The following is a 139540-nucleotide window of genomic DNA, read 5'->3' as shown; positions in this document are numbered from 1 at the left end:
ATCTACTTGTAAACTGAATAAATGCTCTACTATATTCCAATGTTGCCAAAGGTAGGAATGCAATGTTTGCGTCATTAATTGTAAATATCTATTAAATACGTATATAGATATTGAAAAATATTTATATGAAGTCATTACTGTGCTAGCTCAGTGGTATAGCACTGGATTACTAAGAAAAAGGATCTAGGTTTAAATCTAGTTGTTGGATGTATATTTAATATTATATCTTTATTATTCAGTATATTCAATTGGTTATTTAGATGATAAAGTGATTGTACTATTTACTTTATTATTATTACTACATTTAAAAAAGTATAGTTTAGTTACCTATTGAATGTCTATGATAATTAAGTTAGAAATATTTCACTATACTTAATCAATTAATATTTGGGCGTGTGGTGTTACTTAATATTAGAATTGATTCAGGTATTGCTACTTATGTATCTATTTTCCAACACATGCTCACAAAGTTAAGACACAGGTTTGTCTTGGTTTTTCTCAAAGTAACAGAAGAAGGGTTGTCTTAAGAAAACATTATTTTATTTTCTAAATAATTATAGACCTTAAACGGTTGCTTTATTGAACAGGAGATTTCATCACACTTACCATAATTTTAAATTTTAACTGTAAATAATTTTATCGATTTACGCCCTAAGCGAGGCTTTCATAGGCCATATATTTTCTTAAGACATAGCTCTTTCTTATGTTTCAAAATTGTTGATTTCATTAATAATCGTTCAAGTAAAGTTAATTTTGTAAAAACTGGTTCCATTTTACTTTATATTTGGGTGGGTTTTGATAAGGGCATTCGGGGCGTGTTGAGGATCAAGTTTTGGGCAACCCGATCCGACCCGGGTCTCCCTGAATTTTATTAAAATTTTAACCAGATGAAAAAATTGTGCGGGAAATTTAATTAGCCAATTAAATTCATTCATACCTGCGAATGGTCGATTTTACATCATATATATTTTCTTTAACAAAATATTCTCTACCAATTCGTCATCTAGCGGTTGAATATGAACTATTTACAAACGAATTTAAATTAAAATGTTCCAGTATTAATGACCTTGAAGGACTTACTAACTCATGCTGACAATGATGTGAAATTTGTGGTTCGTAGAATGTAAAAAAATTTTACAAATACATTTTCTTTCAAAGATGAACCATTCTTTTTAAAAAATGACGTGCAACTAACTTAAGACAAAGCTATCTCTTAAGAATAAATATATTTGTCGATAAGTCCGGAATTATAAATAATTCGTCCGTCGGTAAGCCCAGATTACTGCCGAAGAAGACGTTTTATTTATTTTTTTAATCAAAATGTTAAAAAATCTTCTGCTTCTGAATTCGTTGTATTCCTCTTGCCTGACCGGATTAATATCAAAATAAGGACTAGGTTACTGCCAGTTATTTTTAAACATACACAAAAAGTACGCACAATGTTAATTTTACTGCTTCAACAAACGTTTTTCTTCTTTTCGTGGTCTTCCTACTCGTCTTGTTCCCGTTTCTGTTTCTGTTCCTGTTCTTATTCCTCTTCCTTTTCCTGTTCTTGTTCCTGTTCCTGTTCCTCTCCCTCTCCCTCTCCCTCTTCCTGTACATGTTCCTGTTCCTAAACCTGTTCCTGAACCTGATACTGATCCTCTTCCTGATCCTCTTCCTGTTCCTCTTCCTGCTCCTTTTCCTTCTCCTCTTCCTGTTTCTTTTCTTTTTTCCTGGTGAGCAATAGATGACGGCAGACGGCTTATTTTTACATGAGGCAATTGTGCCAATTTAGGATCTACAAAAATTGTTTATCTTTATTTCCATTCTGTGTAGTTTATGTGAATAATAGTACCTCTATTTTCAATTGCCAATTTTGAACGCGTAACCGCCCCGATTCTGTCCGCGAATGATCGATTCGCTTTGACCGTGATTTCATACGATTCAGCCTCAGCAGCAGCCGTCTCGCTGGCCTCGGAAGCGTCAGTCGACGGATGCCTTCTTTCCTCTTTCTATTATAAAAAAGAATGTTTCAAACTAGTATGTTTATTCTGGTATATATTTGTTACCCGTTTTTTCATTTCTTTTTCCCATCCTTCCTCGTCTTTTTCTTCGTTTTGTACTATTTCATTATCTGATTCCCTTCCTTCTTTTTTCTGTTGTAAATAACAATGTTTATAACTTGTATGTTTATTTTGTATATATTTGTTACCTGTTTTCCCATGCCTTTGCTCCTTCCTTCCTCGTCTTCTTCTTCGTTTTCTAAAGTGTCATTGTCTGTTTGCTTTGTACCCTTGTTATGTTGTAACAAACAATCTTTGAAATTTGAATTCTATTTTGTATATATTTGTTACCTGTTCCCCACGGAGCTTGGAACGGTACTGCGCGGAAGTCAACGTGGAAATGGGAGGGGTCAGAAGTGTTGGAATTTGACACAACATGGCAAACATGGTCTCCACGTACGTACGGGCATGTCCGTACCAAAAAACGTCGCATTTCTAGCCTTCTCATTGGCTCACAGGCTTCAGAGGGACGGGCAATTTATTTTTTATTTTGTTTTTCTTTCTCGGTTTTTAATGGCCGCTTCGCTCTGGCACATACAGTTGCTTTTTAGTATCATTCCTGTTTATTCAAGTGCAACTGTCAGGTGTCAAAATACTAGCAATTTATAATAATTACAATTCAAATTCAAATTCTCACATTTCAATTCTCAAATTACAATTCTCACATTACAATTCTCAAATTGCAATTCTCACCTCAAATTTAATCTCCTCTCATGGAATTTACTCCACAACAAAGTGCTTCAACATCCCGTCTGAAATTATGCAAAGAGTATTTCCCAATGTCCCCTGATATTTTTAATGCAACAGGTAATTGATTGTTATGTCCGCGTGTTATGTTTTTTAATAGTGATTAATAATCTACCCTCTCCCTCTTGATATAAAGACTCGGATCAAGAAGAATCATCATTGGCCGATGGTTCTGCCAACTCATGTTCTTCAAATCAGACAAGTGAAGATATCGAAGACAATGAAGTAACCTATTACAAACAGTGACATGATTTGATTCTATATGTGTGTTTGATTTTTCAGGTTGCATTTCTTCGAAGAAGAATTCAAGTGTTGGAGATTGAAAACAGGTCCCTTTATAGAAAAATTGACGATATGGAAAAGAAGGAAAAGAAGATTGCAGAACACAATAAAGTGAATGTTAAGAGACCAAGAACAAGTCATTTATTGGTAAGATAGTTGTCAAACATTTATTTTCCTATTTTCATTCATGTAAATTTCAAGGTTCCTTTACTACACGCATCGACTGTGGAAATCGAGAAATCGGAGCTGGACGAAGTGTTGGTTGTTGCCAAAGCTTCACGTGAAAATTTAAATGCTACTGTCAATCGGCTTTTAGAAGCTGTCTACTCCAAAACCTTTTTAGGAAGTCATTCGTTATCTGGGGGAGTGCCGAAAACAAAGAAAAAAATGTCTACCCATCCAAATCAGACGGTCAAGCCAGGTCTTCCAACATTTACTGTAATATCTTCTTTTTTAGAACAAAGTTGAGGCCCAGAGAGCTACAATTGTCAAGCAACCTGCACTCCTGCAGCAATCAAACGTGTAGACTGTTTTTAAAAGTATTGATTATTGGAATGTCATGATGCAAATACATTTCAAATTTTAAAACAATTCAAACTTTTATTCAAAATATGTTATAGAATACCAAAATATCACAAAAAAACATTTATGGGACAATTGAAACAAATTAGGATTGCTTCACAACAAAAACTTAAACTTTTTTTACTTAAACAAATTATAGCTTTTTTGCATAAGTTTAAAAACAGTTCTGCATTTTTCTTGCAATCTTGCAATAACAATTTGAACAATTATGGGACAATTAAAACAATTATTGAGTAAAATATAACAAAAAACGAACAAAAATTGAAAAGATATAATGTGTCATGACCGGCATGACTTAATTTTGAGCAACTTGTAAAGCAGACAACCAGATTGCTAGCATGTCATTTTTGAAAGCAATGTTGCCACTCTTGGTCAAAGCGATTTTAGCGAAGGCGGAAGAAAGAGATCTAAAAAAAATGAATTAAAATTTTAAACAGCTTCGATTCAATTGAAATTTATATCCTATGAAAGCTCTTAATCGGATACGTATTTTTCTGTGAATATATAATGGGTAATTCAATTTCATAACTTGTAAATTAAAATTTTAAGTTATGGTAGTAAATTACTCACTAGTACGGAACTGTCTATGTTTTTCAAAAATTTATTTACAGCTTAAATATATCTCAAAAAGCCTAAAACTTTACATAATTCGATAGCTCTTGATGAGATCTATCTTTTCATATAAAATTTATTTAAAAATGTCAATAATATCGAAATCCCCTGAAAACGGATTTTTTTTACTCATACTTTTATAGCGACCCAGTTCTGTAGGCGACTCTGTAGACAAAACGGAAGAACTTTTGTATGAGAAACTTTTACTTTTTACATTTTTATAATAAATATTATATATTTAGATAGATCTCCTTAAGAACTATCAAATTTCGTGATGTTTTACGCATTTTTAGATGTATTATAGCTTCAAATAAATCATTTACAAAAATAGACAGTTCCGTACAAGGGAGTAAATTACTGTCATAAAACAAAACACATCTCTTTCGGCTGACAACTAGTCTATATCGCTTACGACTATAGGTACCTTATGCGAAAATGAATTTTCCATCCATTCGCCCGGATAAGTCTTGTCTCCTTACATACCAACACCTTCACCAGCGCGAGAATTTAAATTATTATAAACCGAAGTCATTAAACTTCGCAGTGAATAATCATCAGCAATTGGTTGATATTTAGTGTATTGTGCACTTCAAGAATATTTGTATTTTACAAATTATTCAAATATATAGAAATAACAAAAAAATGACTCTTTAAGTAATTTATTGGGTTTACAATGACAACATACATTCTTTAGATGCCCGACTGAACTGACTTCTGTTGATTGAACCACGCTGAAAATTAAAACAAGAACACTTTAAATTTAGTACTGGAAAAACATGATAAAAACACCTTACTCGGCGAGTGTCTTCTGATAATCCTTCTAGGCACTCCAAAAATTTTTTTTCTGAACTGCTAGGTAAATTATGCTTAATAAGATACCACAGTCTCAAAACCTCAACGGAATATAAAAAGTTGAGAGCCTTTGGATTCCCTGGCATGAAATTGGATTGGACATATTCGTGAATAGTTGCATCAACTTTGGCGTGACATTCCAGGCATGAGAATATAGATGACTTGCATTCAAAACGCCCTTCTGAAGTGACGACGATTACTACACGAGATCCTGATTCAATGTGTACAGCAGGTGAACCACACAAAGTACATTGATGGGGTTTAAAACAGGGGACTGGAACATCTGAAACAAAATAATAAATAATAATTTAAAAGCAATAAGATGAGAAAATACTGTTGTACCTTTCTCTACGAGTTTCCCAGTGGAATCCACAAATTCCATAGTTTTCAAGGAGTACCAACTATCGCTGGAAACTAACCATCGATTATGAAATGGTTGCTGGGCATGAAAGGAAAAATCACAGTCCCCACAATAATGTTTTTTGCATGTCAAACACCTGATAGCTCTCCCTCCAGAAAGTGACTGCGAGCAGTTATCACACTGAATTACCAATGGATAAGCCTGCTTTGAAAGGAAATTGTCGTAAACAGATTCTCTGACTCCCTCCCACAAAGAATCCATGTTTTCCATTCTTTCTGCCCAAGAAGCACCCTTTGCGTTTTCATTTTCTGGGTAGCAGCTTGAAGGAATATCATTAAAAATAGTTGTTACATCAACAATCATTTTCAACAATTGTTCACCACCTGTGCACAAGAATAAAAACAAATTTAAAAAGAATACGAGGGATAATAAATAAGATCACTTAAAACTGACTTTGTGCAAGCTTTTCTTGACGGGAAACATCAAACCTATCATCAAGTTGAGTAATATCACTTTCCAATGCAGTTGAAAACACATTTGCAGAAGGAGAACTAACACTATTATCAGGATTATCCATGCGAGGTTTCTTTGTAGCTAATGATTTAGCTGTTTTCTTCCTTTTTGTAGATTCACTATTTTCTGGTGAACGCAAAGCACCCAAACAACGAGGTCTTGACGAGGGTTCACCCTCGGCTTTCACGGCTTCCTTTCTTTTTTAGTTGTTTCTCTTCTGCGTGCATTTCTTCTTAACTCGCGAGCAGTAGGCACCTTTTTAAAAATGACGTTTCCATCCATTTTTAATGAAAGCAGGCGGCCATTAAAAACCGAGAAAGAAAAACAAAACAAAAAATAAATTGCCCGTCCCTCTGAAGCCTGTGAGCCAATGAGAAGGCTAGAAATGCGACGTTTTTTGGTACGGACATGCCCGTACGTACGTGGAGACCATGTTGGTTGAGAAAGACGACGAAATCTAAGAGAGTTGTCGCCGTTCCCCACCAGACGACACTAGCGGTATAGCAGACGAATTCACATTTTCATTTCTTGGCCCGTAAATACGTTTGTCAAATAGTTTCCGTTCAATAACAAACATATTTACAATGGAAAGAGCAAGTTCATCATCAAGAGATTCAGAAAATTCATCATCAAGTGATTTAGAAAGTTCATCATCAAATGATGCAGAAAACTCATCAGACAGTGATTCGGAAACCTCGTCAACAGAACAGAAAGGCAAGTGCATTGATTCCAATAGAAAGAGGGGTTTTTCTTCTTTTTCTAAGTCTAAGGCAAATAAAAAGAAACCGAAAACCGTACAAAAACCTACTGCCGGAAAGTGCTTTACAATTTCTGGAACAGAATTTGAATTTGAAACATCTGATGAGGAAACTGACAATTCTTACACAAAATTTGAATTTTCTGATGAGGAGACTGAAACACATTCTAGTGACTCTGATGATTATTAAATAAACGTAAAAAATACAAACTTAATTATAAATCTATGAAAATAAAATTAATAAAAAAATTTATATTTTAAATTAACTTAACTTGAAAAAAAATTAGTTAATCAACTTAAATTTTTCAATAAACATAAGACAAAGCTAAGTCTTAAGAAAATGTAGCTTCAATAGCCTCGCTTCGCTCTTTTTCGCAAACTAAGTTACAAAAAATGAATTTAAATCGATAAAAATGAAACAAAGTAATAAAACCAACAATTTATAATTACTTTTCCTTGAATAAAAAGAAAAATCAATGAAATTACTAAGTTTTTAACATAAGACAAAGCTTTGTTTTAAGATATAGCATTTATGATATATATATGATACTGTCCTGCAACTGAAAACACCTCGAATTAAGCGTGATAAAATCAATTGCTCAATGCAACAACCATATCAGTTCTAAAATCATAAAAAAATTAAAAACATTTGTTTTCTTAAGACAACCCTTCTTCTGTTACTTTCGGAAAAATCCAGACAAACCTGTGTCTTAAGTTTGTGAGCATACGTTGCTATTTTCATGAGTTCCTCAAGTGATATTATTAAGAGTAATTGTGAAATGCTTGAAAAGTTTTATTTCAAATGCAAAAAAAGGAAATCCAGTTCTAAATCTCAAATTCCATTCGATGAATTGTGTTGGACATCTTTTACCATAACAATGATTTGTTCTGTGCTTACTCCAATAAATTTGTATAAATACTTAGTGGGAATTGGATTTATTGATAACAGTGTTTCTTCGTGTTGTCTTCAGTGTTCTGGGCATCTAACATTGGTAATTATTTACAATAAGCTATGTACTAAGATATTAAGTGGCATTATTTACATTTATTAATAGAATCCCTCTACTACTGTCATTGACAGTTGCCAACTGAAATGCAACAATAGAATTGGAGTTAATGGTAGTAATATAAAAACAAAGTTGTGTTCTAAAAATTTTTTACTATTAGAAGATATTCTTGGTTTCATAAATCACATTTAACGATTCATGACATCTTAACACTAACTTATGATTGGTGGAATGAAATTTCTCAGAAGTATGCGGAAAATGATTTGGATTTAGGCATGTTTATGTTTATGTAATTAACTATATTATACGTTAATGTATTATACTTTATTTCATTACTGATTTATATGTTGTCTTATTCTGTACTTTAAATTATATGGTATATCGAATTTGATTATACTATACTATACTCTACTATTCTATACTACAGTGCCGGTCCAGTTATAGAACCGGCCTGTGCGTGGTTATATAACTGAATGGTCCTGTAACCAAGCACCCGATCTTAGTGCCACCTATCATCGGTTCTTTATCCCTCAAACTTTGACGGTCTTAGAATAACTTTACCACCAATTATTATAAATTGGGTCATTGAACCGATGTACAACATTGCGTAAAAAGATAAAAACAATTACATTCATATTTTTTTGCATGTTTTAAAAGGCAAAACCTCATTCATTCCCGCCATAGAAAATCGATATAGTTCATAATACGGCCAACGGTGGCGCTGAAACACGGCAAAGAAAAATCGGTTCGATAACCGAGACGGTTCTATAGCAAGGCGGTTCTATAACTGGACCGGCACTGTATTTTTTTTTGTTTAGCTCATAACACCCATTGATTGGTACACTTTTTGCCGTGAAGTTTCGGAAGATACAGTAATTAACAATTTTGAAAACATTGGTGGCGTTGGTATTACGGTAGAAATAGACGAATCGAAATTTGGCAAAAGTAATCTGTTAGATGCTTTAATCATGTTAGTTATTGTAATATAACGTTTATATAGGAAAGTATAATCGATGCAAAAGGGTAGAGGGAGTATGGGTTTTTGCTGGAGTTGAAAGAATATCTAGAAAATGTTCTTTTGTTGCAGTGAGCGATAGATCCGCAAATACATTATTGGAGGTAATCAAAGAATAAATTCTACCTGGTTCTATCATCATATCTGATTGCTGGAAAGCGTATGAAAAAATAGAGTTAGTTTTTACTTATATTTATTTGATGCAGGTATTCTTGTTATATGGTTGTTTTTAAATTAGGGAACATAATAACTACATTCATCTGAAAGTTAATCATAGCTTGCATTTTAAATATCCCAAAAATGGAGCACATACCAACCAAATAGAGGGTAAATTTATTTATATTTAGTCTAATAAGTAATAAGTTAATGTTTCTTTTAGGTTTGTGGAATTTAGCCAAAAAAAGTCTTCCAAATACAAAGTGAAGCAAAAAAATGTTTGCTGGATATTTAGCAACCTTTATGCTGCGGACCAAATGGAAAGGAAAAGATGGCTTTAAGTTATTTATGCAATATGCAGCTAAATTGTATTCTGATGAATCTACTACAGAAGTAACTGTAACAAAACGCTTAAAGAGTGCTTGTAAGGAAAACGTACTTTACTTTATTTTACTTGTGTTACAAAATAATTACATTGATTTACATTTATCATTCGTGGAAAAAAATTGATTAGGAACTGGTGATTCATGAACTATGCATGTGGAGAAGTTAAGATTTAGGGACTCTACACTTAACGTATAGTTAGATGCCTATTAAATAGTTTTAGTAAGTGTTCGAGTGTTGATTGAAAAGTAATATTTAATACCGTATTGTTGTTGGTGTGGAGCAAATTGGATGATTTGTGGTTGTTTCTTGTGATATTGTTGCGGTTGAAAAGGGAGATTGGTAATCTCTTCGCAGAGATGAGTCATCCGCCCCTTGTACAACGCTGCGATCGTGGTGAAGAAATTATCGGGAGAAGTCCGCTCTAAGAAAAATACGCAGATACGCAGTCAGGAAGGGGAGTAATTCGCGTAACGCTATAAAATGCTGCCCCGAATCTGCGTTAGATGAGTCTCCATCGGGTGAGCTCCCGGAGCTGGGCTCCGTTAGAGGAGTTCCCTGGTTTCCCTAGAGGTCTCCAGACGATTCTCCAACTATTGGTAATGGTTATCCCTTTTTGTTCGAGTTAAATCATTGTTTAGAATTTAAGTTATCACTTGTTGTATTCGTTTGTGCTTGTTTAAATACAACCGGTGTGACAATATAATTGATAATTAGTAGAGTTGATGATTGTTTTTTATATTAATTCCTAAATTGAGTTATTGTACTCGGAACCAGTTATAGAAAGTTTTAATAGAGCAATAGAGTTATTTAGATCAGTTAATATTGATATGTTCTGGCAAGCTAATGAGATCTGCTGCAGTTGACTTTGGTGCTTCTTTTCCTAAAGCTACAGTAATTTTCTAAGCCAGAAATGGAAAAATAGTATGAAGTTAAATTTATGTGTTGTTATTAAGATTAATTACCGTCGTAATATAATTAAGTCCTAATTTTGTCGTTTCTTCTTCAACATATTTATGGTTTACACTGGATTGTGCTAGTGCAAATTTTAATTTTTTATTCTCTTTTTCTAAAATTGCTATAGTTATTTTTAATTTTTTGACCAGTTAGTGTTTTTTGACATCTTTAAGGTATTACTGTGTCACAGATAAATTGTAAACAATCTATGTGGGCAAATTTATTAATTGATCTAGAAATGTTGAAGATATTATTCATGGGATATTTTGATACCCCATGTAATTCCCATAATGTGGATTGCGGTTCTAATGGATCGGTTTAATTTTTATGAAATCTATGCTTTATGACCTTATTTCTTCTATACATTGGGTTTTGAACTGCCATCTATTGGTTGTTTTATTGGATTTTATATAAAGTTTTTCAGCTGTTATGTTTTTTTAGTATTATTTATGTTTTTGCATGATATTACTTATTTGTTATGATGGTTTATATGTAGTTAATAAATTAGAACGATCAAGTCTATATTCTTATGTTTTATTTATTTGGATGCCTCCCTTTATTATTTAAAAATACACCCATGTTTTTCATGCACATTTGTCGGAGCAGCTGTGGGGTTGATCCTTTTAAATTGCGCCAGACGTGAATTAGGTATTCTAAGATAAATAAATATGTTAAAATTTTACTTAATTTTATATTTATGATTGGTACGCTGTTACTTGTGATTTCTTCTACATATTTCGGGTTCATGATTTCCCACTGGAAGGCTCCAGGTTTTCCATCCTTGCCAGATCGTTTGTGCGCTAAGAAATATGTTTATCCCTGAGAGATTTACCATGGTAAAGGTGGAAGGCTATTCCGTGGTTATGGGCCCCAAACTGTTTATTGTTTCCCCAGGGGTTCCAGCCGGGTTTTGATTGGCTGCGAATTGGGTGGAATTATCGTGTGTTAACATGGGAGTTGTTCGTTTTCATTTATTTTTTATCTGATTCGCCGTATTCAACTTCGTTCAATGGGTTGTTTCTAAATATGTAGAATTTTTTGTTAATTTAATATATTTTTTTGTTTGATTGAAATTAAAATTTTGGTCGTGAAAGTCGGGTTCTGATTGGTTGGTGGCAGGTTGGTGGATTTAGGGACCCTACTGGGCCGCGGGTTTTCATTTTTTGGGTAAAATTTTATTAACAGTTGGATTCTCCATGTAAAACTGTATGGAATAGGTTATTTTTTGTGATGAAAGGAGGGTATGTTAATTTTTAATTTGTGTTTGTTTAGAAACGACGAGGGCGGCTGTCGTTTGTCATTTTTTTTTGTCATGGAGAGAAGTGGAAAACGTCAGGTTTTTCGGTTATTCTATTCGATCAGCGTTTCGTAAGTTTTCCCTTTCAGAGTATAATTAATCGCAATACTGAACAATTTTTCGATGCATTTTCAACCTTTTAACCCACTGACGGTTCAGCCCACGCAACTCCACATAAATCTCGAAGGCCGACACCCAGTGGCGTTTTTTAAAAGAAATATATTTCAGTTAAAATTTATTGTACTTACCCATCCAGCACAAACAGTAACCAAACAACTACCAGGTAGTGACCAAGGGTAGTTCGGTAGCTACCAAAGTTTGTTGCCTGGTAGTGGTTTAGTTACTGCCTATTACCCTACCCAGGCACTACTTTTGGGTAGTTACCTAAATATATCATTTTGGTAGCCGCCTACATACACCCTTTTAGTAGCTATCCAGATACGACGTACGAAAATAATTTTTGTAACCATCAACATGTCAGTTTAAGTAAATGGAAAAAAAAATTTTATGGCCGATGGACAAAACAAATTTATTTTTCTTTAAATTCTTGGTTAACTCGTTATTACATAAACATCAGGGCGTTGTAAAACTAACATTAATTCTGTGTAAAAGAAACATTAATTCTGCTTGAGAGGCACTTCTAGAAAGACATTTCTAGTCAATCGATTCCAAAATTCATTGTGGAGTAGACCTGCTTCATCTTCATCGTCACTTGATTCGTTTTCTTTTCATAATCGTCCTCATCTTGCTTGCGTTTTCTTGTCATGTCCGAGTCATTGCTGTTCAAGTCTCCTGCCTTTTGACATTCTCTCGAATGACGTTTATTCGACTGCCAGATCCATTGTTTCGAGTGGCTTTCGATTTGGTTTTTTGTCCGCTTTAGCATAAACTGGATGTGAGCATACCGCAGCTGAATGAACAAAATTTGTAAATAGATATCAAAAATATTATTCAATGACAATCAACCCTACCGACAGCTACTTTTTACATTTCCGAATTTAGTACAGGAGGTTTCCCTTTTTGTCCTACCCAACTGACTTGCGTTCCAAATTTGTTTGTGATGAGGGTTTTCCATACACGCTGCACTCGTTCGCCCAAAGTGTTCCCCCTTAATTTGAAATTTTCTTCTCCTATTACAACATTTAATGTTAATGGCCTTACACATTTTTTTAATTCAATAAGTCTTACTAAAGCTATTGCAGTATCTCTATTGGCCAGCACTTTTTCCAAGTCAATCCACTCCTCGTAGCTATCGACGGGAATATGAACATTTGCTTCCTCTAAAGAAACCGATCGGACGCCGTTAAGAAGTTGCTCCAATATCAAGTCAAGTTTGACATCGATAGAGTCAAATCTTTGTTCATTCTTTTTTGAAATTCCAGTGAGATGTTGTATTATGAATGTTTCTACTTTGCTTAACGATGTAGCTGTAAAGAATATGTCAAAAATTATTTAATAAATAGGAAGTATCTGTAACGTAAAAACTGATTAAAAACATACCTTTCGAACCTTCAGCCAGCTGAGCGTTTTCACTAAAACGCTCTTTTACTTGCGATGTAGCAGCTGGTTTACTCTGGAAATCCATCACTGGCGAATTACTCATTGATGATTTCAATCGTTCACCTGGTTTGGTGTTATTACTATCTCTCAAGACTAGTGCATTTGAACAGACGCTACTCGAAGTTTTGTCTTTGTCTCGTGTTGATTTTGTACCAGTCTCTTTGTAGGCGAGCACTTCTTTGAAATACACTTGTTGCGTTTTATGGGTTACAGCGTTTTTAGGCTTTGCTGAGTTAGACCCACCTTGCGTCAAAGTAGCAACTTTCTTCGAATCATGCGCGATTTTCGAAACAGGTTGTGTGTTTCCACGATCACTTTCTTTCGGCAAAGATTGTAGCGTCCTCTTTGAGTTAGATGATTTCTTTAGCGTCGAAGTATCTGTCTTTGTTAAGCCGTGAGCAATTTTCGAACCGGCTAGTGTGCTGCAACGATCTTTATCTTTTGCCGAAGGCTTTGGAGTTTTGTTTGAAGTTTCCCCCAGCGTATTGTTTTTTTTTGCAGTAGGTAGAAATGAAGTTAATACGGCTTGGCGATTTTTGGATCCCAAAACATTATTCAAGGTCGGCATCTTACTTCCTGATGGCGCATAAATTTTCTTGGTAGCACCGGCTTGTTTCCGTTTATTTTTTTAAATCTTGATTGGATATATCTTCCATCAAAGGCTCGTCCTTTTCATTAGTGTACGATTGATCAGAATGAGTTGTTGTCGACTGCACTTTGTTCGTTTGCTTTTTCAAGGGTACATCCGTTTCTTCACCATTTTCGCTGTTAGACAAATCGTCAAAATCTCGCAACGGAGAAAAGTCGCGGCACTCATCTTTTTTTGGCTTTTGTGATCTCGCTGTTAACTTCAATTTTTTCGCCTGATTAGAAATCTTTCTTTTCTGCTTTTCACCTTGAGCCGAATCAGTTTTATCATCAGAATCTTCTCCATCGGCTGATGATTGGTTTGGACTGTATGGAATTTTCGGCGTCCGTTTTCTTTTGCTTGTTCTTGCGCTATCCGTTTCCGTATTGATGTCATATTTTTCGACCGCCTTTCGCAGTAAGGTTCTGGCCACTGCCCATGAATCTATAATGTAATCAATGAATCTTTCAATCTATTTTCAAAAAGAATATTAACTCTGTTTACCGCATATCTTTCGAGTTAAGTACTCAAACTCCACAAATTTATCATTTGGCTCTTCGTGCTCTCTCACAGCCTTTTCAGTTTTTGCTGGCGTGTGTTTCGTAAGGTACAACAATACATAATTATTTCCTGGTTGGATCCAACGCTCAGACACAATGCACACAGATGGTCCATCTTCAGTTTTCAACTTCACTATTAATGTTTTCCAAACTCGAGGAAAACTATTTCGCGTTGATTTTGTGTAAGCTTTCTTCGAAATGAGAGCTTCTTTGGGACGTACTGATGGCTGTGTGACGTGACGTACACTGTCTTTGGACACAGCTTGTTGAGTCTCTTCTGATTTTGAAGGCTCTTTGTTCATCGAAGCTGATGTTTGGCAGGTTGTTTTTTTCTTTGTTGATGATAAGGTCTCTTCTTCCTCCTCATAATCTGTTGACGCTGTCTCTTTCTGTGTTGAATCTTCAATTACAGTTTTCGTACCTGAATTATTTTTCTCAGAAATATCAGTTCTTTTCTTCGTTGGTGTTTTTGGTCTTTCATCTTCCTCATCTGATGACTTTTCTGACTCATAATCATCAGGGCACGAACTTTCTTCACTTAAATTCTTTTCAGGTTTACGCTTCTTGGTTTGCTCGGTGTTCTTTCCATTCTTGGTGCTGTAATCTATGCTGGAACTTCTTGTTTCATAACCCATGACCTTAAAAGCACAAGATACAAATAATAGAGGTGTAAAAAAATGATTTGAAACATGCTGTTGATGGGAATACCGATGAAAGGTGAGTGTTTGATGAATGAGTTGCAAAATCTGTGAACCAAAACATTGATGCAGGTAAAAAGAAGTGTTACACCTGCTGGTAATAGAGTTAAACTGTAAACAAAAAAAAACATTAACTCTGTTTTACGTTTGTTCGCAATATACCTTTAAAAAATTAGCCGATAGATAACATCACAGACGTACGTAACCACGTGCTTTAGTTCATCCGTTAAGAATATCTGCCATACCAAATAAAAAATCAGTGACACAATAAAGCTGCAAAAAGGCATCCACAACATTTAACATAGGATTATTCGAAAATACAGTACCCACCACAAGTGTTAGAAAATGCGCGGATACCCGTAAGCCTCCGTGTAAATACCTCGCTGATTTGCGAGGTAAATACTGGGGATAGATTTTTTAATTTTTTTTTACAAATACATTTGTTGAAGATGTATTCGTGAAAAAAAAATCAGAACTGTACAAGCCTCCGCTGAGGCTGTACACCACTTTCCAGAAGTATTAGAAAATTTTTTTTTTGTGTGGATCTCTTATGGCGGGATGGATTTTTCCGGTGGCCATATCTTTTGTTCCGATTAAGATACGGAGCCGGGGATTTTTTTACAAATTGCCCATTGGGCACTTTATTCCACGACCGCGATTCGATCGTGATCCATGAACCCCTTCCCTATTTTTTTCGGCCGGGAAAAACGCGCATTCCATTCAAGGACTATTATTGTGTGTACAACGACACAGGGAAAATGTAGTATGACTTTTTCACACTGGGGGGGAAAAATCAGCCGCGCGGATATGTGTTCGCGACAAAGAAAGAGTTGCGCATTCCTTGCGCGCCATGCGCCCCCAGTGTGAAAAAGTCATACTACATTTTCCCTGTGTCGTTGTACACACAATAATGGTCCTTGAATGGAATGCGCGTTTTTCCCGGCCGAAAAAAATAGGGAAGGGGTTCATGGATCACAATCGAATCGCGGTCGTGGAATAAAGTGCCCAATGGGCAATTTGTAAAAAAATCCCCGGCTCCGTATCTTAATCGGAACAAAAGATATGGCCGCCGGAAAAATCCATCCCGCCATAAGAGATCCACACAAAAAAAAAAATTTCTAATACTTCTGGAAAGTGGTGTACAGCCTCAGCGGAGGCTTGTACAGTTCTGATTTTTTTTTCACGAATACATCTTCAACAAATGTATTTGTAAAAAAAAATTAAAAAATCTATCCCCAGTATTTACCTCGCAAATCAGCGAGGTATTTACACGGAGGCTTACGGGTATCCGCGCATTTTCTAACACTTGTGGTGGGTACTGTATGTAAAACATACCTTATTCTAAGATAATACGTAATTAAAAATATCACAGGTTCGCTCAGAACCCAAAAGAAAGATCAAAAGGGGAACCCCGTAACGGCAAGTGATTCACCAAGGCAAGTGACAACGACAGTGCTGCTGCCACTGCGGCTGACTTCAGACGGTGTACGTTAATTTTTATAACAAGTCTTTGTATCGAAATTAATATTTTGAATTGGATGTCTTTTAATAAAAACAAATTGTCTGTTTTTTTTAGTCCATGAAACCTTTCATTTCATAAATAAATGAGACTGCATAGCCCTAGAGAAAAAGACGCCTTTTTTGTAAGTAGAGCAACCGTAGAAAGGTTGGCATTATTGAAACTTTCTGAATCGCGTTGTCATCTTTCATTTTGCCACATTATCAAGACCATTTTCTTCTTTCCGACTGCGATTACAAGGTAAACTTTAATTACGTCCATTCTTTTACAATAAAAACCATGCTATAAGATTGTGCTCTACTTCATTAATTATTTAACAAATGTGAATATTCCAACAGGAAAAAATACGATTAGTTTCGACTCACTGCATACGACAAGAGGGTTTTTCAAACGGGTGCTCTTCATTTAGTCAATGTTGTTTTATTCATCAATTAATTTAACATGATAAAAGGTAAGCTGTTGTCTATTAACATTCATATAAGTGGTATTCATTTTCCCTTTGTACATTTTAGCATGGTATAGGAGTTATATGGTACGCGTACTTCCCAGAGCCGTCGACTGCGAAAATGGGACGAAAATTGGAATCGTCAACATCGGCAACTCTGGCCGGGTGTGTAACTAGAGGGCCTACTTTAACGTAGGCTCTTATGGGACTACCCCTTTTTAATGGTTATATTAAGGTGTTTGAATTTTTTTTTTCATTTAAAAAAATGTGTATCGTGCGTAGAATTAATTTTTATGCAAAGTCCATTTTTTGGAATTTAATTTAAAAATGCTTGTATAATAAAAAAAAAATTAAAATGGTCCAAGAATTTCTGAAAGTCTTTAACTTTCCACTTCTGCTAGACAGTTCCACATTATATATAAAAAGCGGAATTTGTTCTTTGGAGCAGTTACGTTGCGTCTCGTTGGACGTAGATTGTTTACATTTTTGCTGGTCGATTCGCCATTGTTTGTAGCCCTAATTTCAAAGTAAAACGATAAGGAAATTGTCGTCGTTTGATTTTAAAACAATTTATTTCTCATTTTTATTATTTTAGAACGGTAACGAACAGTGGCATTTACACATAGTGGCAGTGAAAGTAAATGGTAAATATCATGGTTAAGATAAACAAGAGCGTTTGACATTTGTTTTGAACAATGCAAAACTTAGAGATTAGAAAAATTGAAGACTTGTAGATTTCCAGGGATGTATCTTATTTAATAAGTTTAGCCTTTTTCCTGAATGACTTAGCTTTGGCACAGTTGTCATCATTCCTCTTCCAGGTTTTTGTTTCGAAGTGATTTCTGATCACAAAGTACTCCATAACAAGATCAGGAATCAACTCAAGTTTATGTTGCTCATTGCAACAAAATCCAATTGTGATTTTCCCTTTAGACAATTTGGACATCACTCTTTGGAACCAATTTCCAATGTTCAAGTTTTTTTGATTCACTTCTGTTTTGTAAACAGTTTCAACAGCGTGAAAAAAACTCAAACATTTTTGGTGTGCAATACTTTAATCCACCTTTTGTTTTGATTTCAGTGAGGCAGTGGTGGTAAAAGTCTGCTGTTAGGAGTTCTTCAGTAGTCTGCAAGGTTGCAAGACATTCGTTGCAACAGAAAAATAGAAAAAAACAGTGTTTTAAATCTAATTTTTTTTGTATTTCGCATAGGTCGACTCATAATGAATACAATTCATAAAGAATAATTTTAATTGAAGAGTAAAGTCATAATGTTGCAGTCATCATAAGTAAAGTATTCTCTTCACACTTGTCACAAAACAATGAATGTCATTTTGTCCAAATTCAACTCGAACAAATGAAAACATGAAACTAGTCGGAACTAATACACTTTGATATTAAAAAGGAAGCATAATTACCTTTTCGTCCAATTTTGATAAGTACTCCTCAAACACTTCTTTTGATGTCACCTTGGCTGATTTCTGAAGGGAAGCTATCTCAGATTTCAGTCCCTAAATGACCAACAGCAAATTATATTTAGATCTCTGCGTTAATAACCTGTTTCACATAACCTATTTACACTAACCTTCAATTTCGTTACTTTGCGTGCAAGTATTCTTTTTGAGTTCTTAATAGCCATGTTTAGTTGCACAGTTTTCCTTAAGCTTTGATTTTTCTCTTTCCAAAGCAATTTTGAGACATAAGCCTTCAACTTATCACAGTAGCAACATCTTTGCTTTACTTTAGATTTTTCTTGCTCTGTAATATTGATAAGATTTTCGAACTTGTAAGACTTCCAAATGTTTCTGCTTTGCATTTCTTTATAGCATGTGTCGGACGCAAAAAGTTTTGAGTAATTCTCGAGTTATTCACAATACAAACACCTTGACACATCTTGGCGTTTTCAAATGTTTGAATTACTTGTTCCAATTCCGCCACTTTTGTGATACTGTTGGGTAAATCTTTTGGTGTAAAACCTTCGCCATACAGGCAGTAGGCAAGAGCATTTTTGTTTAGTGTTATTCCTTTCACTACCTTTATACGTCCATCAACATTATTTGTTTAAAAAAAACAAAATAACTGATCACCCATCTGCTGGTACGTCCACATCTTGGGGAAATTAATCTTTTTCAGTTCCATTCCCCAGTCAGTAGTGCTTTCTTGAAAGGTGGTTTCCGTTCTTTCACTAGCCCAGACAACACGGTTCCGTCTTTAAGACGTCTTTTATCTCTGTCTTTGTGACCGTGCCTACCGCATTTAAAACGTCTTGTTATGGGCCGATAGACGGCCAAATCAGGTTTTTATGACCGCGAAACCAGGGATAAAAGTGGGATTTTGGACGTCTTTTTTGCGCTGATCGCGTAGCCTGCGGATTCAAACACGGCTTTCTTTCTGGGCACATATACATATATTTTGCGCCGCTTATGGTCCCAAACTGGGCTTATTGCGGGCCAATATACCTGTTGTTGTCACTTGAAGGTAAGATTTGCCATTAGTGTTTGCGAAAAATAAAAAAGAAAAACAATCGAAAAATTGAAAAAAAAATCTTGTGTATTTTTAATTCACTGGATTATTGCGTTGATAACGTAAAATTATTGATACCGTGATAACGGAAAATACAGGGAACAGAAACATAAATGGAATTCCTAATATTTGCATGAGAACCGAGGAAAGTGGATTAAGTGACGATCCCTTCCACTGGAATGGATCTTTGTCCTAGTTTCCCGTGGACGAATCGCCATCGTCATCACTCTTATCGTCGCTACCGATTTTTTGTGGAGCTGCTTTTAGCCACCTCCCAATCTTCACTGCAATTTGCTCCTCTGTCAGCCGTACGCCAGGAGTCGCGCGGAGACTTTCTAAAATTATAAAGATTAAAAATCAATAATTTAGCTTTCAATCTTTAACATAGTATATCCTATACCGATAGCGACAGCTGAAACTGCAGTGGTGCAAAAACACCTTTTTTCCCCGTTTTGGCCCTTAAAGCAAAACTGCGATGCGACGCTGTACCTCATGAGTTTTTGGAGCACCTTACCCACAATTCTATGCTCCGTGCCTCCCACACCAGTCAAATACGATTTCTGAAATTCAACATAGATCAAATATTTTTAGGTACTACGCTAGAAAATTAAATAAATCAATGACAATGCTTACCAGTTTCAATCTTTTAGTTTTGTCCTCTCGAATAATAAGATTAATACGATCGAAGGCTGTCAGGGACTTTACTGGCAAGCAAAGGTCGTCTTTAATCCCCAGTAATTCAGGATCAGAGGGGATCGTGTTGTTCATGATCACTGACAGTGTGTTCTGGATGTCCGTTTGTGTAGCTTTTACTTGTTCCAGGCCGCGGAGAATTCTAATGTTGGTTTGAAGAATATCGTCCAGCTTTTTCGCATCACACGGGGACATCACAGACGTTGTCGGATCCCTAGCCGCAACTTGGTTATCAATAAATATGATTAGATTAACAACAGTAAAATTAAAATTCCTTTATAGTTACCTGTTGGCGCAGATTTTTTGGCAAACGCAACTTGAGGAGTAAGGGTCCTCTGCTGAGGTTCAAATGCCGGCGCTGACGGAATACTTACGAGGGTGGCAACTGAAATGTCTTGGTGTTTGTTTCCGGCTCGTCTTGATCTGATGTTTTGTGTTGATTCACGTTGCGTGCTGGAACGGCCATGTTCATCGTCAGATGTCAGAAGTACTGGGAGCCCAGTAAAACTCACATCCGACGAGTGACCGTTCAGCCCGTAATTTGTTGGAGCATCCTCTGGAGCAGGACTCGGGGACGATGGTGAAGGAGGAGAAGAAGAAGGTCCACCATCAGACAAGATAAAGCTAGCACACGTGGATGCAATGGGAACAGGCGTCAAGGCAGCAGCCGTTTTGCGTTTTTTTGCCGCGCTTCTGCCACCCTTTCCCCTTTTTTCTAAGTCAGTGCTGACAACCGGTTCGCCAGCAATAACGTCTTTCAGTTTGTCTTGTGCCCCCTTGTATGTATCTAAAAAATAAAACAATTAATTATCTGTTTGGTTAGTGATACTTTCGAAGAGATTCTAGCCTCACCAAATTTGGCAATGACGGTAACGGTGAAGACTGACCATGTTTCTTTATCCACCACTGCATTCTTTTTGATTAAAGTTACCAACTGGGTTGAACTTCGGACTTCATCCTCACTAGGCCAGTAACAAGTGTTCCTGTTGCCCGACTTCCTTAGCCAGTCCAGAGGGGCTATATCAAATTGGTAGGAATTGCCAGGCAAATGGAACTTGACGATGGCAAAGGACTAAAAAAAACAACCAATGGCTGATAAATATATCTACAAAAAAAAATGACGAAATGCTACTTACGTGCTTTGTGGGTTGATTAGGTATGCCCCGTTTGTTCCCAGTCATATTGTTGCAATATCTCGTAATTTTGGATGGCCAAGGCGAACTACGGCGGAATACTTCACGAGGAAAGAAAAAGAACTAGCTTAACAACTAACTAACTAGCCTACAATAAGCTTTTCACACCAAACACTTAAAAATGAAACTCACAACAAATCAACGTGGTGTTTTCTTTCTTTCTCTTACGTCTACTGCTATAAAATAATTTTTGCCCGTTGCCAGTTTTATGAAAATGTATCCTTGTGCGCAACCAAACTTTTTAGAGATTGAAGATAATATACCTTGTCAACATGAATTTTCTTTTGGCTTTCTCGAAGAAGCAAAGTTAGCGGTGGGGTCACGAACGAGTTTTTTTCTTTTTTTGGCTTTTGCACCACTAACCTGAAAAGCGATAGAAGAGTATAAGCAAATAAACAGTGGCTGATATGTAGCATTAACAAGACATTCTTACCATATAACTGTAATGCATCGCAGCGTTTTGCCCAACCCCATTTCATCAGCTACAATAGTACCATACATATGTGGTGTTTTGAAACCCATTAGGCAGGCATTCGCACAAGAAAACAACACCATCGTTCTGATGTGGACACAAGGGTCTGCTAAGAAACGAATCCACCACAACATCAACGATGACTGTGTTAATAGTGTACCTGTCATTACATCAACATTATTAAAGAATAAAACAAGTATTAATCTTATTGTACCGTAAAGAATGTTAGGATGATGAATAGGCTTGATGACGAATAGCTGATGCATAACTTTCATCAAGTGATGTTGATGGGGCAAAACTTTTTAAAAGATTAACTGTTTGCATTCTTATCTCTGCTATCTGCTGTGGCTTTTTCTTTCCCATTTCTTCCACTATTACTTCTTACACAAGGTGGATCACCTCAAAGAAAGGGTACCTATCATTTAAGAGAAAGACATTAATGAAGAAATAGTATAAATATTCATCTTACTTTACCGTTATTGCTTCACGATGATGCCTAGACTCAACGACGAATAATGAATGTACAATTTTAATCAACTGATGATGGGGACAATGGAAAATAGGACGAAAATTTTCAGAACATGATGAACTATATACATTTTTTTGTCTGCTCTCTGCCGTGACAATTCCTTTAACCCCTCCTCTTCTTCTTCGTAGTCTTGCCACTTGCCAGATTTAAACAATTAGTTTTCCTTGCGCATTAGCGGAAAAACTGCTTTTTCGTTTTTTGCTGAATAAGGAAAACAAACCGCTTTACATTTAATCGCGGAAATCGGCCAGCCATTTTGGCAAGATAAACTAGAATTTTCCATTGAATAAATTCCAAGTTTTGAAGATTGTAACGGTGTGGAAAATACGTCACTTTTTCCTCTATTGTAAAATTTCTGCCCAATAATTGTTACATTGTTATTGCGCTCAATGATATTTGAAATCTTTACAACCGTTTCATCTTGAAGAATAACGTAGCTGTTCACGTCATCGCACTTCAAAATCATTGAATTGTAATGAAGAACTTTGAATTATCTTCCTCCTGTGCTCAAAATTGGTCCTCCTGTGTGTTTCTTTTTTAAGACTGTTTTTTCCGTGCTTGTTTGGCATGAAGAAGTGACATTTGTTTCTTCTTCGAAGATGCGTCGTACAATCTGAATTAAAGGCCGCTCATTTTTCCGAATCATAGCTTTTATTTTCTTCATGTTGTTTTCGAATGGAAATGTGCTGAAATTGTCCAAATGGCCAAATTTTATGACGTCATCCGCCAAATGAATGAGGCAATGTACGCTATATGAAATGAACCATTCGCCGTAAATTATTTTACAGTGTTGAACAAACGCGATCAACAGCTCTTTGGCGTAGTTATTCAACACGGGATCCTGACACAGATGAGGCAAAGATAGAATTTTTATCCCAGTGTGAAGCAACATAAAATTGTCATAAAAATCTTGAAGAGGTTTCCCTTTGAAAATTTCCTTCAATACGGCTGGCCCAGTATACAAAAGAAATTGACGCAGCTCGGTTGCTTTCCAGCGCGGTAATTCATTCAAGGATCGTGGCTTTCTCGCGAAATCACACGGAATAAAATTTGCAATTCCAACTAATAAAGCCGATATTCGGTCTATGTTTTGACGGCCGATTCTAGTACGAAGAGGTCCTCGAATCCAAAGCCACAAAAGCTTACGCACAACACCAAGGCACACACAGTGCATGTAATCAATTGCAAACGAAGTAATCATATCGATGCCTAAGTTTTCTAAAATTGATGACGTACCATTGTGGTGGCCGTCTTGAGTTTTGTTAATAAAATTTTCATGGATTCGAGCAGGAGCTGATGTTTCTAATAATACGACGCGCCCCGCCCACTTGCCGTGTACTTCACATTTCGGGCAACTTTCATAGGCTGTATGACTTTTAATACACTTGATCATGGCATTCGCTGGAGCGTCACAGGTGAATCCGAAGACCGAGATTTTTATTAAATTTCCATTATGGACAAATCCGGAACGCTGAAGTTGAATGACCTCGTTGACAAAGTCTTCCATGTAGTCATTTGCATATTTTGGCTTATGATTTCCATGGTAAATTCCAAGTACGAACGGTGGCCAGTTTACCATAGCACTATCAAAAAACCTGCACTGAATGGGCCAAACTTGGCTGCCGGAAGCCTTTGCAATTGGAAGCCCGTCTGTGTTTACAAGAAAACGGAACTCTTTCAGCATATTTTCCTTCAAATGGAAACCGTATCTGCCTAACATGAACGTAATGCCACGAACAAGGCCAAAGTGAAAATAATGGCCAGGTTCTACCATTTTAAGAGTGGTTTTTTTTCGTGTTTTAAGGAGAGTCCTACAAGTTTTTGGGAGGTTTAGTTCTTCATATGATGGAACAGCAGGCAGCACTTCCGTCAAAAGATTATCGATGGCATTTTGTTTAACGCGAAAATTTACTGCCCAAGATGCGAGTTTTTCCGTGAATTGTTTGGGTGTCGCGTCATCGGCTGCGTACCCATTAATGTCAAACGTAACCCCAGAAAGTAAGTCATATTCACCAGGTGTGGAATCATCATCACTTGAAACTTCGCATTCGTCGCAGGAACTGTAAACCGGCACCGCGTCGCTTTCGTAATCAAATTCTGTTACCTTAAGAGTTTCCCGAAAATCCTTGTTGGATTGCGTATCGTCGGCTAAGGTATAATCAGGTGAATCGCCACCAGATGGATCCACTCCTATATTCACAGCCGAACTGCCGGCGTAAACTTCTTCTCTGTATGTTGACGCACTTTGCCTTGTGGCAGAATTAGACGCTATAGCTAAGACAATATTGTTAAGTTCAGCTTGAACTCTTCTTCTTTTTTGTCTAGGACCAACGACATTTGCACTATTTGAGGCCATTGCAATCCAATTGCAACAACTATAATGAACAATTTTCTAAAACATTCACATGAACAATGTATAGTCAATGGCGCACACGTTGCAACTAACATGGAGCTGCTCCATGAACGGTTTCGACTATAAATACATATATGTCCTGAGCTTATAAATACTGGAGTCGAGTTCAAACCACGCAAAATAAAATAAAAAAAAAAAAAAGGATTGCAGATCGATTTCAGACCATAGCTATTGCGGCTAAAAACGTACGGGCCCGATAAAAGCCGTCTTTTTAGATGCGTTGTGGAACCCAAAAAAGTAACAAAGAAAGCCCAGTTTGGGCCCGATAAAAGCTGTACTTTTCAAACCGTTTCGGACCGCACGTTTTGGATAAAAACCACTAGTTTGGAACTGATTAAAGACGTCTTTTTTGGGGCCTACATCATGGTTTTAAGACGACAGCTTTTATCCCGGAATAAAACCAGGCGTGTTGTCTGGGAGGGCAGTCTAACAACATATCGTTAGTGAAATAACAGTAAGCAATAAAAGTAAATGTCTTACTTACTGGGGAAAATGCAGGGAACAGCATTAGGTTTTAGTCGAAATCTTTTGTATGGTGAAAAAATTGGCTTGCCATCAACATAGTGTGTATATCCCTTCAGAACATCAGTGTCTTCAAAATGTTTAATACATACCTTAGAATGCTTTGTGAAAACGTAATCTTGACGAGGAACTGCTTTTGTCCATTTAACAAGCAACTCTTTATTTGAAGTGGAGAAAAGGATAAGACATTCCTTGATTGCATTTTCTTTGGAGTTACTGCTATATCCAGTCTTGCAATTAGGAATGCAACATTTTGCAGGCATGGTGCATAAAGCATTAAAACGGTAACAAGTTATTTTTTTAAGCTAAACAAAAACTTACAGAATGGTATGACTATGGTATGACGTACAGATTTACAAACTTTGACCACTTCGACAAGCAGGAGATGAGCAGTGCAATCACCATGGCAATCCCTTCCAAAGAACAAATTCCGCTTTTAATATATAATGTGGAACAGTCTAGCAGAAGTGGAAAGTTAAAGACTTTCAGAAATTCTTGGACCATTTTTATTTTTTTTTAATTATACAAGCATTTTTAAATTAAATTCCAAAAAATGGACTTTGCATAAAAATTAATTCTACGCACGATACACATTTTTTTAAATGAAAAAAAAAATTCAAACACCTTGATATAACCATTAAAAAGGGGTAGTCCCATAAGAGCCTACGTTAAAGTAGGCCCTCTAGTTACACACCCGGCCAGAGTTGCCAAAACAGACGATTCCAATTTTTGTCCCACTTTCGCCCTCTCGAGTACGCGTACCATATAACTCCTATACCATGATTTTAGTGTCATCTAAACATTATATGCAGCCACATCATCGGAGACAATATTTGCAACAATAGGATAGAGCTGCAGACTGTTTTTCTACTGATAACGGCTTAACATTTCTAATACTTTACACGTAAGTTCCTAGTTGAGAATATATTAAAATATTAATTGTTTAGTTAATTTCAGAATTGATCCATTACTTATATTTATTGAATAGGCTTATAAAATAAATGCAGTGAGATTGATCAGCATATGGATCCTCCCCCGAAAAGACGAAAGCTGAATGTTTCTAAAAGACAAGAACGCAATCTATTAGCTCCACTTTTTCGATATCTTGCAACCGCCGACGATTCAAATTCTGACAGTGATTATGGGAGTAGCAATAGTGACTCTGGTAATACCGTAACAAGTGGAGAAGAAGGCACACAAATTTTGTCTCAATATCTTGAGGAAAACGATAACGGAAAAGACAATCAACTGCCGCAGTCAAATGAAGGAGAAACGTGTGCAGCTGCATCAAGTGAAGAAGATGCGTCATCAGCATCATCAGATACTGACAGATACTATGAAAGCGACGATTCAAACGAGTCTAATAGCTGCAGTGACAGTGAACTCAATTTGTTTTACGAGGATGAGGGGTGGCTGCAGAGTGAATCTGATGACGAAGAATACGTGGTAATTGATTCCGACTACTGCCGAAGCACTGTTGAACCCAGTAATAGAGATGGATGGTCACAGAGAACTCGAACAGTTTCTCGGAAGTTGGGTCAATCGTTTCAATATTCCACATTCTGCGTAAATGGCCCTTCTTAAAGGATTGAAGTCATTAAAGAAACAAAATGGAACATTTAAAAATCTGCCGCTGGATGCTCGTACCCTACTCAAGACTCCAAGATCAGTTTTGTTAGACAACATTGCAGACGGGAAGTACTGGCATTTCGGCTTGAAACAAGGAATCCATCAGCAACTTGCTAATCTTCCACACAATTCTATTCCCGAATCCAGCTTTATATTGGTGAATGTTGATGGGCTACCATTGACAAAAAGCAGCCGGAGTACCTTCTGGCCAATTCTTGGATTTATATATGGAGAAGAAAAACCTTTCCCAATCGGTGTATACCATGGAACCGGAAAGCCCGATTGTATGAATTCTTTCTTGAGCAAATTTATTGATGAAGCTGTTCAATTAGAAAAGGATTGATTGGATCATCGAGGAGTGAATGTTAAAGTACGATTGTCGGGATTCATATGTGACGCACCAGCTCGGTCTTTCGTTGCCGGCACATGTGGACATACAGGGAAATTCGCTTGTCCCAAATGCAAAGCTATTGGAATCAACTTTGTGAAGCCTGGTTTAAAAAAAGGAAGGATTGTTTTTCCAGACATGGAAGCTGCACTTCGCACGCATCAGACTTTTACCGACAGAGAAACACCAGAGCATCATAAAATGAGATCAGTTCTAGAAGACCTTCAAATTGACATGATCAACGACATTCCTTTGGACTACATGCATTTGGTCTGCATGGGTGTGATGGACAAACTTCTCATTCATTGGGTGAATCGTCAAACTACACAGCATTTAATCACTCCTGAAATGCTAGAAGAAATATCAAACCGTCTAGAATTATTAAGAAATTGGGTTCCAAGTGAATTTTCACGACTTCCTCGCTCTATTTCGGAACTGTATCGTTTGAAAGCAACTGAATTAAGACAGTTCCTGCTTTATACTGGCCCAATTGTACTAAAGGGAATTCTTCCTTCCCCGCTTTATAACCATTTCCTATGTTTCCATGTGGCAATCAAATTTCTTTGTTCACAACCTCTCTGTTTTACGCATAATCATTATTGTAAACGGCTTTTGAAACATTTTGCCAGGGAATCAGAAAACCTGTACGGTGGGCATTTCATAACCTTTAATGTACACTCTCTCATCCACCTACCTGATGATGTCATGTGATTCGGTTCTTTGGATAAATTTAGTAGCTTCCCGTTTGAAAAGTACTTACAGCAATTGAAAAGACGCATTAGACGCAGCAACAACCCACTTGCTCAATTAATCAAACGTCTTAGTGAATCATCCAAAACTCAGAAATATTGCGGATTGAAAACTACCCCAAATGCAGTGATTTTAAAACAAGAGCATAAGAATGGGCCAACTATTTCATTTGAAAACACCAGAGAACAACAATTCAAAGTAGCACAGTGTGATCACTGGAGGCTGTCGTGTTTGCCACCCAACAACTGTATTTACTTAAACAATGAAACTGTCTTCTTGATTCACAATGTTGTGCAATGCGCTGGGTTTGTTTATTTAATTGGCCGACAAATGTCTGTGATATCAAGCTTTTACGAGAATCTTAGAAACGCCGCAAATATTTAAAAAATTGCAGAGGTCCAGTTGTTAGAAAATGTTCTATCAGAAGTACGCATTTCCGATGTAAAATGTAAAGCAATGCTTATCCCAATTTTAAATAACGACGGCAATATTTCGGACGATGATACCACCGTGCCAAATGACGATATTTTTGCAGTATTCCCTCTGTTAATGGAAGACAAATTCGATAGAAATTTATTTCTTTTGCTGATTGGGAAAATATACGAGCTAAATTCAATTCTAGTTTTCATTTTTTAATTCGTGATTTTTAATAAAAGTAACTATTAATACAACAACCCTTTTTCGCAAAAATTATGGGTAGGACTGACTCTTGTCGGTAGCTACATGGTAGTTGCCTGGCTGTACGTGTGCTAGCTGGGTACTTTTTAAATATTCATTGGTAAATATTGAAGACATTAACTCACTCATGAATTTTTACATGGTGTAGGGTGCATTTTTAATTGTGTCTAAGGTCCAGTCTTCTGCTACTATTTCATTTACTTTTTCTTCCAGGTGTTGTTTAACACGTAATGGTATTGTAAAGGGCTGTGTTATGGGATATTTCTTAAAAAAAAGTTTAGTAAGGTTATAAGTTTGAGTATGTTATTGAATTTATTTAAGTATTACTGTTAATTCGTAGTTTTCTAACATTACATCAGATTTATCTTCAGATAGACAAGTTTCGGATGTTGCGTTGCAAAATTGAAAAAAATCCACGGGGGTTTCGATTGCAGGGGGAGATAGGAAAAAAGGGGGTTTTTTATTTATTTACCCTAGTATTACTTTTCCAATTCAGAAAATGTTCTAGAATACTACACTTTAAGACATTCTGCGTCTTCTCCTGTCATTTTCAATAATTAATCATCCCTAGTTTATCCATGAAAATTAATTCAATTAAAAGGCTAGGGATGCTAATTAGTATATTTTGCGTTTCTAGTGTCAAGAAAATATGTAAACATGGGTGCTTCAAATGTTAGCAATCTAATACCTCAAACAATAAATCTATTTAAACTGTCTGACTACGCCAATTGACTTGTGCAGATAGAGAAGGATATCTACTTAGAAAAATTGTTAAAAGTTAACATCGATTGTCCATACCTTTTCCCAGACCAAATGTGGCAGACATCGATCAAATTGTTAGAAACGTTCCTTTCTAAAATAGATCGTCATACGCTTTACATTTACTTGATTGCAAGAAGAAATAAAGACACCCTACTTCAACTAAATGCACAAAAGACTATGAACGAAGCAGAAAACTATGTTAAGTCAGGTTGGGTCTCCTCACTAGCTGCAATTAATATGGAAAGTGGAAATGTGATTGTTCGAGCAGCAGTTCATCATTCTCAAGCCATAAAAAAGAAGCAAGTGTTACCGTGGGTTGCTATTGACAGTAAAACCAACATAATAATTGAAGCAAGCTGCCAGTGTACTGGAGGGTGAGTTATCGTGTTATAACTTAGTAATGCTTGTTTATTTCTATGTCATTCATTTCATTTACTTAGACTTAGTGGAGTGTGCTGCCATGTAGGTGCTGTTTGTTACAGTGTAATTTATGCAAACAGTCTTCCCAGTACTTCAAAGGAAAATGTGTGGTTAGACACTCATCCAAAGCGATCTGTGGTTTGTTACATTCATTAACTTAAATTTCACTATACCAATTATACATTATTTCTTAACTTTTCAGGAACTAATCAAACAATTTAGTAATTTGAATTCTTCTCAGCATGAGCACTCCGTTGAAGAGATTAGAAAAAGCCGCAAAAGGAAGATTGTATTGACTAGTGATATTCCCGGGATGTCTGAAAATGAGATTAAGAAATTCCACGAGGAACTAATTGAACACAAATCTGTGCAACTCATTGTATTGAATAATTTTTCAAACCATTTTACTCCACCTGATCTCCCAAAACCATTGTCGGAGTTATACAATCCAAGCTTCCTAAAGAAAACCATACGAAGAAGTACTACTAGCATGGTATAGGATTTCTGGTAGGTGTATTTCCAGAAACCCTCGTCTGGGAAAAAGGGACGAAAACTGGAATATTCTGAATTGACAACTCTGGCCGGGTGTGTAACTGTGTAGACTACTTTAACATGGGCTCTTATGGGACTACCCGTTTTGAACTGTTACATTAAGGTGTTTGAATTTTTTTTTTCATTTAGAAAAATTTTTATCGTGCGTAGAATTAATTTTTATGCAAAGTTCATTTTTTGGATTTTAATTTAAAAATGCTTGTATAATTAAAAAAAAAATGGTCCAAGAATTTCTGAAAGTCTTTAACTTTCCACTTCTGCTAGACAGTTCCACATTATATATTAAAAGCGGAATTTTTTCTATACGTGAAATTTACACACCGGCCTTTCCACATCTTCCAATAGTAGAACTGTGGAAGTTTCGGTGGAACTGGAAACCCTATGCAATTTCCAACTTGGAAGTGGTGCGAGACTTGACAACACTATGCTTGACAGCTTGGCTGTTTAACTCTTTCTTGTATAAGTTCAGAGTTTTGTGTTTTGTTGTTATTGTGGGTTTAGTTTGTTGTTTTGATGAAGAGTGTAGTGTCATAGTGTTATAAGTAATAGACATGGGTGTCAGTAACAAATTAACCTTTATTGACCGTTTTTCTGTGTTATTAAAAGTGGCAGAGTGATACCATGGTAGCAATTTACGCAATTTACTTCACTGGTTTTGCCTTTTTCTTCTGTGACTTTGCTTTAGCAACATTTTCATCATTTCTTTTCCAAGATTTTGTTTCGAAATGATTGCGGATTACAAAATATTCCAACAGCAGATCAGGGATCAAAAGAAGATGGTGTTGCTCACTGCAATAAAAATTAACTTCCAGTTTCTTATTTCCGATTTTTGACATTGTTCTGTTGAACCACTTTCCAATTTTTAAGTTTCCCTGATTGACTTCTTCTTTGTAAATTACTTCGACTGCGTGAAAGAACTTTAACTTATTTGGTGTACAGTATTTCAGTCCTCCTTTAGATCTGATATCTGTGAGGCAGTGGTGGTAGAAGTCCGCAGGCAGTAGTTCTTTTTTCGTTTGCAGAGTGGGTAAGCATTCTAGACATTTCAATAATCTCCGACGAGTGTAAAGCAATTAACCACAGATTTGATAAACTGTATCCCTCGTAACTGTCTCTGCTACAGTTGTTTATCAATATCAACTTCTTGCGTTTTCGGCATACTTTCAAGTTGCGCAAGGGTCGGGTATATAATTTCGGAAATATCAATGGTAGTTGCTTGGGGATTCAATTCTTCGGAAGGTAAGGTCATTTCATTCATTCTCGGGTTGAGACATAGAGCTTCTAGAATTTCATCTTTCATGCCTTGCCTTAAATTCCTAGCCTCCTTAGTTGTTTCTTTACATTTCTGGCGCAGGCAGTCCTTGTATGAAGTTAATATGGAGAGACGTTCCCCTCGATCAATATTTCCATATTTTACTGCGTCTTTAAATGGAAACACAAGACTTAGTAGTCTGAATAGTTGGAGGAATGTAGAAACTGAGGGATGGTCATTTTCACCACAAGAACTTCTTAGGATTCTGAAAAACCGCTAAAAATATACGAATCAATTAAATTTTGTAACCAATTAATAATAACGTAATAGACGAACCTCTAAACAGTCTTGATTAAACTTGCCAGTCAAAACAAAGTTAAAATCATTTTCCAGTAAATCCCTAGTTAAAATCAATACACTGTGGATTGTGAGTCTCAAGGCTTCCATAGTTGTTTGTGAAATAAATGCAGTTTATTTTCCTCTTTTAGTTTGTTTTCCGTGTAATCAATTTTATCCAATAAATGGAACAAGGCCTACACGAAATAAAGTAATTATTTTTGTTTTACAATGAAAAAGTTATTTAATTTACTTGGCTTTTGTCATCAAAATTGTCGCCGTTGATGATTTCTTGAATACATCTACCGTTTAATACATCAAATGAATCATTCAGTGAAAGGACCATGTCACCAATCGGTTTGGTATCGGAAAATTCAGCCACATTACATTCCTCCCTGTATTATTGAAATCCTGCCCAAACGCTATGGGAAAATAGCTTAAAGTAGTTGTTTTATATTAATTTTATATTAACGTCTTGTCATTTATCATCAATAATTAAATCCTTTTATGTTATTAATTATTTGGGTGGCTAGTTTCACATTCATTTTTTGCCAGTTGTCTGGATGAATGTGGGAAAGAGTCAGTTTTGGGCAAACTTTTGTAGAAAAACCTTCCTCTATTTGTATCAACAGTTTGAACTGGTCGTAAGATATTTCTTCTCCACCGAACTGTAATCATAAAAAAATTTCATTAAATTGTACCTATACAGAAAAAAAGGGAAACTTACTTGAACATGTTTGTGTGACATCATATAATTTCGTATGCATTTAAAAATATGTGGTACATCAAACATGAAATGAATTTTTTCGGTTGGATCACAAGGATGTTCAATCCATGATTTGAGCTTGTCTAATTTTCCACTTATTCCAAACAGACCATGTACACCCTTGTTTGTTTGGTGGCCGTCACAAGTAACATTCGAAACAATAGCATCAACTGTGTGAAGGGCTGTAATTGCTCTAATCACTAATTTCTGAAGCATAGACGAACTTGCGGCACCACTTGTCGCATAAACACCTATAGGTTGTACCCACTTTGCCCTGTATAGGCGAAACATGAGAACAAGGGCATGATCCGCAAGTTTTTCTCTCTTCTCAGCAACAACATCTTCTCCATAATCTTGAAATCCATCAAACTTCATTTTCTGCCTCGCAAATTTTACTGCCTTTTTGACGGTCATTTCATCCCAGACAAGGGATCCCCTTCTTAAAAACCTTGGCTTTCCCTGCAAGTTTTTCCCAATAGAATCTATGGAGAACTGATTCGGGCCGAATTTTCCTGGAATTCCTCTCATCAACCTTCTTAGAGTATCGGGATGTGGAAGAGCAAGCAAACCTTGCCGTAAGTGGTCGTACGCTTTCGGGCTTTTTATTCTTAAGATAAGGCATTCCAATAGCCAATTAGTCTGATAGCGTATTGGTTTTTTTGAAGAACATTAAGATTTGGTTACTATAGTTTCTATTACAAGTCGCTCCTAGAAAGTTCAGGAAAATAGAGAGGTATAGCTTGGTAGAGATTGAATAGTGAAATAACAATTAAGTCCAACCAATTGTATTTTTTTCATAAATATGTCTTTCATAAGTATTGTTGATTTTATAACAAAATAGAAAAATTTCAAAAAGAAACAAAATACTACAGTACAATGGTCAAGATGTTAGGTGGTCAGTTGGTCACTAATATTTTTTACTACAAATCATTCTCTGTTACTACCCCAAATGAATGAAATCGGTGGAAAACATTTAGTTCTTTCAGGACAAAGGTGCAATAATTATTATGAAAATAGATAATGTTATATGAAAGTCAAAATTATTCTTTATGTTATAATTTAAAAGAAAATAGTATTTTGGAACTGTGTACTTAATTAGTATTTCGGAACTGAAGACTTCAAGAAGATAACAAAAGTAGTACCTTGTCGTCAAGTTTGGATAGGTATTCAAAAATCTTTTTGGACGTCACCTTGGCTGATTTCTGTATGACCGTAATTTCATTTCTCAGTCTCTGATAACAAAAAAATATATACGCATTAACAACATTCCATTTTTAATTTTAAGGACAGACTAACCTGCAGTTTTGCTACTTTTCACGAAAGTATTCTTTTTGAGTTTTTAATCACCTTACGACATTTTGCAATAACTCCACCGTCTTGATTTTTCTCTTTCCATGATAATTTTGTAACATAACCCTTTAATTTCCTGCAAAAGAAAGAACTGCGCACTGTTGATTTGCTTGGGTTTTCATGCACCGTAGAATTAAAAATTAGGCTTTCGCATTCGTATGATTTCCAGATGTTACTCCTTTTATCTTCCTTGTAGCAAGTGTCACTTGCAATAAGTTTGCACTTCAGTTTAAAGTTGTCCTTAATGAAAATCCCGGTACAGATCTGCGCCTCATCAAATTTTTTCATGCAATCTTCTAATTCCAGTAGGGAAGAGTGGGGCTAGTTGGCAGGAGGGCAAGTTTGCAATTCTTAATTTAGACGAATTGTGTGAAAGAGGTTTTATTGAAATAATTCATAGTCAAAGATGTTTATCGTGCGCACATTTGTGCAAAGTTTTATAAATTTATCCCAAATAGTTTAGGAAATAGAAAATAACGAAATTTTTTGCGTCAAATCCACAATAGTTGCGTGCTTGGTATTCATCAATTTTGATCTTTTCTTGGTATGCATATAATTTTTAAAAAATATTAGTTTTATAGAAAATTGTGTCCGCTATCGAACTGTAACAATGGATTTGTTTTAATCAATTATAAAGGAGTAATAAAAATTTTTATTTGAATAAACCCCGGGTTGGGGCAAGTTGATACATTGCAACATGGGGCATGTCGGCATAGGCATTATACTTGCATATGTATAGAGTACATGGCCTGTCAAAATGTCAGGGAATTGTAAGTCAAATTTTTGCTAGATATGACTTATGGTGAACAGTGGTATGCATTAGAGGCCAAAATTTGGCAAATTTTAAGTGTTTCACTTTATACGATGTTCACCTGTGAAATGTTTGCCTGAATTATGTATATTTTTTTTAATTTTTTGCATTTAAGGCTATTAATCTTTATGTAAGTTATCACAACTTATTTCTGAGTTTCCCACTCTAAAATAACTATAGGATTTTTGTTTATTGTAATGTTATTCTAGTTTGTTTACAACATCAACATTTCACTGAAATCTGTATTTGAAATACATGGGGCAAACTTACCCCACTACCACTGCCCACTTACCCCGTTAGTGGGGCATGTAGGCAAATTTTTTTTAGCTTTTTGAACGTTGATTTCGATATGAATTCTTCAACGTAGATCAAATAAAAAAATAGCACGAGAAAGCTGATTATCTGAGCTTTCTTTTACAATTTTTTGGGTGTCAAAATATGAAAAATTTAAGAAACCAGAGAAGAAATAAAAAAAGTTGTACCAACTAGCCCCACCCTCCCCTACTGTTGACACAAGTTTTGAAAATACTTTGGTTTACAGCTTTCTCTATTTACACAGAATGTAACTGAATTTCGTTTTAGAGTAATTCCTTTGACAATCTTGAATGTGTCATTAATAACTTTTGTCTAAAACAAAGTAAATAACTCTTCACCAATCTGTTGATAAGTCCAGAATTGAGGTAGAATAATTTTTTCCAATGCAATTCCCCAGTTAATTGTTGAATGAGTGTTGTCCTGTGCCTTTGGAACAGTACACTCATTTTGTTCACAGATTTTGGGATTTGTACAAGTTGAGCCAATAGAAATATCAGTTGAGTAATCTTCAACATCACAGGAGTGGACTTAAGAGTTCAAAGATGTCGATGTATTATCCATTCTTGGCTTTTTTGTGATGGTTTTTGAGACATCACATCGTTGAGTTGGGGGTTTTCTTTTCTTGTCACTTTTAGACAAATAACCTGGACAGTCTGTAATAAAACCCAAACAATTAAAAGAAGTAAAGTAATAATTTGTTGCTTTTCTTACTTGGAAAAACACTTGGAATTGCATCAGATTTTAGTCGTAACTTTTTGTATGGTGTAAAGGTAGGCTTTCCACCAATGTATTGTGTATAACCTCTCAGAATGTCACTTTCAACAAAATGATTAATGCACACTCTTGAACACTTCGTAAAAACGTAGTCTTTACGAGGAATTGCTTTTGACCATTTTAAAAGTAGATCTAAAGTTGAAGTGTAAAATAGAGGAACATTTTCCTTTTGGGACTTTTTTTCGGATTTGTACCCTGTTTTACAATTGGGTACACAACAAATCGTAGGCATGGTGAACGAAAAATAACCCCTCAGTTACTTGCGCTTCATCAAAACAACAAACTAAACCCACAATAACAACAAAACACAAAACTCTGAACTTGGGCGCGTCAAGTGGCGAATCAGACGAATCAGGATTCGTCTGATTGCTCTGATTACACTGATTTTCCACTAGATGGCCTGCTTGCTGTTTCTAGGTACACAGCGTTGCCAATTTTTGTATGGGCAGACGGAAAAATTTAGGAAAACAATGAGGGAACTAATAGCGATTCTTAGTGTGTTTTTAGAAATGATGAACGAAGAAGACGATGAAATCGAAGTGATCGTGAATGAATTGTCGCCTAGTTTAGCGTTGTTTTTGGCAATACAGAACCATCGTCTGGGACCTACAAGTTTTGTTGGGATTACCAATTATATCCAATATACCGTCGAACGGTACACAGACGAATTGTTTAAACAGCATTTTAGGATGTCACGAACGGCATTCCACGTATTACGAATATTAATTGTTGTACATCTTTCGATGCATTTAAGAATTGCTGATATGCACATTCAGGAACTTATACGGCGATTTGAAACATTTCCAGAGGTGACTACAAAAGTAGCTTACGTCCCACCTGATGTGAAATTATACTTAACAATATGGACACTGGGAAACCAAGATTCATTCCGTGCAATTGGGGATAGATTTGGCATGATGAAAGGTAAGAAAAGGCAAATTCAGTTGTGCAAGAAACTGCATGTGATAAATTTGACGTCCTACAGGTGATGCCCATTTTATATTTCTCACCACTTGCCTGATTATTAAAGCTAATTCAACTAATTTTATTACATGGCCGCACCGTAACCAACTGGTGGATGTCAGTGAGCAATTTTCGCTTCCCTACACAATTGGTTAGTTAATTTACTGTTTTGTTTTCATTCATTGGGCCTCCAAGTTTCAAATCTGTTGTGCCTGTCATTCATAGCCGTCGTGGACAGCAGTTTAATCAAAATCTATCAGCCAATGCAGCATTTCGCTGCTTACACATGCCGAAAGAAATTTTGTGCAGTTATTTTGCAAGCAACTAGCACGAAAAGTTTTAAATTCACCAGTGTTAGCACGGGCTGGCCGGGTTCCATGCACGATGCCCGTGTGTTTGAGAATAGCGCATTAGGACGACAGCTACCGCAAATACTTGGGGGTATTATAGTATTATCGCACTACATTATTTTATTACTAAGCGTTACATTCAATTACAGGAACTGGTTATCATATATTGGGAGATCAGGCTTATCCGCTTTCTGATTACCTCATGAAATCATACCCAAGAACGAGGTTAACCGAAGTAAGTATTCATATCTGTTCTTCTACCATTGTTTGGTACCTGCACTACCTTTTAATTTTGTTATGTACTTTGATTAGACGCGTCGCAGGTTCAACCGCACTTTGAATAGTGACCGGGCATGCATAGAACGCGCATTTGCGTTATTAAAAAATAAATGGCGGAGACTAAAATTTTTATACATGCTACGGCTGGACCTCATTCCCAGCGTTATCATAACTGCTTGCTGTCTCCACAACTTCGTCATCGAAATAGATGGAATCGACCAGGGGCTTTTGCAAGGCGCGGAAGTTGATGAAAACGAAGATCACTTCTATGAAGACAACAACAATAGGTTGAATGGCAAAGGAAAACGTGACCGAATAGGGTCTATGCTGGAATTCTGAAGAAAATACATCAATGACTCAATAATCTCTTTTCATGGTTTTTTTTTGCAGCTCGACACGAGGAATCATTGAAAAAAATGCATTTATTTTTCTTAAACGAAAATACAGAAATTTTTCTTACAGTGAGCAACTGAAACATTACAACTGAGATCATGTTCAACTGAGATCACTTCTGAGTTTCTTTTAATGAAAGGATAGGAATAAGAGCGAATTTCTTTTCTTCTGCGTTTTTTAACAGCCCTTCTACGGCCGTTGCCAGGCGGCCATACACGACAAGTTTTTCTTTTTGGGTTGCAACTAGAGCTTTTAGAGCTTCACCTCTATTTCTTTCGGCATCTAAAAGCAGTTGATTCCAGTCCGACTTAGGGCAGGAATCCTCAAAGTTTCTTTTCTGGACGGCCGGCCAGTGTTATACCCTAAAAAAGAACGTATGAATAACGGTTGAATAACCAAAAGAGTTTCATACCCAAACAGTACATACCTTGGCTTCTCGTACTTCGCCATCAACAACCTCTGCTACTTGTTCAAGGGTGACGACAGGGTTATTTTTTAATAACACATCCATTTTTGCCATGAATGGCCATTCAGCTTGGCGTTGGGAGGACTTATTTTGCAACGGGGAAGTCAGCTTGTGGTAGCGCTGCTTAAGGTTGCGCCACTTTGCACTGCAATCTGCGTCAGAACGGTTGAATATGCCCTGCTTTTTCATTTTTTCAGCCATCTGTAAAATAAGAAATGTATTACAAAACGGTGTGATAGTGAAAATAATGGTTGAATACACTATGGACGTCAAAACAATATCTTACCTTTTTCCAAAGGGTTGCTTTTTTCACATTTGGCAGGGAAAACTGAGGTAACATAATCTTCATGATGTCTAGCAGCGTAAAAGTCTCCTCTCGGCTCCATTTCCGTCCGTCAACGATCTCGTCTTCTGACTCCCTTTCTACAGGACCAGAAATCGATGGTTTGGGTGTAGCTTTCTTCGAAGGAAGCAAGACTTTTGTTGGCATTTTTGACACCTCGTCAAGCTCGTTGATTTGGTCAGGATCGGGATCCACATCGTCCCCATAAAATCCTGAGTAATCAGGTGGAGCAGAAGACTGCCGAGCCATGTGTGTAGGTGGAGCCACACGTCTCTTTTTTCGTCCTTGGGTGACATGATGGACCCCGTCCCCTACCTCATTAGCCTCAGTTTCTGCTAGTTGAAAGGAAGAAGAATCAATATACCAAAAACTGACTTAACATGACTGGCCATTTTTTTGTGGGATCTATGCCTTCACGAAGCATGACACGCAGTTTTTCCTGGACGCCTTCAACCAATTCATCAATATATAGTCACATTTTCGTGGTCCTAAATGGCGTAAAACATAGAAAAATTTTAACTTACACGTGTTAAGATTGTCCATCATGGTGGGTGTGAGATACAGCCCGATATCCCCTTCCGAAAAATTAAATATAATAAAATGTTCCGTAACTCCACATTCTATTCTATTTTCCATATTCATTTTAAACGACGTGTTTTTTTTCAAAGGTACAAGCACTACACACCACGCGCTATCTTTCTGCTAGTAGGGACCGCAATAACAATGCACCCCTAGATTTACCTGATTTCTTGAAGCCTCGTAGCGGCAATCAGGTCGAACTACACTTTACATAGGGCCTTATGGAAAATCCTGATTCGTCTGATTTGCCACTTGACGCGTCCCTGATTTCTTGAAGCCTCGTACGGCAATCAGGTCGAACTACACTTTACATAGGGCCTTATGGAAAATCCTGATTCGTCTGATTTTCCACTTGACGCGCCCCTTATACAAGAAAGAGTTAAACAGCCAAGCTGTCAAGCAAAGTGGTGTGTCGGTAAAGTGCAGGGTGCAGGTGCAGGTTGGACGGGGGGTAAAGTGCGGAACCCGGAGTGCAGGGGCACTGCACTTTCCCCAACCGAGCGGCTCCCTTGGTAAAATGCAGGTTTGGAATTCTACACCAAAATGCAGGTTAGGAATTATTTAGTGTCTACACTCTGTTGCGCGATGAATCGCGATGAAATGAAATTCAACACACCGAGAGATTAAAACAATTACTTGATTGTATTTTTGGGTTAACATCTTGGTAGGCACTAGGCAGTTGATTGGAAATTGGAATAAACTGAAAAATTAATTTTTCTGAAAAGTTGAGCAAATCCAATTCACTTTAGTAGACTTAAGGTTCTTCATTAATTTTTCTGACAAGTTGAGCAAATCCAATCCACTTTAGTAGACTTAGAGGCCTTCTTTGGAATTTTTTCACATCCATCATGAAACGAGAGTTTGCATGTCTTACAAACAACGAGCAACTTGTACTTTTTTACGACACAGTCTGGATCGTACCAGGGCATCTGACATTTGCAAAATAAATCAAATGATACGATTTTTTTAGGCCTCCAATTTTTGCATGAAATGGTGGACTTTAACACGGGGAAAGGCTCCATTTTTTTAAACAAGAGGCACTCTCTGAGATGATCGCGCATACGGGCAGTGTCTAATCGCATTTCAGATGGATTCAAATTAAAAGCAAGGACAGTAGAAAATGCGATTGAATATACCCCACAATTTAATCCATCTTTTTGCACTTGACATGGCATAAGAGATATAGTAAGCTTTCCGATTGGTGTCTTGCATAGTTGAGCGATGCAATACACAACGTGAGGATGAGGCTCAGTTGTATCGAGACTATCGTAAAGCAACACGTTATTCGGATTGATTCCGAAACCTTGAGCAGCCATCACCCAATGGTTATTATGTATGTTTATAATCTGAATCCATTTTTTTGAATCAGCTCGATCGAATCGTAAAATGGCTCCCCACTGAAAGCTGATTAGGGCGTCAATATCCGGAAACTGTTGTCTGAGTAATCCCATCGCCCCATTGATGCTTAAATCAGTAAGCCAGTTATTAGGACCAACTTCATTAGGAATGTCATTGGATAAGATAAGCATTCCGACCCGTTTGTCATTGTTTTTTGTTCTCTTGTTTTTTTTTTTGGGGGGGGGGAGCTGGTTTCGTCAGATCTTCTACCTTTACAGGCCTTTTGTTTTGAAGACCACGACGAGGGACGTTAGTGTTTGTGGTTTCAGCTTAAGTCTAAAAAAAAAAACAGTTGATGAGACACGATAACGATTGATTAGTTAATTTCAACCTCTTTAGTGGGTCCTGCAATAGAGGTGCTTTCTTCGGAAATACGTTGATCTTCATCTTTTTTAGTAGGAACGTTGGATATAGGATCGTCGGGTCCTGCAATAGAGGTGCTTTCTTCGGAAATACGTTGATCTTCATCTGTTTTAGTAGGAACGTTGGATCACGGTCTACCAGGAGAGGTACCCAAACGCCGTATCCCTTTCGTCAGCCAGAATAATCAAGGGACTTAGAAGCTTCCACAAAATGCCGCTTGGAACGCGGGCGTAGCTTGGTCCCAAGATGTGTGTAAAGCGTCTGTCATTGCGTGGTGTTCTGTTGTTCTGTCTTACAGATCTTGTTGTGCGTTTTGAATTTTTAACTGATTTCACACCTTTAATGCCTTTAATTTAAATTTTCTTGTATTTCAAAATGGTGAAGTACTTTGTGACGGGTTGCTCTATAGGATTTCTCAGATGTAAAGAAAAAATTAAAATTAATTGAATGAAATTGTGAATTATTCTAGTCGAAATCGAAATGCTGCCTGCGTATGTCTTTATTTACGACATTATTTTCTTTAGTTGTCAAACATATTTCCTAAATGTGAAATTGTAACCTTTTACAAGTATTTTTAACTTTCAATAAAAACCCAGTTATAATTGCAAAAAAATTGAGAAATGTATTTCAAACCATATCATATGTTTCGAAATTCAATTGATCGTAGTTCGTATACCCGCCAAGTTTTGGAGAGTTGGGACCAAGCTACGCCCGCGATCCTAGCGGCAAATTAGGGAAGCTTCTGAGTCCCTTGATTAGTCTGCTGCCATGGCATTTGGGTACCTCTACTGGTAGACCGTGGTTGGATACAGGATCGTCAGGTCCTGCAATAGAGGTGCTTTCTTCGGAAATACGTTGATCTTCATCTGTTTTAGTAGGAACGTTGGATATAGGATCGTCGGTCTTCTCACTCGTTTTCTAGTTGAAAGTGTTCACGTTACCAATAGATCAAAACTGAATGAGTTGTAATTATAAAGATATCCTACTTCTTCACAAGGAACAACATTCTCATTGTCTTTAGTGGATATTCCAGGTGGTTTGCATGAATTGGTATTGCTGGGTTCAGGTTGATACTTTTTAAAAACGTCGATCAGTCTCTTAATTGTAATGTAGGGTGGTTCACTGACATCGAGGCTTTCGAGTTCGTCGGTAAAATAATCCATTAGCGAATTGAAGTCCGAAGATAATCAATAGTTTAACCTCACTTTGAGGTAGCTCTGTTCAATTGATTTTTGAATTTTTGCGTCTCCAATTCCTGTTAAATTCTTACGGTAAGCTGAAAGTAACTAAAATCCCACAAAAAGAAGAGGTAAAATTTTTGGAGAGTAACAGATAATTAAATGGAATTGACATGCCTTTACAAACTGCGCAGTTTACTTCTGGGGCGATCCGTCATCTTTTGCACTGCCAGCGTCATCTTTTGATTTTCGATCAACATCGGCATACCTTGGCTGCTTGCGACCAGATAATTTATCTGCTTTCTGTCGGTTTCGCTTTTACAATAGCGTTGCATTTGGTTTTTTACTTTTGCTGTTATGAAATCCTATCGACAGTTGCACTGCTAAAATATGCACACATATCCTTGTCGGGTTGCAAGAGCATTTCACAATCGGGAAAAGCCGAACCAACCGTGGTTCTGTAACAGCGTGGATCGTAAATGTTTGCCTTGAAGTATTGAGTTCAACACTATTTCCTTCAATGAATGCGACTGCTTGCTCATAACAAGACTGCAGAGCTGTCTTGTTATTAGGAAGCTCAACTCTTTCCGATGCTGCTGGTTGTGAGTCCTGGCACTGAATGTCAAACACAGAAAAAAGGTAGCACAGTGTGGATGAATAGAAAGTCGATAGGATCTATTTTTTGTGTTATTAGCCTACCATTTTTTCAGCTTTCTTGACAGCATCTTTAACATCACTCATAATTTGATCCACCGTTTTAATCTCGTTTAGTTGCGGACTATCTTTTTCCAAGTTGTAAGTCCCTGTTAAATGATCACAGAAGGTATGTTCACCTCCGATATTGTATCTAGAACCAATAAAAAACAATTAGCTAAAATATATATAAAAGTGCAAATATCGAATATACCTCGAACGCATTATTTGAGTATCGTATGAATGGAACAAACGATAGAGAATCAAGATCATAACGTCAATTGCTGATTCTTTCCAATCGGTGAACTGTTTCATGACTCGGTTAAACGACTCTGATCGGTTAGTTGTAACCAGAGTTGAAACGAGCTTCACGAGAGCTTGAGCTTTAGCTCAAAAGCTCACTCATTTTGTGAGCTTTGAGCTTGAGCATCCCTCTTTTTGAAAAAGTGTGAGCTTGAACTTGAGCTTTTGCCTTATGAGCGGAAGCCCACGCTTGTGGCGCCATCTAGCGGCCAAAATTGAAAGTGGTTGCCGAAATGAGACAAGTCTACACGTTTGGAGGTGGAAAGCTGTCTGTGCTACTTGTTAATAGCCTAGCCTATACTAGTTGCTTATGCTTACAGTTACGACGCTTTAGCTTAGTGATTGAACTGAACAAATAAAAACATAAACTTGTGAGTTGTGTCTTAAATATCGGTTTTCTGTAGTTAATTGCTTAATTCACACTAATTTTTGTTCAAATTAAAACCAGGAAATCTGAAACTGAAAGTCTTAAACTCTTTAGAGAGTAGAGACTAATGAGAAATAGCGTCAAAAAAGCGAACAGCTTCTACAAGTTTACAAAGTCAAAGTCATGTGGGTGATGTAGGTGGTGATGATCAAGTTGATTGTGAAACTGTAAATGTAGAGAATAATGATTCTGGCAGCGATGGGCATGATTCTGGCAGATTTGTCATTCTCATTCAATGTTAGACCATTGAGCATTGACCGCTTTCTCATGTAAGCAAATCTGAAAAAAATACACCGTTTTGATTGTCAGTTGTCAAAGGTAATCTATTAATAAAAAGAAATTGGAAATGAGCTAGAGCGAACGTGAGCTTGAGCTTGAGCTCCGCTCACTTTTAGGCCGTGAGCGGAGAGCTTGAGCTAAGCTCACGTTTCTAATGCGCTAGTTTCAACTCTGGTTGTAACTGAATCCACCCCATATTTAGAAAATGACCAGCGACCAATTCGATCGATGTCAGGGTGGATATTGTCGTAGAAGTAGGCATAGAAGGACTGAAAGCAATTTCAATTTAATAGACAACTACTGTTTAACATGATCATGTTGGTGAACTAATTCAATTTTTATCAGTTTACTCACCTTGTCCCAAGAAACTGACATGCTCAATAATAATTCCAAATACTCATCCTTAGAGGATGCCCTAATTAAGGTGTAGATGTCGTCAATGTATTTTTGTTGCTGCTTCCGTTTTCCAATGTTAATCAAAGCCAATTTCGATGACAGTCGGATATAACGTGATTCCAGCATCGATATGCATCAACATTAGAAAAATATTCTTTGAGGGCATTAACAATCGCAGTTTCGTCGTCAGTAACAAAGAAAATGTTTTCTGGATTTTTTAGTTCGGGAATCAACTTCGCTACTTCTCGGAAGAAAATATCGTGGCAATCCTGCAGTTTGCGTTCGTGTAGCATGTAAATGACTTGGATGAGGGGTTTTTCTTCAAACTCGGTCTCGACAAAAATCAGAACAGTGCAGTAAAAATCTCCTAGTTTAAATGTCGTATCTACGGTTAGCATTTGATTTGGTAAATCTTTTCTCCCCAAAATTGCACGTAATTTAGTGAGCAAAGCGTCATTGTAACCAAAAACAACCACGTTAGGGAACAGCCGATAATACGTTATAAATTCCTTTACTTCAGCTTTCAAGTCGATGATGTTGTAAAACGCGTCATGACAAAAGCGATCACTTCTTCTTTAATTCTTTTTTATGTTTCTAACTTGTTCTATATCACGTGGAGCGTCGACTAAATGTCGGATTAGATCTTTTGGTCCCCTTTTGGTCCCCAGTAAGCAGTTTTCTAAAGATCGTGCTAGGAGCTCCATTTTTCTTCCGTATTTCATCAAATAAATCAAGATTGGTACGAACGTACGGCGTCGTTAGTTTTGCCTTCCATTTCGAGTTGCCGTGTAGAAACTGAGTCACAACAGTATCGTCTCTGCAATAACGGATAAATTTTCTAGATGGAATGCCCGGATGACAATACACTGACCGAGTGAAGTCACTGGTCGTTGGATACTTTCAATCTTTCTTCGGCCCAGTTATTAACAGAAAATACGTTGCCCGTATTCCGGAATTGAAGGTATGACATCCGTTGTTTCGCCAACGAAATCCATCAGCCCTCCATCCATCTACACATATCATATATAATAGGATATATAAATAGGAGAATCATGTTTACAAAATTAAACCATTTAATTGCTAGTTCACGTGGTGTGTAGAATTGCTTAAATGGTGTCTTAAGAAACCACAAATAAAATAAGGCTTGTTCACACCGGACACAAGCTATAATAAGAGTCCATGCTGATGCAAACGTAAATTGGAAGCTTATTTCAAAGGTGAACCAGGCTAAAGATCAAAGAGCTTTTACCATCTCCGTCGAACAAGTATGAATGCCCACCCTTGGGATTGATAGGCTGAATCGAAATCGCATTAGCTTTGTTGAAGATGTCCAATGTTGGTATAAAAGTCGTGTTTGCACGGTCCTCGGTAACAGAATCATCATCACTTTGATCACTATCACTGGCTTCCTTCTTCAACATAACGTCAACCTGTCGCTCTACTGGGCAAGAACTAACTTAACTACTTAAAGTGTCGATTACTCTAGTGGGAGACCTCTGGGGAAATATAAGGACGCTACTGGTCAATTCAGGAGGAATGGAAAGGAGGGGAGCGTAAGAAGTGTCTGGAGATTCAATTGTTTTGTTTAAAAAGCGTAAAAATAGACATTAAAAAAACCACACCCTGCACTCCGGGTTTCGCACTTTACCCCCCGTCCAACCTGCACCTGCACCCTGCACTTTACCGACACCCCATTAAAACGTTCGGTTTTCAAGGGTATGTTATGTCTTGTTATGAATTATTTATTCGTTTAAGTTTAAACCTTCTATTTTAAAATAGCTTACAACTACGCAAGCGCCTTTTCTTTTGAGGCCATCTTGAATTACAAAACTGCAATTTAAAAAATTCTTCTAGTTACAAGTTTTAGATCTTACGCCTTTAGTAAATAAAAGAACATGGAGCAAATCTTTACCGGAAAAGAAATTTTTGTAATGCCGAAATCCGTTACTTCACCCTTTGATATTGTGAAACGTGAATTAGACAACATTATTTTGCAAAATGGCGGAAGTGTTACTTCTTATCCAGGTAATTTTAGCTTATTTTGGGATCTACATCATTCAATCTTATATTATATGAACTACTTTACTTTATTTATGGAGAAATATATTTTGCGTTATAGCCAATATTGTGAATCTGTAAACAAAAGGATATGCAAGACAAAGAATGAAGCTGATTATTTCATCGTGGATCTACAGGTCTCCAACAGCACGATATTGTCTTCCCTTTGAAAATGAAGATTTCTTTATAATCGTAACATTTTGTCTCCCTCCACCTGCCAGAGAATCCTATAGCTGTAATGCTTCTAGAGGTTGGACTTACGTCACAGACAGCAGCGATGAAGACAAAAAATATTTTCTTTTCTTTCTTCTAAGTTCCAATAAAATAATCAGGGGATGTACAGTACCCGCCCTTAGTATCCGAACGTTAAGGCCATTTAACCTAGCATCTTAGAGCGAATGGTGTGTAGCGCGGATAGAGAAATGGGGTAGTAAAAATTAAAATAAAGCAAAAAAAAAAATTCTATTGTTTAATAAACAATAAGCTATCCAGAAATTTTTTTAAAAATTGTTTACCTACAAGATTAGATTTGATTTGATTTGATTTGACTAGCATGTTAGTCATAAATTATCTGAACACCCATTCGCCCTATAGGGTTCCAAATAACGCATTTATTGTTGATAATCGATTTCGACTCCATCAATTATGTTTTTACTTTGATCGATTGATTGCAATCGGGGTTGCATCCCCGATTAGGCACCCCGATTGAGATCGGGTTCAATCATTTTCATCCCAAACCCCGAACGCCCAGCCCCCAACCCCGAATTTCGAAACCCGATTGGCAAAAGGTGCCCCGATTAGGGTTTCGGCCGATCCCTATTGGTGAGTCAGAGCGCGCAAAAACTGTCTCTTTGAATTTAAGTCCGGCAACGCTGCCGGAGGAGTAGGGGAATCGGAAACGAAGGGCGGAGCTTCGTGTGGACGGACAGTCTCGACCTCACCACCAACCTGAACACTAGTCTGTTTCATTTCCGCAACTTGTTTGAAATCCTTCACGTCATTTCAGATTGGGGTTAGGATTGTGGCAATGAGTATAAATACAAAAAATTTCGATCCTAAAGTGAAATTTACTATCCCCGCCGTGCTTTTTACATTTCGATTTAGGCTTTTTTTTATATTTTTTTGTGCGCTTTGGTATTGGTTTTCAGTTTTTTTTAACGTCACTTGCACCACTTATTAACTACTATTGTACGGATATTTGGGCCAAAAATTAAAAAAAATAAGAAGAATTAGTATCCCCACCGAGCATTTTTCAAAAAAAGTCATGTTTTTTTTCATTTTAAATACTTAATTATTAAAAAATACATTAATTCATTTCAACTTTTACATTTTAGTAAAGTTTTACAGATGAAAAAAGTTAAACCATGTTTAGATTAGATTTATCAAAAGATTCTACTCGCTTCCTGTGGTCTTCGATGACTTGAAATAAAAATTCTTTTTGTTGATCGTTTTGGCAGACGTCCTTAAAATCGCTAATCAATTTGACCCCGCGTTCGGCACAGTCATTAACTACTTCTAGTTGATGAACAAACTGTTTAATTATATGATAGTCCCCCATTCAATTCCAATATTTTACAGGGAGTTGCATTCAGTCTGTTTGACAGTTCGATATACCCATCAATGAGAACATTTTCCAAGATCGTGGACCGATAAGCGACAACAACAGTGGTATTTCTTCAATATTGAAATCAGGGAACGACGGTTTCCCAGGGGGAAATTCATTAGGTTTCGGGGTATTGAACAGTTTATGAGCGACGAGAAATCGTGTTGTATCTGACAAGTTTTCATTGAAAATACACAACACAACAAGTTCTTCGATTAGATACCACAAATATCGCTTACATGACGTGATAGCAGCACCAGCAATTTCCTTACATTCCTTTTCATACCAAGTCATTGCGCCGATAAACTTAAGATCGTCAATTGGAGCAAAACAAGCAATACGTGACCGAAGAAAAACTTTTGTGTAAAAGAGCGAAACGAACAGGGCCATTTTTTTAATTGTCGAATAGTCTTCGTCATCGAGTTCTATATGATCTGATAAGAGATACATTTTGAGAATGGATATACTCTTGCTCATAAACCTGGCGTGGTGCACAGCACCCGGTTTGCGAATCCGAAATTTACGGGAGCCAGGAAGATAACCCCCGAGAAAATGACAGTTAATTCTAATAGTTCCCTGTAGTCAGCTCTGGGAAATGAATCTTTTCCAAGACATTCTTTCAAGACATCCATTTAAGTACCACTGTAGCTTCGATGTGGATGTTGCTCTTCTCATCAGATGGCCAATCGAAAATTTTGAAGTCAAGGTTGTCATGATCAAGATTTCCCCATTGAGACTTGAAGCCTTTAAATAGTAAGTCATCAGGGCCTGATGTTGCCCCAGTAATTGCTTTCCATATGTTCTTTATATGAGTCTCGTAAATATGGTGACAGCAGGCGGGCCATAGAAGTTAGTGTTTCAGTTCACGCTCGATCAAGACAGCGCAACCATTTCTTATTCCAGTGTTGCTAGCTGTAGTGTCGAAGACCATAGCAATAGCATTATTGGTCAATTGCCAAGTTTCCAACACATTAATGACAGCATCCTTTTGTGAAAGGCCAGTAGAGTCTTTTATGAAAGGAACCCCAATAACCTTAGGTCTAGTTAAAAAAAGCATTTAGTATTAAGTATTTCGAACAATTAGGAATATGTCTTACCCAGAACTAGCACCGCTCACAATGATCGCAACTCGCTCTTCTTTGTTCCCTGTGACGAACTCGATCATTTTTCGAATCCCAGTGGATAACAGAATACTTGGGCTTTTCTTTTAACCAGCTTTCCATTATTTCCTTTGCTAATTTTTCACGTTAACATGTTCTTTGTCGCCACACCATTGATGTCGATAAGGAGAACTGGCCTAATTCAGCACCACCAATGTTAACAAGTCTAGACTGAAGCAGAAGATGCCCTCTTATAGAAAGCCCTATTCGGTCGGCCACTTGTGAAGTCGCTTTAGTTATACCATTAGCTGGGATCACAAGCGAAACTTTGTTGTTTTTCATGACGTCAGCTACGTCATTGTTATCACCTTCAACAGCATCACTCTGCTCGATTACTTCACGTATTTCGTCATTTGTTAGGGCATGATTGTGTGAACGAATGATTTGGGGTTCAGCACTTTTACTTCTCCGTAAGTTTTCTTCTTCGAATCGCACCCTTTTCCTTGTTTCAATTGCAATGCTTTGCTGGTCGATGTTACTCATATGCCAAGTGTGACTCCCTCGTTGGTTTTCTAAAAAATCCCAGTCTTCTTTCCATGTTTTTTTACGAGATGCTTTCAGTTGTTCTAACGCGTCATCAGCCGAAATATTACAGAGTTCACTGAATTCTTCGTGCAATGTAGTAAGTTTTTTCTGCAATGCAGGATTGTTTTTTAAGTTCACACTTCCCTCCTTCTTCAAATGTTCCCATTTACGGTGTAGGGAAATCAATTGATGAAGTGACCGGTGTGTCGATTGTGTTGGTACCGCGGCCTTTACCCACAGAGATTCAAGCTCAATCAGAACATTTTTGAACACATCTCGCACTGCGATTTTCTTGCCTTTGCTTCTGAACCATAAATATCTGGCCAAAACAGATCTCTTTGTTGGCAATCGAATGAATTCAGCCAAATTTCTTTCCTCCGCTTTTCCGATAATGACATCACTTATACAATCACTGCGAAGATTCATTTTTCATGAACCTTTGAACAACTTCAACTTAATCTATGAACTAACTGAGGACTACACTTCAACATCCGCAGCTGCCGAATGTCGATTCTAGACTGTCTGAATGTAACGTGGTTTCATTGCCAGATTTCATTAATTAAGCGTAGCAATAAATTTATTTAATTGCTATAATAAGTTTAAAAAATTGGCTTTTCAGGTAAAAACATGGCTTTTTTTTAGAAAAATGCTCGGCGGGGATACTAATTCTTCTTATTTCTTTTATATTTTTGGCCCAAATATCCGTACAATGGTAGTTAATAAGTGGTGCAAGTGACGTTAAAAAAAACTGAAAACCAATACCAAAGCGCACAAAAAAATATAAAAAAAGCCTAAATCGAAATGTAAAAAGCACGGCGGGGATAGTAAATTTCACTTTAGGATCGAAATTCTTTGTATTTATACTCATTGCCACAATCCTAACCCCAATCTGAAATGACGTGAAGGATTTCAAAAAAGTTGCGGAAATGAAACAGACTACTGAACACATCTCGACCTCGTTTTTCGACCGTCTGCAGGCTTCATCTGAGTTAATTTGCTTCAGATTTGTCGCTTTTTCGTCGACAACGTTAAATGGTTTATTTAACTCAGGCGTATATGATTAAGTGTTTGCTAAACACAGTTGACAAAATTATGACACTTTTGCTGCCTGTGACTTCAGTAATTGCAATTCGATATCATTAATTTTTAAATAGTCTTACGCAGTCTAATTTACTGAATAAAGTTCATAAAAAGATCAATAAAAAAATATAAAAAAGCATGTATTTCCATTTGTTATAAACTAACATCTATTGTGGAGTTCACTTCAATGGTATTTTGGGATTGGGACACTATTTTCATTGGCTCCATCGTCTCTCACGCTGAGGTTGAGCCTATTTCTATCATTGACAGTGATGAAACCAACACTTGCGTTGAGGCATCCATGCCCTCAACTTGTGGCAGTTCGCCACTTTCTGAATCCAAATACATCGAAGGGTTGACTAACGGCAATAAAGAGGCATCCACATCCGTGGAGGCATCCATCCTGATGGATGAATCCATGTAAATGAAATTATCCATTCTGATGCATGAACCTAGGTGTTGCGCACGTTCACGTGCAATGGGAACGTGACAAGAGAGATGAGGGATGAAGGGTGAATAAATGATGACGAAAAAATTACTAAGGGAAAACTGACCGGCTTTGTAACAACCGTAGGTTGTTGGTGCCATTTTCTTCCATTTCCCGGGATTTCTTAATTTTTTCTTTTACCGATGCACCAGATGGATGTGGATTCTCGGCCATGATTCACGTTGGGGAAGAGGAGGTCACTTTAACGTGTGCTCACCAAAATCAAGGGAATAACTGTCATCTGCTAGTCTGGGAAAACTAAGCAGTTTCCCTAAGCGGGAAAAATTTCAGATGATTTATTAAAGTTAAGTAAACTTAAACAAAATCAGAATTTTAAAAATTTAGTGAGTCATCATCTAACGACAATTTTAAAATTTCGGTTTGCAATACTTGGAATACTTAAATTTGAAATTAAATAAATAAATTCAATTTGATTGTTTCACAGGTAGTAAAAGAATTTTTTTTTTATTTTTCGATGTAGGGATCTTCGTTTAACACGGTAATAAACAAAGCCAGGAAAAGAGACAGGCAGTTTGTTTTTCTTTTGTTAGTTTTTTGTTAGTTTTCTTAATCGGACTTAATCGGAAGAAAAATGGGAGATGGGTTCGGCGAACTGACGGTCGCATTCAAACAGGTTTCAGTATTACATTCCGAATTTCAAAATCGAATTTTCTAAAATAAAAAATAGGAAGGCCCTTGCCATCTACAATCCTGCCCGTGGGGGCAGCACTGCAAGTGACACTATGTAAATGAAGTCATCCATCCATCCGGGTGGATGCCTCCATTGGGACACCTAGAGACGTGAAATCGACCTACATAATTCAATTAATGATATTTAAATTTAGAATTAATGATAAAATAATTAGGTTTCACGTAATTATAAAAAATATTACCTCTAATAGAGATGTTGGTCTGTTTTAAAATGGTTTTTGTTCTGCCATGTAGAAATTTTTCAATTTTGTCACATGCTGAAACAGGTTAATTAGCTTATCTTTATATAGTGATTAAATAGCCGGAAGAAATTTATGTTTAACATATTGAAATCTGGGAAAATCAAACAAAACGAAGGGTAGGGGGGTGGTTTTCGTTCTGAATTTAAGTATTATTTTTACCTGGAACAGTGCAGATGGTGCTGGTTAAAAAGGATTTATATGTGATCTAGTATTATGTGGTAAGTAACCGAAAACTGCAATTTTTTTTAATTCTGATTCTAATATTTTATTTATATATTATTTTAAAGGGCCATTAGCTGATAAAGTAGTATGAAAAATTTTTGCCAGGAGCTACCGGTAGGAAGCCATATACGAACCTACATGAACCTCAGTTACTCAGTGTTCAAACCTCAGTTACGCCAAGTATACTTTGTTTGTATTGTTTATATTATTTACAAAATTTCTGTTTATTTAAAAAAAAATTTTCAATTTAGATTATCAGTCAGTTTATTTTAAATTATGTCAATTCATATAACAAAAAAAATACACTAAGGTAGGTAATTGGGAAAGCAAACAAACTAAGGTAATTCATTAACAGACATGTCAAATTCATCATTCAAATCATTATTTGTAATATTAAGGGCATGTGAGGGTACGACGGAGGGAAATGATAACTTTAGTTCTGTTACTATTTCTTCTAGGAGATACCTTATTAATAACTGAAACAAAAGTAAACTGAGTTTTTTGAAAATTTGCGATTTATGTGACTTAATGCAACGTACCTCATTGTTTTGGTATTAAGCCCATATCTGGAACAGTATGAATTCTTCAGTTGGTTTTCCTTCTTCCGGTGAGGTTTTAGCTTGTCATGACAGAGTAGCATGCTGGTAAGGGAAACTTCTTCGACCAGTTTTACGCAATACCATCGTCATCTTGTAGAATTTGAGATTTGATCCGCCTGCTAACTACACACATAGTGATTATTATGTGTTCAATATGTATGACTGCACAAATTTAAATTACCCTGTTCCATTGGTGGTGCATTCGTTCACAGTCGTTATCGTTGCGCGTTAACAAGTTGAAGCAGGACCATTTGTCAGAAGTTCTTCAATGCGACTAACACTCCAGGAAATTTACCAGCTTGAAAAAAATTAAAATTAACAAGTTAATTTATGATCATGCGATTAAAATTAGCTTTTAGTTATTTACCAGGAAGATATGCGAGGCAAAGCAGGCAAAATACAAAGTCTTGAACTGGATTTAGCCCATTAATGTTGTAGATGGTGGCAAGATGAAGATCCCTGGCCTTTTTCAGAACGGCTTGGCACCAGTGGAAGTTGCAGCCAAAGTGCTGGCAATCAACAAAGTGCTTGCGGACAGCAGTGAATACAGCGCGTTCGAAATCGGTCACGATCCACTGGACTCTTGGCAGCGGTTGGTTGGGTTACTCGTGGGGAACAAGGGTGAAGTCAGCATTGTCATAATTCAGCAAGCTGTCTAATAAATGATTTTGCTTTTACTTCTCGATCACCTTGCATGGCTTTCCAGATGGTCGGGAGTAACTGCCCCATGTATAGGTATAGTGTTGCCACGTTCGTGAATTTTTTATTCGTTTTCGTTTTCGTTTGGTTTTTTTTTTTTTTCGTTTTCGTTTTCGTTTAGTCTTTTTTTTGTAAAACGAAATTGATCGTTTCGTTAACGAAGCATTCGTTAACGATTGTTTTCGTTTTCGTTTTCTTTATTCATGAAAGAAAATTAAATTTTTCTTTAGACTTAATTGTCTGTATTGACAACAACCGTTCAATGAAAGGACACGAGAAAGAATTACTGGAAAAAGCTTTCCCTCAATAAATCCTTGTTACACGAAATGAACGTTTTGCGGCCAGGTTTGCTTTTTCTAAATGAATCTTGCGGCCAATGCAATGCCACCCACTAACTGAAAAAAGTCTTTCTGCTGCTGCAGAAGAGGCTGGAATAGCCACCTTGGTAAGAGCCAGGTTAATGATATCAGGAAAACGTTCTGTGTGGTCCTGCCAGAAAATAATTGGATCAATATTAATGGCATCCCTGGTGAAAATCGCTAGTAATTTATTACGAATTAATTACCAATATTCATGATTAATTATGTAATTATTGTCTATTGTTGTGATTAATCATGTAATAAAAGTTTATCATGAAATTTATTATATTTATTACTTGATAATATTGCCATATAGTATGTAATTAATTACACAATGAATAAATTTTGTAATTAATGCTACTCATAGTAATTAATTACTTAATGAAATTTGGAAATTGTGCCCAACAATAAATTTTGTTGTAATAATCCTAAGCAGCAAGTAAATTATTATAATAAAAAAAACGCGCGCGATAGCATTTAATCATTTATACAAGAAATTTTTATACGCGTATGTTTTGTTATAGCATTATTTCAATATTCGATATTAAAAAACAGTTTTTTGCTTGAATAAAGACACATTTTGTATATTCTGGTGGAATTTAGTTTACAGAGCAAAGCAAACATAATAAACCATGCAGTTATATTAACACATTTTGTATCAATTAATCCAATTCAAATCTTATATTGTTAACGAGAAAGATTTCTTCATTGTTCATACAACGTACGATTAAACCTTTATAAGTTATTTCGTTTGGGGAAATAGCTATTGTTGAGCCATCTTCACTTCGCTGCACGACCTTGAGAAAAGCATTCAAATTCACATGGCTGTATCTTTCAATAGATGGAGCAATGGGGTTTAGACTTAAATTATCACAAAGAATTATGAATGTATGTGCTGCTGGAGAAGTTTTTAATACACAGCCAGTGCCCAAATTCAGCATGCATTTACAATTTACTTGTAACTGAACAACGTTTTTGATTTCCAACCCATTTCCTTCTACATCAGAAATAACACAGTTTTGGCGTTTAAATTGAGTGCTATAAGATTTTGTACTGTACATTTTTCCATTCAAACCGAAACGTTGATAGCTAAAGGCGTTTACGCAATTGAGAATTATTTCATACTTTGTTTCTATAGCTAAGACTTCTGAAACAGTCAATTTTATGAGTATTTTTTTCCCAAGTGGAGTGGGAGTAGAATTAGCAGAATACGAAGAATAATCACTTCCGACCTGTGAATCTAGTTTACCGTACAAATCACGGACACCCTCTTCCGCTAGAGGAATAAATGATCGCGCATACTCTCTCAACTGTTGCTTTGCTAAAAAGGAATTAAATATTTGCTCTCCAAGATAAGTGGTACCATGAAAAAATGATTTTAATATCCTACCCAAATGTTCATACAAAAATGACGATGACGCCCACGGAGCCCCCCAATTATTTACTGAGTCAGGAATATGTTGCAATACATGAACGTTGTATGTACATTGCTCTTCCCCATACAGATGTGGTATTTCCGAAATAAACTTATGTATCAGAATCTTTGCGCTTTGGATTTCTGATTGGGAAATTTCCTTTTTAATAGGATCCTAAATGCATTTACTAATAACAACCAATGTTGATAGTATTTGCAGGGAAGCAGAAAGTATAATACAACTGGGGAATAGAATAATAGCCAATTTCGTAACTCACTTGCCTTCCACAAAGATATTTGTTCTACCGATCTGGGTGTTCGTCGAATTTCGTTTGGTGGAAAAATGTTTAGTAAGATTTCGTCAATAAATGATGCTTTTTTTATATAATAAGCTTTACCAACTGTATTTAACCACAAATCCAAAAACTGATAAACTACCCCCAACAACAAACAGTGCATATAATCTGGAATCAGCCCCGTTATGAGATTAAAACCAGGAAGAAGGAAAAGAATAGAAGGACCTTTCACACCCATAATATGGTTTACACGTGGATTGTTAATTGCATCAGTTGCTAGGGCTAGAGTTGACGCATGCGTACGACATGGAGGAAGAGGATTAACTAGCGGATAGATTTGTACTGTTCCATCTCCTTTCGGAACCCTTTTACCCCTTTCCAAACAATAACCACATCCAAATTCCCCGTTGTGTTGATGGTAGTTGGCCACTTTAGCCCTTGCTGGAGCATCTAGAACCCCAATTACAGAAACCACTTTAGTTTTACGAGAGATCCCATTTCTAACCCATACAAAACTGTTGTGATTATAAATTCTACAATTAGAAATAAGAACACGTTTGCAATAATTTATTAACTCATAAACATGTATGTACCTCCACACAGAACAGAAAATATTTGTTTGACTTAAAGCTATCAAAACCTGGTAATAAGTCGGATGACTATCTCCTGTCAGGTATCACAAGGAAGAAGAAGGCAAGCTAGAGTTCTAGCAGACGAAGTGAGGGAGACATTTGGTGAAAGGAAGGGAGTGGGTTTAAGCAACTCAAATCTGGTTTGGCAACGCGCATTTGGGTTGTATCGAGAAAAAAACACAACACGTCCCTCAAGACAAATGCGCAAAAAAAATAATAAACGCGAAAGAGAAATTAAATACTACACGTCCCTAAAGTCGAGAGCTCTATTCTGGTAACTCACAAATGTTCAATCTTCCACGCAATTTTTCAAATCTTGGAGCAGCCAACGCCTTGGTAAATATATCCGCCAGTTGATTTTCGCTTTCGATGTAGGAGATGTCAACCTTCTTTTGTTCTTGCGCCTCCCGCACAAAGAAGAAACGCACGTCAATGTGCTTTGTTCGCTGATGGAACACAGGATCGTGAATGAGGGCGATGGCGCCCTGGTTGTCACATCTTAGTGGCATGGCTGAGATGCGAGCTCCTAATTCAGAGTGAAAGCGCTTGAGCCATATGGCTTCTTTCGCCCCTTCCGCCGCAGAGATGAATTCCGATTCAGTGGTTGATAGAGCGACGCATGACTGGCGGCGGCTGAACCATGAAACTGGACCGTTGTGTAGTGTGAATACGGCTCCGGATGTTGATCTCCTATTTCCCAGGTCTCCAGCGTAATCCGCGTCACAGTAGCCGTACAATTCGTCGTCGCCACCTCCAAATAGGAGGCCGAAGTTTAAGGTTTTGCGTAGATAAGCGAGGATGCGCTTGAGAGCTTTCCAGTGTTCTTGTCCTGGGCTTTGCGAGTATCTCGAGACTTGGCCAACGGCGTAGGCGATGTCTGGTCGTGTCAAGTGGGTGAGGTGCATCACCGAGCCAATGCATTCCATGAAGGGTATGTTGGCCATTTCTTTCTTCTCCTCTTCATTTTGTGGGCACATCTGTGGCGTGAGCTTGGCGCATGGATCAGCTGGAACAGAGAGAGTGGAACAGTTGCTCATGTTGAATCTCTCGAGTACAGTCTTGACGTAGTCTGGCTGTGAGAGATGAATTGTGCGTTGGATTCTGTTGTGGTTGATGTCGATTCCGATGAATCGATCGGGTGGAATAGAACGAACGTCAAATTCCTTGCCAAGAAATTCCATCATCTCATCGAGGACTGCCTTGGTGCTGCTGAGAATGAGTCCGTCGTCTACGTAAAGGATGAAAATAGTTATTTCTTCATCCACCTCCCCTTTACGAAGATGACGATAATACACGCATGGGTCAGCTATGCTTCTTGTTAGTCCAAAAAGGATGAGGAATTCGTTGAATTTGATGTTCCATACTCTGGAAGCCTGTTTCAGACCATAGAGGCTTTTGATGAGACGGCAGACTTCTCCTTCCCTTCCTGGAACGATGAAGCCCTCGGGTTGTTGCATGTAGATTTCTTCGTCTAGGGTGCCGTAAAGGAAGGCAGTCTTGACGTCCAGTTGGACCATTTCTAAATCCCTCGTAGCAGCAATGGCCATGATCACGCGAAGAGAATAGTGTTTGGCTACTGGAGCGTAGGTATCAGTGTAATCGAGCCCTGGTATTTGCGAATATCCTTTAATAACAAAGCGGGCCTTGTATCTTGGAGGCGTGTTTTTGAATCCTGGTTTGTACTTCAGCACCCATTTTCCTTGGATTGCTTTGCGGCCTGGTGGTAGCTGACATAAATTCCATGTATTATTTTGGATGAGTGACTCATACTCTTCAATAATCGCTGGAATCCAGAATTCTGAGTCGGCACAGGAAATGGCCTCAAGATAACTGCTAGGCTCTGTTGGTCGAGACTTCGTGCTTGGATTAGGCGTTTTTGCAGGTATGCCAAAGAGAATTGCTAAAAAAAAAATAAATGAAGGTTATAACTTATGTTTTGTTTTTGTGTCGATGGGCGTGTTTGTACCTTGTTTGGCTATTGATTGCCTATACTGGAGGTATCGATCAGAAAATTTTGGACGGCGAGCAGATTGACGGGTTCTCTCGTTGTAAACTGGACGATCTGTGTCAACGCGAGGACTTGCGTTGATTGCGTTAGGAGATGCGTCATGGACGATTTTTTCGTCTATAGCTTCATTGTTGATTATCCCGTCCTCTAATATTGCATCATTAAGTGGCCTTGAAATTTCTTGAGGAATATTGATATCGGTAGAAGCTTCGTTGAGGTCGGATTCCTGAAAAACGGGCTCATCCGTTTGTGCCTCCTTCTAAGAGAAATGGAATCCTTTAGTTCAGTTTCGTTTTTGTTTGTGAGTTTTAAAGAAAAGTACTCACCGATTGTTTCTTCATGTCATGGTAGACCATAGTTTCGTCCACCTTAACGTCTTTGCTAACGAGAATCTTTTTGCTAGAAGGAATGTAGATGCGAAAAGCGTTTTGAGTGATGCAGCGTCCAACGAAGACTCCTTCTTGGCTACGTGCTTCCAGTTTTGATGATACTAATGGGTCTCTTATGAACGCTCTTGAACCGAAGATTCGGATTTTTGACAAATCAGGTTTCTTGCCGTTCCAGTAGTTGTAAGGAGTGAGCTCACCAGTTCTTGAAAGAACTCTGTTTCGGATGTAGGTAGCGTATGAGACAGCTTCTGCCCAAAGAGATGAGGGTAGTCCACTGGAAATTAACATAGATCGGACGATGTCCAGCAAGGTCCTGTTGGTACGTTCCGCTGTACCATTTTGTTCAGGTGTATACGGGGCACTTGTTTCGTGACGAATCCCCTTTTCTTTAAACCAAGCGTCGTTCTCGTTGTTTACGTATTCTCCTCGCCCATTATCTGTCCTGAGAGTGAGCATGTAATTTCCTGTTTCGTTGAGAAGCGTTGCATGGTAGAGTCGGATTAGTGAGGGTACTTCAGATTTTCTTTTCATGAAGTAGACCGTTAGATGACCACTAAAATCGTCTTTAAAAGTGACGTAATAGCTTGCTCCTCCCAGACTTGGGAACGCGATGGGGCCCCAGACATCGGAGTGAGTGAGTTCACCTATCCTGCCAGCTCTCTGGCGGCCTTCTTTGAGCGAGACTCTTGTAAACTTTCCTGTCTCACAACCAGAACAGAGTAATGCCGGGATTTCACAGTCACCATCGATGTTAAGACCAACGGCCAGATCTTGTCGCAGCATCTTCAGGAGCATTTGATAGCCAAGGTGGCCTAGGCGCTTATGCCATGTGATGAGTGATGCTCGGATGTCGGCGCCATGTGCGCTATAGAGGGAGAGTTCAGCGTTTCTTCGTATATCTTTTCGAGTCGTTTGGATATCGGGTTCGAGATCAAGATGGTAAAGGGTGTCATCTTTTCTTTCTCCGGTGAGAACTATATCTTCTCCTCTCATGAACGATACCTTGTTTTGCTCAAAGTGTGCTACTAATCCGTTGGCAGTTGCGGCTCCAATGGAAAACAGATTCACGCCAAGCCCTGGTATGTAGAGTACCTCCATCAGTGTGTTTGAGGTTTTCATTTGATTCATCACAATTGTGACGTTAATACTGCCTGTGCCCCTTACGTCCAGTTTACTGTTTCCTATTCCTGAATAAGAAAAAGGATTTAAGTAAAGTCGTAAAATTTTGAAAAAAAAAAATAAATAAATAAAAAAATAAAATTGTTACCAGACACAGACCAGCTACCAATTTCAATTGGTTTGAAGTCTGTAAAGAAGTTTCTCTGGTCCGACATATGTCTGGTAGCGCCTGAATCAGCAAAGAAAGCAAATATGCTTCTAGGATCAGGTTTGGATAACGAGAGGAGTCCAGTCGATGTTTTGCCTCTACCCCCGACGTCTGGGTAGCCATGCTTTGAGTAGCAATCTTTCTCTTGGTGGCCTGGTTTCGTACAATATTCACATTTTGGGCGTGAGTCTTGATCAGCTCTGTATTGTTGTCTCGATCGCTTGTCTACAAATCCTCCTCGAACTCCAAAATGTTTCTTTCCTCTTCCACGAACACCAGGATATCCGCCGCGACCGGAGGTGTATCCCCCATTTGCTCCTTCACTTGCGACAAAAGCTCCTTCAGTCACGTTACCGATCTTTTGATAGGACTTAACGACATTTTCTTCAGTAAGAAGTCGCTGAAGAAGATGGTCAAGAGTGCGATCTGAGGCTGGAACGCTAGCCCATACAGATCTCACGATGCGAAAGGTTTCCGGAAGAGTGGCTAAGGCTTTTGAAACCAGTTGGATGTTGCTGAGTGGTTGGTCCCGCTCTCTGAGCTTATCGGCCACGTTTGAAAGCTTTTGGATGTGAGTCCTCATGTCGTCGCCTTAAAAAGGTTTGAAGATTGAATATATGATTAGTTTTTATCAATTTAGTTTATAGTATATATTATTATACCAGTCGTGTAGTTAAAATCGTAATAGTTCTGCCAGAGTAGGTGTAGATGCTCTTCTGTTTGCAGTTGATACTGCTGGTTCAGCTTTGTCCACATTTGAGTTGCATTAACGCATATATACAGGTTTTCCTTCATTTCCTTAGTTATAGTTGCCATGATGCAGTTTCGAGCTAAGACGTCCTTTCGTGTCCATTGTCGTATGGCTGCCTCGTTCAAAAGTAGGTTTTCTTCATTGCGTTCCTGTTAGGAGGAAAAGAAATTATGAGGCTGTTTGAATTGTCACAGGTTATCGCATAATGTTGTCATAGGACACGAAATGAATCAACGAGCATTGCATCATGAATGATTCTCAGCGTTAGGGCTGATGAGACTGTGTTTTCAAAGGTAGGGATTCGAGCCAGTAACTAGTAAAGTGAGAAATGCCCTTTGAAATAAGAGTCTTGCTTGACTTTAGAGATAAAAGAGAAAAAAAGTTTGGAAATATTCACAGATGGCATTCGGACCATGAACATTTAGCATGATGTATGGTTAGATGGGTCTGTGAATGTGGGAAGCAGAATTTACAACATCTATGACTACGATTAAGTTTAAAGATTTGACTAAAGTTATAGGGAATAGAATGTTGCATTTGACAGTTGCATGTGCCATAGGGCAAGCATGTTCAGTACGATACTAACCATAAGGCAATTGACACTCAACATGTGCCATAAGGCAAACTTTTCAACACGTTCTGTAACCAGAGAGTAGTTGAGTGATAAATTAAAAGTTTGTTACCTCCGCTGGACATAATTCTGTTCCCAACACAACACAATCAACTTCCATGGCCTGGAAGCATAAGTGTATCTCATAGTTCCATTCTCGATGATTTGTGCCATCGAATTTTGGCACGTGAGAAACTGCTCTCAAAGAATTAAAGTCTTGTGCAACGTGTTCGGCCATTGTAGTTTAAAGCTACGTTAACCTGGGCCCATAACCTGTTGTGATTATAAATTCTACAATTAGAAATAAGAACACGTTTGCAATAATTTATTAACTCATAAACATGTATGTACCTCCACACAGAACAGAAAATATTTGTTTGACTTAAAGCTATCAAAACCTGGTAATAAGTCGGATGACTATCTCCTGTCAGGTATCACAAGGAAGAAGAAGGCAAGCTAGAGTTCTAGCAGACGAAGTGAGGGAGACATTTGGTGAAAGGAAGGGAGTGGGTTTAAGCAACTCAAATCTGGTTTGGCAACGCGCATTTGGGTTGTATCGAGAAAAAAACACAACAAAAACCATCAGAAAAAAGTCTGCGAAGCTCTGTGATGAACGGATGAAAGAATGTTTCACTTGTCGGTTTTTTGGGACCAAACCAAAGAGTACTCAAAATAACAAACCGACTTTTGTTAGTGAAATCTAATTCATTAATCGTCAAAACAATTGGCCAAATTTCAAAAGGAGTAGATTTCGACATGCTAATGCCATCTGTGCTAAAAGTTACGCTTACGTTATCACCACTATTTAAAAAAATTTTTAACTCATCCTGATTATAGTTCGCCCCGGTAAAAACCTCTCCTCTTACCCCATTTTCGTTAATATTACTCAAATTTGATTTAGTTTTTTCTATGTGATCCCACAAATTTGTCCCTTCTAAATTATTTTTCAGTTGTTGTTCAATAGAACTAGTAAGGAAATAGTCTTTTGACTTATAACACCGTTTAGCAGTAAAATGAGCCTGGCAGAACTCGCAAAAAAAACCTGGTCCAACGACAAATCCTCTCCCAAATACGACTCACAGACGGGGCACTTATAATGCAGAATCACTTTGGTGGAGGGCTGAGAGAATTCTTTATAGAATGAGTATTTAGACTTTGGAATGCAATTAGGAATGAGGGAACACAATATTGAAAGCAGGTCTTGGAGACACGTCTTAGAAAGATGATGTCGAAGGATGAATGCGAATACCAACGCTAACAGTTGGCTTTTTGTCATAGTAAGGCCTAGAAAAACAGGCTCGTTACCTTCATCAGAATCACGGTTGTTGTCATCGTCTTCTGGCTGGTTGTTTAATAATTCGTCAACCCCAACCGTAGCGTTGAGAAGATCTTCCAAGTCTCCTTCTGTTATAAAAAAAATTATAAATTATCAACAATAACAAGGTTAACAATGATGAATCAACCATACATAGTAGGATATCTTGAAACGTTAAATTTACTGTGGGCATGCATACCAGAATCAGAATCATGATTGTAATCAGGTAGTGGTGGTTGTTGCTGGTAATGATCAGCGGTCACAGCATCATCTTGCTGAATGTCAGGATCGTGATGGCCATCAGGTGCAGTTTGAGTTGCAGTACCTTGTCGTGTACCAGCTTGAAGTCCCTTACGCCACAATGTACTTCTTGGTATTTCTGGAATGTTGTCAGCCTTTAGAGATCGAAGGTAGTTGTTGTAAGATTTTGGCCGGCATGACTTAGGCATCTACATAAACCAGAGAAATGGATAAATTAGTATGACAGGTATGAATAAATAAGGTGAAGTCATTCAAAAATGTGTTGTCTCTATAGTCAGAATCAGATAGCTACGAAAATAATGTGCGTTTGTACTTTTAAAATTTAAATTATTCAAATAGTTTCAGCGTATTGCAATTACCTTTTCAACAATGTGGTTTGACAACGGCACGATTAAGAAATGAGAACGGTAAAAAGTAAACTTGATGAAGAAAAAGAATTTTCGTATTCTTCTAAAAAAAACCTATTGAAAGGACGCTGACTTTGACTAACGATGACATTGAGCTTTTCCTGTATTCTGCAGCTGCAAAGAAACTGTGGAAAACAGCATTGACATGTCTTTTTCTATAAAAATATCAATATAAAAAATGTCGGCAAATATCAAAAAAAATTTTTTTGTAAATCTAACTATTTCTCCCTTTAAATATTATATTATATATATATTAGGATTTAATCACGAGTATTTATTTTTTTGTAACAATTTATGAATTTGCTTGGCTATCTAAAAATCAACTTTATCATTACTTATCGATAATTAGCACTCCATTTCAATTTCGTCTGCAAAAGTAACAGGGCAAGCTATTAGTCGAAAACGTGGTGATTGAACAAAATTGGAGCATCTTATCCACTGTATGTGTTAGTTTGCTTTACTGAGGAAAGTGGTAGTCCTTTTAGTGCTTATGAAACAAAGTTTGTTGAATTACATGAAGGTGTTCAATACGATAACTTTGATTATTCCCAAAAGTACCGCAGCGTGTGGCCGATGAATAAGAAGAGTAAGACATCTGTACGGTACCCTTGTAAAGTGCTTCGATTCTCAGGTAAATAATATTTTTAAATTGTTCTATGTTTACAATCCAAATGTTTATTGTTATATTTTCTATGTATAGATAGCTTACTTGCCTTAAACACATTATGCAAAAATCTTGTTGATGGATCAATGACTTTAAAGGAATTGGAAGAAGAACGGTTAGCTCTGGGTGAGCAAGCTAAAGACAATGGAGTCATGAAGAAGTTGACACAGACAAAAGAAGATATTGCCGATGAAGTTAGTGATGGTGATGATAAAGACATGTTGAGAGGGAAGAGGAAACGAACTCCATCGACGAAGTTGAAAGACAGCAAATTACCCTTGGAGAAAAAGAAAGCTGTCTCGACCAAGTTTGTGAAGAAAACTGCTACTCAGAAAAGAAAGCATTCAAAGGAAGTTGGCAAAAAGATTATAAAGGAGTTAAATCGCCTTGAAGTGTGTAAATTTTACAACAAATTAATATGCATGAGTTAACGCAATTAATAACGTAACGTTATTAACCTTTGTATTTCATTTTTACAGGATGATGAAGAGGACAAAGCTGTTTCTAGCAACAGTGATGCCAACGAATCAAATAGCAGTGTAGAAGAGGATGAAATTGACGACCAGGATTTGTTAGAACAAGAAATGGGAATCGTTCCACAGAGTGTAACGAGAAAGCAAAAAAACAAGCAGTCTTCAACGAAGAAAAACATGGTCTCAACACAGTCATTCGAAGTATTTATTTAAATGTTTTTTCCCTGACACGCTTTTCAATCATTTATTGTTCTAGCTTGCAGGTTTAAAGTCATTTACTCGACTCAGTCGAGCAGGCTTAAGCGACAGTTCACATTTTTCTTCCACTTCGGCATTCGGCCAGGTATTTTTATTAGAATGTATTTGCCCTTGACGTACTTTATCAACATTTAATAAGTTAATGTTGTGTCTTTCAAGTTAAATGTTGATGAAAATCAAGATGTTGATGAAAATCAAGAAAAAGACTGTTCCAAATGTTCAAATTTTGAATCGCGAATAATGAAATTGCAGTCTGATCTGTCTATTTCTTACGCTAAAAATGGAACTCTGCGAGATCAACTGACTAGTAGCGATGCCAAACTAAAAGAACTGCAAGCATTAATTTGTTATTACGAAGGTACCACTTTGTAAGTTAGATTCTTTACACAATATACCTGATATCTCATTAAAACTATTTACAGTCTCACGGCCGACTACAAAACTTGGATGGGACATTCAGAAACTGATTGAAGCACATGTAAGTGGGCCGGTCATGATGGGAAACTTCAAGTCCAGCACCGATGAATATCCCGATGAACCATTTGGTCAGCAGTTTTCAGCATGGAAGTCTCAAAAGGCCGTTCATGTTCCTGAAGTAGATCTTCGCCATAATTCTCCTCCACTGCCGGCACTTAAAAAGACCATTCCTCCGACAGCTGGTCTTAATGTTGAATCGATTTCTAATGTGAAAACTGCTCCTTTGATAGTGCACGCCTCTGAGAATGGATCATCAGACGATAATAAGGTATTATTTCTTATTAAACGTTTTTTTTTATTATTATGTTTGCATATGACATTCTGAAAATAGGAGTTGACCGAAGAAATCCGATTTCCAATCCCTGATAGCGTCTTAGATTTATTCTCTACAAAAACATTGTCAAATTTCGTTGGGAAAACCATGGAATATTTGCACCCTGATGGTGACTACTTGGCAACACGTAATCTCTCAGACAGAAACATGTCAGCACAGAAAATTCAAGCTGGAAACGCCAGTGACAAAATCCCAATGACGGAAGAGGAAATACAGCAAGTCGTTGGTAGTTCACTAATTATTAAAACCATGTTTACATTTAAAATTTAAAGTTCGAAACTGGTTTTCTTTTAGTGATAGTTGAACGCAAGTTTAAAACTACACAAAAAGCACAACAATTGACTGAAGTTCGGAGAGCAATCGTCGTCAAACTCAACAACTCAGCAGCGAAAGCCAGAAAGCAGCAAATCATCGCCAATTTGTCAACTTAATTCTATACGACGAAGAAACAGCCAAGCTCAATTATTATTTTTTTAATTACAATGATTCAGAGGTTTTTCTAAGTTAAACAAACTGTGTTCTCTTGATTAACACACCATTTTTATTCCAGAAAATGTGCCAAATTGTATGTTTCTCATGTGTTTGTGTTATGCTGCTTTAATGGGTTGAAGCCGGAAGTCATTATTATTGCCAAAAATTACTGTGTTCACGCGCGCGTATCAAATACTCCCAATCCATTGCAATTTATGTTGTGTATACCTATGCGGATTTATTCTTGCAAGAATAAAATTTGAAAGAAACAATTTAGTACATCATTTATTACTACTTCTATATACTTAATTACATGATTAATTACTATGATTTTTTGTTTAAAAAATCATAATTATTACGTGATTAATGTCACCATTAATTGTCTCAAAAAATTATTGATTAATTTTTTGATTAATTTTGTACTAAATTACATGATTAATTACTAGCGATTTTCACCAGGGATTGACTTTTTCGTCGAGTATTGACTGTTTTGGCATTCCCAAATAGTCTGTAAACTGTTTCTGTAACTGTAACAATTTCTGCATTTCTCCATCTTTTCTTCTGTACCCACGGGAGACTGATCGGAAGGACGTAGACGTTCTGCTTTCTCTGATGAATATTTTGCATATAAATGCTTGAATCCAGTAACCGCAAGAGGTCTTCCACCCGTGTCAGTATCACCTGAGGCCTGAGGTGTATTGGGTCTAGAATTGTCGTTACTGGTGACAGAATCGTTCATACCATCCTCATTGTTTCCGAGATCATCTTTCCCACGTGTTTGTAAGGAATCTAGAACTCCCTAAAAAGAAGTAAAGAACCATTAAGAATTCCAATATGAATAAAATGGAGTAGAATGAAGATTTAATAAAAGTTTACCAACTGATCCATTATTTTTATTAAATAGCTTCGACACGTTTGCTGACGTTCTGGAGAAAAAAAAATTTTAAATTAGGATCCAATACAGTAGCCAACATGAAAATAGGATTGAAGTCAGAATGATGATCATTCAACATAAAATCAAAACGTCGGTCCATTCAGCGCCGGATTAGAGTTTGGCGGGCCCTGGGCAAAATTGATATCGCGGGCCCTTTTTCAACCTTTTTTGAATATATCATATAAGCAAGACTATATCAACAAGCAAGACATTCAAAAGATGCTGAAAAGATTCTATTTTAGAACATATACATTCAGTACACTTATCAAATAAGTAATTTACGAACATTACAGCAATCACTAATTAAATTAGAACAGATCGAGATTTTCTACTAGCAAAATCACTGATAATATCATTAAAATCAATATCGTTAGGTAGATCGGACTCGATGCTCATCAAAATTAAATTATTGAGGCGGTCCTCTATTGTGCTTGCCCGGCTTTCGTTTTTGATCCGCTTGAGTTTTGAAAAGGACCACTCTCCTTTACAGTTGGTTACCATCATGGACACAAATATGCGAAGAGCAATCTCGATGTTCGGGAAAGATGATTCTAGACGATTTGATTTGATCCTTGAATACAGAGTCTCAAACAATGTTTTCTTGCGGCCTTTTTCATTAGGAGATGATTTTTTCTTCTGTCTTTCTTTCACATCGTCTTTAACGTAATAGACAAATTGCAGACATTCTCCGTAAAGATCCGTTGGATCTACGTCACCACAATAAAATCCTGCGAGCTGTTAACATTTGCTTTTGATATCAGCGTTACTCATGTTGTTTAATTGTGTAAAAAAAAATGGTTGTTAATTCGCTCGTAAGCGACGCTTTGCGAAGATAAACCCTCGTTCAGTGAATCAAGGATTGATAGAGATTTTGACTCGGAATTTCGTAACGCCAGTTAAATTAGCGTCAACAGACGGTCCTTCATTACGTGTTACACGAACACTTCGCTTCTTCGCTCGTTTAGTGGTAAAACTGTATTCAGCTAGGGGCCTTTTCTCTTTAGCCTTCTCAATACAATCATCGAAGTCGTCTCTCACCGATTAAATAAAAGTTTTCAAGGAATTCATAAGCGACAATATATCGGATAAATTTACGTCCTCGGATTGTAAAGTCTTGCTTACCATGTTGAATCTTGAGAGAATGCGGTTCCAAATTGAAGTCAAAATAACATATTCGAGTTTATCCATTTTAGAAGACAGTGACTTGGCTTGGTTGATCGTTTTTGGATCCTCTTTATTTGCTGCTTATTGCTTGCTTATTTGCTATTAGGTTTAAATCAGCTTGGATTTCATTGTAGCCACTATCAAGAGCTCTTACTGCATCGGCATGAGCTGACCATCGTACATCAATTAGTCATCTAAAGAACCACTTTACCTCCAAGGGCTTTAAAAAAATTTTCCATCGATGCGGAGAAGCTGAAAAAAATACGTATAGGTTTTGTACAAACAAAAAATACGCCTTCACGACGAAGCAACACTCTGCCGCTTTTAAACCAATCAAATTGAGAGAATGTCCACCACACGGCACATATTCCGCTTTTTCATTAACCGCTTTGATGCGAGCCTGCAGCCCGTTGTACTGGCCCGACATATTGGATGCATTGTCATACGACTGTCCTCGACAGTCCATCACAGTAATTTTGTAGGTCTCTAAAAATTTAAAGACAATCGGACAGATATTCGCCAGTGTGACGAGCAATCGGAATAAACTTAACAAATCTCTCAACTGTTTCATTTTGTTTCACGTAGCGGAAGGTGAAAGTTAACTGATCGACGTGAGTTACGTCTGGGGTAGAGTCGACACTTATTGAAAAGTACTTGCTATCTTGAATTTCTGCTATGATAATTTTCAACACTTTTTGTCCCATAACATCAATAAACTCATTACAGATGGTCGACGATAAATAAGAGGAAATCCCACGGCCTGCATTTCCATATTTCTTGATATGCTCATTTAAGAAGGGATCAAATTGAGCTATCAGTTCCAAAGTTCCAAGGTAATTTCCATTGCGAGATGAAAATATTATTTCATCGTCTCCACGAAAGCCGAGTCCTCGATTAGCCAAAAATTTTATCGTTGCAACAATTCGTTCGAGAACTTGAATCCAATAATTTCGTTCTTTTTCATGCTGGTTAACTAATTCACAATCGACACGACGAAGTCTTGAAAGTGATTTGTGTTCGATATAAGTGCGGATACACTTGACGTGGTGAGCACTTTTTTCGTGATATCCAAGCATAGTCGAAGCGTGTTTCCAGTCTGCAAATCCTTTAGAAAACTGGTTTTCTTCCTTTTGCCTTGGTTACCTTTGGTTTCCTTTGGTTACCTTTTTGCCTTTGGCGTTGTAAACTCGCTTTGATTTCAAGAAAGCACCGTCATTGTTTTGACAAGCAATCGGACCCTTTTCAATCCAAAAGTCAACTAGTTCGGATGAAAAGGGCTGAAGCCACAAGCCGCGATCAGATGATTGATTACAATCCAAATTCACTAAAACACATTCGGAGTCGGACACGTTGACCAGAATGGAACAGGGGCGACTAGCATTAGAATAAAAACTTGAAAGAGACATCCTGTCGTCAGATGAATCATCACTATCGGCTCCATTATCACTATCCACGGTTAGTGATATTGATAAATCAATATCATCGGCTGACTTCTCAGAATCTCGGGCGTTACTGTTGCTCGTTGAAATGGAGGCTATAGGTTCAGGTGTCTACCGGATCCAATTTTTTAGCCGAGAAGAACTACCCATTCGCACAGATACCTACCCAGATAACTACCCATTGGACGCGGGGCCGAGCCCTAGGCCTACCCCTTTTCTGAGAGGGAAAATAAGCCATAGTGGAGGAACCAGGGGTCTATGACTCTGGATGAAGAAATGAGTAGGGTTCGGCCCGGGCAGAGTCGTAGAATTACATACAGTATATAGTCATAGATTAGTTTACTTTTCGACGATAAAAATATTTTCAAAACATTTTAATTATCGAGCAATGATTTAATTAAAACGCGAAGAATTCAGGAATAAAAATTTGCTTTTTTTAGTTTATTGAATTCATATCATTCATCGAAAAGTCGGTTACTTTCTATACAAGAGCTGGTGTGATTTTGTTTTTAAAAAATTGAGACACTCAAAAACAAATTTCGTTAATTTTTATACCGATGTGTTGTTGTCGCCCCTATTCCGTTGGAGGAATTAGATACATTTTTTCAAAAAGGGGATCTTCTCCTTGGGATTCAAACAACTCATTGAGAAGTTCAACGAGAGGCCGTTTTCTACGCGATCGGCGAACGGTCAGTTGGCGATTGGGTTCTCTTCCAATACTCGATGAATGCAATTTCAATTTACGGGCAATTCTAAAGAGGTATTGAGAATAGATAAGTAAAAATATTGATGCATTTAATTTTAAAAAAGTACAAATGAATTCGTTTTCTTTGGTCAGTAGAAAACTCGTTGGAAAAAATGATGTTGTGCACAGAAAAACTGTTCATATAATTGTTTAGGTAACGGCGAATTAGCTTGACAAATGAATTTTTTCCTCCAGAGCCATCATATCCAATGCCTTTTCTGCCGACAATCACATCAGATCTAAGAAAAATAAAAGTTTATTGAAAAAATTAACTTTGACGCTTAAATAACAGTAACTACTTTATAGGTTCCACAATCCCTTGTTTCTTTGCACCAAGTCCGGTTCCCTCACTCCACCCCATCTTCTTCATCATTTTCATAGCAGCGGCACAGTTAACCGGTTGCGCTGCAATACTTTCTTCTTTGGACAAGACCTTTGAATTTTTGCCTCCAGAGCCATCATATCCAATGCCTTTTCTGCCGACAATGACATCAGATCTAAGAAAAATAAAAGTTTATTGAAAAAAATTAACCTTGACGCTTAAATAACAGTTACTACTTTATAGGTTCCACAATCCCTTGTTTCTTTGCACCAAGTCTGGTTCCCTCACTCCACCCCATCTTCTTCATCATTTTCATAGCAGAGGCACAGTTAACCGGTTGCGCTGCAATACTTTCTTCTTTGGACAAGACCTCGAAGGCACTATTTGTGGATAAATGTTTTCCTTCCATGAAGTCCTTTGTTATGGTGGTCCTCACTGAGTTTTCCGTTCGAGCTTGTCCGATGTCTTCCTCCAGCGCTATGAAGTGGTCGATTGAAATGCAGATTGTATCAGTAATGATCATCTGATAATGTGTTTTTTCCAAAATAGGAAACGCCAGTTCGTAGACGCCTCTCTGCGACATCTTTTCGTTTTCGTGATACGAAGATACGATCTTTCTGCCACCTATATGCAGCACTGATTGCCTTTAATACGACATAAAATTCACCATATCAAAACCAGGAATCAGATAATTGCCAATATAAGTAAATAGTTACCACTTTCCTTGATGTTTAAAAAAAAAATTCTTGACTTTAAGGTCAACTGAGGATAAACGAGCCGAGGATTCAATTATTATCCGATAACTTGGTACCGAGTTAGCTTTGTTTTTGGCATGTTTTGTGATTTTTTTTCTTTGGATATCTGGATAATTATTACAAAATTTGGTATCCTGGGTCCTACATCCTCATCTATTTTGTAAGATAGATTTAAAGGTAACACAATTTAATGACTAAAATTTTTATTTTGCCTTTTCCCATGTCCGTTTCTTGGAAGCTGGTTGAACAAATGCCTCGTGTTCTTCGTAAGTTTGTGAATCATTCTGAGTTATCGTACACTCATAATTTTCTGCATTCTTAAGAGAAAGTTTTTCGGTGGCACGAGTTTCTTTTTTTCTTTTTCTCTTCTTGGATGATTCTACATTATTGCCATTCTTGATATAAGCTGCTGAGGGCGGATTCAGTTGAGTAGTATCTCTCTCACTTAACTCATTATTGTCATTGCCAGAGATATTTTTCAAATTACTGGATAAAATGGCACTCATGAAATATCTTGCATTTGACTCTGCAGTATTCTTTCGAAAGATCCGGTGTTCGAATCTCGGATAAGTGAAAATAGAAATTTCAGAAAAATTGTTTTGAAAAATAAATAGCACAACATCATCAAGCCCTGCAATACCAAGCGGCTACATGTTGCATTAAATAAATCACTGGTTGGGCTTTATACGACGCTTGTCGTTTAAAACAATTTCATAAATTACTTAATTTTTTTAAAGCACCAAGCGAAAATTACTATATAGTTTTGAATACCAAAGTGCAGTTGTCTAAGATTTCCATCTATCGGTAAAAATGTCGTGATTCGATAGCGTCATGAAGATGGTGTCATGGGTTAATCTCTAACCAGCATCACATCGCCACCAATGCTGGAGATATTAATGGACTATATGGAGCGAAACTGGATTCGAGGTCGTTTTTGGAATCCTGTTCATTTTTCCTGTTTCAATCTGCTTTTGAGAACAAATAATGATGGTGAAGGTCTTCATAATGATTGGAACAAGGTATTTTCAGTTAACAAACACAATAACTTACTGATAATAATTATTAATCTCTTACCAGCTGGCGGGTGGCCCAAATCTACCGTTTTATAAGATGACTATGGTGCTGGAACAGCTATGTGAAGACGTAAAGCTATCCCAGAAGCTTCTTTTGCACGAGAAGATAAAAGCCCATAAGAAGAAGGAGACCCAGTTGAAAAACTCCATCTTATTTACTTTGTTGTCAAGGTACCATGAAAATGAGGTAATAAATGCAATGTTTCAAATAAGTGTTTAAATAATCATTTCAATCTATCATTTTAGTTATCAACTGTGGAACTTCTAGAAGAAATAGTTTTAGAACTAAAAACTTCGTTCCCCACTGTAGTCCCTGAACATCCTTTGAACCTTAACGACGAAAACATAGATAACTACGACATGTCCTCCGAGAGCGATGACGAATTGTGAACCAATTGTTTCAATGACTTATTGTACTATTACACAGAAAATATTACTTGATAGATTCAATAATGAAATTTATTAATTTCGGAAGCATCGACGAATAGTGAAGGTGATGGTACAGCAAGCCCCTTGCATTCACAGAGATGCAAGGCTGGATCACCGCGATAAACTTACTACCGCGGTACTACCGCGCGGTAGTGGTAGAACCGCGCGGTAGTACCGCACGAGCTTAAACTACCGCACCACCGCGTTAGTTCTCAAATTTCCGTGCGGTAGCAGTAGTTTTTAATGCCATCTAGCGCTGATAGTAAAAAACACAATTACAAAACAAAAGATGGCATTCTTCAACAGATCAGTCTGATCTTTCACGCTTTCAGAATTCAGTTCATTAAATCAGAGTTCATATTATCGCGGGTGAAAAGGGAGATTGGTTATCTCTTCGCGGAGATGAGTCATCCGCTCCTTGGACAACGCTGCGATCGTGGTGAAGAAATTATCAGGAGAAGTCCGCTCTAAGAAAGATACGCAGATACGCAGTCCGGAAGGGGAGTAATTCGCGCGACGGTATAAAACGCTGCCCCGAATCTGCGTTAGATGAGTCTCCGTCGGGTGAGCTCCCAGAGCTGGGCTCCGTAAGAGGAGTTCCCTGGTTTCCCAAGAGGTCTTCAGACGCTTCTCCAACTTTTGGTAATGGTTATCCCTTTTGTTTGAGTTAAACCATTGTTTAGAATTTAAGTCATCACTTGTTGTATTCGTTTGTTCTTGTCCAAATACAACTCGTGTGACAATATTCCTAAACTTTCTAAATTCTACAAATTTGAATGAAATATCATGACAGGGTAAGTAGACTTGAAATATTTGTATTGCCTCATGAAATGTCTTTATGTGTGGTTTATTATTTCTAGTAGGCGAGGAAGGCCACCCTCAGTTGCACCCCTTACAAATAATCAAAGAGGCACGACAGTCCATGATATGTCTACCGGAAAAAAGTCAGGGTCCAGTTCAAGATCCAAGAAAAAAGTACTTGTGACACGGAGCAACAGGAAGGGAACAATGAAACTGAAAGTGAGTTGCAAAGTGAATCGTCAACTTCAGCCTCATTGCCATTGCCAGTTGGAGTTGTTCCACTAAGTAAGTTACGAGCTGAGTCCATCATTTGTCTGATACTTTACATAGAGAATAGGCCTAATAATCTAATGTATATCTAGGATCTACAAACACCCAAACATTAGATGCATCACGTCACTCACGAGACTCTTCGTCTTCGTCCCTTACTTCAACATCAAGTAGTCATAGTGTACAACAGGATGTTCATATTACTCCACCTGTGACAGGTACAGTATCCTGCACAAAAATCCGAACACCAATTTAATTTTTTGAAGCCACCTATTGGCGGGGTAGCGGGTTTTTTGTTTTTTTGTAAAGGAGGAGGGTAGACGGGGTGATGGACACGACAGGGCAGGGTTGGGTAAGTCTAGACCTAAAATAATGCCTTAAGGTATTACGCTTTAAGGCAAGTTTAAGGTCAGGACATTTTTGCAACCCCCAGGGTGGTGTGTTTTTTTTTACGACAGTTGGAAATTTAGGGCTTAGGCTTGGTAATGTTGCTTACCGAAACAATTTAGCTTTTTTTTGTTCCAGCTGCCTGTGAACATTTACGGTGTTGTCTATGGCGTAGGTGTAGCGTTTCTGAATGTGATGCTGGAGATCGATGTTCGATTCCAGATGTGGTGAGAAATTATTGGTTTTCTTACGAGAAATTCTCATTTATATATAAAACAAGTTTTCATCGAGCAATATGTGGCTTTTTTTGTTTATTAAATAACTTAAAAAATAATAATTCACTTCATTCTAAAAAAATTAATATTCCCAGCATATTCCAATGAAAATATTATAAAGATACAAAATGTTTCGCAACTCCTTATCGGGAATCGAACACTGATCTACGGCGTCGCAATCAGATGCTCTACGCATATGCCATCAGTATCGGTATAAATGTGCACAGGCAGATCTCTGACTTATTTTGGGTAAGGAATATTACACAGCCAAAATCCAACATTTCCAACTGTCGTTTAAAAAAAACACATCACCCTGGGGGTTGCAAAAATGTCCCGACCTGTTACTTGCCTTAAAGCGTAATACCTTAAGGCATAAAAACAAAATTTCTAGACTTACCCAACCCTGCCCTATGTTTCTTACAGAAGGACATGTCAAGAGGCTTGCCTACCCATTATCGTTCTTTACATATCATAAACCTTCAAAGAAAGAAGGAAATTCACTATACACCTGCACAGTTAAGGGATGCAAAAGAGATAAACCGTTTTCCACCTTAGACAATTCCAGGGGAAATCTTCGTGCTTATGTTAGAGTGAGTATTCAAGGAAAAACAATTGTAAATATTCAAATTTTGAAAGATAATTCTATCTATGGTTAAATTAAGTCGTGTCATAAGGACAAGCTAGAGGAATTCAATGCAGCTTGCAAGGATCTTGATGTTAAGAAGGCAATGACCACAGGTTTACCTATGCCAACGAATAACAGTGCTAAGGACAATCAGAATCAGTTGGAGGGAAACGACGAAACGCAACAGAAATCCTTAACTCAACCAAAGATTCATTTTTCGGGTTACAGGAAACCCTTGACACAGAAGGAATTGGAGGACTGCGTTACGGTACCAAGTTTAAAGCTATTTTATTAATTACTTTGTGATTACAATGTGTTTTCAATATTTTTTTAGAAATAGCTTTGCGACGGTGTTTTGCCTGTCTACCACACTGACACAGAAGCTTTTCAAATGTTGGTGAAAACGTTGGCCCCCCGATGTAAAATGAGAGGTCGGCGATTTTTTCGGAAACCGATTGCAGCAACGTACACAACAAAGAAGGCGGATCTTAAAAATGAATTGAAGGAGGATGCAAAATGGATCTGCACGACAGCCGATGGGTGGACGTCTCGAAGAAAATCATTTACTTGAATCACTGCCTATTGGCTAAATCAGAATCTGAAAAGACGTTCTGCATGCATAGCTGTCCGACGAGTTATTGGCACGTGTGATTATGACGTTATTGCGAAGCTTCTTGAATAGGTGTATGAGGAGTTCGACATCTTGGACAAAGCTATTGCGACCATCACTGACAACGCAAGCAACTTTGTCAAGACCTTTCGTTTGTATGGATCGAAATCCAATCACCAGATGATTACCCCCAATGTAACTACAGTACCTGCACCGGCCATGACTGTACGAGCGAGCACATCTAGTGCTAATAAATAAAATCGACTGGTATGTAACACTGATAAATTTCAATCCCCTATAAATATGTGTGATTGACTGATTGCTTATTTAATAGGTTGAAGAAGATGCTGATATTTTGGATGTGCTTGACGAGGAAAATTCTGAATTTGACGAAACAGACGACGATTGGGATGATATCGGTGGTGACCATGTGGTTGACGACCGAGAATTAGGCGAAAGAAAAGACGAGGACCCTCATGATGAGGAACATAAACGCCCCGAATCAGATATATTTGATCAAACTATTCCTTTGATAGACATTTTAGATGAACGTTTCACATCTGAGAACGTCTACGTCTTGCCACCACATCGACGCTGTGCATTTCACACATTGAACCTTATCTGCAAATGCGATATTTATAAGAACATGGAACCTTCTCTGAAGAAACTTTTCGAATCAACAGATAAGAAATTTAATGCAATATGAGCCAAACAAAATCGAAGCGCCAAAGTCTCTGATAATATCCGCAAGCATCTCGGCAAACTGTTTATCATAAATAATGAGACCAGGTGGAATTCGTACTACAATACCATGAAACAAGGCAAACATTTCATCAACAAGAAGCGTTACGAGCTTAAAGCTTTTTTTGAAGTCTATGGTATTCAGTATTTTCGCCCGGCCGAAGAAGAACTGGTGCGTGAATACGTGAAGATATTGAAACCTATGTCAAAAGCTCTGGATGTCCTTCAAACGGATGTGAAGGTTTTGATCGGATATCTCTTGCCAACGCTGACTATTCTTATTCAAAAACTTGAGATGCTGTTTGGTGATAGGATGATTGAGCATGGCAAATCCCTCATCAGAGTAATGATTTTGTCAATCAACACTCGCTTACAAGACTGTTTTGAGGACCAGGAATTAATCTTAGCAGCCATTTTGCATCCTCGCTTCAAAAACAAATGGATTTCGGAGGAAGATAGGGAGGCGAAGACACAGCTACTAATGAATACCTTTAAGTAACTTAAACAAGATCCAGTGTGCGGTACGCAATTGAGGTAGATCAATCAAAATGTAATCAGTAAATTTAATTCTAATAATCGTCTTTTTCTATCACAGCGACAATAGGAAACGAAGAGCAACAGAATATGCCAGTGAATCTCAAGACAGCGACTTCAGCCCAAGAAGGAAAAAAAAAGAAAAAAGGATTTCTTTAAGAGATTGTTTGATCCAGCTGATGCTGATGTGGATAATGAAGTTGATCTTTATTTATCGGATACTTCAAAAAAACTTTGAAGTCTGAAGAAATATCCGACTTTAAAACAGCTCTTTCTGAAATACAACGCAACACTCCCGTCCTCCGCATCTGTGGAACGTTTGTTCAGCCTTGCTGGAAGGATCTTTGTACCGCTGAGAAATGGGTTGTCGGATCAAAATTTCGAAAATTTTTGTTTCTGAAAGCAACTAAACATTTCTAATTCAAATTAAATTAGATTTAAAACATTTCAACGCTTTTGTTTAATTTTATTAACAATATAACCCAAAACTACCGTTGAACAATTACCGCTATCGCGGTAGCCACTAAAACTACCGCTGTAGTACCGTGCCGCAGTTAAATTTTTTTTTAAGTTACCGCTACCACGGTAGCGGTACTTTTTTTAAACTACCGGGCCCTGCCTTGAACGGAAGTGATGAGTGTACCACCTTTGAGGGTGAAGAGCGTTCTCCTTGTCCCGACGGGGACAGAGGAAAGAATTTGGTTGTTTCAAACTCTTCTATTACAGGTACGGAGACGGCATCACGCCCAAGAAGTATACTTCGAGCTCCAAGATCTGAAGAGAATTGTTCCAAAAATGTCGATAATGTTAATGATGTAATTGGTTCACACAGGTTAAGGTCAAGAAACAAACTACGGGCTCCTGTGCGTTTTTTCTTTATAATGATCTTTTGGTTGTATGCTTGTGTGATTAATTGTATGATCGAGGAAGATCCTTTTTTTTAGGTGGCGATATTGTTACGTATGTCTTTTTATGTAGTCTTGTGTAGTTGTTTCTATAAATGACCGCTAGATGGCTTTTTCTAGCGTGGTCTTATTAATCTAGAGCTGGTCAGTTCGCGTCTGTACTTTGTCTGATAAACAACTCATGCTTTTCGGTTTGTGTTTATTAGCGTTTTCGGTTAATCTAGCTGTGTTTTAGTCCATTAGGGCACCATTGGAAGTAGTGTTAGTGTTATTTAGAGTAGTCCAATGGTGAAAGGAACCTTTATGTTTTTGCTCAGTGACGAAAGGGCCAACATTTAAGTAACTTTGGCTTTGGGCTGTTAGCATCAACAAGTGTTTATTGCCTCAAAACAATTCTACCCGTGACAATATTAAAAAGTAAATAAATAATAAAACCTATTCAAAAAAATTTACAGAATATTCTATTGCAGCTTGGAAACATTTAAATGGAGCAACTAATGAACTCTTACGCAAACTAACCCTTAAATGTATTGGCCAATTATTGAACAACAAGGGTAGACATCTACAAAAAATTTAAATTTTAATCCAAATAAATACGCAACAATAATTTAATGTGGAAAAAGTACTGTATTTCTTTAATAACAAATATATAATATAATATAATAACATACAACTTATAATATAAAATATAAAAGACAATAACATATATATATACAGTATCAGTAAATTAAGTAACAACATAGAAAATAATTATTTCCAACAAACACATAAAACAGAACAGTTCAACTATAAGGATGTCAAAAAATTTACACTGGTCAAAAAAATTTAAGCAACAACTAAGTGGGGTAACAATGGAAAAAGAAAAATTAAAAACCGAACTTACAATAGAAAATGAAAAACTGCGATTCCTACACGAAAAAACAAACGAACTAGAAAAGGTAACATAAAATAATGTACAAAAAATTACACTTTCAAATCTTTCCCTATTCTCTCAACAGAAATTATCAACAGCATTAAATAGAACAATGACAGCTGAATCTGACATTAGAGATTCTTAAAAAAAACTACCAATTCTAACAAACTTATCGATATAACATTTCAAATTTTATTTCAATAACTAATTTAATAAGATTCATTTGAGAATTAATTGAAAAAACTATAATGCAATCTACATACAACGATATAACATCAGAAACACAAACACCAAAATATTATTCAACACCAACATGTAAAGTAAAGAATTTCGTCTATACATAAAGCAACAAATAAACTTCAACTACTTCAATAGGAAAACGAATCTACGTTTTTCGCCGAAACACCCAAACTTTAAATTTCAATTTTTTAATTAATGAACACACCAATTTCAAATCTAAATATTCTAACAATAGAAGTCAATCTTTCAACACCACAAAGTTCATTACATTACTTTACTTTCAATTCTTTTTTGTACGTTTCACTTAACGTATCTAAAGTTGTTTCACCAGAATAAAATTTTGGCAGCATGATTAAAAAATAATTTAAAACCATCCTTTCCCTTCCATTTACTTCTTAACATAAAACTGGCTAAATACCCCGAAAAAATTTTTTTACTTCCATTTGTAGATGGAAAACTTTTTTTAGCTAAATTCCATAACCCTAATTAAAAAAATAAAAAATAAGCATAAGTAAAGTAACTATGTAAGTAAAGTAAAATAACTATGTAAACAATGTACCTTCAATTTGGTTTGTGTGAACACCAGATTCCGGATCTTTAAAATTTAAACTATGATTAACTTATAAGTGTATATAATCATTGTGTTCCCTTAATAAATACAACAAATAGAATCAATTTATAATTATTAAAAATAAAATTATTCCTACTCAAGTTTGTCATATGCTTTCCAGCAATCTGAAATAATGGTAGAACCAGCAATAATCCAATCCTTAATAACTTCTAACAAGGTAGTAGCAGATCTATCCTTTACGACAATAAGAAAACATTTTCCTGTTTCTTTTTCAACACCACCAAATACCCAAACACCATCAACTCTTTTACCGCGATCATATTTTCCTAAAATAACAAAAAATTAAAATTATCAAAATACATTAAATCTATGAGATTATACTTTTTCCAAATTATGATTCATCTATTTCAACAGTTAGTCCAATACCTCCCATCTTTTCTGAATTATTAATTACTATATCTTCGGCTATTTCTCGACCAAAATTGTAACAATCTATAGGGGAAGCAAGAACTTAAAAAAAGTTAAGTAAAGTTAATTAATTAAGTTAATTAAGTAAAGCAAGTAAAAAGTTAAGTAAAGTACCACATTAAGTAAAGTATTAAGTAAAATATAACATATAAATTTTTTTTTACATTACCAACCTAAATCTAAATCATCGTATACAAATTTTTGTGGCATCCCATTCAACCAATAATACGTAAGAGTGCAGATTTCATACATAGTAAGATGTGATTTGTGAAACCAAGAATTTCGTCTTATGGTAAATTTCTTTCCACACACTTTTTTTAAAATATAACTTCCATCAACCGAAATTCTATTACTACATATAAATTGACATCTATCTATAGCTTATGAACAAGGAACCTTTTTATATAAAACTCTTATAAATTAATCATGTTTAATTACAATAATTATTGATAATTACCAATGTGAGTAGTCCAGAACAACAATCACAATAAAAAAGTAACACTATTATTAATAAATCCCATTTCTACTAAAAACTTACATAAATCGATAGGACATAACACAGAGCATATCATTGTGATCAGAGTTAAAAGAAGCTTGCCGATTTTGGAGCACGCTCAGAGCTATCCGCTCACACCCGTAAAACGACCGGCTGGCGCTCTCCGCTCACCATTTGAAAAAAACAGCGCGAGCCGCTCGCAAAAGCTCTTTTTCCGCTCTTCAAAATTTTGTTGCTGGACGTTCAATGAAAATTTCCGTTTCTCATATTCATATTCCATTTTAACTCGTGTATTATAATTGAATACATGTAGTACTTCACATTTTTAAATTTCAGTTAAAGCTTTTTTAAAGAATTGAATTTTTATTTACTTAAACTTAAAAATCTTGTTAACTTTAAAATTTAAATAGAAAGAGTAAAGACTAACTAAGAATAATTTTACTTAGTTGGGGATGAGATAAGATGAGATAAGACTAGGACTAATATAAACTTTATGTCGGCAGTCTCCGACATAGAGTTTCATTAAATTTTATATGGTTTAATGAAACTCTATGTCGGAGACTGCCGACTCAGGTAAGTTTTAATGTATGTTTATCAAATTTTTTGTTTCTTCTTTTTTAGGCCTGACACCGGAGTGTCAGCGTCTTTTTTATATTTCTCAGGCCTAGCACCGAAGTGCCAGCGTATATATTTTCTGTTTTATTTCTCAACCTGCCACCTTATAGGGTGACAGTATCAGGAAGAAGAAGTTGCCGTAAAGAACGGAAAAGATAGAGGTTATTGCCGCGACACAAACAACAATAACTATAGAACAAGAGAAGTTTAGAATATTATACTTTTGATGTCTTGAATTTTCACAGGAGCGATGCAGGATTCAGGAGAAGGTGGAGCTGGGCGATGCAACTGGAGCAGCGGCGGAGTAGCAGCAATGGCGGCAAACAGGCAGCAAGCAGCAATGGCGGCAAACAGGCAGCAAACGGCAGGCACGAGGACAACAATACCAACAATGGAAAACTCAATTGATAATTACCAATGACGAGTCAAGACAGGAATTCGGTGAAAACAATAGTGTGTTTATACCATATAAAGTTTAATGAAACTTTATGTCGGAGACTGCCGACTCAGGTAAGTTTTAATGTATATTTATCAAATTTTTTGTTTCTTCTTTTTTAGGCCTGACACCGGAGTGTCAGCGTCTTTTTTATATTTCTCAGGCCTAGCACCGAAGTGCCAGCGTATATATTTTCTGTTTTATTTCTCAACCTGCCACCTTATAGGGTGACAGTATCAGGAAGAAGAAGTTGCCGTAAAGAACGGAAAAGATAGAGGTTATTGCCGCGACACAAACAACAATAACTATAGAACAAGAGAAGTTTAGAATATTATACTTTTGATGTCTTGAATTTTCACAGGAGCGATGCAGGATTCAGGAGAAGGTGGAGCTGGGCGATGCAACTGGAGCAGCGGCGGAGTAGCAGCAATGGCGGCAAACAGGCAGCAAGCAGCAATGGCGGCAAACAGGCAGCAAACGGCAGGCACGAGGACAACAATACCAACAATGGAAAACTCAATTGATAATTACCAATGACGAGTCAAGACAGGAATTCGGTGAAAACAATAGTGTGTTTATACCATATAAAGTTTAATGAAACTTTATGTCGGAGACTGCCGACTCAGGTAAGTTTTAATGTATATTTATCAAATTTGTTGTTTCTTCTTTTTTAGGCCTAACACCGGAGTGTCAGCGTCTTTTTTATATTTCTCAGGCCTAGCACCGAAGTGCCAGCGTATATATTTTCTGTTTTATTTCTCAACCTGCCACCTTATAGGGTGACAGTATCAGGAAGAAGATGTTGCCGTAAAGAACGGAAAAGATAGCGGTTATTGCCGCGACACAAACAACAATAACTATAGAACAAGAGAAGTTTAGAATATTATACTTTTGATGTCTTGAATTTTCACAGGAGCGATGCAGGATTCCGGAGAAGGTGGAGCTGGGCGATGCAACAGGATCAGTGGTGGAGTAGCAGCATTGGCAGCAAACAGGCAGCAAGCAGCAATGGCGGCAAACAGGCAGCAAACGGCAGGCACGAGGACAACAATACCAACAATGGAAAACTTAATTGATAATTACCAATGACGAGTCAAGACAGGAATTCGGTGAAAACCATAGTGTGCTTCACTCCCGAGGAGAATTTTTCCGTCTTGTTATGCGTTGCGTTAAATGGGATGGTTAAACAACGGGTATTTTTTTGCATTTTTGGGTTGGAATCTCAATTTTCGAAAGAGGAAAGGTAAGAAAAAAAGGGAAAAGCCAGCCCAACCCAATCGCTCGTCGGCGATCGATGGTCAACCGATTTAACACAGTTAAAAACGGTTATAAAACGGAGGGCTGACGTTTCGTGATTGGTGATATATTAAACATAAAAAAATGGAATTAAAATACAAAATAAATAAAGTATTTTATTCATTTGCCAACGAGTGTTGAAAAGTCCTCCAGCCATGCAAATGGAATTATTTTTTGAAAATTATTTCAATTTCCAGACTATACCAAATTTTGAACTATAGTCTCTAATGATGACGAGCGAGCATGCTAACCACTACACCAAATTTTTTAATAATAAATAACGAGGAAGCAAAATACTATCTATACTTTATGCCTACGCAAACACGAAGTTATCAAAACTTTCAATAACGTTGATGGAAAGCATTGCATAGTCATGTAATTTTTTTCGGTACGGTATGTTGTATGAGAGTATACTATTTCAATAATAAACGGTTTTATACTAGCTGATGATTGAGATGATGACTGTGATTTAAACCTTCAGCTATAGGGATACAAATTGAGTACGCTAACCACTATACCATCCTTCGATGCAGAAACAAACGAAAAAGGGAAAGCATTGGCCGGTGACAATTGACTTGGGCATAACGAAGGGAAAAAAACAGTGGAGGGCTTGGCAAATCAAAATTTGAGTGTACGACAAATCAGGATTTTATAGAGATTCTATAAGATTCTATGAGAGGACAGATAGGGAGATTCTGGCCAGGGCTGTACGAAGATTCTGCGAGTTGCCAACCGCCCCGAAAACAGTATTTGTACCTTTATTAAAAGAATGCAGACACGAAAATTTATTTCATGAGCAGGCTATGTATTATCAGTTACCGTTTTCATACGAGTGGAACAAAGGAACCAAATACCATCGCAAACCATTATTATCAATTGATATAGGGGGAAATGGGTTCAAAGGAAGAGCCATCATTTTAACAAAAATTTCAGAGGGACGCAGCAAAAACGTTTGAGAACTCAGGTTAGAACCAGAATAAATATGAAACCTCGAAGACACATATGGTTTCTGAAAAGCATTTTCAAGAGTGAGGAATTTTTTGGAGAGGACTTGTACCATGCCCCCGTTATTGACAATGTCAATGCAGGTAAAAACGCTGAATTTATCCGATAGGAATACATTGTTGGGGAATCGATTAGTCAGAACAAAGTTATTAAACGTAAGCTTTTTGGGTCAGGAATCACCTTTATCGATGAATTGTAAAAGGCGTTGTTTTTTTAGGTTTTTTTAATTTTTTGGCTTCAAAAACCAATTGCTCTTTGTTTTCAATTATCATGCCACAGGAAGTTGTTGGTAACTGGAATTTACTCTTTTCGATACAACGATTTATAATTTGTTCTGCTTGAAGATTGCCACTACGCAAGCATCTCCGAAAGAAGCCTAGAAAACTTTCGAAAGGGAAAGCACTATTAGTTTCAACGCCACACCCATATTTTCCAACGTCCTCCCATAGATGAGTCACCTGATGGCTCACAAACCTGCAAGGGATACCCAGTTCGGTAAGGTCAATAGAATATCTCTGAAATGTTTTTTGGGCTTCAATGATATTAGCTCTAGATACTGGTTTTTTGTTAAATGCTCCCAACAACAACATGCTGTACTGTAAAAGCATTATATGTTCAAGATTGGTTTCATCAAGAGTTCCTTGAAAAAGGGGATATAGTAAGTAGTACAAGATATTGCGTTTCACGTGAATTTTGTAATTTTTACAAGTTGAAAGTTTGCCAACATAACGGTCAAATCCAAATGGACGACATAAATGAAAGAATTTAATTCGACGATCAGCTTCGTCAATCTTGGTACTACTTAGTTTCCCTTCTTCTGGAACAAGAATAAAACCTTCAAATCGCCGGGAAAAAGCTCCCTCTATTCCAGTGTGCATGGGATCTATTATAAACCCTGTAACCATTGGGAAATCAATTTTATCGAAAGGACTGACATTTCTAATATCCTTCAAGTGTTCGTCACCAGATAAGCTATTTATATGGTACGTTAAAAAGTTCGCGTCAGTTATCCTTGGGGCATTAACACTTCGAAGCAGAATGGCACGATTAACCATTTCTCCCTTTTGAATGCAACGATCACATGACCAGTACCCTGAATGACCTTTTGTCCGATACAAGTAAGACCTCATGGGCCCATCCGCTATTATGCAACGAAGCGAAGCTGTCAAACAACGAGCTTGAAGGCACGCACTATCTGAATTCGATGGGGACAATGGGACAATGGGGACAAATGTCATCTGGTTTTCCCTTCCCCGCATAAAACCCAATTACAAATACAGATGTGTCCAAAATGATTTTGGTACCTTCTTCGTGTGTTGCTGTTGGTTGGATCGAATGGATTCTTCCTAGAATGGGAGTGATAGTTACTGCATTCTTATCCTCGTTGAGTTTCGCTTCGTCGATGTGGATATTGACGTTGTAATGAGGTACTGCCGTTACAGTATCAATATGTCTAGCGTGAAGTTCTCCCTTCAAAATTGCCTTAGCTCGATCAATTTGGGACTTTGTGTCAAAAGCTTCAATCTAATTGCAAATGTAATTCTTTTTAGATTAATAATAGTGTGTTACGGCTGGTAAAATTCATAATATTTAGAAAAAAGACTAATTCTATTTCATCAAAATACAAACGAACCAAAAGCACACAGGAGTATTTTGTAGTTTTGCCTTTTCGGCATCAATGGGAAAATTCAAATACAAGATCAGACAATACAAACATAAACAGCTAGTTACCTGTGTTTAAGTTCAAAGTAAAGGCCTGCCCACAGATAACTAAACACTTACTCTGTCGCGCAAGTTTTTTGGCAAAAGACCTGGATTCTGGAGATTGACGTCAACAAACTGGAGAAGGTCAGCATCACGATGGATAAGTCCAACGGATTCCCCTTTTAATACATTCTCAATTCCGAAATGAAAGTATTCCCCATCGTTAATCAGTCTTGCTTCAGACAGTTTTTTGTGTGTTGGGTCATTTATTGATGCTGGAAAGTCAAGTCCATCGATTTTCATTAATTCTTTTCCAGTGTTTGGCAGTAAAGAATAATGAGGTAATGGCTCGTGAACTTTAAGGAGAGTCAGAAGATACGTCAGATGGTTTTGTTTTTGATTGGTACGTGCAGCAAAATGTCGCAGTAGCTGTGTAAATGTAAGTGAACTTCGTTTACTGTTATAGTAGATTTTTCTTATGTTTTTTCTTACACAGTTCAATTTTGCTTACTTTGGAAATTGGTATTGCTGCAAACATCTTTATCGAGTGATTCGATTTGTCCATCAAGCTGAGTTAACTGTGAAATTAACGTAAAATTACATACAAAGAAACAAACAGAAATCCCATTGTTTTACCTCATCCTGAATAAACGATTGATTTTCTCTTGGCGCTCTTTGTTTCAAGTTATATTTCCGCACCAGATCTACTATTTCTTTTATTCTAACCCAGATATCATGTAGTACACCATGCTTTCTCCAAATTTTTATTATTTTTACAGATCGAGATCGTAAATGCGTCGCATACTGCGACGTTTATTCAATTAACCGGCGTTTTCTTTCTCTTTGTGAAGTTTGTTTCTACTAGCTTTTAGGACAATTTCCACCTCTTGATCAGTTGGTGGAAACATGATTTTTTAATAAGCTGCAATATTTGAATGTAAAACAAGGATTTAGAAAAGTAGAGATTGCCAAAAAGCGAAAACTGCAAAAAAATAAACAAGAGCTTCGACCTGACACTTAAAACGCCACTGGTTGTCTGCATAGACTATGATCTGTTTTGTTGCCATGTCACCAAATTTGTCCTTTCCGCTTGTTTTCTCGTAAAAAATGAACGTTAAGTCACGACAAACTGGAAATTGAGTCGCATAAAGTTTTTTTAAATTGTCTATATGGAAATAAAAAACTCATCGCATCATCACTCAAAAACAGTAACATCAGTAAAGTAAAGGGTAAAAAAAATTTAAAAAAAGAATCGTTTATCAACAAGTGGTTAAGAATAGAGGGTCATTTACAATTTATAGACGTGAGATTCAATTTCCAGTAAAAAACTTCAAAAGATTGGTCTAATCGGCAACGTTTTCACCAACCTATACTGCAACAGAAGAATGACAAAGAAGATTACTGAAGCTTTATGAAAGAATTTTGTGATTTGCAAAAGATTTACGACGCAGATTCTTTAGTCGGACCCAACCGAAAGATTGGCATGGGTGATAATAGAATCTCTTAAGTATACCTGTATGGATATTCATTTCGCATAAGAGTTCGGAAACTTCCCTTCACAATTATAAACAATGGGAATTCGCAGCGATATATAATAACATTGAACTTGATATGCTCTTGAGTGAATAGGTTAACAATGGTAAAGAGAGAAACAGACTAGTGTATCCGAAAAGTAAAACGTACCTTATCTTCTCAAATTTCTTTTTAGACTTCATTAGAGTTTGAAAATTATCTCCCACTTCCTTTACACAGGAAATTCCAATACACTTAAAACAAAAGTAAGCAGAAGCAGAAGTAAACCAAGCTAAACCAAACCTAAAATTTATGACAAATTAAGCCAAGTCTACAACATTTATCAACAAACAAAAAAAAATTCACGAAGAAACCTTTCGAAATGAAAAATAGCTCAAACTACGCAGTTTTACCTGAGAATATTTTTTTTTTAGTTTAATTTAAAAAAAAGATGAAAACCAAACACTCGGTGGGATTCTGTTTTGCTTTTGCCCCCTCTGGTGTGCGTTCTGATATCCACACACTGTTTTCCGCCATCAGTCCGCCATTGTTGTTTTGGTTTTCAATGCTTGAGAATTTTGCTATGTGAAACGTCATTTAGGTATTTATGTTTCATGCAGCTGCCACAATCCCCAAATTCAAATGATCTGATTAATTTGATGTTACCAAATAGGGCCAGGCCCTCAGATCTCGAAGTCTCATTTCTTTTTCAAGCATTGGATTTGGCCTTTCCGAACCTGAATATATCATCAAACAGGTCCAGCCGCCATGCAGTCCTCTTTCCCAATCATTTGTCTGTTCAAAATGTGCATCAACACCTTTCACAACCAATACCAACAAGTTCTTTACCCTCACCAGTTTAACTCTCAACACCCAAGCTCAACAACAGCAAGAAACCAACACAGGTTACGTGGTAAGAAAATATACCTTTCATAATAACTGAACCATCATTATTATTACATTTTTAAAATCTATTTACTAGACTAGACCGATACTGGAGTCAGGTTGCCCCGAGTCCATATCAGTGAAATTGGCAGTACATTTCTCTATGGACCACCCCGTCGCCAATTTCACATGTGATATTAGCAGTCGAGTAGATCACGTTATAAGCCACGTCGTTTGTGAATTGGGTGCCACCACTCAGCTCAAGTCGGAAGAATATGCACCCAAGGTCTGGGGCATGGCCGAATTTTTATTACCCAATTCGTGCCTTTGCGACTACGAGTACTTCCACCACTGTATCAAACTGGAAAAGGATGTCTTGGTGTGTCTGCTTCATATAGACGAAGTGCCCAGGCCTTTGCTTAGGGCTGCAGAAGATGACATCAAAGATATTGAAATCAAAGTTGACGATCTGCTGTCTAGAGAGCCGGGAGATGCATTCACTCACGCGACGGTCTCCGTTGTCATCGACATCATTCACGGAGAAATTGATCGACTCTTGGTAAACTCTAGCAACACACAACCCGAAGGTCTGCTGCAGTCCATCAAAGGTAAAATTATTAACTATTTATTCCATTGTTTTCCGAAAAAAATGTAATTAATTTTTTGGGTCGTGGTCAGATGGTGTTTGGCACTGCAAGTTCCAGGTCAGTCGCTTTCTTTCCGAACTGTATCGTCTTTGATGAAGTGATCAGCTCCAGTAGCGTGGCCATTTGTACTCTCCCGCGTGCATAACGCCTTGCTCTTACTTCCTTTGGTGGAAGGAAAGTGGCGGAAGGTGATCGAGGAGGTGGATCAGAAGCTGAACACGTTGAACTTGGATGGACATCACCGAATTTTTTTACTTACGTTAATCCTAATTTGACCCTCGTTCAAGGTGCGATTGCTTTTAGTCTAAATTAATTTGTCTAGTTTCTAATCTTCTACAGATGTTATTATTACTCTAGGTAGTCGACTGCTTCCTTTATGGACGCCAGCCTCGGACAAGCGTTCAGGATATGTGCCCACGGCCGGGCGCCATCCTAGTGGTCATTCGACTCCTTTGCTCAGTATTGAAATGACTGATTTGGATGAGGCTGATATTCATTTTCCGCTTGTTGAACCCACCGTCATTCCAAGTGGTGAGTTGCGTAATTTCAGCGCCTTGGATGACAACACCCAACGTTAGCTCATGGATATCATCCAAAGTGGATTCTTTGCCAAAATGGATCTCTATCAACGCTAGGTACTGTAATATACGCGTTTTCATTGTGTGTACCGATTACTAATAAAATTCCTTTGGTATTTAGCTTTTGTGGGAGAAGCGTCATTACTTGACGGATGAACCTGCCGCTTTGACCAAAGTACTTCAGGTGGCCCATCATAAGACAACAGCATCGTTCTGCATGCGGGATTGAGCGGCAAAATGGGCAGGCCTTTAGGCTTAGTTCACCCAGTGCTGCCAAGGAACAGGAGCCCATCAAGTTTGAATTAACGGACTTAGAGGTATGTAAAATATTTAGACAAGAGAAATCCTTTGTTTTTCATCGCGGTAAAATGAGGTGTATATTTTTCTGCGATCCTAGTGGCTATAAAGCGAATTTGATTACAATAATCATCGATTATTGAAGTGTGCTCAATAAAGAAATGGATGTGGGTAGTTGCCCATAGCCATCTTGCAGAGCTGACTGAGGCTTTTTCATTTAGTGATTGACGTGCTGCTGATGAGACCACATTCACTATGGCGAACTACGACGGTACGAGTTCCTCAGTTCCAAAAGTAGTGAACGAAGTAAGTGATTATTCTTTCATTTTTCTTCCGTCAAATTTGGTGCTGGTATATTCGTGCTTTACGACTGATAAGTTGTTATATTCTTTTGCCAGGCATGCGGTTTAACGAACAGAAATTTCAAGGCAACTATCCAATGATTGGCGTTCCGTGTGGTTCAGTAGCCGCCAGTTTGTCTTTCCATCTAGTTTCGACTATCTAAATAGGTTTTTGTGGAGAACAAGTGGAACTTGTGCACAAGGTACCAGAACATTTGGTAGACACCGACTTCGGGAGTTTCCTGTATCCAAGACCAGATTTTCATATTAATGGCATGTATCCATGGGACTGGACGTTGTTGTGCTTCAAAAAAAAGAAGATATCCTGACGTGACGTTTGTAGAGTACGAGATCATGGATGTCGTGACTGAATGCAGACCAAGTAATATTTTAATTATTTTATTTTTGGTAATATTTTACACCTCTTTTTGTTCACAGCTAGTCTCCTACGACGAAGCAACATACGAAATTTGAAAAAATTCAAATTGCTTGGCAGCAACCAAGGAAGCCGACCACAAGAGTTTTGAATCATGGAGATTCACCTCAACCGTTAGGTCAGTGTTTATTTTACTAAAAGTTAGGGTTTTTCATATTCGGTGATTAGCTCGACTTACAAGTACATTTTTTTTTCAATTACAGCAGATTCCAGTTCGTGCAGCGATTTAGCTGTACTTGAGCAAACTGTCGCCTCCACGCGGAATTCCACAATTCAACCATTCCCATCTCAGGAGTCGACGCCCAAGAAAAAATTACCGCCTTTTCAAAGGCAGAAGCCGGTTTCCCATTCAGACGGAAAATTCGGTTCCTCCAGCTATTCGTCCCTGACAGCTGTTGATGGTGAATTCTGGATCTTTAAATGGTGCGGCCGATATTTTAAATCATGAGGATGAATCTCTACATGGTAACACTGGATCTATTGTTGGTGACAATGGATCTACAATTCGAGTCACTGGTTCGGCAAAACGTGGAGCTCGTGCTTCAAATCGTGGATTTGTGACTAAAAATCACAGAGCAGGCTCTTTATATGGCGTTGTACCTCAAAATGACTCAGGATTTCTAAACGGTAACACTGGCTTTTCAAATCATGGCTCCGTGACTCAAAAAAATAATTGCTTTATCTTAAAATAATTCAGGATCTCGCAACAACACCGGTTCTTGAGATCGTGTTGCTGTTTTTCAAAGTCGTAAAGTAGCCACTTTAAATGGAGGGATTGTGTCTCGTTATGGCGCAGCTGGCTCGAATGGATCTTCAGATCGCGACCCTTTATCAGTAAATCGTGCCACTGGTTCTACTTGTGGCACCACGCTTTCGATTGGTAATTTACATATCATTCATCCTTATTTTAAGTTTTGTTTCATTTAATTTTTGTCATTATTTTTACAGATGACGATGACTGGAAGAAAAAGATGCTTGAATCTATGACTGTAACCAATTCCATCCTCAGAATTTTGGTCCCTTCCTCAGTTTATGTTGGGAATAATCTAACGAAGAACATAGGCTATTTTCGTAAAACTGTGGAGAAGAATCTGGATCTCCCCCTGAAGCTTGTGGAAAATGTCAGCGCCCTCAACAATGCGTTGATTGATATTGATCTTTCAGTTAGTTAAGTAAGTCAACATCTTTTTTAGTCACTGGCAGTCTAATTTTCTTTTTCTTTTTCTTTAGTCTGCCGTGTTAATTGAAGATCTTACAAATCGACTTTGGCAAAGTCTATAATAGATTTCATTTTTACGAGAGAATTATGCTTTAAAGTGCAGTGGAAGGGGCGGAGGGGAAGAGGCAGAGACACTAGACCTGCAATCGGGCATCTTGTAATATGTTAGCCATTTTTGGAGGTATTGAATATGCTGCAAGTGTTATAGACTTTAGCTTGTTCTTTTCAATTTACAGTTGTCATGACTTATAACTAACAAACAGACTAAAAGAGGATTTCATAACTACGTCCCTCTGTGGAAGCCGAATTTAACTTGAAATTCATCGTTGCTTCTCTTCTAATTAAATGAAATGTAATGCCACAGAGCAACGTAGTTATGAAGTCCTCTTTCAGTCTGTTTGTTAGTTATTAGTCTGATTTTTAGTTATTTGAATGTGTAAATTCTTATGACTTTCTTATCCCTTTATAGTTGTCATGGCTAATGTCTTGGAGCAGCGCAAAAAGCCGATCCAAATCTCCAAAGTTTTGGAGTGTGTCCAGGCTGCCAGAAGAGTACACCAATTTAACTATCACAAATCAGTAAATGGTCTCGGTATGGCAGGCAATAGAGACGAAGAAGACAACGTGGAGAAACTTTAAAAAAATGAAGTAATTTCGTTAGTAAAGCAGAGAACCAAATAAATTGTTGAAGCGCTTGAAAACTATCGAGAGCTTTAACAATCGGTGAGTATCTCATTCTGTATCTCTGTCAGTGTTGTTCAGTCAGTACCTACGTCATTCTTTGTTAGTTAATCTCTGACAGTTAAAAAAATGCTGCTTCTCACTTCAATACATATGTCCGAAAATTTATTTAAAAAAAAAGATGTGTGGAGAAGAGATATAACAAGAAAATTGATGAGTAAAAGTTGTTTATATAAGGTAAAATTTGATACGTGATTAAATTCAATTCAAATGCAAAATAAATACATAAAAAACGCATTTTTAAACTAATTTCAGTTGCGTTTGCAAAAATGCATCCAGTAATGAAGAAAAAAACCCAAACAAGGTGTTCTAGAATTCAAGAAAGATGCATTCCGTGGTATGCGTCTGAACCAAGCGGTTCTATAAAAAACGTATTTTAATCGCGTTTCGCTACGGGAAAATTCTCCTCGGGCTGTAACTCTTTATTATTTCACTTGACGAGCTAAGAAACATTGAACCGTTATTTGACATGACTATATCGTAACTGTTTACAATAATAAATGCGCCCATAACCACACTTTACTCAAAAAATTACACTTAACTTAAACAATTAAGTATCATAATACTAAATACGTTTTTTCTATAAGTGGAATAACTAATCTTTACTTTACTTAAAACCAACACAAAAATTCACTTGCTTAACTAAGTAAATATTTTACTTTACTATTTCTAGCAAGTAAAATAAATTTATCAAGATATTAAGAAAAAAAAACAATTAATACCATGTACTAAATCATCTTCATTTGAACGCATAACCTCGATCGCCGCAATCAAGTGTTATACCAAAGCGGCATGCAATGCTGATAATTTTAGTAATAAATACAGTAGCAATAGCAGATTTATGTAAAACAAATATAAATTATTTACCCTTATATATAATATGTGGCAACAATGTAACATTAGTACTGCTGGCAAACATAGAATCAACAAAGCTCAGATCAGTTGTATATATTACAGGCTTACAATTAAGTAAAAGTAAATTAAAAAGTTAAGTAAATCTAGTCGGGTAAAATAGACTTTAACCAGACATTTTTTGAGAAAGCGACAAAAATGTTGACAAGTTAACGTAATTGACTAAAAACAAAATAAGATAAAGACAGAAATTTATTCTTAGATCTTAGAATTTATCTTCAACAATAATGGAGTTTGCGGGCACTTTTTGCACACGATCAATAAGCTTATCCGGAAATGTAATCGCTGCCGTTGACTTTGTGTTCTTCATCAGGTACTTTTCCTCATTAAACCAAGAAGGAATTCATTACTGAGGCGATTCCTGGGATCATTACGATTGATTTTAAGGAAACTAAAAACTCGTTCAGCGATTGCATTGGTGTAGTGCAGCGAAAAGATTAAAATAATAGGTCACGCCTATTTCCCCCCGGCAGCCGGGGGGCGCTAACGTCAAATTTGTCTATTTCCCCCTGGCAGCCGTGAGGCGCTAAAGTAAAAAATGTCTATTGACCGGTGGGTGCTAAAATTTAAAAAAAAGCTTTTGAACACCGGCTGACTAATATGGCAAATCGTGTACTCAGAAGTACACCGATGATTCCAAATAACAAAGAGGCATGCATAATATTAGACTCGCTTTATTGAGAAATGCGGCTTCCATTTGAAAATACTTGCTAGAATATAAATAGATATAAATAAGGTACTATTCTCATCCTGTGATCAGGTTAAATTCCACAAAGCTTAGGATTGTACCTAGAACGCAACTGGTTTTACCTTCTTGACTGGCATTGGCAGGGAAAAAAATTGAGTCAAATTAAAACTATATCTAGTTCCATTCCAGACAAATCAAGGTGTATTTGTACATCACACGGAAGAGGTTAACTATTACGAAATCGTTCGTTTTCCGACAATGTTCCCAATACCTTGAACAGCCACATCCGAAAAATAAAATAAAATATTAAACCGAACAAGTTTCCAGCAATTGAATCATACCTTATAAACTTGCCTTAAGAAAACTGACATCCGAATGGGTCCTGAATACTGAACGGCAACTTTAAAAAAAGACACCAACTGCTCGCAAACAACAACGGTATCCATCAACGGAAGATGGAAATGTAGGAAGGGGGAAACGCCAGTGTTGCTTGTTTGCGGTTACCCCCCGACTCTCAGGAGAATTACGGGAAGGATTCATCAAGAAAATGACGGAACCTATTGAACAGAACGAAATCAGGCTGCGTTTTATCGTCAACTTTTTAGCTCAACCCGAACCTAAATTGAGCTCAATCAGTATTTTTTCAAGTTGGTTGACCCTCTTACCAGAGTCATAGAACCCTGGTTGGTTCACTATGGCATTCCAACCATTGCAAAAATGGGATACCTTGTGCAAGCCATATGGCAGTTTTTGCTCCGACGCTTGCACTGCCTCTACCGGGCTTGTTAGGCATTCGCCAATCACAATATCCCTTTGTAAAACAACTGGGCCAATTGCGAAGGACTTTACTTAGCCATCAAGTTTAGGAGGAGTCTCTAACATAAACACAGAGAATTTTCTAAGTCTTTAAAGTGAAACCGCCAAACACACGACAAACAATCACAAATGGATATTGTTCAAATGTGTTTTAAATTTTGTTTTAAAATACATTCGTAAAAAGAGCATACGGCACAGGTTTAAATTAGTTTATAGCTTTATCTGCGAATTACAAACACTTAACAGGTACAGAAAGTTGATGGAAAAGTGACCTGATGTCACTTAACTTGTAGCAAACAAGGAAACTGGTAAGTTATGGAGACTTATCAACTGAACTAATCATTGAACAAAAAACTGGTAAAGTTATGAGAAAGTGATTTAGTTAGTGAACTGTAACGAACAAAGGAACTGGTAAACTAATGGAAAAGTGATTCATGTCACTGAAGTGGTAACGAACAAAAAACATTAAGCATGTTTTGATAATTTGCCATTGGAAACTTTTACAGCTTTTGACTGCGATAATATCAAATTCTTCAAGCGAACTGACTCGAAATGGTAACGGACGCCAACATATTCTCTTATTAGGTAAGGGAGATGGTGATCACGGTGTAAATCACAGAACAGTTTTAATATTTGAGCTTTTGAAATTTTTGTGATGCATACTTCAAATGAATTTTCAGCATACATCTGACCAATCGGATTGAAATGAGATTCAATTATTGACTCAATTACCCGGAAAGTTTGAAACATATTAACTGTCACGAAAATGAGGTTACCACGGGTTCTCAAGCCAGTGAAATGGTCAAAATTGAAATCAGGTGGTAATTCTAATTCGTCGCATTGCACTGAATGTTTACAATCAAGAAATACTGTTACAGACGGTCGTGCTTTTAACATGTATCCACATACATCATATATAGCGATATCATTAATATAGTCGACTTTTTCTCGTTCTGGAAGTGAGTCTACATATCTAGAAGTTAGTTCCTTCAGCAGAATATCTTCCATACACTTTTTAAGGTCAGCTGCAGCGATATCGGATTGCTTTGCTTTATGTTGAAGGCATTTTGAGATGGTCGCCAATACTACAATTTACTCACTGCTATCGATGCTTGATCATTTTACGACCGTATTCAGTCGAGCGAGCAAAGAGACATATCTCATTATTTGCAAGAAAGACGTCACCGTTGGGTGGCTATCAACTGATCGAACGATCCTGAATAATCTCTAAATGAGACACAAATGTTAGCCTTCATTAATGGTATCTACTATATGGTACTTTATAATTGATACCTCTAGGACATCCTGGTTGAATTTACCTGTGAGAACAAAGCCATAATTTTCAGAGAAGAGCTTTTCGGTAATTGCTATGGTGCTTTGGATCGAAGTTCTCCATACATGGATGGTCGTCGTAGAAGACATTTTTTCTCTGATGTCTGATTGGAAATAAATCATTTCTGTTCTTTTCATAACTACAAGCATCTCCTCGAGCTTTTTCTTTTTAGGTAACCAATTCAGAACAGTTATCCCTTCCTTACAGAATTTTGCATTCATTATGTCGAACACATCATTTAACAGGTTTGTTAAATATTCTGTATGCTCTGAACCTGATTGCAAATCAAAGCGATTAACAAATAAGAAGGAAAAAATGATTTATTACGTACCTTGGAACTTGTACGATGGACCAGGGTTTTCCCTGATGATGGTTCAAATTATGGTAATGAATGTACAAAATGCAATTTTCTCTGTTAAAATAATAATTGTAGTGTGACATCAACTACCTTTGTAGTTATCGTTGGGCCTCTCTTGAAATGGCTGTCTAAAACTCTTCAGTCCTCGGGTTGGCACTGGTTGATCTACATAAAAAAGTATTATTATCAGAGAGAAAAGTTAAAAGGGTGACTGGTTTTCCTTACCAAGGTTCAGTAAATGCTTGGACTTTGCTTCACTTTTCAAGTTCCAACGTTGAAATGGGAAAAAAGTTCCTCCAATTTTCCTACCCTTCACAATGTCGGCATCGTCAAAATGACGACTACACAAACGGGAATGAGACGTCAAATTACTGGAAGAAACCAACGACTTCCAATCAGTGAAAGAGGATGGTGGAATCTGGAAAAAAGTTATTCCGTTTCCTTTAGAGTTTTCTTTTCCATACATCACTTGACAGCCAGCTACAGCGCACCGACGCTTAGCCGCCATTTTTCCCCTTATATAGGGTTTTCTCGGTTCTCTTCACTACCGAAAGTTTCTTAGTATTCTCCCAGACGGCGCTACGACCGTTGGCGGAAAAAATAAGCTCCGCTCCCAAAACCTAGATTTTTTCGAGCATTGGCTTGCTCAAGGCATCCTCTTTTTTGCAAAGGGGGAATGCCATAGTGAACCAACCAGGGTTCTCTGACTCTGCTCTTACTTTATAATAATTCTTATTTTCTTTAATCTGGCAACCTTTTTTTGTTCAAGCCATCACAGCAGACGGCTTTCTTTAGATAGGGACGTGGCACGTGGGTCGTGGTACACGTTTGTAAATTTTTTTCCTATCACAATGAATACAAAGTGTGAAGGTGTTTTAAGGCCAAGAGATAAAATATTAAATGAAAGAATTTAATTATATAAAATAAAAAAATATAAACTAAAAATATGTTAAATCTTTTAATAATTCCTACATTAACATTTATTACCATTCCAGAAATTTGAGATTCGAGATAAGTAAATAACTACTGAATAGACATTGAAGAAATTGTGTCATCTGCATTTTGTTGTTACAAATTTTCCATGTTTACGTTTTAAGTCTGCTACTCCACACTAACCAATGTATTAAAAAATTTTAGCAAATTTCAATAAACTACGGAAGACTGTTACCAATATTTTTGACAAATTGACAGACCCCGTTATTTCCTAAAACAACTATTTTCTTTTATTTCTATCAAATTTACAATTAAGCATTTCTCAAAGGGATGGGAAAGGAAGAAGAGCTTTCCACATGTTGAGATCAATTTTCGTTTTATGGTTAACTGCGTAGTTCAACCAAAAAGTTCTACTCAACCAACGTAAAAACCGTTTTATGGTCAACCAAAAAGTTGAGCAGTTCAACTACAGGTTGACGATAAAACACACCCTCAATCAGAATCTAAGGAAGAATAGACGAAACTTTATAAGTAAGAACAAAATTGTTTTCTTCTTCAATAGAATTTGTTTACTTACGCAACAATGTCGATCTTGTGTGCTCTTACAAATCTGAAGACTTTTGATAGTCATTATGAGATTGTTGAGTGGATCAAAGGGCTAGAGCAGGAAAATGTCTATCTACGTCACGAAAACAGAATCCGTCGCTTCCTATAACAAAAGCCAAACGAATAAGCAAAAACTTGATCTTGATTTGGAGTACAAAAGAGTTCAGTACATTGGTCCGCATTTCGGATGCTACAAATCGCGTGCTAAAAAAGGGTTACGGCTGAATCAGAATGACATGGCCAATGGTGGCCCAGTGCAGATTCAATTTGCTTACCACGTTAACAAGCAGAAATTTAAGATAACGAAGTTAAATTTGGAACATCGGAATCATCCAGTATCTGAAGAGCATGTCAAAACCTATGCCAGGAAAAAGTTAGTTAATTGTTACTAACGCTCACGTGCAGTGGAGACGTTGTAACAGAAAATGAGATGAGGAGGATGATGTAATGAGGATGAAAATGACTTGAGGGAAAAACACACGGCTTTATTTCTGTGTTGAAGAAATGAGGGAGATACAATTTCCACTAACGTGGGACAGAGAGAGAGAGAGAGACTGTGGGTACTTTGTTACCTCGATACTTTACTACTTAATGGATACTGAACCAAGGGGGCAAGGGCCACTTCCAACATAAACACAAAACGAAGGCCCTTGCCACCTACAATCCTGCCCGTGAGGGCAGCACTGTAAGTGACAGCGGGCCCACCTGTCCACAGGTACTAAAATAAACAAAAAAGAAGCAACAAAACAACAAAAAAAACAACAAAGCTCGCCCCGTTTAGAATCCACGGCTACGTTTATTCAGGGATGATTCCTTGATACACCCGCCTTGGTGCGCAGAGAATTTGGTGGTGGTCGTTGGTCCCGCACATGGCACAAAAGCGCGGGTGGGGACAATCGGCCAACTTTAAATGACCAGCGAAGGACAGCGGGAGAAAACAGCCAAAACATCGGTGCTGTGCGAACAGCAGCTCCATCCGCTCCCGGTTAGTCAGCAGCATGAAGCCATCACACTCCCTGATCTTGCGGCCGCAGGACACCATGCCCGGCTGATTGAGGTGGGTCCTCAGGAAGCACACGATCGTCGGGGTGTGACGGGGTGCGACAAACTGTGGGGCGTTCGGCTGGTCTTCGGCTGCTTTCTTCTTTTCCTTTAACAGGGATCCAACAAAGCTGTTAAGGATGGTTTCCCGTTCGGACATGAAGTGGACGTGCACGTTCTTTATGTCCTTGGAGTTTTCTTCGAGTTCCTGATCGAGTTGAACGATGGCCTTTTGGTGGGCCAAAACCACGTCGATAGCCGCCGTTCGCGTCTTCAGTAAATCCTGTCGACGAAGATGAAGATTGGACGAACACTCCTCTTCACGTTCACGGGAAACTTTTAACTTTTCTTTGACGGATGAGACGGATGGGCACAGATTTTCAGCCATGATGTTGAGTCGGCAATGGTCACTTTGGTGTTGTTAGTACGAGAACTTAAGAGCAACTGTCGTCTAATGTTCGTGAAGGACTAAACAGTTTCCCTAAGTTCAAGGGTTAAACAGTAGGCGACCTAATTTTGCCTTTGCCCTTTGAACTAAGTATAGGTGGCGTTGCGATCGGAAATTTTACAATGCGGTTTTGGGGTTCACATTTTTTACATTGTTACATATGACTATATAAACCAGTTTTACATTTTACCTTTTGACATTTGACATTTTACAATTTTACAATTTTACCACTTTACCATTTTACAATTTATACCACTTTTTTTTACTTTTATACAAGAATTGACTATTTACATTACATTTTGACCTAACGATCTCGATTTTTACTCAGATGACCCAATTTTTTCACTTTCTACGTAAACGTCCTGCTCTTTGGCCGTAGCCATAACACAGAGCTTAGTCACTGGACGAATACAGGGGTTTTTGTGGTTGCTGATTTGCACTTTTACTACTCGTACAACGTTATCAGAGTCACTGGGGAGAACCTCTATCACTTTTCACAACGGCCACTGTCCACGTAGAGTATTCGGCTCAATGAAGAGTACTAGGTCTCCGACGGTAACGTTTGACCGATTTTCCGACCATTTTCTCCTTTCCGTCAGGTGTGGAACGTATTCACGAAGCCATCTGTTCCAAAAATGTTCTATGATGGCCTGGCTTTGGTGGAATTGTTTTGATGTTACGTCCATGTTCTCAGAATCTCCCAACTTTAGCGGCACGTAGGGACGGGCTCCTCCATGAAGAAAGTGATTCGGCGTTAACGGATCGGGATCTTCGGGATCCATGCTGAGGTAGGTTAGTGGCCGAGCGTTCAAAAGGGCTGCTACTTCTGCGATCACCGTTCTTAGGACCCGATCGGTGACTAAACGATTCCCGACGCTGACCTTCATGGCTCGTTTGCTCGATTGCACGAGCCTTTCCCAAACTCCACCGAAATGGGGTCCGTGAGGAGGAGAGAAATGCCACTCTATTTGTTGGCATGCCATCTTCGACTGCAACTCCTGGTGTTGTTTGACTAACTCCGTTAGAGCTTGTCGGAGTTCTTGTTCCCCAGCTACGAGATTAGTTCCGTTATCACTGTAAACAACGTTCGGCTTTCCACCTAAACTCACGAACCGAGTGAAACATAGCATGAATTCTTCGAGACTGAGGCCGTCGGAGACTTCTAGGTGAACGGCTCTAGTTGTTAGGCACGTAAACAGGCATACCCAACGTTTCTCGTGTCTACATCCTCTTCCACCGACTCGTACCGTTAGAGGGCCGAAGTAATCGATTCCCGTATATGCGAAAGGGGGAAGATAGGGAGTAAGCCTGTGAACTGGTAACGATGCCATGAGTGGCGGAATGGGTTTCGATGATCTCCGCTTGCAAGGCCAGCAGGTGTTGACAACCGATTTGATGACGTTACGTCCAGAGATTATCCAGTAACGTGAACGTAAATCCGCCAACAATCTTTCAGATTTAATGTGGAGATTCCGTGTGTGATGATCCCATCATACAATCCGCTGCGTCAGGAGTTGATCGGCTGGAAGCAGGATGGGATGCTTTGTGGAATAATCAACTGGAGCCTGAAGTATACGTCCGCCTACACGTAGCTGTCCTGTTTCATCCAGGAAAGGGCTAAACGTGCGTAGTTTTGACTTCAGAGGCAACTCCAAGCTCTTTTTCAAGGCGTACATTTCTTCCGCAAATGCCAGTCCTTGGGTGCGTTTGACACAAAGCGTGAGGGCCGTCATAATTTCTTCGGCCGGTAACTCCCCCACGGTTGGCTTGTAAATTCCCATCTTAGCTCTGGCGTTGGTCGCGAACCTTCTGCACCAAGCGATAACTCTTTGTATCTTGAGTAAACTGGAATACCTTCTTACACAGTCATCAATCGGGTGATTTTCGTCTTCCGTTTTGACTGTGAAGACTCGAATTACGTTAACGTTCCTTTCTTCCGGCTCTGTGTTCCTTTCTTCCGACGGATCGAGTTTCAGGAACGATGGACCCTCGTGGAATTTCACCAACTCGTCGACGTTCTTCGGGTCAATGCCACGACTACACAGGTCCGCTGGATTGGTAATTCCGGAAACGTGACGCCATTGTCTTCGATTCGTGTTCCGGAGGATTCTGCCAATCCGATTGTTCACGAAGGTTTCAAATCGGCAAGTGCGGGAATGGATCCAACGTAAGACGGTTTGAGAGTCGGTGTGGAAGGTAACTTCACGTAAATCGATTTCGAGCTCCCGACAGATTACTAGGGCGATATTTAAGCCTTCTACAGCAGCCTGCAACTCTAATCTTGGGATCGTGAGTCCTTTTACTGGTGTTACGTGGGTTTTAGCCATGACAAAGGATACGTTGATCGACTGGTCTTCGAAGATGAAACGGAAGTACGCCACAGCTCCAAATCCTTTTGTGCTTGCATCCGTAAATACATGCAGGTGCTGCTGCGTCCAACGACCACGTTGATGCCGGAAACATCTTGGTACTGTTAACAACTCCAGGTTATCCAGATGCTCGTACCAGTAGTGAAAGCGTTGGCCTAATTCTTCGGGGATAGGGTCATCCCAGCCGATCCTTTTCTCGTACGTCCATATATCTTGTAGAAGTGACTTCATTAAGAAAACAACAGGAGCGACGAGTCCCAACGGGTCGTGGACACTGGAGATTATACTGAGGAAATTCCTTTTGGTGAGAACGTCATGGCTTGGCTGCTTCCGTATCTTGAACGTCAGCATATCCGTTTCTCCGTTCCACATCACTCCAAGTGTTCGCTCGATGGGCAACTTCTCAAAATCAAGGTACAGTGTTGGTGAAGCCAAACCGAACTCACGTAGAGCCGATATAACCTTCCTTGATGAGGACGTCCACTTCGTTAGATTGAAACCACCTAGTTGTAAGAGTTTCTTCATCTGGCGGGCCCGTTTTACTGCCCCGTCTTCGGAATCAAAGGAATCGAGGTAGTTGTCAACGTAAAAGGTTCTTCGAACGCTCTCTGCTTCCTCCGGATACTGGTCGCGAAGATCGTCTGCAGTCCGATTTAGGGCAAAAATACAGGTCGTTGGGGAAGATACCGATCCAAAGACGTGGACTGTCATTTGGTACGTTAAAGGTGCTTGATTACTGCCAGGCGTACGATAGACAAACCGGTAGGCCGCCTGGTCTTCTACTGGGACCTTCACTTGGTGAAACATCTTCTCGATATCTGCGCCAACTGGTACCAGGTTCCTTCGGAAGCGTAGTAGGACACCGAGTAGGCTAACGAGAAGATTGGGTCCACGTAACAGGTTCTGGTTGATCGACGTTCCCCCATACTCGGCGGCTCCGTCGAATACAACTCGAACTTTGGTCGTAGAGCTGGATGGGCTTACGACGCCGTGGTGCGGTAAATACCACGTTCTACTTGACTCCTTCCGCAACTCTTCGGTCGTGAGAAGTCTGGCGTGATCCAAGCCGATGTGCTCCTTAACAACTGCATCATACTTCTGGGCGAAGTCTACATCTCGTTGAAATCGCCTCTCCAGAGAATAAAGTCTCTTCAATGCAGTTGCCCGATTGTCCGGAAGGTTTACGTTGTCGGTTTTCCACATAAGGCCGACTTGATACCGGTTACCAACATTCTTTACTGTTGACTCGAGGATACGTTGCCCACGTAGATCGTCTTCGGAGAGAACAGGCTGCTCCATGTCTACGTCTTTCGCCTCCAGCTGCCAGAATTTCTTGACTAACTCGTTGAGGTCTTCGGGACGTTCCTCTGCTACTATATGGGCGATGAACGGACGCCCATCTTGTGGCGGGCCCGTTTGACCACCCAGGCACCAACCAAACGGTGTTTTGAAGGCGATAGGCCCAATTGTTCCAGCCGGCGGCTTGACGGAATCTACGTGATTGTGGGCTTCTGCTAATTAATAATTATTTAATCCAATTAATACTCCAACGTATTCGGGTTGTATGTTCGGAACATCAAGACCGCGTAGGTGTGTCCAGGACTCCATTTGACGAGGGTTGATTGGAGGGTTCGGCGTCACCTTCAAATTGTCGACGGCGTAGTGCTTGTTTAACTTCAAACCGGGTTGTTCCGTCGACGGACGAGAGGGAGAAATTCACAACGGCAGCTTGGACGTTTGATGTGGCTCCATCATAAGAGACAACGTTGATGCGTTTAGGCTGACCAACGAATCCCAACCTTTTTACTAAATCTCTCCTGATCAGGGTGGTTTCACTTCCAGTATCCAGGAATCCGAAAGTGTCGACCCATCTTGTACCGACGCTAATACGAACGGGTACAATCTTGAAACGTACACGTCGCTTTACCGGTTCCTTCTGGGTTAGTGTCCCGAGGAATGCAGTCCATGTAGACGCTGATGGAGACGTTGGATCCGATAGTTTCCTCAGTGGGATGAACTTCGACCCGTGAAGCAAGGCATGGTGTCTTGATCCAGTGCATCGACCCATGGTACATTTGATGTCCCTGGGACACTCCTTGCGTTCATGTTTGCTGGTTAGGCATAGTAGACACCTCCCGGACTTAAATACAACTTCAGCCCTTTTCGTGGGCGTGAAAAACATAAACAGGCTACAGCTGGCCAAGTTGTGAGCCCTGCCGTTACAAGCTAGGCACCTCCATTGGTCAGTCTTTTTGGTCGCTTTCTCCTCCGTCTTCAGTTGTTTTCCCTTGGAGGCAGCCTCTGGAGGTGACGACGCCGTTGATTTAGAGCCCTCTTCTGTCGAAACGTGTCCAATGGTCGACGTGTGAGCAGCGTTCTGTTTCTTGACAGGCTTCTTCTCATCAAACCGTACTTTGGACGTCGACGTAGGCAAGGACTCAAATACGTTTTTTCCATGTTGCTTGCTCATGGATTTTACGGTTATCCAGTCGTCTAGGTCCAGAACGTTCAGCTCTGCACCTGTTCTCTTTCGTTTTCATTCCACTTCTCTTTAATGTACGTCGTTAGCTTCGCTTCCATGGCCATCAGAGTAGTACGGCTATGAAGCTCATGTGCATATCTTGATTGTGAGAGCGTCACCACTGCTCCATGCAACCGGTTTGCAAACGTCTTGAGGCTCGCCGCGTCGTGGTTCTTCAGAGGTGGAATCTGAAATAGATCGTCGAGGTACGTTTGATCCATGACTTCGGTGCGGCCGTAAACTGCATCGAGTCGTTCCCACACCACGGAGTACATAGCCTCATCGGCGAGGCACTCGCCGATCTCATTCCGGACCTCCTTTGACAGCAGCTCTTCCAACATGAACAATAGGGCAGGAGAACCGTTGTATTCTTGTTCGTATAGGGCTCTAAATTTAGCCTTAAACCGGGCGTAGTTCTTCGGATTTCCATCAAACGGCTGGATCGTGAAGGTCGGAGTACGTGGACGACTACAGCAGCCGCCATAAGGATGGTTGGAAGGGCCAGCGGCAGGTGGAGGTTCAGGGGTCGTGTCCGAAGACTTATCGTCCCCAGGGGGTGGGCATGGATTGCAGGTTGAAGGCATGATGGGCAAGGGTCTTTGGGAAGGATCCTGTGCAGAGGTACCGGATGGAACGTAACGTTTGGACAAGTCTCTACGGTGCATTACTGTTGCCTCAATTGACTTTAAGGACGCCCGAGCAGGGATGTCTTGTGTAGCAGTGAATGGCTGTGATCGTTTTGGAAGGCGTGTCTCTTGGTCCAGAACTTGCTCTTGTATCGTTCTCAGATGGATCTTGTTGACTTCCATCGTTGTTTTTAGACCTTCAATCTGAGCACTTAGATCCAAGTTAACCTCTTTGATCTTCTGATCCATTTCACGTAGACTCTGAAGTGAATCTTTAACCAAGTTGGTGTTAGCGGCGATTTCCGATGACGTCTTTTCCGCGCTGTCAACGAGTTTGGTTAGGTGCTCACCCATGTCTTTCAGCGCCTTGCTTAACGTTTCCGTAGCCGACGTGGTGCTGGCTTCCATCTGGATTCTTGGACGCTCCATCTTGACTTTCAGTTCTAATATCTGTTTCTGGATGCACAGATCACGCTGGCTGGGTTGACCAAGGGAAACATTTGACGCTAAACGGGTAGACCTCTTCTGTGATAGCGTGGTGCTAACTGTGACGTCTGAAGTTGTCGTACCAATAAAGCTGGCTGACTGACGTGACGACGTGGCATACCTAATGGCAAAGTTGAGGATTTCCACGTGGTCGGTGTCAAATTGTACCTCCCATTTTTCACATGCTTGACGTTGTGGATCCGTAATATCGGGCAAGCTCTCCATATACGTGTGGTGAAGATCTTTGAAGTCTTCGTAGATACGAATTAATTCGTCTCGCCATGCTGCAACTTGCAACTTCTTGAGTCTGATGGCTCCCTTCTTGTGATCTGTCACTGCTTTTCTGAGCTGATTCGTTAACTTCGTGTGGGCCGCCTTTCTTCTCCCACGTTTCTGCTTGAGATCGTTGTCTGGGAGGAGGGGGTCTTCATTCTTCATTGCTTCTGGCTTCATTTCGTCTTCTATAGAGATATTGCCGCCCGACTCAATACTCTCGGCTTTTGCTACGGCTTCACTCATGACGTAGAAACGTTCACAGACAAGAAAGTAGTCACACGTAAACGGATGTCAATGATTCACGTAGATACAGCGACGATACAGTCAGATACGTAAAGGCGTGGTAGACCGGATTTTGCCTTCAGGATGGCGTGGACGTGTGTCAAAGTCTTACAAAGGGGAATACCCGACAATTTTACTGAATCTAACAAGTTTTACTAGGGATAACAAGAGAAATGCACGTGTTCGTTAAATCCCGGGTTTCGGCACCATTTGTTACGTACGTTAACGTGCATGTAACGTCGTAGCAGAAAATGAGGAATGACAGGATGAATGAAAAAAGATGGAAAAGATGACGGATGGGAAAGAACACTTTATTTCTTTGTAAATGCGGTTGGGGAGACAATTTTCACCGACTTGGTACAGAGAGAGAGAGAGACTAGGGGCACTTTGTTACTTCGATACTTGAATTTACACTAACTCAAAAAGGGGGCAAGGGCTTCTTAAAGTTAACATAAATTTAAAGGGCCCTTGCCACCTACAATCCTGCCCGTGAGGGCAGCACCGTAGGTGACATTAAACATAAAATCAAAACGTCGGTCCATTCAGCGCCGGATTAGAGTTTGGCGGGCCCTGGGCAAAATTGATATCGCGGGCCCTTTTTTCACCTTTTTTGAAGAGATTTTCTATATCATCAAGCAAGACATTCAAAAGATGCTGAAAAGATTCTATTTTAGAACATATACATTTAATACACTTATCAAATAAGTAATTTACGAACATTACAGCAATCACTAATTAAATTGGAACAGATCGAGATTTTCTACTAGCAAAATCGCAGTTAATATCATAGAAATCAATATCGTTAAAAAATCGGACTCGATGCTCATCAAAGTTAAATTATTGAGGCGGTCTACTATAGTGCTTGCCCGGCTTTCGTTTTTGATCTGCTTGAGTTTTGAAAAGGACCACTCTCCTTTACAGTTGGTTACCATCATGGACAAAAATATGCGAAGAGCAATCTCGATGTTCGGGAAAGATGATTCTAGACGATTTGATTTGATTCTTGAATACAGAGTCTCAAACAATGTTTTCTTGCGGCCTTTTTCATTAGGAGATGATTCTTTCTTCTGTCTTTCTTTCACTTCGTCTTCAACGTAATAGACAAATTGCAGACATTCTCCGTAAAGATCCGTTGGATCTACGTCACCACAATAAAATCCTGCGAGCTGTTCACATTTGCTTTTGATATCAGCGTTACTCATGTTGTTTAATTGTGTTAAAAAAATGGTTGTTAATTCGCTCGTAAGCGACGCTTTGATAAACCCGAAGCGACGCGAAGATAAACCCTCGTTCAGTGAATCAAGGATTGATAGAAGATTTTGACTCGGAATTTCGTATCGCCAGTTAAATTAGCGTCAACAGAGGTCCTTCATTACGTGTTACACGAACACTTCGCTACTTCGCTCGTTTAGTGGTAAAACTGTATTCAGCCAGGGGCCTTTTTTCTTTAGCCTTCTCAATACAATCATCGAAGTCGTCTCTCACCGATTGAATAAAAGTTTTCCAGGAATTCATAAGCGACACTATATCGGATAAATTTACGTCCTCGGATTGTAAAGTCTTGCTTACCATGTTGAATCTTGAGAGAATGCGGTTCCAAATTGAAGTCAAAATAACATATTCGAGTTTATCCATTTTAGAAGAAAGTGACTTGGCTTCATTGATCGTTTTTGGATCCTCTTCTTTGTCATTTGCTATTAGGTTTAAAGCAGATTGGATGTCATTATAGCCACTATCAAGAGCTCTTACTGCATCAGCATGAGCTGACCATCGTACATCAATTAGTCTCTTAAGAACCACTTTACCTCCAAGGGCTTTAAACAAAATATTCCATCGATGCGGAGAAGCTGAAAAAAAATACGTATATGTTTTGTACAAACAAAAAATACGCCACGACGACGAAGCAACACTCTGCCGCTTTTAAACCAATCAAATTGAGAGAATGTCCACCACACGGCACATATTCCGCTTTTTCATTAACCACTTTGATGCGAGCCTGCAGCCCGTTGTACTGGCCCGACATATTGGATGCATTGTTATGCGACTGTCTTCGACAGTCCATCACATTAACTTTGTAGGTCTCTAAAAATTTTAGGACACAAACCGGACAGATATTTGCCAGTGTGACGAGCAATTGGAATAAACTTAACAAATCTCTCGACTGTTTCATTTTGTTTCACGTAGCGGAAGGTGAAAGTTAACTGATCGACGTGAGTTACGTCTGGGGTAGAGTCAACACTTATTGAAAAGTACTTGCTTTCTTGAATTTCTGCTATAATAATTTTCAACACTTTTTATCCCATAACATCAATAAACTCCTTACAGATAAATAAGAGGAAATCCCATGGTCTGCATTTCCATATTTCTTGATATGCTCATTTAAGAAGGGATAAAATTGAGCTATCAGTTCCAAAGTTCCAAGGTAATTTCCATTGCGAGATGAAAATATTATTTCATCGTCACCACGAAAGCCGAGTCCTCGATTAGCCAAAAATTTTATCGTTGCAACAATTTGTTCGAGAACTTGAATCCAATAATTTCGTTCTTTTTCATGCTGTTTTACTAATTCACAATCGACACGACGAACTCTTGAAAATGATTTGTGTTCGATATAAGTGCGGATAAACTTGACGTGGTGAGCACTTTTTTCGTGATATCCAAGCATAGTCGAAGCGTGTTTCCAGTCTGCAAATCCTTTAGAAAACTGGTTTTCTTCTTTAGAAAATAGAACGCACACAAAACAGTAAACATATCCTAGCGATGGCGAGTAGATAAATCAATATCTAGCCACAATTTCTCCATTTGGTAATTTTCTTTTGAATGAATCGGCATTTAGTTTACGATTTACCTTTTTGCCTTTGGCGTTGAAAACTCGCTTTGATTTCAAGAAAGCACCGTCATTGTTTTGACAAGCAATCGGACCCTTTTCAATCCAAAAGTCAACTAGTTCGGATGAAAAGGGCTGAAGCCACAAGCCGGGATCAGATAATTGATTACAATCAAAATTCACTAAAACACATTCGGAGTCGGACACGTTGACAAGAGTGGAACAGAGGCGACTAGCATTAGAATAAACACTTGAAAGAGACATCCTGTCGTCAGATCAATCATCACTATCGGCTCCATTATCACTATCCACGGTTAGTGATATTGATGAATCAATATCATCGGCTGACTTCTCAGAATCTCGGGCGTTACTGTTGTTCGTTGAAAAGAAGGCTATAGGTTCAGGTGTAGGCGTAGAAGAAGTGGGACGAGGGTAAAATTTAGGAAGCCGGAGAAATAGGACCAGTCGAAATAGACCCCGACGAAATAGCCCGGCAAATAGGACCTGAAGAAATAGGACCCTATGAAATAGCCCACTTATAAATTTTTTTTAAGTGGTTTTATTTTCTCCGTCATAGTGGGCCTATTTCTCGTTTTTTTTTCTAAGTTCCAAAAGGAACTCTGAAACAAATTCAATTTAAATTTCCAACCTAATATCTATGCGAGATTCAGCGGGTTGAATCGAGTGAGTACCGTCACCCTTTATATACTTTGCCGTAGCTAAAACCATGATGAGTGAAATTAACATATTGCCGTCTCGTTATTCATATGTTAGTTAAACGATTTCCGTCTTTATTTTTTCATGAACCTATTTCCCTTTATCTTGAATATAAAGTTCATTTGTTACAAAAGTCGTTTTCACTTCACAACTATCGTTAATTTGAAAAATTAACAAATTTACGTGCTTGCTTTGCCATTTTTTTCTTCCGTAGCTCAATCCCCTCTTCAGTGGCTCAGCCTTGAACACATCTCCTCCCTTTAGCGGATCAGCCTTGAACGCGTCTCCCCTCTCTACTGATGCCAATGCCAGTGCTCAGGTGAAGTAGGAAATGAAACATATTTGATGAAATAACTCCTTCGAATATATTTAAAACATTTTCATCAATAATTTAATGTTTTTAAAGCACGAAACGAAAATTACTTTTGAGTTTTACGGGGCTGACGCGCTGCCCAAGCCGGCAAACCAGCCAGAAGGGTGGTCGAGCGGGGGGACTGCCCGCACCCGTAGGAAAGGGGTCAGTGCATGGGGGTTTACCTGGGCCATACTATACGCTCAAATGTTTTATTTTTCATTTTCACGTCAACGGGTGGTCTAATGGTGAGCAAACCAGGCTGCCATTCGAAAGATCCGGTTTTCGAATCTCGGATAAGTGAACATAGAAATTTCAGAAAAATTGTTTTGAAAAATAAATAGCACAACAGCATCAAGCCCTGCAATACCAAGCGGCTACATGTTGCATTAAATAAATCACTGGTTGGGCTTTATACGACGCTTGTCGTTTAAAACATTTTAATAAATTATTTAATTTTTTTAAAGCATGAAGCGAAAATTACTATATAGTTTTGAATACCAAAGTCCAGTTGTCTAAGATTTCCATCTATCGGTAAAAATGTCGTGGTTCAATAGCGTCATGAAGATGGCGTCATGGGTTAATCACTAACCAGCATCACATCGCCACCAATGCTGGAGATATTAATGGACTATTTGGAGCGAAACTGGATTCGAGGTCGTTTTTGGAATCCTGTTCATTGGTCCTGTTTCAATCTGCTTTTGAGAACAAATAATGATTGTGAAGGTCTTCATAATGATTGGAACAAGGTATTTTCAGTTAACAAACACAATAACTTACTGATAATAATTATTAATCTCTTACCAGTTGGCGGGTGGCCCAAATCTACCGTTTTATAAGATGACGATGGTGCTGGAACAGCTATGTGAAGACGTAAAGCTATCCCAGAAGCTTCTTTTGCACGAGAAGATAAAAGCCCATAGGAAGAAAGAGACCCAGTTGAAAAACTCCATCTTATTTACTTTGTGGTCAAGGTACCATGATAATGAGGTAATAAATGCAATGATTCAAATAAGTGTTTAAATAATCATTTCAATCTATCATTTTAGTTATCCACTGTGGAACTTCTAGAAGAAATAGTTTTAGAACTAAGAACTTCGTTCCCCACTGTAGTCCCTTAACATCATTTGAACCTTTACGACGAAAATATAGATAACTACGACATGTCCTTCGAAAGCGATGACGAATTAAGAACCACTTGTTTAAATGATTTTTTAATGTGTAAACCTATTTCTTGTGATATTTAAAAATGTATTTGCACTATTATATTGTACTATTACACAGAAAATATTACTTTATAGATTCAATAATGAAATTTATTAATTTTGGAAGCATCGACGAATAGTGCAGGTGATGGTACAGCAAGCCCCTTCCCACATAACACAATGCAGTCCGTCGGATGTCCGGCAGATGTCGGGGTCGGATGTTGAGTACATCTTTTTGATATCCTCCGGACAGCCTGATATCCGATTTGGATGTCCTATGGATGTAATTTTTTTTTGGTTTTGACCGCCCTTAACAGTGCCGTCGGACATTCTAAGGACATCCGAACGGGCTTTCATTTGGCTATAAATATGACATGTATTGGACCTCTAATCTTGAAAAAATATTAGGCTATATCAAGATTAGAACGCGGGTCTTCCACACCACAGTTGAATATTATTCCACTGTACCAATCTACAGATATAGCAAATATCGTTTTCGAACAATACAGTCGAATTATTGTAAAACACTTGAGTTTTTTTCGTTTAAAGTAAGTTTTTTATTATTTGAAATTAAAATCCTATTATAAGTATACTTGCTTTGAATATTATTAAATGCCGAATAATATTAATTTTCTGTAAGTTAATTTCCAATTGCTTGGTTCCCGTAAGCTAAACGGAAACTCTGTGCAAACAAAATCACGACTAACATATACAGTCATGCGTGGAAGTTTCTTTAGCAGGCAAATGGGTCTATATCCTTCTATTTCTTTTTGCTGGAAAGGACAGTTTGGTGCCAACCGTACCCCTTTATACTATTCCTATTTCTCTTTCTTTGCAATCCGCGAAAAAAGTTTAAAATTAAAAGTAGGAAAATTGACAAAAACGTAGAGGAAGAGAAGAATGGAAAAAAACGAGGGTATGGTAGGCACCATAGTATCACTTCCGTAAAAACAAAATGAAAGGATATAGACCCATTTGCCTGCTAAAGAAACTTGCACGCATGACTGTATTTTATTCATTTTTTGTAATAAATTTTTAAATAAACCATCCGGCAAATAGATAACTACTCCTTAATTTTTTTAATTTTTCGTATTGAATGCTGGATATAAAATAAAAATACGTTCAAGGGAAAAATTGGAACGTGGTTAAGTTCTCCTCTTTTGGAAACAAAGAAATTTTGACAATTAATAATGAAACTTAGTGATCGGCCCCAATTAGTTCTAATCGAGTTGCCACTTTTTCAACCGGGGCGGTTCTGGGAAAAATTTGAGGTGAACCCGTTGCCCCGACGCAATTAAAAAAAAATGCTGTTCTTTCGGTTTCAGAGTAAATGTCGGGGCAAGCGTGTATAACGAGCTATTATCGGGGTTGTTATCGGATCGATCGGGTGAAACAGTCAATTCAAGAATTTTCCACCCTGAGCCACGCCTCGATGGCCCGAAATGAGAAACCCGATTTGCAAAAAAGCACCCCGATTGGCTCTAGGCCGATCCTTAAATGAAACAATTGAAAATCTTCTTGGCTGTGGAAAGGAGGTCCGTAGAATATAATTTCCGCACATCCATTGCACTTCCAAGGTGACTAGCCGACGGACATCCCTGGAACTACCCATTGAGTACATGGATATCTAACGGATGTTCGGCCATCATTCGGACAGCCGACGGCAGAAATGTGCTATATGGGCTAGTTCTTTGGATCCGTCGGTGATCTTGTTAAATCGTTCGACTTTTGTTGCACCTTGGAGAAGGAGTGAGTCGAGCAGATCTTCGTCTGTTTCTGAGAGAGGCACGCCTCGTATGAGTCCTTTTTTTTTGTTGGGAGATTTTGGGAGGCTGGTGCTGAGAGATCTGTTGGCAGCTTTGGTTATTTTTAGGAAGGCATCTTGTTGTGAGTGGTCGATTGGGAAGATAGACAGATCTCCGCCATGAAGAGTGTCGGAGTGTTTAGGAGCGCCAGCTTGGTTGGTAATGTCTTGAACTATGGCTTTTAGTTCGGCCATGTCCATTTGTCTGAAGTTTCTTTGCCATCTGTGACTTTTAAGATGATGGGGGGCAAGCTTACTGGTGGGCGATAATGATGATTGCTGCCTAGTGGTGACCATTCTTTGGTCCTTCTATTCTTCTGGGTTCTGGTGGTCGGGCTGGTGGGATGTTGGAGATATTCGGTCATTCTTGAGCGAGCACTGTTTGGTGGAGAGCGTGGTGTGTGGTTGCCGAACCCGCTTGGGCCGGTCTTCACGGGAAAGCGTCTACGCAAATCCGTCACTGCGGGCGGGAGTGGAAGTCCGGAGTGGCGTGGGGGGCGTATTTTGGATTTTTGTAAGTTTGTTGAGTTACGTTAGGACACATCTGTATCGTACGGTAGTTGAAAGGTGTCCATCACCCAGTTTTAGTTGTTTTTTTTGTTTTTGTTTTTGTTAGGTGTTTTCTGCAGACGAAGCCAATTCTGTTGGCGAATCGGGTGTTACAGAAATTTTGGACTAGTGTCCATTTTCACCACCAGGTTATCTTCAAACGTTGACGCGAGCAGTTGTTCTTTGTTGTGGCTGTTTGTTCAGACGTCGAGGTACAGTTTGGATTGGAGCAGGAAGTTGGTGAGATGATTTTGGATGAGGAGCTGTGTGTTTATTGTGATTTTTGGGTTTAGTCCAAGGAGGTTGCTTGAGTTCCAGGTAAGATTTATATGAGAGAAGAATTGTTTGAGAGGAGTGTAATACGTTGAGAAGTGTTCGCAGGCTGTGAGGACATGATCCATATCTTCGAGTTCTGAGCAACCATGGCGAAAGAGAGGCCGAGGGTCCATGTCAATCTTGCTCATGAAGGCATTTAGCTTGCTGTGGCCTGTTCTGAGCCGGTGGAGGGCCACGTTAATTGGTCTGTACGGGTGGTGGAACCATTCAATGATACCAAGTCTGCTCTTTGAGGTAACACACAGTTTTCTACAACTTTTAAGTTCGTTCAGAGTAGATGCTGACCATTTTTTTTGAATAGGGCTATTTTTTCATACGTGGACAATGGGTTGTTGATGTGTTTACTGAGTGGGATGTTGCATGAGTCACTGGCCAGGGTGTCAGCCATTTCATTGCCCAAGATTCCAACATGACTGGGGATCCAGGTAATATAGGTAATTGTGCCTGATCCTTTTAGTCCTAGTATCATGTTCCATATTTTTATTAAGACTGGGTGGTGATTGTGTACATTTCTTGGGATGGCATCTATGGCTAGCAGGGCTGCCTGCGAGTCTGTAAAGAGATGGAGTTCTGGAGGGGTGCAGTAGTGGTGATTGCAGGCTTCGAGGGCTTTCAGGATGCCATATAGTTCTGCTGTTTGGATGTTTGAGCCTTTCGAGAGAAGCCAGGTCTCATTGAGATTGATGTCGGGGAAGGTGAAGGCGCATGATGCGACATTATTTTTGATTGAGCCATCTGTATAGCCTATCATGGCGGTGGGGGGGGATCTGTGTGGTAATATTTGTGAAGATTGCTCTGGCTTTTGTTTGGTTGGAGGAGGCGTGATTTTTGCTCATCGGAAACCAGTTTGTTTTGTGATTTGGTATAGACCAAGGGGGAGGACTTTTATGTTGGTCTGAATAGTTGGGGTCTAATTTGAAATTTTTTTTATCCAGATTGGCGATGTCTTTGATTAGTGTGGCTAGGATGGGTATGCTTCTGGGAGGCCAAGGATTGGAGTTTGTAGCGTGGAATTGTGCGCGTTTGTACATCGAATTTCTGTTTTTTTCTCCGAGTTTTATTATGTAGCGGGCATTTCATCCGTGTTTTTATAGGTTCGAGTCCCAGATCCGAGTATAAGATTTCGACAGGGGTAGATTTCATAGAACCGAAAATCATGCAGATGATTCCGCGGACTACTACATCTATTTTTGAGATGTTAATGTTGCTGGCTTCTCCGTAAGCGATTATCCCATAGTCGATCTTGCTGCGTATGAGGGTTTTGAGAAGGGTTCCAGGGTTTGGGTGCTGGGTCCGAATTTTTGACTGATAATAATGTTAAAAAAGTTTCTTTTTTTTTGGCAGCTTTGATTACTTCATCTTTATGGGTGGACCAACTGAGTTTTCGGTCGAAGGTGATCCCTAGGAATTTGGCGCTCTCGGTTGAGGGTATTCTCCTACCGTGGATGAATATTGCATTCATAGAGATGCAAGGCTGGATCACCGCGACCAACTTATTACCGCGGTACTACCGCGCGGTAGCGGTAGAACCGCGTGTTAGTACCGCACGAGCTTAAACTACCACACCACCGCATTAGTTCTCAAATTTCCGTGCGGTAGCGGTAGTTTTCAATGCCATCTAGCGCTGATAGTAAAAAACACAATTACAAAACAACAGATGGCAGTCTTCAACAGATCAGTCCGATCTTTTACGCTTTCAGACTTCAGTTCATTGAATCAGAGTTCATATTCCTAAACTTTCTAAATTCTACAAATTTGAATGAAATATCATGTCAGGGTAAGTAGACTTGAAATATTTGTATTGCCTCATGAAATGTCTTTATGTGTGGTTTATTATTTCTAGTAGGCGAGGAAGGCCACCCTCAGTTGCACCCCTTACAAATAATAAAAGAGGCACGACAGTCCATGATATGTCTACCGGAAAAAAGTCAGTGTGCAGTTCAAGTTCTAAGAAAAAAAGTACTTGTGACACGGAGCAACAGGAAGGGAACAATGAAACTGAAAGGGAGTTGCAAAGTGAATCGTCAACTTCAGCCTCATTGCCATTGCCAGTTGAAGTTGTTCCACTAAGTAAGTTACGAGCTGAGTCCATCATTTGTCTGATACTTTACATAGAGAATAGGCCTAATAATCTAATGTATCTCTAGGATCTACAAACACCCAAACATTAGATGCATCACGTCACTCACGAAACTCTTCGTCGTCGTCCCTTACTTCAACATCAAGTAGTCATAGTGTACAACAGGATGTTCATATTACTCCACCTGTGACAGGTACATAGTGTTTTTAGGATTATATTTATATGTATATTTAACTATTGACCGATTGAATTGTTTTTTTTTTCTTACAGAAGGACATGTCAAGAGGCTTGCCTACCCATTATCGTTCTTTACATATCATGGACCTTCAAAGAAAGAAGGAAATTCACTCTACACCTGCACAGTTAAGGGATGCAAAAGAGATAAACCGTTTTCCACCGTAGACAATTCCAGGGGAAATCTTCGTGCTCATGTTAGAATGAGTATTCAAGGAAAAACAATTGTAAATATTCAAATTTTGAAAGATAATTCTATCTATGGTTACATTTAGTCGTGTCATAAAGAGAAGCTAGAGGAATTCAATGCAGCTTGCAAGGATCTTGATGTTAAGAAGGCAATGACCACAGGTTTACCTATGCCAACCAATAACAGTGCCAAGGACAATCAGAATCAGTTGGAGGGAAATGACGAAACGCAACAGAATTCCTTAACTCAACCAAAGATTCATTTTTCGGGTTACAGGAAACCCTTGACACAGAAGGAATTGGACAACTGCGTTACGGTACCAAGTTTAAAGCTGTTTTATTAATTACTTCGTGATTACAATGTGTTTTCAATATTTTTTTAGAAATATCTTTTTCGATGGTGTTTTGCTTGTCTACCACACTGAAACAGAAGGTTTTCGAATGTTGGTGAAAACGTTGTCCCCCGATGTAAAATGAGAGGTTGGCGATTTTTTCGGAAACCGATTGCAGCAACGTACATTACAAAGAAGGCGGTTCTTAAAAATAAATTGAAGGAGGATGCAAAATGGATCTGCACGACAGCCGATGGGTGGACGTCTCGAAGAAAATCATTTACTTGAATCACTGCCTATTGGCTAAATCAGAATCTGAAAAGACGTTCTGCATCCATAGCTGTCCGACGAGTTGTTGGCATGTGTGATTACGACGTTATTGCGAAGCTTCTTGAATCGGTGTATGAAGAGTTCGACATCTTGGACAAAGTTATTGCGACCATCACTGACAACGGAAGCAACTTTGTCAAGGCTTTTCGTTTGTATGGATCGAAATCCAAGCACCAGATGATTACCCCCACTGTAACTACAGTACCTGCACCGGCCATGACTGTACGAGCGAGCACATCTAGTGCTAATAAATCAAATCGACTGGTATGTAACATTGATAAATTTCAATTCCGTATAAATATTTGTGATTGACTGATTGCTCATTTAATAGGTTGAAGAAGATGCTGATATTTTGGATGTCCTTGACGAGGACAATTCTGAATTTGACGAAACAGACGACGATTGGGATGATATCGGTGGTGACCATGTGGTTGACGACCGAGAATTAGTCGAAAGGAAAGACGAGGACCCTCATGATGAGGAACACGAACGCCACGAATCAGATATATTTGATCAAACTATTCCTTTGATGGACATTTTAGATGAACGTTTCACATCTGAGAACGTCTACGTCTTGCCACCACATCGACGCTGTGCATGTCACACGTTGAACCTTATCTGCAAATGCGATATTTATAAGAACATGGAACCTTCTCTGAAGAAACTTTTCGAATCAACAGATAAGAAATTCAAGGCAATATGGGCCGAACAAAATCGAAGTGCCAAAGTATCTGATAATATCCACAAGCACCTCGGCAAACTGTTTATCATAAATAATGAGACCAGGTGGAATTCTTACTACAATGCCATGAAACGAGGCAAACATTTCATCAACAAGAAGCGTTCCGAGCTTAAAGCTTTTTTTGAAGTCTATGGTATTCAGTATTTTCGCCCGGCCGAAGAAGAACTGGTGCGTGAATACGTGAAGATAATGAAACCTATGTCAGAAGCTCTGGATGTCCTTCAAGCGGATGTGAAGGTTTCGATCGGATATCTCTTGCCAACGCTGTCCATTCTTATTCAAAAACTTGAGATGCTGCTTGGTGATAGGACGATTAAGCATTGTAAATCCCTCATCAGAGTAATGATTTCGTCAATCAACACTCGCTTCCAAGACTGTTTTGAGGACCAGGAATTAATCTTAGCAGCAATTTTGCATCCTCGCTTCAAAAACAAATGGATCTCGGAGGAAGATATGGAGGCGAAGTCACAGCTACTAATGAATACCTTTAAGTCACACAAACAAAATCCAGTGTGCGGTACGCAAGTGAGGTAGATCAATCAAAATGTAATCAGTAAATTTAATTCTACTAATTGTCTTTTTCTATCACAGCGACAATAGGAAACGAGGGGCAACAGAAGATGCCAGTGAATCTCAAGACAGTGACTTCAGCCCAAGAAGGAAAAAAAAGAAAAAGGATTTCTTTAAGAGATTGTTTGATCCAGTTGATGCTGATGTGGATAATGAAGTTGATCTTTATTTGTCGGATACTTCAAAAAAACTTTCAAGTCTGAAGAAATATCCGACTTTAAAACAGCTCTTTCTGAAATACAACGCAGCACTCCCGTCCTCCGGATCTGTGGAACGTTTGTTCAGCCTTGCTGGAAGGATCTTTGTACCGCTGAGAAATGGGTTGTCGGATCAAAATTTCGAAAAACTTTTGTTTCTGAAAGCAAATAAACATTTCTAATTCAAATTGAATTAGATTTAAAATATTTAAACGTTTTTGTTTAATTTTATTAACAATATAACCCAAAACTACCGTTGAACAACTACCGCTATCGCGGTAGCCACTAAAACTACCGCTGTCACGGTAGCCACTAAAACTACCGCGGTAGTACCGTACCACGGTTAAAATTTTTTTTTTAGTTACCGCTACCGTGGTAGTGGTACTTTTTTTAAACTACCGGGCCCTGCCTTGATTGATCTCGTGGTTTTCACGTTTAAGCATTAACAAGTATTTAAATTTTGAATCGTTCTTCTCGCTCAATCTGTTTCTGCAGATATGTCGTGAGTTTTGGTAGGTATGAAATATTAATGTAGCAACAAAAATGAGCCTGAATATATGTTTACTCCCTCTATTATTAGTGTTTTTCCAGTCCATCACGTAAATGTTATACGTACTACAAGAAAAATATCACTAGGTAACGATTTTGTTACAGACGAAATAGGTGAGATTTTTTTCATTAATTGATATTTAATGTATATGTAACTATCTTAACCTGAACCTGTTATAGGTATCATGAGAGACAAATCACATATGTACTACACACCTCCACATCCTATGTCAATCACATCATCAATAAACCGTGCACTGGACTATTGATTGATCTTCACATCACCATTCCAATTCAAACATCTGCCACACAGTATGTGGATTTGTTATGTCTGTTGCTGAAACTTGCTGATTTGAGCCACTTTTTCACACAAGCAGCAGCCGAAAAGGTGATTGGTCTAAAACTGATTGCGAGTTCATTCATTTTCACCTGATACTTTTAATGTCAAATATGTGGTGGTAGACAGGCATCGTGCATAGTTCCACATTATCACCACAGCCAGTGTTGTGGGACTGTGTGTCAACTGTACTGCTACATTGAGACCAATTTGAAAATCATCTTTACAAGCATGCCTAGAGTGCATTCCCGCTGCAAGACTGTTATTAGTCTGAGACAGCAGAAAAGGCGCATTAGGGCTTCACTTGAAAGGATTTATCTTGTTGATGGAATTGTTGCTGAATCGAACATAGCAGCTGCATCATCTTCGATTCAACCGGAAGTGAATTGCTCTCTCAGTATCAATCATTTAAGTTACTGTGAAATTCACAATGTCCCCGGTAACAATGTCGGTATTGAAGCTGTGTTGACCTTGGACGACGGTGACAGTTCTGAGCCAGTAGATGAAGAAAGTGACGTTGATTCGTACTTATCGATGTACGCTAGTGATTCACAGAACTCTTGCTATGGTTCCAACGAAAATTTGTTTAAAAAGAGTGATTGGTCCAGCAGTGAAAGTGAAAATGGTCTGGAAGATGAAATGAAGAAAAAACAGGACCATTTCTGTCGAACTCTGGGCCAATGGGTTGTGGAATCAAATATTCCAAGGTTTCGTGTGGTGAAGTTGTTGAAATGTACTCGTCCCCATTTTGATTTATCTATCCTTCCACGTGATTACCGAACGCTATTAAAAACTCAGCGTAAAGTAATATTAAAAGCAATGCCTCCGGGATATTACTTTCATTTTGGTTTGATAAAATATCTGTTCGAATTTCTAAGCTCTCTTTCCCCTCAACAAATTCCATTGTGTTTAGAATTGTGTGTAAATGTTGACGGCATCCCACTCTACAAAAGTTCACGAAGTCAGTTCTGGCCTATTTTGGGATTGTTAAGAAACATTGATGGGGCGAAGCCTTTTGTGATTGGCATCTTCGATGGGACTAGTAAGCCACTTGATTTAAATTTATTCCTGGAAGATTTTTTAAGGGAAGTTAAATTTCTAGAGACAAACGGGGTTATTTTGAACGGAAAAGTGATATTTTTCCAAATATCAGCCATTTTATGTGATGCCCCTGCTCGTTCCTTCCTAACTTCCGTCAAAGGCCATACTGCTTACTTTGGTTGTCCGAAGTGTGAGACCAAAGGAAAGTACGCAAAGAACCCCAATTCCAAAAAGGACCGTGTAACATTTCCAACATCTAACGCCCGTCTTCGTAATAACCATTCCTTCAGAATTCGCCGTCAAGCTGAACACCACAAAGGACGGTCCATGTTAGAAGATCTAAACTTGGATATGGTTTTAAATATTCCTTTAGATTCTATGCATCTATGCGACCTAGGTGTGATGAAAAAGTTAATGTTGGCATGGGCGAAGGGTAAATTTGAAAGAGTAAAATTATCCAAGGAACTCTTTTGTAACTTGGATCGCTTGATGTGTTCCTTTTCAAACTTCATGCCCATAATATTTTGTCGTAAATTGAGTGTTAGAGGTTCTGTTCGTGGCAGAGGTGGATATCATCAGAGGGGAAATTATCATTCTTACAGTAATCGGAACCAAGCACAAGTACCTCAGATCAACTGAAGGGCAATAATCAGCAGTCTCAGGTCACTTGTTATCACTGCGGTGAACCAGGACACTTCAAACGCCAATGTAGGGATTGGAAAAAAGAAATGGAGAACCGACGGAACTGGAATCACGGAGAAAATCAGCAACAGTCCTACAGTTACAAATCCTCTGCGGACTTTCTGGAAAGAAGATCTGTTGATTGGTTTTCCGATTCGGGTGCTACCCAACATATGACAGATCAACGAGATCTACTTATCAATTTCGTCCCAGTTGGTTCGGAACAATGGAATGTATCTGGTATCGGAGGTACAAGCTTACCTGTGATTGGACAAGGAGACGTGCCTATATCATCTGTAGTAAATGGAAAATTACTGGAAGGTATTGTAACTTAAAAGGAAATTTCTTTTGTGTTGGGGTTCGGAGTTACTTAGTGTTTCTATGTGTAGGACTGATGAGGGGAGTCCTTTTGGTTCGTGGATTAGGTGCGAATCTTTACTCAATTGGGACAGCAACGGATACAGGGATTGAAGTCTTTTTCTCCAATAATACTGTCTCCTTTACTCGGAATGGAGTCGTTTTGATGGAAGGGAAACGAGCTGGAAAAACGCTGTATCACTTGAACATCAGAGCCAAACAGTATCCACCCCAAAATGAGACTGCACTTAGAGCAATAATACTACAGCCATTGTCAAAATGGCATTATCGCTTCGGCCATATAAGTAAGAAGACTATACTAAGAATGGCATCACTAGGCTGTGCCAATGGCTTGGTTCTTTTCAACGACAATTCCTCTGCAGTGTGCGAAGGTTGTGTGCTTGGAAAAATGAGCCACTTCCCATTTGGACTTGGACATGAAAAGGCATCCACTCCTGGACAACGGATCAACTCAGATGTGTGTGAACCTCTTCAAATAGCGACCCCAGGTGGGAATCGATTCTTTGTCACCCTCAAGGACGATTACAGTGGCTAGTGTGCAACCCGGCTATTGAAGAACAAGTCAGAAGTAGCAGGGGTTATACAAGATGTTGTAGCTTATGTAAAGAACCAAACTGGAAAAGAAGTCAAAATTATTCGTTCAGACAATGGAGGGGAGTATCTCAACAATCTTCTAAAAGACTGGCTGGCAGAGAATGGTATTCACCATGAAAGAAGTACACCGTATACCCCACAACATAATGAAGTTGCGGAGAGAATGAACCGGACAATAATGGAGGCAGCTAGGAGTATGCTGCATTGGAAAAAGGTACCCCTAGAACTATGGGGAGAAGCGGTTATGTAAGCAACTCATGTCCTGAATCGAACGATTTCCATCACCAATGAAGTGACTCTATTTTAGCTCTGGAAAGGATGTAAGCCGGATGTTTCATATTTTAGAATCTTTGGTTCTCCAGCGTTTACGCATGTCCCAGATGAATTAAGACGGAAGTTGGACCCAAAAGCAGTTGAGTGCATCTTTGTGTGATATTGTGAGAACTTAAAGTCCTTCAGAATGTGGAATACAGCAACACGTAAGATCATCATTAGTCGTGATGTCATTTTCAAGGAAGAGGCAGTAAACAAGGAGGTGTCATCAGGAGAAACCGCCGATTATGAATCACTTTTACCACTTGAAGAAGATCCTGAGAATCCTACTGCAGAAATAGTTCATGACAGAGGAGACATGGAGATCGTAGGAGTCGAGGAAAATCATGAAAACCAGATAGAATTAAATGAAGTGGAGGAAATTCCAGCCGTAGAGGCTGCTAACAATGAAGAGGAAGCTCCAGCTCTGGATATTGCTGACAATCAAGAGGAAATCGAGCCCTGGACTTGGTGGACAATCAAGAAGAAGCTCGAACCCTGGGTACTGTTGATAATCAAGAGGAAGATCCATTCTTCGGATGGGAGGAGACAAGGTGCCGGTCAGCAAGAATACACAAGCGTATGGAGAAGGTGGGATTAAGGAGCGTGGAATAAACTCTTACTCAAGCCGGAAGCTGGAAGGAAATTACTGCTGCTCGCAAAGTACCAAAGGACTATCAAGAAGCGATCTCGTCAGAAGACGCTCATAACTGGAAGATAGCCATTGACGAAGAATATTCCTCACTGATGGAGAATGGAACCTGGGAACTAGTCCAATTACCAGAAGGTCGTGCAGTTATTCAAAACAAATTGGTTTTTGACATCAAACCGAGCTACAAGACTACACCATCAAGATTCAAAGCTAGGTTGGTAGCTAAAGGCTTCACCCAGGAGTATTGCGTGGACTATGAAGAGACCTTTGCTCCTGTTTTAAAGCATTTCGCTCTCCGTATTGTGTTTGGACTAATTGCTTCACTTGATCTTGAGAGAACACTGCTGGATATAAAGACTGCTTTCCTGTATGGAAATCTTGATGAAGATATATATATGTCCCAGCCGGAGGGTTATTTTGCGCCCGGGAGAGAAATGGAAGTTTGAAAGCTTATCAAGAGCATATATGGCCTAAAACAGACACCACGTGTGTGGAATACAAGATTCAACGACTTCCTAATTACCTTTGGCCTTACAAGAAGTACAGCAGACCCGTGTATTTATTATCGCCATAAAGGGGAGGAGATGACGATTCTGGCGATCTTTGTTGATGATGGATTAGCTTGCAGCAACAAGAAGGAAAGCCTCCAACCGATCATCGACCACCTGAAGAAAGAGTTTCAAATTCGGACAATGGAAGCAGACCGATTTCTAGGGTTGGAAATCAACCGTGACAGACAGAGAAGAGAGCTAATAGTCACACAACCACAATTCATCTCGGCGCTACTAAAGAAATTTAGGATGGAAAACTGCAACCCGAAAATGATACCAGCTGACCCACATACTCAACTCAGCTCCAGCATGTCACCAAAAACCGAGAAATAAAGTGATGATATGAAGAAAGTACCATACCGTGAAGCTGTTGGATCTTTGCTCTACTTAGCGACAACTACTTGCCCGGATATAGCTTTTGCTGTGGGGCAAGTGTAGCAGTTTTGTCAGAACCCAGGCTATGGACACTGGAACGCTGTAAAAAGGATCATCTCATACCTATCAGGAACACCTAATCATGGACTACAATTCAAGAAGGGGAACTATAGAGATGTCATCGGCTACAGTGATGCTGACTTTGCAAGAGACGTGGATAATAGAAAATCAACTACAGGGTATATCTTCCTATACTGTGGTGGACCTATAGTGTGGGCGAGTAGGCGTCAAAGGTGTACGGCCCTCTCGACGACAGAAGCTGAATATATTGCTGGATGTGAGGCCTCAAAGGAAGCAGTTTGGATCAGTCGTCTTTTGAAGGAGATTGGGCTAGTAGACCCATTCCTTTATCCTTTGACAACCAGAGCGCCATCCGATTAGTTAAGAATCCTGAGTTCAATCAAAGAAGGAAGCATATCGACATAAAATATCACTTTGTAAGAGAAACATTCAATAATGGAGTAATTGATCTACAGTATGTAGGAACAAAAGACCAGCTTGCGGATGTACTTACGAATCCTCTGGAGTCTGGACATTTCAAGACTATGAGGCAGAGGATTGGAAGAGTTGACGTAGAAGAGGACTCAGTTTGAGGGGAGGTGTTAAGAATAAACATGAGTGTATTCAAACTAAGTCCTTCTTCCCTGTGTTCCACCAGATGACACTGTTGCTGATCTCCTTGTACCAAGTTTCCTATCTACACCTATGTTGGTTTACTTGCTGTCATATACATGTAATCCCAATGTCACTCTCTCTACATGTTTCATATGGTAAAGTTATTTCCTATTCAAATACAGCTAATTGGTAAAAACCTACTTGTATAGTATTCACTGTGCTCCATATTACCTATCTGGTAGGATTATAGGGGGCAAGGGCCTTCCTATTTTTTAGTGTATCTTAGTAATTTGTCCCGTAGACAAGTACACCTTGTCTACCCCTCAGTGTAATTTGTAAAATTTGTAGACGAGAACATATCGTCTATCTCCCCCGTAATCAGTCAAGTAACGAAGTTAAACAGTACCCACCTCTCTCTCTCTCTCATTGTTCCCCCCTCTTTTTTAATCTAGAATAAAGCCGGTCCGTTTTCCCTTACTAATTTTTTCGTCTTTATTTATTCACCCTTCATCCCTCATCTCTCTTGTCACGTTCCCATTGCACGTGAACGTGCGCTACACCTAGATTCATGCATCAGAATGGATAATTTCATTTACATGGATTCATCCATCAGGATGGATGCCTCCACGGATGTGGATGCCTCTTTATTGCCGTTAGTCAACCCTTCGATGTATTTGGATTCAGACAGTGGCGAACCGCCACAAGTTGAGAGCATGGATGCCTCAACGCAAGTGTCGGTTTCACCACTGTCAATGAAATAGGCTCAACCTCAGCGTGAGAGACGATAGAGCCAATGAAAATAGGGTCCCAATCCCAAAATACCATTGAAGTGAACTCCACAATAGATGTTAGTTTTTTGTTAGTTTTTTGCTGAAGTCACAGGCAGTAAACGTGTCGTAATTTTGTCAACTGTGTTTGGCAAACACTTAATCATATATGCCTGAGTTAAATAAACCGTTTAATGTTGTCGACGAAAAAGCGACAACTTTGAAGCAAATTAACTCAGATGAAGCCTGCAGAGGGTCGAAAAACGAGGTCGAGATATGTTCAAGTTGGTGGTGAGGTTAAGACTGTCCGTCCACTCGAAGCTCCGCCCTTTGTTTCCGATTCCCCTACTCCTCCGGCAGCGTTGCTGGACTTAAATTGAAAGAAACGGTTTTTGCTCGCCCTGACTCACCAATAGGGATCGGCCCAAACCCAAATCGGGGCACCTTTTGCCAATCGGGTTTCGAAATTCGGGGTTGGGGGCTGGGCGTTTGGGGTTCGGGATGAAATTGTTTGAACCCGATCTCAATCGGGGTGCCTAATCGGGGATGCAACCCCGATTGCAATCAATCGATCAAAGTAAAAACATAATCGATGGAGTCGAAATCGATTATCAACAATCAATGTGTCATTTGGAACCCTATAGTGCGAATGGGTGTTCAGATAATTAATGACTAACATGCTAGTCAACAAATCTTGTAGGTAAACAGAGTTTAAAAAATTGTTCTGGATAGCTTATTGTTTATTAAACAATAAAAAAAAATTTTGCTACTTTATTTTAATTTTTACTACCCCATTTCTCTATCCGCGCTACACACCATTCGCTCTAAGATGCTGGGTTAAATGGCCCTAACGTTCGGATACTAAGGGCGGGTACTGTACATCCCCTGATTATTTTATTGGAACTTAGAAGAAAGAAAAGAAAATAGTTTTTGTCTTCGTCGCTGCTGTCTGTGACGTAAGTCCAACCTCTAGAAGCATTACAGTTATAGGATTCTCTGGCAGGAGGAGGGAGACAAAATGTTACGATTATAAAGAAATCTTCATTTTCAAAGGGAAGACAATATCGTGCTGTTGCAGACCTGTAGATCTACGATGAAATAATCAGCTTCATTCTTTGTCTTGCATATCCTTTTGTTTACAGATTCACAATTTTGGCTATAACGCAAAATATATTTCTCAATAAATAAAGTAAAGTAGTTTATATAATATAACATTCAATGATGTAGATCCCAAAATAAGCTAAAATTACCTGGATGAGAAGTAACACTTCCGCCATTTTGCAAAAAATGTTTTCTAATTCACGTTTCACAATATCAAAGGGTGAGGTAACAGATTCCGGCATTACACAAATTTCTTTTCCGGTAAAGATTTGCTCCATGTTCTTTAATTTACTAAAGGCGTAAGATCTAAAACTTGTAACTAGAAGAATTTTTTTAATTTCAGTTTTGTAATTCAAGATGGCCTCAAAAGAAAAGGCGCTTGCGTAGTTGTAAGCTATTTTAAAATAGAAGGTTTAAACTTCAACGAATGAATAATTCATAACAAGACATAACAAACCCTTGAAAACCGAACGTTTTAATGTGCTTAAGTCATACATATGTAAAAAAGGGTCAAAACATTCGGAAATAAAATGTTCGAAACTTATGGTATTCGAAAACCAAGCCTTTGCTTCTAAAAATTAGGTTTTGCAACCTTTGGTTTTCAAAACCATTTTTAACGGCGAGGGGAGACCGGACCCATATTGGACAGTCCCGGTTATCCATATTATTTTTCTTCCCATGTACAAATAATTTTTTTAAAAATATCATTATATAGTCTATCTTCCATCAACTAAATTTTTTTCTAATGGGAAACTTAATAATTAATAAAGTTATAGGCATACAAATTTTTGAAAATTTTTACCGTCTACTGGGGTGAAATTGGACAGACACCTGTCCCACTCTAGACTGCTTAATAACGGACATAAAAACTACATGACAAATGATTTTTAATGCTGTCCATGTACAGTATCCTGCACAAAAATCCGAACACCGATTTAATTTTTTAAAGCCACCTATTGGCAAGGTAGTGGGTTTTTTGTTTGTTTTTCTTTAAGGGGGAGGGTAGACGGGGTGATGGACACGTCAGGGCAGGGTTGGGTAAGTCTAGACATTTAAAAAAAGTGCCTTAAGGTATTACGCTTTAAGGTAAGTTACAGGTCGGGACATTTTTGCAACCCCCAGGGTGGTGTTTTTTTTTAAACGACAGTTGGAAATTTAGGGCTTGGGCTTAGTAATGTTTCTTACCGAAACAATTTAGCTTATGTTTCAGCTGCCTATAAACATTTATGTCGTTGTCAATGGCGTAGGTGTAGCGTTTCTGAGTGTGATGCTGGAGATCGGTGTTCGATTCCAGATGAGGTGTTAAATAATTGTGGATACCTTACGAGAAATTCTCGATTATATATGAAACAAATTTTTATCGAGCAATTTGTGCTCGATCAATCGTGCTTTTTTTTATTTTATAATTTAAAAAATAATAAAATCCTTCGTTTTGAAGTAATTAATATTCCCAGCAAATCCGAATGAAGAATGTTATAACGATACCAATAATTTCGCAATTCCGTTTCGGGAATCGAACACTGATCTACGGCGTCGCAATCAGAGCCTCTACACATATGCCATCGGTATTGAAAACATTGTGCACAGGCAGTTATCTAATTTATTTGGGTATAGAATATAACACAGCCTAAGTCCAACATTTCCAACTGTCGTTAAAAAAAACACACCACCCTGGGGGTTGCAAAAATGTCCCGACCTGTTACTTGCCTTAAAGCGTTACACCTTAAGGCATAAAAAAATGTATAGACTTACCAAACCCTGCCCTATGTGTCCATCACCCCGTCTACCCTTCCTCTTAAAGAAAAACAAACCAAAAAAAAACCCTTTACCCCAACCAGGCTTTAAAAAATTAAATCGGTGTTCGGATTTTTGTGCAGGATACTGTACGTAATATTGTGACAAATCATAAAATTATAATTTGATATTGAAAATACATTAAATGAAAACGTTTCCTTATCAATTAAAAAATTAGAGATGTGCGATAAGAAAGAGATAGGAGTGGGCGGAGCATAATGATGAGGCTTAGCCTAATGATATAGATAATTAATAATTGATCATTAGCTAAATTCGATTTCAAGCGACTGTCCCAAATTTTTTTATGATGTCATGGATGCGTCAAGTTCTGTAAATGTGGGTGAAAATTCTGTTTGTAGTGAAATTTATTTCGTAACAATCGACCCAAATACACACAGCCGCGCTATCCTACTTTCATGTAACTTTTACCAGCTTAGCAACAAATTGATTGAAACGTCTTCTAAATTCTTCTACCTTTTTTTTACTCGCCTTTCTAATTCTATTAGACACCCCTACCCGGTGTTCAGCTTACTTAGAATAAACTGAACCACAAACAATTCTTTTCTGCTTTTATTACCCACCCCCACCCCCTACTTAAACAGTTTTCAGTACTTAATATACGGCATTCATTGCAGGAGTTTCTCCATACTAACCGTAAGGGAGTGTATCATAATGAAATGGTTCGGCACCACCGTAGCAGTAGCTTCTAACCAATTTGCAACCTACTAAAAAATGTTCAACCCACTAAAATATCATGAACGGATCTTATGTTTAGGTAACTTGCTGCTTTTTATTATTAATTCACGTTGTCATGTTACAGTGCTCGCCAAACCGGAATAAACATACAAGAGAAACAAAGATATAGTGCTGGATGGAAAAGAATGGCCGAAGCAAGAAATTTTGGCCAACAGTAAAGGAAAGGGTTGAACATATATGGATGAGAGTTGACATGAACATACGAGTGAACATCATTTAAGATAACATTTGCGTAAACGACATAAACACAACATTTACATTTCGTCTAGAAAATGGTTTTACGATTTCCAAAATTTTGTCATAGCTCGTGGCTCCTGTTTCTTGGATCTGTTTCTTGTGGCAACATTGGAGTCGCCAGTCAAGCAACAACGATCGATAAAATCTAGAACTCCATACATGGCGGGATATTGCATGTTAATAACATAATAAACCCCCAACAATTTGTAAATGACTTCGAAAACGCTTGAAACCGAAATGTTTTTGTAGTTCAGAATACCGCCTCCTAATATTACCATTGTCGTCAGCACATCTTTCTTCCAACTGAGCAGAGCATTGGATTCTTCCGTTTTTGGCTGGCTCAATCAATGATTTTTCCTCACAACACTTTTCCTTAACAAATATTGCAACCTATAAAATCTTGAATGTAAGATTAATTATTACCTAGAAATTCATGAATAGAGGAGCCGATGCAGAAACACCCCTTTTGCTGGAACAAAGTTGATTGATAGAAAGAAGTAAGTCGATACTTTTTCTTGTCTCTGACTTTCCAAGACCCATTGCCAATAGCGGATGTTTGGTAATTAAAAATTTCTTCAATGTTGAAAGCAATTTCTCAAAGTTGTTTTGAACTTTTCGACACCTAACGAGCAAAGTGGTTCCATTCTTAGAAAATCTTGTGAAATCTGTTTGAAAATAAAATTCACATTTTCAAATTTGCAAAACATTAAATTTCAACAACTTCATTAATACCCCTTCAATTTTTCTGTATATCGGTACAATGTCAAAACATTCTTTGGCTGTTTTTACTTTTTGAATTTGTTCTCTTCTTTGAAAAAAAGCGTTTCGTTCCTCGAAATCAGTGCAAGACATATCAAGATTCACGAGAGTTACCTTCTCATTCACTTGGGCTTCCTTTTTAAAATGCCGTTTCTTTTTGTTTTCGTCTCCATGAGCTAATGCATTTCGATAGTTTCCAATCATTCTTGTAAGCTTGCCCTCCCTAGCGGAGTTTTGTCGGGTCGGATCCCGTGTTGAACCAGTGTGCTTCACCCGTGTGAAGTGTGACACTGGTGAAACACACTGGTGTTACACCTCTTGTTCGCGTTATAGGGCGGGTTTAACACCGGTGTAAGTTATAAAGCTTTACCCGCAAATTTTATAGTTATTTTGCACCGGTATTGTTTTAGTTAAATATACCCGTATAAATCTCAAATTTGTCCCAGTGTACTTCTCTGATTATCCCTACTATATAAACCGGTGTAATACACTAATATGTAACTGGTTCACTTCTCCAGCTGAAATTTTTGTATAATGGGTGCATAAACCCGTATTAAACCCTTTACATGTACTGGTGATTTTCTCCAATTTTAATCTCATGCAATTTGTTGGTAGATCACACTAGTGCTACCCTATTGCATTTTTTTGGTGCATCGCACTGGTTTTGAACCCTTCAAACATACCAGTTTTCACAGTTACAATCTTGGTCCATCTCTTTCACGAGTGCAAACAAGCTAGACATTTTCAGTAAACAGACAAGTGCTTTTTACTGCCACGTATTTTATTTCTATTGTACTGCTGAATGAAAAAGCATGACATTAGGGCACAAAACAAGTAATTTATTGACTGATGCAGTCCAGAAGGTCTAATAACCATGAAATGTTAAATAAAAATTGTCACAATGTAAAAACCTAACATTGGAATCTTCTTATTATACCAACGACAAAACAAATTAAAGACTAAAACAGTTAACTAATGCTTGAAGTCTATCTATATACTGTTTCAACGTGATCCCATCGTTGTCTTGCATCGGTGTTCAACCCAGGTTGTTGGAACACAAGTGTAGTAAGTAATGTCTTTGAAGTTTTCATCTCTTTCAACAATTTTTACGAGGTAATACTTGATAGATGTAACATTATTAACACTTTCTCCCCCCGTCTCCTCCAACTTGTGTATGCCCTTCCAGTGCATGTGTATTCTTCCAACCTAATAAAGTACCATTTTTTTCGCAAAACATTCTTTATTTATAAAGTTATTATACCTGGAAGGCACCAGAACTACCCGCATTACTGTTTGATAAAGATTCCTCGTCGCCTTCAGCTGTTATTGGCTCCATGACTGATATTTTGCCTTTTTTTGTTTGTTTTTCAACAAATTCACACAAACTCGCCAACAGGAATTCCCAACTGACATGCACGAGGAATAATTAAACATTAGTCGGGAAATATTAAATTAATAAGCTTAGTTTTACCATCGGCGTTATTCACCACTAAATGCGATCACCACGCGATATGTCTTTTTTCCAAGTTCGTCTGCTCTTTTGCAGCGTGGAGAATTCTAAATGTATGGAAAGTCAAATAACAAAAGACGATTGATAAGCGACAGCAAAAGCATTCTTACTGCTGGTATCCATGGCTACCACAATATGTCGTCGTCTGCATTCCCACTTGTCTTTTACAATATTGTAAAGTGAGCGCGTTACAACTTCTGATTTCATCGAGTTTCCAAAGCATAGCAATATTTTCCTTGTTGTTGGCTTTTTATTTAAAACCAAAGAACCTGCTTGTGATCAGCCCTACTTATCAGCCAAATACAACACATTCATTGTATCTAAGTTGGACAAGCGGATCGGTGAATGGAATATGAACAACTTACTTTGCAAGATGTTTACAGTCCCTTATAAATGTACTGACTATTCGAAGATGCCTGACATTACCCTTCCAAATTTGAACTAAAGATGGTTTACCACACCTATCCGACATACCATATAATTTCTAAATACTTGTAAGGAATGCAACGCCATTACTTGTCCAGTATATAATTTTCGTATGACCCATTTTTTTAAAATAAATCTTGCTTTCTGTCTCATATTTATTAATTTACCCTCATTTTTTTGTGTATACATAGTATAAAGTATGTTGGAATTTACGCGCCTTGCGGCGAAAAACAGACAAGTTGGATTTTTATTCCGGTGTGTGAAACAGGTTTGAAACGCAGTAAACATTGGATGGAAAACTATATTTATGAAACAAGATGTAGACGCGTTTCATTGCAGTGCCAAACCAATGTTCCTTACAAACTGTGGTAACAAATTGAAATAAAAAATATGAGTGTGGCAAACCAATATGAAATGCATATAGATGTAATTTTAAAAGCTATATGTCAACCACTTTGATGAATATTTCTAAGTCCTTATCGCAGAAAACGTAAACCAATATGATGTTTCGTTAACTAGCCTACCTACGGTTTCAAACTGGTGTCACACACACTTAAAAAGGCGCAGAAACCACAAAAAAATTTAAGTGTGTGACACTATTATGAAACCAATATTCCCCGAATAAATCCCCAACACCAACTAGATGAATTTTTTATGGTGCTTAAATCTAGTTCTACCTAAAGTTCATATTGGTGTCAGACACCCTCCGAAAAATGCCATCAACTAGAGGGGAAAATATGATTTAGGAGTGTCCTGCACCCGTTAGGAATGCTCTTGAATCTGGTTTACAAAAATTACCTTTACTCTAAGTAAAAATGAGGCAAAATGGTTTCGTAAACCGAGGATCCGAAGAGTATCAAATGCAGCTTTCACATCGCAAATTCAGAAATACGTTAAACGAGGCTTTTCATTTGAAATTCCTCGGTTGCGTGAAGCACACCCAATTTGAACCATAAATGAAGGGTTTGAAATAAGTGTTTTACACCACACCAGATCCACACCAAAAAACTCCACTAGGGTTTGAATACAACCTAAAAATGAATTACAAGACATTGAAATGAAATTGAAGCCTCGCACAGCAAACCATTTTGATGTACCCAGTTCCAATCTTTGGAGCATTCGTGTTCAAAATATGGGAATCTATCCACAATCATTTTACTGTAGATTTTGTACTCAGATTTAGTGCGTTTTTCCGGTCTCAACTTTAACAGGTGTCTACCACACGCACGCGTAAAGCGACTCTCATGATGTGCTAGCGTGTTGATTTCTATTGCCTGCACCAAAATGTCGTTGAAATGCCATGGTAAAGGGCCATTACTTGGGATGGTTAGTGGAGGAGAGGGATTGTCTGAAAACAATAAATATTAATTGCATTTCTAGATTAGTAATTAATGTAATAATTATGATAAAAATTTAAAGAAATACCTAGGCGTTCACCATCACCTTTCGAGTTGTGGTCAGCAGCATCATGTTCGGTTGATGTTGTGATCTGGGATATGTCAACATCCTGTTATTCGCCAGAGCTTTCTTCTCCTGAAGAGTCAAAGATTAGTTTTTGGCTGCCTGAGCCTGATGGTGACGCCTCACAAGTGCTGGGCTCGCTTTCTTGTTCAAATCGTTCACCAGTAGTACACCATTTCACTAACTGAGAAGTGTGTAATGGTTGAGAGACACCCAAAATGATTTGAGGGAAGACACAGAACACTAGAATTGAGTGACATCTGACTGGCATCGTAAAGTGGTTGTGAATGCACTTCCTGCGAATGCATAGTGGTGCAATACATATCCTGACCTATAGATAATGAAAATTTAGTATGATATTACTGACAATAGAAATTAAAACTACTTGCTTTGTAAAAGATTAGGTGAGCTGGTTTGTAATAGGTCTTCATGTCGTGACACATGTTGGTGTAAGAGTGACTCTTTCGCAGTCGTTTTCTTATGTTCTGTGTGGTGATCTAATACCAAACTTTGTTCCGTACCTACTTGCAATTCAGTATATTGGGATTGGCCTGAAATGTAAAAAAGAGATGCAGTAGTTACAATGGCAAATGATTAGTTTTTAAGAACTTACTGTTAAAGATTGGCTGCGTCCCATCAGCTTCAACTAACTTCGACACCACTTTTGCAATTCAATTTTTGGCCCTGTCTGGAATTACATAGGTTTCTGTCATGAGAAACTCGTCACCGAAATTTTCATCGAATATAAATATTTCTACTTGATCAACTCGCACAACATCCAGTCCCAGGAAATGAATTTTATTCTCTAACACCTGCAGGTATTACTTTTAATCTGTTGTCTACATAAATTAAGCATATTTATTATAATTATATCACTGTACCTAAATATGTTTCAAATATGTGTCCTCACCTTCACGTATGTGCCTTCACCTTCACGTAGCACTAACAAAAAACTTATATTACTAAATAATTTTCTATTTATTTAGGATGCTATATATTTTGGATTGCTGATGAAGATATTGCTTTTTCAACATTGACACAGCAGAATTTTATAAGTTTGACCATCCTGTGAGCTTTGAAAAGGACTTGATTCTGAGTTTTCCTCGTGATGTTTAACTATCGAGGTATTTTGAGATATGATCAAGAATAGACTAAGCATCATTTTTTCACACACAAGGAGTGCTTGTTGAGCTAACTGCCTTGTTATTGTAAAGAATAACAGCAGAACTGTATCATGGACAAGTTTGGTGAATTTGGAATGTTGAACACGATGAAATATCACCAACAAGCTTGTCAAACTCAAATAATGGTTACCTAGTAATGAAACATTTCAAAAAGCTCCCGTCTTTAATAGGAGAATCTTTCCCCATGTCAACGAATTTTCCTGCAAAAAATTCACTCTTTACTTATGGGACAAAAGACTGGTCATGCTTGGTTTCTTCACTTAAATGGCTTCCAAAACTAGTTCGGAATCAGACAAAATACCATAGGCATCTGATGCATCAATGTTAATTTGTAAATTCATAAACTTCTGGTGTAGTTAATTGAATTCAGATTTTTTATTTGATTAGGTAATTTAGAATTTGAGAACCTGCACGATTTTTTCCTTCCCACAACGAATATTGATGGTGGTTGAAGTGACGACTCTTATGTTAGCGATGCTGCTTCTTATGCCAGCGTCGATTGTTTTGAAGATGACTACGCGACAAGGAATCGTGTTCAAGTTCGGATGAAGAAGGTGCTGAAGAGACTTTTAAACACAGTCTGACAACCTGGGCTGTAGAAGCATTGTACAGTTCCCCGTAAATTCCTTACTGAAGCTTTTAAAAATCGACGGTGGTCTTGGATATTTGCCTGCTGATTGGAGAACACTTTCAAAAACCCAATTGTCACGTGGAAAAGTTTCCTTTCGTGATGTTCCACCTCGTCGGTATGTTCACCTTGGATTGGCTAATAGGATCATCCTGTCATTGTTTAAAATTGATGCAGCGAATCTCCTGATGCTATCGAAATGATCGTTACCGTGGAAGGCATACCAGTTGCAAAAAGCAGTGGAAGCCAGTTTTGGCCTATTTTGGGTAGAACATGTGGTGTATATGGCTGATATGTATTCGTAATTGGGATTTATCATGGGTACCAAAAACCGGACAATGTTAATATTTATCTTTTTGGCCTAACTCGTGAAGCGGAAGAGTTGATTTCAAATGGGCTTTCCGTAGGAAGGAAAGAAAATAAGAATCTCAATTGTGGGTTTGGTATGCGATGCACCAGCACGTTGTCTTATGACGAGCGTTGTACTTCACAATTCTTACGAAAGTTGTCACAAGTGTGTTACGGTTGGGACTTGGGTCAGGAGTGCATCGGGTAAAGGGGAAAGTTACATACCCCGAAACTTCCTCACCATTACTCACTGATGATTCATTTCGAAATAGGGTGTACGAAAACCATCGTGATATTAACAAAGAAAAGTCTTCCATAAAAAATCTTGCCTGATATGGTAAAAAATGTACCATTAGACTATATGCACTTGAATTGCCTTGGTACTACGAAAAAACTTTTGTCAGCATGGGTAAATGGAGGATTTGAACGGGCCAAACTTTCTAAAGAGGTGTTAGATGATTTGACAGCAAACTTAATTGCTATTGCTCGATTTATACCTTGTTATTTCCCAAGAAAAACATGGACGCTTATGACTTACCCCACATGAAAGCAACCGAATATAGACTCCACGTGAATTATGATGCTCCTGTCGTGTTTCATGTCTTAAACACGATGCTGCACAACCACTTTATGCTTTTTCATGTTGCGATGTAAATATTGGTGAATGACGAAGATTTTGTTTTGTATGCTCAATATGCAGAAACACTTCTAAAGACATTCATAAAAGATACAATAAAACTTTACGGGCCAAAATTCATTTCTTACAACAATGAATCAAAAATTTTATTCATTTGCCAGGCGATGTCATGAACTATAGCCCCTTCTCAGCAGCGGCTCCCTACTTATTGTTTCCTACTTAAGAGGTGCCAGGATCTCTTAAATGGCTTTGGATACTTAAATTCAGCCCATACTTAAACGAGATTTCCTACTAAAACAACCTGTTTCAGGTAAGATTGGTGTAAGTAGTTAAGTAGGCTCAGTTAATGGTCTAGCCTACTTCAAAACAATTCGCATACTTATTTTGTATAGGGAACAACCTCCTTAAATAGCATCCTTACTTATCCGTTCTACCTACTTACACAGAAGCCCTACTTGCCTAACGCACCCCCTTAAATTTCTACAGAAAAATATCCTACTTTAAATTAAGGAATATTATTTGGACCGATTAATCAACATGACATTCTTTCGTTTATTAACAATAACGAAAGCAACACACGACAGAAACGGCGGAATAACTGTTGTGACCTGGTTACTATGATTAGAGCACATAACGTTTCAATTATGGGTTAGACGAAGAGTCATGAGCATCCAACAATAACTAGTACAAAATAACGATAAATGAGCTATAACATTGTCGACAGGAGCAGGAATCCCGAGAACCATATCGATCACTAGGTTCCAAAAATGGCAGATGAAACAGGCTAACCCGTTTCTTTAAATGTTTAACACAGGTTTCTGCCGTTTCTCCAATGACACTGTCTTAAGAAAGTGTTTTGCACATACCAAAATAAATGGATTGATGTGATGGGACAGTTTTCCAGCCCTCATGGCTGCAACGATATGTTGGTTAATTTCCCAATCTTCTTCTCCCTCATTTAGGAGAGTAAGGATAAACTGATCTGCTATAAAAAATACTTGAATTAGAACCAGTCTCAGCTACTTAACTTGGCAACTTTTTGAAATTCACAGAAGCAATTGCTAGCTCTGTCTCTCTTTATGAATATGTGATTTGTCCACTCTCAGGCGTTTTGCTGTTTGCGTACTTTGAAGTCTTGGCTGGAACATGCTGTCCTCTTACTACAATCTTCAGATACAACAACATATTCTGGTATATGACGAAGTTTCACAATAATATCTTTTGCTCCCTTCAAAAACACTGTACTTTATGTGACGTCAACTACAAGGTCAAATTCTTCGTCGTATTGACTAAGCATGACATCTTCTACGCGTATAGCCAGTGAACCGTCCAAGTCTGCCAGACATATCAAAAATCATTTCTTTGTATAACATGCTGCGAAGCAATAGCAAATCACATTACTTAGCACTGGGTTCTGGCAATGTGAATAGTTTCACTTTACGGGTGATTTCAAATCACCAAACTTTACACAGATTTTCCTCGCCATGCTTTAAGTGAACTTGAAATTTCAACTTACTAATCTTCTTTCTTAGCGTTGCTTCTGAAAAATGGATTATTCGAGCAATTTCTAGCATAGTTGCCAAATTGACTTCATTTACGGATGGAAACTTTTTCTGAATATAATTACTGCATTTCATTAGGGCTCGGCCCCGGTTCTCAAAAACCTTGGTTACCCGTGGATCGTCGCCAAAAATAGTCGCCCATGCGGGTAGCCTATTTGCCAAAATGGTTAGGCTTGGCGGATTTGATGGGCAAACCGGATATACCGACCACCATTTTGGGAAATGGCGGCTTGCAAAACACCAAGTTAAATTAAAAGGGAGATTAGCAAAAAAAGTTTTTGTTGTGGAAATTTTTACGATAAGCACCTAGTTGAAACTAAACCTTTACTTCTTTAAACAACAGATCCTTTTCTTTGCAAGTCCATCCCGGACATTTAAGAGCAGATGTTGTTGAATTTCTATTGTCTGGTTCCCGGTGTGACGGTAGAAGCCACGGCCGCCTTCTTCTTCTTCTTCTGATAGCATTTAATTAAATGTTTAGTGCTTTATTGAGTTTGTTGATGAACAGCGTAATTATTCATTTTGGTAGAACTGTCATATATAAGTCAGGATGGCCGAGCGGTCTAAGGTTGCAGAATTAAGTATAAAATCGTTACTTCTCAGCGAGAGCCATCGGAATTCTGGTTTTAATGAGGGCATGGGTTCAAATCTTACTCCTAACAGGTTTTTCGATCGAATCAAATCGAGTTTCTCCGTTACATCTATAACGGAGGGTGGGAACGGACATTGAGCTCTTTCTCACGCTTCCCTCGTATTTCTTGGGCTTAACAAGAAACCGTTCGTTACAATATATATGGAGACATATAAATAAATATATTTATACTTTTTTCCCCTATTGCTGTCTATTTATTCAAAATTTTCTTCAGATTTAAGTTTTTAATTTAAAATTTAAAATTTTATAAAAATTTTATTTACACTTTTTAAGCTCAATTTTGCTATTTTAATTCGGGTATTTTTAACTAGTTTGCACCTGTCTACACCTGGATATTGTAAAAACCATTTACACTCCTCTTTAAACATTCTTTTTTAACATAACTTTTAGCAACTTTCATAGTAAATGCTAAACCTGAAATCAAAACATTCTGGTGAAAAATTTTGAAATGATGAAGTCTCCACTTTTTTTGGAACAATTTATTTTGAAAATGAGAAAAAACAAATTTCAAATATTTTTGGCTAATGGAGGACGTCCCTAGAATATATAGTTTTTGCACATCCATTGGATTTCTATTGTGATTAGCTGACGGATATCCATGGAACTATCATAACAGAACATCCGAGACCTACCAGACCGGACATGGATATAAAACAGAT

The 139540-nt window shown here is 38.2% G+C and overlaps 15 protein-coding genes, 5 long non-coding RNA genes and 10 pseudogenes across 22 annotated transcripts; 12 read left to right on the top strand and 18 right to left on the bottom strand.

Moving 5' to 3' along the window:
* Positions 1-1333: 1333 nt before the first annotated feature.
* Positions 1334-2339, bottom strand: LOC123472277 (keratin, type II cytoskeletal 4-like). Its single transcript, XM_045173558.1, has 4 exons — positions 2195-2339; positions 2052-2138; positions 1838-1994; positions 1334-1780 (listed from the first exon to the last, which is right to left on the bottom strand). The coding sequence occupies exons 1-4, from the start codon at positions 2204-2206 to the stop codon at positions 1449-1451; spliced, it is 588 nt and encodes a 195-aa protein (XP_045029493.1). The 5' UTR covers positions 2207-2339; the 3' UTR covers positions 1334-1448.
* A 158-nt stretch (positions 2340-2497) lies between these two features.
* Positions 2498-3665, top strand: LOC123472276. The gene is made up of 4 exons (XM_045173557.1): positions 2498-2852; positions 2929-3017; positions 3075-3221; positions 3276-3665. Exons 1-4 carry the CDS (start codon positions 2759-2761, stop codon positions 3540-3542), a joined length of 597 nt encoding a protein of 198 aa, XP_045029492.1. The 5' UTR covers positions 2498-2758; the 3' UTR covers positions 3543-3665.
* A 1256-nt stretch (positions 3666-4921) lies between these two features.
* On the bottom strand, positions 4922-6695 carry LOC123472275 (annotated as a pseudogene).
* A 9973-nt stretch (positions 6696-16668) lies between these two features.
* On the top strand, positions 16669-18384 carry LOC116934077. The gene is made up of 6 exons (XR_006646579.1): positions 16669-16772; positions 16871-16983; positions 17045-17504; positions 17573-17621; positions 18059-18111; positions 18189-18384. It is a non-coding gene; the product is annotated as an uncharacterized LOC116934077 (long non-coding RNA).
* Positions 18243-19115, bottom strand: LOC123472228 (annotated as a pseudogene).
* A 393-nt stretch (positions 19116-19508) lies between these two features.
* Positions 19509-26089, bottom strand: LOC116932897. Of its 3 annotated transcripts, XM_032940812.2 has the most exons (10): positions 22332-22879; positions 22072-22272; positions 21819-22017; positions 21649-21748; positions 21329-21426; positions 21045-21264; positions 20479-20979; positions 20133-20416; positions 19900-20059; positions 19509-19834 (listed from the first exon to the last, which is right to left on the bottom strand). In XM_032940812.2, the coding sequence occupies exons 5-10, from the start codon at positions 21371-21373 to the stop codon at positions 19692-19694; spliced, it is 1353 nt and encodes a 450-aa protein (XP_032796703.2). In that variant the 5' UTR covers positions 21374-21426; positions 21649-21748; positions 21819-22017; positions 22072-22272; positions 22332-22879; the 3' UTR covers positions 19509-19691. The 3 variants fall into 3 exon arrangements, 1 of the variants encoding a protein (XP_032796703.2); XR_006646578.1 differs by lacking the exons at positions 19509-19834; positions 19900-20059; positions 20133-20416; ... (1 more) ...; positions 21045-21264; positions 21329-21426 and adding an exon at positions 25284-26089 and having other exon boundaries at positions 21668-21748; positions 22332-25225; XR_004399777.2 differs by lacking the exons at positions 19509-19834; positions 19900-20059; positions 20133-20416; ... (1 more) ...; positions 21045-21264; positions 21329-21426 and having other exon boundaries at positions 21668-21748; positions 22332-26089.
* Positions 26090-29423: 3334 nt separating this feature from the next.
* On the top strand, positions 29424-30520 carry LOC116923284 (annotated as a pseudogene).
* Positions 30521-36136: 5616 nt separating this feature from the next.
* LOC123472246 (protein ANTAGONIST OF LIKE HETEROCHROMATIN PROTEIN 1-like) lies at positions 36137-38127 on the top strand. The gene is made up of 4 exons (XM_045173493.1): positions 36137-37218; positions 37293-37508; positions 37567-37652; positions 37730-38127. Exons 2-4 carry the CDS (start codon positions 37331-37333, stop codon positions 38033-38035), a joined length of 570 nt encoding a protein of 189 aa, XP_045029428.1. The 5' UTR covers positions 36137-37218; positions 37293-37330; the 3' UTR covers positions 38036-38127.
* Positions 38128-38412: 285 nt separating this feature from the next.
* LOC116923872 lies at positions 38413-39147 on the bottom strand. The gene is made up of 3 exons (XM_032930441.2): positions 38842-39147; positions 38517-38756; positions 38413-38451 (listed from the first exon to the last, which is right to left on the bottom strand). The coding sequence occupies exons 1-3, from the start codon at positions 39145-39147 to the stop codon at positions 38413-38415; spliced, it is 585 nt and encodes a 194-aa protein (XP_032786332.2).
* A 1097-nt stretch (positions 39148-40244) lies between these two features.
* Positions 40245-44640, bottom strand: LOC116918645 (annotated as a pseudogene).
* A 17627-nt stretch (positions 44641-62267) lies between these two features.
* LOC116929714 lies at positions 62268-63764 on the bottom strand. The gene is made up of 3 exons (XM_032937047.2): positions 63622-63764; positions 63201-63450; positions 62268-63090 (listed from the first exon to the last, which is right to left on the bottom strand). Exons 2-3 carry the CDS (start codon positions 63448-63450, stop codon positions 62633-62635), a joined length of 708 nt encoding a protein of 235 aa, XP_032792938.2. The 5' UTR covers positions 63622-63764; the 3' UTR covers positions 62268-62632.
* A 295-nt stretch (positions 63765-64059) lies between these two features.
* On the top strand, positions 64060-66160 carry LOC116929712. Its single transcript, XM_045173401.1, has 7 exons — positions 64060-64300; positions 64370-64725; positions 64813-65007; positions 65063-65149; positions 65224-65422; positions 65487-65809; positions 65873-66160. The coding sequence occupies exons 1-7, from the start codon at positions 64243-64245 to the stop codon at positions 66143-66145; spliced, it is 1491 nt and encodes a 496-aa protein (XP_045029336.1). The 5' UTR covers positions 64060-64242; the 3' UTR covers positions 66146-66160.
* A 1423-nt stretch (positions 66161-67583) lies between these two features.
* On the bottom strand, positions 67584-68051 carry LOC116929756 (annotated as a pseudogene).
* Positions 68052-69417: 1366 nt separating this feature from the next.
* Positions 69418-70065, bottom strand: LOC116928709. The gene is made up of 3 exons (XM_045173899.1): positions 70030-70065; positions 69616-69994; positions 69418-69578 (listed from the first exon to the last, which is right to left on the bottom strand). The coding sequence occupies exons 1-3, from the start codon at positions 70063-70065 to the stop codon at positions 69418-69420; spliced, it is 576 nt and encodes a 191-aa protein (XP_045029834.1).
* Positions 70066-70373: 308 nt separating this feature from the next.
* Positions 70374-71533, bottom strand: LOC116928708. The gene is made up of 4 exons (XM_032935801.2): positions 71187-71533; positions 70928-71125; positions 70697-70867; positions 70374-70635 (listed from the first exon to the last, which is right to left on the bottom strand). Exons 1-4 carry the CDS (start codon positions 71531-71533, stop codon positions 70458-70460), a joined length of 894 nt encoding a protein of 297 aa, XP_032791692.2. The 3' UTR covers positions 70374-70457.
* A 2464-nt stretch (positions 71534-73997) lies between these two features.
* On the top strand, positions 73998-77805 carry LOC116929779 (annotated as a pseudogene).
* Positions 77806-84201: 6396 nt separating this feature from the next.
* LOC116917751 lies at positions 84202-86402 on the bottom strand (annotated as a pseudogene).
* Positions 86403-88613: 2211 nt separating this feature from the next.
* Positions 88614-89405, top strand: LOC123466336 (phosphatidylinositol 4-phosphate 3-kinase C2 domain-containing subunit beta-like). The gene is made up of 2 exons (XM_045173812.1): positions 88614-89104; positions 89175-89405. Exons 1-2 carry the CDS (start codon positions 88660-88662, stop codon positions 89234-89236), a joined length of 507 nt encoding a protein of 168 aa, XP_045029747.1. The 5' UTR covers positions 88614-88659; the 3' UTR covers positions 89237-89405.
* A 141-nt stretch (positions 89406-89546) lies between these two features.
* On the top strand, positions 89547-90316 carry LOC123466349. Its single transcript, XR_006646621.1, has 3 exons — positions 89547-89778; positions 89843-90038; positions 90119-90316. It is a non-coding gene; the product is annotated as an uncharacterized LOC123466349 (long non-coding RNA).
* A 102-nt stretch (positions 90317-90418) lies between these two features.
* LOC116916087 lies at positions 90419-92731 on the top strand (annotated as a pseudogene).
* Positions 92732-94621: 1890 nt separating this feature from the next.
* On the bottom strand, positions 94622-95075 carry LOC123472338. Its single transcript, XR_006646761.1, has 2 exons — positions 94973-95075; positions 94622-94912 (listed from the first exon to the last, which is right to left on the bottom strand). It is a non-coding gene; the product is annotated as an uncharacterized LOC123472338 (long non-coding RNA).
* A 201-nt stretch (positions 95076-95276) lies between these two features.
* Positions 95277-96123, top strand: LOC123472337. The gene is made up of 2 exons (XR_006646760.1): positions 95277-95756; positions 95852-96123. It is a non-coding gene; the product is annotated as an uncharacterized LOC123472337 (long non-coding RNA).
* LOC123472336 lies at positions 95980-97383 on the bottom strand. Its single transcript, XM_045173724.1, has 5 exons — positions 97088-97383; positions 96953-97027; positions 96836-96867; positions 96465-96778; positions 95980-96398 (listed from the first exon to the last, which is right to left on the bottom strand). The coding sequence occupies exons 1-4, from the start codon at positions 97368-97370 to the stop codon at positions 96755-96757; spliced, it is 414 nt and encodes a 137-aa protein (XP_045029659.1). The 5' UTR covers positions 97371-97383; the 3' UTR covers positions 95980-96398; positions 96465-96754.
* A 9802-nt stretch (positions 97384-107185) lies between these two features.
* Positions 107186-107652, bottom strand: LOC116923577 (annotated as a pseudogene).
* Positions 107653-107845: 193 nt separating this feature from the next.
* Positions 107846-108473, bottom strand: LOC123472430. Its single transcript, XM_045173898.1, has 2 exons — positions 108377-108473; positions 107846-108297 (listed from the first exon to the last, which is right to left on the bottom strand). Exons 1-2 carry the CDS (start codon positions 108471-108473, stop codon positions 107846-107848), a joined length of 549 nt encoding a protein of 182 aa, XP_045029833.1.
* Positions 108474-109012: 539 nt separating this feature from the next.
* Positions 109013-110540, bottom strand: LOC116923286 (annotated as a pseudogene).
* Positions 110541-114508: 3968 nt separating this feature from the next.
* Positions 114509-114991, bottom strand: LOC123472429. Its single transcript, XM_045173897.1, has one exon. The coding sequence runs from the start codon at positions 114989-114991 to the stop codon at positions 114509-114511; it is 483 nt and encodes a 160-aa protein (XP_045029832.1).
* Positions 114992-115587: 596 nt separating this feature from the next.
* Positions 115588-117251, top strand: LOC123472224. The gene is made up of 6 exons (XM_045173463.1): positions 115588-116017; positions 116087-116310; positions 116388-116513; positions 116591-116755; positions 116828-117060; positions 117127-117251. Exons 1-6 carry the CDS (start codon positions 116010-116012, stop codon positions 117166-117168), a joined length of 798 nt encoding a protein of 265 aa, XP_045029398.1. The 5' UTR covers positions 115588-116009; the 3' UTR covers positions 117169-117251.
* Positions 117252-117424: 173 nt separating this feature from the next.
* Positions 117425-119096, top strand: LOC123472428. Its single transcript, XM_045173896.1, has 3 exons — positions 117425-117669; positions 117737-118677; positions 118739-119096. Exons 1-3 carry the CDS (start codon positions 117436-117438, stop codon positions 119094-119096), a joined length of 1533 nt encoding a protein of 510 aa, XP_045029831.1. The 5' UTR covers positions 117425-117435.
* Positions 119097-131291: 12195 nt separating this feature from the next.
* Positions 131292-132029, bottom strand: LOC123472294. The gene is made up of 3 exons (XR_006646681.1): positions 131945-132029; positions 131735-131879; positions 131292-131679 (listed from the first exon to the last, which is right to left on the bottom strand). It is a non-coding gene; the product is annotated as an uncharacterized LOC123472294 (long non-coding RNA).
* Positions 132030-139540: the final 7511 nt, after the last annotated feature.

This window comes from Daphnia magna, linkage group LG5 (assembly GCF_020631705.1).
Source record: "Daphnia magna isolate NIES linkage group LG5, ASM2063170v1.1, whole genome shotgun sequence".
Lineage (NCBI taxonomy): Eukaryota > Metazoa > Arthropoda > Branchiopoda > Diplostraca > Daphniidae > Daphnia > Daphnia magna.
Note: the sequence above shows the minus strand (reverse complement) of the source record. Positions and strands in the feature narration are given on the sequence as shown.

Excerpts from the sequence above, each read along its gene's own strand:
- LOC123472277 (XM_045173558.1), bottom strand. Across the intron at positions 1,995-2,051 it reads AAAAAGAAATGAAAAAACGG|AAAGAGGAAAGAAGGCATCC; the intron begins GTAACAAATATA and ends TTTTTATAATAG. Across the intron at positions 1,781-1,837 it reads ATTGGCAATTGAAAATAGAG|ATCCTAAATTGGCACAATTG; the intron begins GTACTATTATTC and ends CAATTTTTGTAG.
- LOC123472276 (XM_045173557.1), top strand. The coding sequence starts at position 2,759 with ATGGAATTTACTCCACAACAAAGTGCTTCAACATCCCGTCTGAAATTA. Across the intron at positions 2,853-2,928 it reads TGATATTTTTAATGCAACAG|ACTCGGATCAAGAAGAATCA; the intron begins GTAATTGATTGT and ends CTTGATATAAAG. Across the intron at positions 3,018-3,074 it reads AAGATATCGAAGACAATGAA|GTTGCATTTCTTCGAAGAAG; the intron begins GTAACCTATTAC and ends TTGATTTTTCAG.
- LOC116932897 (XM_032940812.2), bottom strand. The coding sequence starts at position 21,373 with ATGACTGGGAACAAACGGGGCATACCTAATCAACCCACAAAGCAC. Across the intron at positions 21,265-21,328 it reads CTAATCAACCCACAAAGCAC|TCCTTTGCCATCGTCAAGTT; the intron begins GTAAGTAGCATT and ends TGTTTTTTTTAG. Across the intron at positions 20,417-20,478 it reads CAAAAAATCTGCGCCAACAG|TTGCGGCTAGGGATCCGACA; the intron begins GTAACTATAAAG and ends TTGATAACCAAG.
- LOC123472246 (XM_045173493.1), top strand. The coding sequence starts at position 37,331 with ATGCAGCATTTCGCTGCTTACACATGCCGAAAGAAATTTTGTGCAGTT. Across the intron at positions 37,509-37,566 it reads GCTACCGCAAATACTTGGGG|GAACTGGTTATCATATATTG; the intron begins GTATTATAGTAT and ends ATTCAATTACAG. Across the intron at positions 37,653-37,729 it reads CAAGAACGAGGTTAACCGAA|ACGCGTCGCAGGTTCAACCG; the intron begins GTAAGTATTCAT and ends TACTTTGATTAG.
- LOC116923872 (XM_032930441.2), bottom strand. The coding sequence starts at position 39,147 with ATGGCTCGGCAGTCTTCTGCTCCACCTGATTACTCAGGATTTTATGGG. Across the intron at positions 38,757-38,841 it reads AAGCAACCCTTTGGAAAAAG|ATGGCTGAAAAAATGAAAAA; the intron begins GTAAGATATTGT and ends CTTATTTTACAG. Across the intron at positions 38,452-38,516 it reads GCGAAGTACGAGAAGCCAAG|GGTATAACACTGGCCGGCCG; the intron begins GTATGTACTGTT and ends GTTCTTTTTTAG.
- LOC116929714 (XM_032937047.2), bottom strand. The coding sequence starts at position 63,450 with ATGCCTAAGTCATGCCGGCCAAAATCTTACAACAACTACCTTCGATCT. Across the intron at positions 63,091-63,200 it reads CAATCATGATTCTGATTCTG|AAGGAGACTTGGAAGATCTT; the intron begins GTATGCATGCCC and ends TTTTTATAACAG.
- LOC116929712 (XM_045173401.1), top strand. The coding sequence starts at position 64,243 with ATGAATAAGAAGAGTAAGACATCTGTACGGTACCCTTGTAAAGTGCTT. Across the intron at positions 64,726-64,812 it reads AGGAGTTAAATCGCCTTGAA|GATGATGAAGAGGACAAAGC; the intron begins GTGTGTAAATTT and ends TCATTTTTACAG. Across the intron at positions 65,008-65,062 it reads TCTCAACACAGTCATTCGAA|CTTGCAGGTTTAAAGTCATT; the intron begins GTATTTATTTAA and ends TTATTGTTCTAG.
- LOC116928709 (XM_045173899.1), bottom strand. The coding sequence starts at position 70,065 with ATGGGTAGTTATCTGGGTAGGTATCTGTGCGAATGG. Across the intron at positions 69,995-70,029 it reads GTAGGTATCTGTGCGAATGG|ACACCTGAACCTATAGCCTC; the intron begins GTAGTTCTTCTC and ends TGGATCCGGTAG. Across the intron at positions 69,579-69,615 it reads GCGAGTTTACAACGCCAAAG|GCAAAAGGAAGAAAACCAGT; the intron begins GCAAAAAGGTAA and ends AAGGTAACCAAG.
- LOC116928708 (XM_032935801.2), bottom strand. The coding sequence starts at position 71,533 with ATGTCGCAGAGAGGCGTCTACGAACTGGCGTTTCCTATTTTGGAAAAA. Across the intron at positions 71,126-71,186 it reads GGGATTGTGGAACCTATAAA|ATCTGATGTCATTGTCGGCA; the intron begins GTAGTAACTGTT and ends TATTTTTCTTAG. Across the intron at positions 70,868-70,927 it reads GGGATTGTGGAACCTATAAA|ATCTGATGTGATTGTCGGCA; the intron begins GTAGTTACTGTT and ends TATTTTTCTTAG.
- LOC123466336 (XM_045173812.1), top strand. The coding sequence starts at position 88,660 with ATGGACCACCCCGTCGCCAATTTCACATGTGATATTAGCAGTCGAGTA. Across the intron at positions 89,105-89,174 it reads TCTGCTGCAGTCCATCAAAG|ATGGTGTTTGGCACTGCAAG; the intron begins GTAAAATTATTA and ends GGTCGTGGTCAG.
- LOC123472336 (XM_045173724.1), bottom strand. The coding sequence starts at position 97,370 with ATGGCGGCTAAGCGTCGGTGCGCTGTAGCTGGCTGTCAAGTGATGTAT. Across the intron at positions 97,028-97,087 it reads CAAGCATTTACTGAACCTTG|ATCAACCAGTGCCAACCCGA; the intron begins GTAAGGAAAACC and ends TTTTTTATGTAG. Across the intron at positions 96,779-96,835 it reads TCCATCGTACAAGTTCCAAG|GTTCAGAGCATACAGAATAT; the intron begins GTACGTAATAAA and ends ATTTGCAATCAG.
- LOC123472430 (XM_045173898.1), bottom strand. The coding sequence starts at position 108,473 with ATGTCGGGCCAGTACAACGGGCTGCAGGCTCGCATCAAAGTGGTTAAT. Across the intron at positions 108,298-108,376 it reads ACATTCTCTCAATTTGATTG|CTTCTCCGCATCGATGGAAT; the intron begins GTTTAAAAGCGG and ends ATTTTTTTTCAG.
- LOC123472429 (XM_045173897.1), bottom strand. The coding sequence starts at position 114,991 with ATGATAGGCTATACAGATGGCTCAATCAAAAATAATGTCGCATCATGC.
- LOC123472224 (XM_045173463.1), top strand. Across the intron at positions 116,311-116,387 it reads AGTTGAAGTTGTTCCACTAA|GATCTACAAACACCCAAACA; the intron begins GTAAGTTACGAG and ends ATGTATCTCTAG. Across the intron at positions 116,514-116,590 it reads TATTACTCCACCTGTGACAG|AAGGACATGTCAAGAGGCTT; the intron begins GTACATAGTGTT and ends TTTTTCTTACAG.
- LOC123472428 (XM_045173896.1), top strand. The coding sequence starts at position 117,436 with ATGTGTGATTACGACGTTATTGCGAAGCTTCTTGAATCGGTGTATGAA. Across the intron at positions 117,670-117,736 it reads CTAATAAATCAAATCGACTG|GTTGAAGAAGATGCTGATAT; the intron begins GTATGTAACATT and ends CTCATTTAATAG. Across the intron at positions 118,678-118,738 it reads GTGTGCGGTACGCAAGTGAG|CGACAATAGGAAACGAGGGG; the intron begins GTAGATCAATCA and ends TTTCTATCACAG.